Source organism: Megachile rotundata, chromosome 15, assembly GCF_050947335.1.
Source record: "Megachile rotundata isolate GNS110a chromosome 15, iyMegRotu1, whole genome shotgun sequence".
Taxonomy (NCBI): Eukaryota; Metazoa; Arthropoda; class Insecta; order Hymenoptera; family Megachilidae; genus Megachile; species Megachile rotundata.
In genome coordinates, this window is record NC_134997.1 from 9,025,364 (window position 1) to 9,147,259 (window position 121,896).

The 121,896-nt window shown below is 35.6% G+C and overlaps 3 protein-coding genes and 1 long non-coding RNA gene across 20 annotated transcripts; 1 reads left to right on the forward strand and 3 right to left on the reverse strand.

Moving 5' to 3' along the window:
• Positions 1-49,785: 49,785 nt before the first annotated feature.
• On the reverse strand, positions 49,786-53,951 carry LOC100882735 (sorting nexin-4). Of its 6 annotated transcripts, none has more exons than XM_012286128.2 (11): positions 53,267-53,951; positions 53,093-53,140; positions 52,292-52,398; positions 52,029-52,230; positions 51,859-51,964; positions 51,681-51,790; positions 51,468-51,620; positions 51,149-51,359; positions 50,947-51,094; positions 50,747-50,861; positions 49,786-50,672 (listed from the first exon to the last, which is right to left on the reverse strand). In XM_012286128.2, the coding sequence occupies exons 1-11, from the start codon at positions 53,342-53,344 to the stop codon at positions 50,622-50,624; spliced, it is 1,329 nt and encodes a 442-aa protein (XP_012141518.1). In that variant the 5' UTR covers positions 53,345-53,951; the 3' UTR covers positions 49,786-50,621. The 6 variants fall into 6 exon arrangements, with proteins under 6 accessions (XP_012141518.1, XP_012141519.1, XP_012141520.1 ...); XM_012286129.2 differs by having other exon boundaries at positions 50,947-51,079; positions 53,267-53,777; XM_012286130.2 differs by having other exon boundaries at positions 51,483-51,620; positions 53,267-53,776.
• Positions 53,952-54,098: 147 nt separating this feature from the next.
• LOC100882623 (synaptic vesicle glycoprotein 2B) lies at positions 54,099-71,251 on the reverse strand. 4 transcript variants are annotated; one of them, XM_076540338.1, is made up of 13 exons: positions 65,480-65,755; positions 63,461-63,528; positions 63,178-63,240; positions 61,660-61,821; positions 57,977-58,139; positions 57,308-57,429; positions 56,643-56,887; positions 56,166-56,323; positions 55,587-55,779; positions 55,406-55,520; positions 54,940-55,099; positions 54,756-54,883; positions 54,099-54,567 (listed from the first exon to the last, which is right to left on the reverse strand). In XM_076540338.1, exons 2-13 carry the CDS (start codon positions 63,516-63,518, stop codon positions 54,497-54,499), a joined length of 1,638 nt encoding a protein of 545 aa, XP_076396453.1. In that variant the 5' UTR covers positions 63,519-63,528; positions 65,480-65,755; the 3' UTR covers positions 54,099-54,496. The 4 variants fall into 4 exon arrangements, with proteins under 4 accessions (XP_076396453.1, XP_076396452.1, XP_012141523.2 ...); XM_076540337.1 differs by lacking the exon at positions 65,480-65,755 and adding an exon at positions 64,603-64,910 and having other exon boundaries at positions 63,461-63,864; XM_012286133.2 differs by lacking the exons at positions 63,461-63,528; positions 65,480-65,755 and adding an exon at positions 70,990-71,251.
• A 9,776-nt stretch (positions 71,252-81,027) lies between these two features.
• LOC100882038 (salivary peroxidase/catechol oxidase) lies at positions 81,028-119,363 on the forward strand. 8 transcript variants are annotated; one of them, XM_012286141.2, is made up of 14 exons: positions 81,028-81,168; positions 107,187-107,330; positions 107,843-108,158; positions 108,942-109,159; positions 112,469-112,645; positions 113,318-113,514; positions 113,913-114,096; positions 114,342-114,684; positions 114,761-114,917; positions 115,267-115,440; positions 115,589-115,787; positions 115,959-116,064; positions 116,679-116,750; positions 116,789-119,363. In XM_012286141.2, the coding sequence occupies exons 2-14, from the start codon at positions 107,198-107,200 to the stop codon at positions 116,829-116,831; spliced, it is 2,319 nt and encodes a 772-aa protein (XP_012141531.2). In that variant the 5' UTR covers positions 81,028-81,168; positions 107,187-107,197; the 3' UTR covers positions 116,832-119,363. The 8 variants fall into 8 exon arrangements, with proteins under 8 accessions (XP_012141531.2, XP_012141528.2, XP_076396451.1 ...); XM_012286138.2 differs by lacking the exon at positions 81,028-81,168 and adding an exon at positions 86,402-86,747 and having other exon boundaries at positions 107,855-108,158; XM_076540334.1 differs by lacking the exon at positions 81,028-81,168 and adding an exon at positions 86,403-86,747.
• On the reverse strand, positions 99,657-100,378 carry LOC143265880 (uncharacterized). Of its 2 annotated transcripts, none has more exons than XR_013040653.1 (2): positions 100,271-100,378; positions 99,657-99,957 (listed from the first exon to the last, which is right to left on the reverse strand). It is a non-coding gene; the product is annotated as an uncharacterized LOC143265880 (long non-coding RNA). The 2 variants fall into 2 exon arrangements; XR_013040654.1 differs by having other exon boundaries at positions 100,235-100,314.
• Positions 119,364-121,896: the final 2,533 nt, after the last annotated feature.

Consider the following 121,896-nt stretch of genomic DNA (forward strand, 5'->3'; position numbering starts at 1 on the left):
ATAACTATAAATAAATATAACAGCAAATAATTAATTTCAACTTAATCTTCAAAAATTGTCAGAGTCGCCATTTTGGAACAGCGACACCATTTTGTCCCAGTAAACCTGCATATTTAACCTTGTATTGACTTTTCCCCAATTATGACCCCCTGAATAAGCAAATATAATTGTATTAGACCGACGTGAATAGATAAAAAGTTTGTAAAGCCGCAATAGATGCATCGGTTGCAGAAACTGTCTTCAGGTTCGCATCACGAAGAAGAACGAACGGTCGAAAGAGAGAAAAAAAGGAACAGGCGTGCCATAAATATTTATGGAGCTCAACGGGTAGCCAGGTCGCGAGCCCCGCCGCATCGATATAATTCACTGTTATCGATCGAGAGCGCCGGAAACGCGTTTCTTCCCCGCAATCCGCTTATCGCCGTGACACCAGATAGGAAAGGCGCGCGACGTCGACGTCGTCGTCGAAAGACGCCGACCGATTCGTTCAACCTGTTGCAAGGCCATTAACATCGACCCTACGTGTCCTCCATCGATTCACCCGGCGTGCAGCTAACACTGGGTGTGGCGGTCGACCTCAGAAAACCGGAAAAAGAGAAAGCGATCGAGGCGGAACGAAAAGCGGACCGGACCGGACGAAATCGGCACGCGACGAAACGCTTGATCGCCTGACTTTTCCTTTTTTTTCTTTCAAATTATAAATTCGGAACTGTTGGTCAGAAATATGCCTAAGTCTTCTTTCAACGCAAAGGATGCAATATTTGACGAAAAATAATTGTTCTGACCTGATATTCGAATACCATTTGAATTATGGAATAAATATTTGTGAGCTGACCTTTAACTGTTACCCTCTCTTAACTACCCTCCTATAATATAATATCTTGCATAATATTTCTTGAAATGTAATACAAGAGGTACCAAATTTATTGTCACATCCATCATGGCGACTGCGTGTATCAATGCTCTCTCATGATTAGTTTGCTGACGCACCTGCCCGCCTATTAATCCCGCATTTAATCACGTTGCGTCCATGTATTACACATTTCATTCGAGATTTAGATAGGAAGACTTTTAACTGCCTAATTAATAAGTTAATAAGATTATACCGCGACGAATTATACCGTGGGTTTGGTAACGATACCAGTTAGGATTCGAGAGAGAATTAGGGTCACTTACGATCGATACCATTAAGTGGCAGAACCTACGGACCGCTGTTGATTGCAATCGAAGGTAAAATTAGTGTCACTTGCGATTGATAGTACCGAGTCGCCAGATCCTGCGAACTATACCAGTGCATGGTCGCTGGCCAAATTAGTTCCAGCTGCGATCGATAGTATCAAGTGATGGAGTCTAAGGAATTGGGAGTAAGATCGAAATGATAGATTATATTGTTCGCTGGTGGATTATTCTCTTTGGCATTTTTGTGTGATGATATTTTCATGTGTACATGATGTTCATAACATATGATATTCATATGTTAACGTATGACGTTCACATGCTAACATATGATGTTCACATGCTAACATATGATGTTCATATGCTAACATATGATTTTCATATGTTAAAGTATGATGTTCACATGCTAACATATGATTTTCATATGTTAACGTATGATGTTCACATGCTAACATATGTTGTTCATATGTTAACATATGATGTTCACATGCTAACATATGATGTTCAAGTGCTAACATATGATGTTCACACGCTAACATATATTATTCATATATTAACATATGATCTTCACATGCTAACATACGATGTTCACATGTTAACACATGATGCTCATATGTTAATATTACTGTAACTTCAAATTGTCACATATGTTCAAGTAGTTTGCAAGTATTGTAACTTTATTATTAAAAGAATTTTTGTGTGAGGTAAACTCATATGTGTACTAGGATTTACTCATGTGTGTACCTTATTCTCATCTACATACTCATATGTGTAGATTAATCTCTTTGTAATTCTTGTGTGATGATATTTTCATGAGATGTACATTTGGTGTTCATATGCTAACACATGATGTTCGTATGCTAACATATGATCATCACATGCTAACATATCATGTACACACGTTAACACATGATACTCATATGTTAATATTACTGTAACTTCACATTGTAACGTCACATATGTTCAAAAAGTATGCAAGCCTTATAACTTTATTGTTAAAAGAATTCTTGTGTCAAGTAAACTCATATGTGTACTAAAATTTACTCATATGTGTACCTCATTTTTATCCACATACTCATATGTGTACCTCACTAAATTTCATATCGTTTATTACTAATAAATCCACTTAAAAAAAGACTATTTATCCATGTTTCAAACAATACACGTGTACATAATTGCTTGTACGCCATGACACACCTGAAATCATCCCCAAACCCTCATCAGCACCGAAATCATCGATACGGAAAGGAACCCCAATTAGTATCCCATCCACGATCTCTATCACATGTTCCGATTAACCCTCGGACAACAGACCCGGAACTCTACTCACTCCACGTATGATTTTGAGTTTACATTTAATTTAAAATTCGTTTTTGTTCCCATCTCTCCGTAATGAAAACCTTTTGCGTAGAATCTTCATTCCCCATTTCATGTGTATATTCTTCATAAGTCTGAATCATCCTTTGTGATAGGTCCTTTTAGAGAACTCCGGACCAAGTCATTTTAAGCATGGATTATAAGTTAGGATTATAAGAATCAGACTCCATTCCACAAGTCTACATTTGTAAATCCAAAATAAACCCAGACTCCATAGATTCTATGAGTCTACATTCATCCAGAAGCATAAATTCAAACTTTATAGCTAGTCCAGGTTCATAAGTCCACTAAGTACTAAGGTCCAGTAAGGTTCCATAAATTCCATGAGTCATTCCACATTCCCAGGCCCAAATGAGAAGTCCATTTGAAGGTTAATCACCTCTCAAACTCGGGCCAGGATGATAAGCCATAGAGTCGAATGCCCAAAAGTGGTTCGCGATTAACCAGAAAATCAAACTTCCCTCTCCGTGTCCCTAAACGAGGAAGGGATAATGATTATAATAATAATAAGAGAGCCACCCCTGGGCGGTGTATCATAGACGGCGACCTATTACGCGAAACACGACACCGGCGCCGGTCCGAGGCTGGAACCACTTGTAAAAGCGAGCGAGAGGATCGCATCGATGCGGTGCGCCCGACGGAGAGGGTAGAATCGAGGGAGAACGAGCACGAGGGATCGCCCGTGGGCGAGCAAAGAGAGTATGAGGGCTGGAGAGGGGTAACGATAGCGCGGGCGGAACAGAGAGGTTGCAGGAAGGGTGGTGAGAGGGCCGCGCCACCGGTGGTGAAACAGAACGGGGCAAAAAGAACGCCGAGAACGAGCTGGCTGGCTGGCTGGCTGGCTGGATGGGAGGCAAAGACTGCGGGAACGAAAGAGCAAGAGGGGATGGTCGTATAGCTGGAACACGCTCGAGGGAGCCAGGCTAACGGAGGATGGCGAGTGGGTGGATGTGGGGGCACGAAACGAGAGGAAACGAAATGCACGGCGATATACAGGGTGTCATGTAACTGGTGCCGCTACCGGAAGCACTGAGATACGCTGTCTCTAACGGCTAATCCTTTTTATGAAATCTCATCGAAACTCTCTCTTGCATAAACACGCGTTTACAAGGTGGCCGGACAAGTGACCCGCTAGTAGCCGGACTGTTTTATGTGGTTGCTGAACTTGACCATTTACCTACTTACTCGTCTTTATTTGTCTAAGGACTCATTAACTCTGAGGGAGGCAAGAGGTCAGATCTAACAGGAGTAAGGGAGTTAGCTAATCAGGGTTTGCAACTATGGTCCTCACACCTGGACCACTTAACTGGGCTACGTCTGACTAGTTACTAGACTTAAAGCACATTTACAAGAGGCATGCCAGCTAGGTAAGTGATCAGATCTACCTAACAGGAGTAAAAAAGTGAGCTACTCAAGGTTTGTAATTATAGTCCTCAGATCTGGATTACTTAACTAAGCTATGCCTGACTACTTGCTAGACTTAAGGACTATTACGATCTTCACATGTGGACTACTTAACTAGGCTACGTCTGATTAATTGCTAAACTTAAGGCATGTTTGCATTAAGCATTTCAGCTAGGTAAGTGATCAGATCTATTTGACAAGACTAAAGGAGTTGGCTAATCAGGGTTTGTACCTATGATCCCCACATCTGAACTACTTAACTGAGCTACTTATGACTACTTGCTGGACTTAAGGCAAGTTTACACTAGGCATGTTAGTTAAGCAAGTGGATAGGTCTACCTAACAGCAGTTAACTAATGAAGGTTTGTAACTATGGTCCTCCCACATGTACTTAACAGAGTTAGGTCTGACTGCTTCATAGGTTCAAGGTATGTCTAAGCAAATGAGTAAGACAAGTGGGTCTAGTCGAGCAAGTAATTCAAGTATAATATCTTCCTCGTATTTAGGCTACGTCTTGATGAAGCTAAATGGGCTAGTAAGTAGCTAGCAGACTAAACCTTCACTTTTGTGTTACTTGAATCAGGTTTATCAAATAATCAAATATGTCCCCAAGTTTGCACATCCCTGTTTCCTACACTTCTCACAGAAATATTTTGCAACTTTAAAAATTCCAAATTATCTTAAAAACTTCGAAAGACCTATATAGACCTACCTCTGACACAAAAATGCCTAATAACGCCTATAACGATCGCGTTAATTTCCTAAGATTTAATTTCCAGTCTCGATTGACGGCTCCTAGAATTTAAATATCGACTGACCCATTAATTACAACACCAATCCTTTTTTCTACCATGATCTTTCTCCGTCGTTCCTCTTTCATTGCGTGGGCTATCTCGGCCGATGCGGCTGTCTTTTCTCCTCATTCTCTCACGGGGAGTTTTGCACACCATGGGTTTCATGCTGGCTCTCATCCAGAGCCGGGTTACGATTTCATCCTTCATCTCCGTCGAACGAGAGTCTCGTTCTCTCGTTTCCTCTCTGCCTGGTACTCGACACCCTCTCCTCCAACCCTCCCACCGTTCATCTCCCTGCCCCATCCCTCTCTTCGTCTTCCTTCCTCCCGTTAAATCGTGCTCTCGGTGCATCACAAGGAAGTTTTGCACACCACAGAGAGAGCGGTACCGGCTCTTTCGCATCCAGAGTCAGAATTCCTGGCCCCTCTCCCCGTGGCCTCGTTCAACGTCCCTCGTACCCTCGATATACAGGGTGTCATGTGTACGGTATAAGTGCAAAAATTAGGAAGATAGACGAGAAATGTACGAACGCAATGTGGAACGATAGATATTCAGACTGGAATTTTTTCGGTATGAAAAATAATATGAATTTGAGGTTTTAGAACTTTTGGGGGAATTTTGGATTTTTAGAAATTTTGAAGTGTTGGGAAATTTTATAGGTTTAAAGAATTTTGGAGAGGTGTGCAATTTGAAGAAATTTCTGGATTTTATAGGAGTTCAGAATTGTTTAAATTTCCGAAGTCTAAAATCTCAAAATTCTGACAAATTATAAAATTATCTAAAATTGTAAAATTCTCTAAAACTGTTACAAAATTTTGAAACTCTAAAATTCTAAAATTCTCTAATATTATAAAGTCCTATAAAATTTGTAAATTCCTAAAATTCGAAACTACTCTAAAATTTTGCACTTTCCTAAAATGATCAAGTTTGACTAAATATTCTGACATTTTTATTTCCAATGATTTAAATGTCTATAACTACAATAAAATTTCAATACTTGCATTTTCAATAATTCTCCAAAATTAAATGATCAAATTGTAATAAAAAAAAAATGATAAAATTATTGAAGAATGATGTCCATCTTGATCAACTTGACCTTGGTATTAATGTCGGACTCTAGGTCTCTCCCAGTGCATGGGACGTCCCGTTATTGGGTAGCCAGACCACAACGGTGGATTTATTTTGTTTATTTATTTATTTATTGATTTATACGCAATGATTTCGCCGGTCATTACCGGCCGATTGCAGGATATTATCTGCATGATAATGATGCATGCAAACGATCCGGACGGCGGGCTTCATTTATCCGGTTGATAATGAGCAAGGAATCCGTGGTCGAAATCGCGTTAAACTCGGCGCCAACGTGTTCTATCCTTTTTCCTGGAGTTCATATATCAGCAAAATATTGGGATTTTCTTCGTAAATTAATATTGATATTAATTAATTAATGGCCATTTATGATTAACGATGCGGTAATTTGTAATTCCACCTTATTCCAGGAAACAAACGAAAACTCGGTTTTAATGGTGGAATTCACCGCAGCGTTATGGGTCGCTATTATGGTAGATTAAAGGTTCATCAAAAACCAGTGACAAAATTTGTCAAATTCTTATAATCTTTAATTCCGTCTTAAACAAATTTACACCTTTAAATTTTTCAGTTTTTAATTTCTCAAGTTTCCAAATTTTTTAAGTCTCAAGTTTCCAAATTGTTTGACTCTCAAGTTTTCAAATTTTCAACTCCTTGATTCTCAAATGTTCAACTTCTGAAATTCTAGTGTGTTAAACATCTTTTACCAATTATTCCAACAAGTTAACAGCAACTGTGAGTTTACATATTTTTTTTTTTGAACAAACAGAACGTTTTATACTATTTTTCCGTGAGTGTGTCACGAGTGCGTCCCAAATACGTCATGAGTGCGTCATGAGTGCGTCACGAATGTATACTGTCATGAGTGCGTCAAGAGTGTATCCTGAGTGCGTCATGAGTGAGTCACAAGTGAATCACAAATACGTCATGAGTGCGTCGCGAATGCGTCACGAATGATCCTGTGTGTCATGAGTGCGTCATGAATGTATCCTGAGTGTCTCATAAGTACGTCATGAGTACGTCATGAATGCGTCATGAGTGCGTCAAGAGTGTGTCCTGAGTGCGTCTTGAGTGCGTCACGAGTGCAGCACGAGTGCGTCACCAATGCGTCATGAGTGCATCATGAATGCGTCACGAGTGCGTCACGCTATTATAAGTCAACCGAAAATTGTCCAAGTTTGACAAACAAATTCTGGACAATAACAGAAGTGTAACTCCTGCATATCAAGAAGGAACTTGAAGTCTCGAAATAAAAAAAAGAAATACTAATAAAGGCAATATCGATCACAGGTCCGAAGTTCTCAGTTTCGCAACCCCCTATTCATTAACACCGTCACCTCGGTTCACTTTTACGGGTAAGGGTTAAAGAGATCCCGTTCTCGCTAGAACAAAAGGGGTTCGGGGCATCGGCCAAGAAACGATGTAAATTTAAGCAGGGAAAAAGCGATACGCTCTCGCAATGGCATGACATTCAAACGTTCGATGCTCGAACGACCTTAAAGCGTAATGGTTTTACGGTACGTCAAAGCTGGAAGAGTACGGGAACTGTCCGGGGGTGAAAATGGGGGTGGCTACAGAGAATCGAGGTTGCTCGTAGGGGGTTTGCGCTCTGACGGGGCCATTACACCCTTGATTTCATTACGGCAGCCTTGCTAGTCAACTGCAATCTCTCCTTCTGCCACGCTCACACCCCGCGTCTTTTCGTTCTACCCCCGATATTTCTCTTCGGCCCCTTTTCCTACTATATCTATCCTTTTTTTCATCTTCGCCTCTTCTTTCTTATCTCTGACCTTTCTTTCGTTTTTACGTTTTATTATCTTGCGCTTATTTCGATGTTAATTTATTTCTTTAACACTCGTTGTCGCATTTGACTATGTACTCATTTATATTTTTTGTTTATTGCATGCTGAACTTGTTTATTGCATACTATTGTAGATATATCTACATTTATAGTAATTCTATATATTCTTTGTATAGTAATATTGTATCAGGACATATAGGGATTTTTTGTTTATAAACTGTTCTTAGTGAAGTAGTATCAATGCTTGTCATATATATATAGAGATTTTTCATTTGCAAATAATTCTTGTGGATATATACTAGTGATATGATGTCAATAAAAGACATATCTAGGGAATTTTCGTTTGAAAATAATTCTTGTGTATTGGACTAGTGATAGAGTGTCAATGAAAGACATATCTAGGGAATTTTCATTCGCAAGTTATTCTTGTGTATTGAACTAGTGATATAGTGTCAATGAAAGACATATCTAGGGAATTTTCATTCGCAAGTTATTCTTGTGTATTGTACTAGTGATATGGTATCAATGAAAGATATATCTAGGGAATTTTCATTTACAAATAATTCTTGTGAATTATACTAGTGATTTAGTACTTAGGGAATTTAGGGAATTTTCAATTGCAATTTATTCTTGTGTATATGTACTAGCGATATGGTGTCAATGAAAATTCTAGGGAATTTTTATTCGCAAATAATTCTTGTGCAATTTAAAAATTGTATGCAATCTAAAAATTCTAGGGAATTTCAGAGACTTTGAAGTACATCCAAATTTTATGATTTCAATGCCATAATTTGAACAAATTTTTAAATTTAAACACTGGTGTAAATTTTTAACAATTTTTGAAAAATTTCGAGAACATTAAAATTTTGAAAAATTTCAGATTATTTTAGAATTTCAAAAAGTCTAGAAATACTAGAATTTCGAAGATCGACGAGTACCAACAATCAATACATTAATTTGACTCTTTAAAGATTTTTCACCCTGGTTCATTGTTCCAACCACACTTTTTACCAACCCCCCTCATTTTCTTCCTTTTTTGTTGATAACTTATCTTTCACCCATTTGTTCCTTTTTTCCAAGAATACTTTTCCTTTCTCTCCTCCTATCACACATCCACCTGCCATATTTTCTTTCCATCTAGCTCCGTTCCTCTCGCTCGCACTCTTTCCACCTCAATCTTTCTACCCTCTCGTCCCACTCATCACGCTTTCCACCCCGATCCCTTCTTGACATTCCTGTCCCCGCACAACCCCTTGTCTTTTCCTCGCCTCATCGTTATTCTCCTCTCGCTCGTTTCTTCCTCTTTCTCGCCACTCTGGCCAAGTTCCCTGCTCAGTTCAACCCCTTCAACCCCCCGCCGACCAACCCCGTCCACGTCGAGTCTCCATTACGAAATTCGTTTGCGATCCGCTAAGATCACCGCGCGATTTTCCGTCACCGAGTCTATCCTCCCGAGGGTGCAAATTGGACGATGAAGTTTTTACAAGCAGCGTCGCCGGTCCGTCATCCCGTTACCCGCCTCACGCGATGACTTAACGTCTGCCCTACACTCCGAATTATGAATATTCGATTTGCGGGTGGAATAGAAACGAATCGACGATTGAAATATCGACTTACATATCGCTAGACATCTTTTAATTTTTTTAATTTTTTTAATTTTTGTATTTTTTAGTCTTTCAATTTTCATATTTTTGTATTTTTTAGTCTTTCAATTTTCATATTTTTGTACTTTTTAGTCTTTCAATTTTCATATTTTTGTATTTTTAAGTTTTCTAATTTCAGAAATTTAGGTTCCATATTTTGCAATTTTTAATATTACGTATTTACAAATTTTTAAATTAAATTCTTCAATTTCTACATTTTTGAAATTTTATATTTCTTATTTGTAAGTTTGAAAATTTAGGAATTGGGGAATATAGGAATTTAGAAATTTTGGGACTATAAATTATGGAATTAGGATACTTTGGTACTGAAATCAATTTGCCGAACTGACGAGGACTTACGCTCACTTACCAAGGGAGGCGAACGATCAATTAACGCACACAGAGTTCCATATTAACTATAGTTATCCTACATTCACCACAAGATTAAAAAAAGACCGAATTTAAACAGTTCAATACACGAATCTTGTCCCAGCATCTCTAATTTTTTACTAAAAAAAAAATTGCTAAAATGCAACCACTTGGGATGCCTTAATTGTAAACCTGGAGCTAGGTCCCGTCGTCATCGACGCCAAAGGGAACGATCGGAAATTGGATGGTCTCCATCGGCGAGAGGGTTCACAATCAGCCCCGTTCCACAGCCCACGGGCTAGATTGAAATCATAGGCCACCGCCCCGTTCAGCGTCGCGTTATCGGCGTCAGGTTAATCCGTCGTGCTTCCACGATATATTTATCTTGTCGAATTTGCTGGCAACTTGGAGTTCTCTTGATTCACTGCACAGACATGCGGTGTAAAATTAGCGACGTGATAAAATTCGGTAGAGTAGTGGTAGATCGGGTGACTTCGGTTATCCTCGGCGGTAATCGTGTCACGTGGTATATCTATGGAAACTACGAAATGCTATTGTGAAATGTAATTGCAAAATGCAGTTGTAAAATGTAAATACACAATGTAACTGCAGAATGTAATTGCAAAATGCAATTGCAAAACCTAATTGCAAAACCTAATTGCAAAATGTAATTGCAAAATGCAGTTGCAAAATCTAATTGCAAAATGTAATTGCAAAGTCTAATTGCAAACTGTAATTGCAAAATGTAATTGCAAAATGTAATTGCAAAATGCAGTTGCAAAATCTAATTGCAAAATGTAATTGCAAAGTCTAATTGCAAACTGTAATTGCAAAATGTAATTGCAAAATGTAATTACAAAATGTAATTACAGAATATAATTGCAAAATGTAATTACAAAATGTGATTGCAAAATGCAGTTGCAAAATATAATTGCAAAATGTGATTGCAAAATGTAATTGCACAATGTAATTGCAAAATGTAATTGCAAAATGCAGTTGCAAAGTGTAATTACAGAATATAATTGCAAAATGTAATTGCAAAATGCAGTTGCAAAATATAATTGCAAAACCTAATTGCAAAATGTAATTACAGAATGTAATTGCAAAATGTAATTACAAAATGTGATTGCAAAATGCAGTTGCAAAATATAATCGCAAAATGTGATTGCAAATTGCAGTTGCAAACTATAATTGCAAAAAGATTATTACATAAAAGATGTGTATGTATAAATAAAAGAAATATGCCTCATAAATTAGGTACATAATATATGTACAATATATTTGCAAATTCTATACGAATATATTATAATGCATAATTGTTAAGTATCTATAATACGTATAATATATTTATATTCGTACACATAAATAGTCTATACAATTTATATTTATAAATAATTTATAAACACATAGTCTTATTATTCATATTTTCTTCTTCTAATAAAGTACACAATAAAAACATTTTATAACATAAATACTTATAGTTTAATACTCAAAAAATGTCAATTCCACCGTAATTTAAACATGAGGAACGCCCACAACGCCCGACGCCAATCACGCAACGCTACTCAGCCGAGCGTAGCCGAAAGCGCCCGAAGGTACCCGAAGTACCACTACCGCCGGTTTCTAAAGTAGCGCGTTATGTCCCGTCTATATAAGTCTATGATCGACTGCAGATACGAGTCTCGCAGCCAATTTGCATGAGTATTAGGAGGTAATTGATAGAGAGGACTGGATCAAGCGTGAAACGAACGGGAGCTTAAATCGGGCTTGCGATGTTGAGTAGCTCCCAAGCAAGGGGGACCGTGGCCATTCAAGATTTCAGGGAAAATTTGAATTGGCCGCTTAAGCGAGTGCACTTGGGGCAGGATGGTGTGAAATGAAGGAGTTTGTGGAAGATTTCAGCTAACTTAGGGAGGGTAACGTGATCGTCCACGGAGCTAATGTGCTTGGAAACTTTTGAGATACAGTTGGCAGCATAATTGAATCGGTAATGAGGTAAATGGGTTCGTTTGCGACCAATTATTTGTTTCATTTCATTAACAAGTTGGAGAAGTGCAATGGCGGTCAAAAGTTAATTATTCGCTTCTCGTAAATTGTTTGAATTTTATTTCGATGAGATTGTGTTCTTGATTTGTAATTACTCCTGTATTAGATGATTGAAATTATTTTTAATAGAAATAAAAACGATTGGAAGTTGAAGACATTGAGGAGCGAGAAACATTGGGACATCAGGGAATTACGGAACTGGGGAATTAGGAAATTAGAAAGTCTGGAAATTAGCAAGTCAGGAAATTAATAGGTCAGGAAATTAACAGATCAAGAAATTGACAGGTTAGGAAATTAATAGATGAGGAAATTAACAGATCAGGAAACTAACAGGTCAGGAAGTTAACATATCAGAAAATTAACAGGTCAGGAAATTAACAGATCAGGAAATTAACAGATCAGGAAACTAACAGGTCAGGAAATTAACAGGTCAGGAAATTAACAAAAAAAATGAAAAACTTTGAGAATGTAAAAATTAATGAAATTTAGAAGTTTAACCTAATTTTGAAAATATTATATAGTTAACAATTATATTTGTAAAATTGTATATCACGCAAATGATCCATCTTCACCGCTACAATACAAAAGGAAATTACCGCAACATTTTGTAACAACGTATTTCCCGTATTTTTTCGGAAAAATCCGAGAACAATTGACCAATAAAACGCGAATCTCTGTAATCGGCATTTAAAACGATCGTAAAAGGTATCCGTTTTAATTACGAAACAACGTACAACGCGCTTTGCGTAAACTGCGAATTAATTATTTAATGTCATCCGTTTGAAATGGATTCTTGAAAAACTCTAATTAACTACTTAACGTTCGGTGACATCGTCGTTAAAAAGGGGGATGAAAAATCGCCAGTAATTATGACAACAAAATTGAATTTCGCCAATCGCTGAAAATGCAATTAACATTCCATTTCCAATGCCGCCCTCTGTCTCTCTCTGGCGCCATGTTGCGTACCGCATGTAAAACAATATGAATTAGGCGCACGAAATATTAATCAAAATATTGTCGTTCGTTTATTGAACAAATGAAGATGTATCCTTAATTGATGTATGATTATTAATGATCGTAAGTTTAATGTAACAATATCATCGGTTAGCGTACTACTCTTAAAACAGCATTTCTCATTTTCGTAACAGTGGATTTAGGGGTATTTATTGACCACCTTTTGTAGCGAAACTAAAGCAGAAAAATAGGGGATATTTTATTAAAAATTTTGACAAAAGCTTTTTTGTAATTTGAGATTGTTACAACCGTGCGTCGTAATTACACGCTCCGTAATTACACGTGTCGTAGATTCACGCATCATAATTCCATTGCGTTGTAATTCCACGCGTTATTAATTCTACGCGTTGTAATTCCACGCGCCGTACTTCTACGCACTGTAATTCCACGCACAGTAATTCCACGCGTCATAATTCCATGCGTTGTAATTCCACGCGTTATTAATTCCACGCGTTGTAATTCTACGCGCCGTACTTCTACGTACTGTAATTCCACGCACGGTAATTCCACGCGTCGTAGTTTCACGCGTCATAATTCCACGCGTTGTAATTTCACGCGTTATTAATTCCACGCGTCGTATTTCCCCGCGTCCTAGACCCACGCGTTATTAATTCCACGCATTGTAATTCCACGCGCCGTACTTCTACGCACTGTAATTCCACGCACGGTAATTCCACGCGTCATAATTCCATGCGTTGTAATTTCACGCGTTATTAATTCCACGCGTTGTAATTCTACGCGCCGTACTTCTACGTACTGTAATTCCACGCACGGTAATTCCACGTGTCGTAGTTTCACGCGTCATAATTCCACGCGTTGTAATTCCACGCGTTATAAAATCCATGCGTCGTATTTCCCCGCGTCCTAGACCCACGCGTTATTAATTCCACGCGTTGTAATTCCACGCGCCGTACTTCTACGCACTGTAATTCCACGCACGGTAATTCCACGCGTCATAATTCCATGCGTTGTAATTTCACGCGTTATTAATTCCACGCGTCGTAATTCCATGCGCAGTAATGTTAAACATTCAAAAAAGTAAGCATACTATTTTAAAAGATCTATTATCGTAACACTTCCTGAGCATCCATTTCCGTCCCCAAATTTAATTCCAATTTTTCCCATTTAGTTTGGAGATACCACGTCAACAACTCGCAAAAAATTACACGAGTTTCCCTCGAAATCCAAAAAACAAGTCAGGAACAAATTTTGTGGGAGCATAAAAAGCGCAGAAATTAAACAAAAATTAAAATTAATTAAAAAAATGAAGCGATATCGAAATAGGGTTAGTGGCCACCCTTCGGTTAATGTGATTGCTCAGCCGTTTCACCCCGTCCCGAACTACTTGGCGGGTCGTCGTTCAACTTATTCCGAGTCCGACGAAATCCCCTACCCCGGAGAAGATTTTCCGTGGAAACGAGAGGGAACGAGGGTGAGGGAGGATTTCTGTAGCCGGACGGAATATAATTCCTGGCCACGGAGAAGGAAGTGGTCGACATGCAACCTGCCAGCCGTTCCACCCTCTGGGAAATGCGCAGCTCGAGGAAGTTAGGGGGTGGACAACAAGTGGCCAGCGGGCTTTCGAGGACTGTCGTCCTGCTCGGGCTTGTTGACGTCGTGTCTACTTTTTCCCCCCGGTTTTTTTCTCTTTTTTGGCGGAGTTGGGCAGACTGGATCGATGGCGAGATTAATTTCGTGCACGGAGTGGGGCTGCTAAGACGTTCATCCCCTATCGGTTTCCTCCTTTTTCGATTTATTCTTCCTCCGAATGGTAAATACCATTGTTGCGGATTTTCCGGATTCTTTTCTCGGGTTACAATTTGTAATAGTTTCGATACTGTATTATTGGATTTAAAGTCGATTTTCGGCACGTGTTTCGTGCGGAGAATGTTAATGTGGAAAATATTTTGTGAAGTTTGTGGGAATTTGAATCGTACGAGTTTGAAGTAGATTGTTGGATGCAGTAGATCAGTCGAGGAACCGAGATTGTGCCGTTAGAAGACGGTGTGCGGCAATCACCGAGAGACGATCAATCTCGTAGCGGCGATTTTCAGCCACTTGTGGTCACCCACAAACTGTAGCCGCAGAGACAGAGGGGTAAGGGTGGCGAGGGTTGAAGGTCAATCGTCGAACGGCAAAGGGGGAAAGGACCGATAAGGGTTCCACGTTTTATCCATCTACGATCTAACGTCGACTTTCTTCCGATTCTAATCGAAGTAACCCCAATTAACGTTAATTTCTCTTGGTGAAAATACTTTGTAAAGGACCATTAGTTATCGGGTTAGTACATTTTCCTTTTTGTAGTTTGAAAAAAATGTATAAATTCGATTATGGTACAAGAATTTATATATAGATCTGAGTTAAACAAGTTGTATATTGATTAAAATGAACCAACCTGTACATTGATTAAAATAAACCAACTTCTACACATAGATTTTAATAAGACAACTTACTTGTAGATCAAAATAAAACTTCTACATAAATCAAGATAAAAGAACTTATAGATGGTTTAAAATGAAACAACCTGTACATTGATTAAAATAAACCAACCTGTACACAGATTTAAATAAGACAACTTACATGTAGATCAAAATAAAACAGCCTTCACATACATAAAGATAAAAGAACTTATAGATGGATCAAAATGAAACAACCTGTACATAGTTTAAAATAAATCAACCTATACATAAATTTAAATGGAACAACTCACACATAGATCAAAGTAAAACAATTGTTACATACATCAAAATGAAACAGTCTGCACGTAGACTTAAATAATACAATCTACAAATGCATCAAAATGAAACGATCTGTAGATCTGTCAAAATGAAACAACTTATAGATGGTGCAAAATAAAACAGCTTGTACATAGACCAAAATAAACCAATCTATAAATGGATCAACATGGGACAATTTGTGTATAGACCAAGCTAGAATAACTTGTAGGTGTAGCAAACTAAAACAGTCTACAGATAAATGAAAGTAAAACATTCTGTAAATGGACGCAAATAAAGCAGCCTGTGTATTCAAATAAAGGAGCCTGCAGATCAAAGTAAACTAACGTGTAAATGGATAAAAATGAAACGAGCTGTACATTGACCTAAATAAAACAATCTATGCATATATTAAAAGTGAACCAACCAATTAATGGGAGAAACTGAAACGAGCTGTACATAGACCTATATGAAATAATTTATGCATTCATGAAAATGAACCAATCAATAAATGGGTGAAACTGAAACAAGCTGTACATAGACCTACATATAACAATCTATGCATTCATCAAAATGAACCAACCAGTAAATGGGTGAAACTGAAACAAGCTGTACATAGACCTACATATAACAATCTATGCATTCATCAAAATGAACCAACCAGTAAATGGGTGAAACTGAAAGAAGCTGTACATAGACTTACATAAAATAATTGATGCATTCATCAAAATGAACCAATCAATGAATGGGTGAAACTGAAACAAGCTGTACATAGATCTACATAAAACAATCTATGTATACATCAGAATGAACCACCCTGTAAACACATGAAAATGAAACGAGCTGTACATGGACCTAAATAAAACAATCAGTGCATACTTCAAAATGAGTCAACCAGTAACTAGATGAAAGTGACAGGAGCTATATATAGACCAAAATAAAATGCATCCATCAAAATGAATCGCCCTGTAAATGCATAAAAATGAAACAAGCTGTACATGGACCTAAATAATGTAATCAATGCATACTTCAAAATGAGCCAACCAGTAATTAGATGAAAGTGGCAGGAGCTGCACATGGACCAAAATAAAACATATGCATACATCAAAATGAATCACCCTGTAAGTGCATAAAAATGAAACCATCTGTACATGAACCTAAATAAAATAATCAATGCATACTTCAAAATGAGCCAACCAGTAATTAGATGAACTGCACATGGTCATTAGATGACAGGAGCTGCACATGGACTAAAATAAAACATATGCATACATCAAAATGAATCACCCTGTAAGTGCCTGAAAATGAGACGACCTATAATTAGACCTAAATAAAATAATCTATGCATATATCTAAATAAGTCAACCAGTAACTAGATGAAAGTGAAACGAACTGTATATTGAGCAAAATAAAATGCATCCATTAAAATGAAACAGCCTGTACTTGTCGGTGACAGATCTGTAACTACATCTTCTCTAAAAAGAAGGTCCCTAGCATCTCCGATCCCCGTAAACAGAACGGTTTCTTATCCACGGGCATTTAACCCAATTCAAAGTTTCCCTAATTTTCCCTATGAATTCAAATGAAAGCTCCTGGCGAGGCTGTCCGCTTCACTCAATTTCCTGTTCCGCAGCCATCCTCGTACAGTCATCTCCCTCGGCGTATCGTCGGGTTTCACCTGGCTCCGCGTACGCCTCGTTGGTTCTTCTGGTCCCTCGGGGAACGGTACACCTGCCAGCCCCTGCTGCAGGTAGCGTGTGCACGAATCCTGGGTTAATAAGGCAGCCAATAATGCGAGTCGATGTGTCGTGGCTCGGTATGGTCGCGTTGCTGATTCCTGTGCCGAAACGGCCGTAATTACATCTTCATTAAAATGATGGCGGACCGTGTTGCAGCGGCGCCAGGTACACACGGATCGTGTGCAGACCGCCGAACAGACGACCGGGCGGTTATGGGGGTCGGAGGGGGTTGAAAACGGGGGGTTGGCGTGTGTAACACGCGGGTAACGTGGCCGCGTGTAAACGCGCACCCACGCTCACGCGTTCGTTCATTCCTGCACCGATGGTGGAAGTGGATTTCTGGTATCTGTATCATGGTTAGCCGTCGTAGGTAACGGCAGAGAGGACAGGGGGGAGGCCTGATGGCTGTGGAGCATACTGGGTGTCCCCTAAGGTGCTACTCAAAATTAAAAAATTTCAGATCATAGTGTGGACAAGATTTTAGAGAAATTAGAGGAGAACACGAAATTAGAGAACAAGAAATTGGAGAACTCTTCAAAAGACTATTCTCATATAACAAGTGCAATATTCTTCAAACAAAATAACCTGTTACCACGTCAATTACAACTGCGAAAAATAGGCCTTCGCAGACTGACAAAAACAAGTAATCCAGAAAAATATTTTTATCGAAAATCTATTCGAGCATTTGTATTGCACAAATATTTATACCAGAATTTACAATACAAAATAAGCAGGTACAGTCTGTACATCTACGTAAGAAATAATACAATTCCCCTTATGACTTTAATAAAATTAAACTAAAGAAACTATAATTAAAATGAAGTATTTTAGACTGTTCGTCAGTTGTCACAATGGCGATAAAAAATCAAGCAGTCTATAAAAAATGCAGAGGCCCCAGTCGTGTGGTACACCCTGTATAAATGGTCGGTGCGAGAGAGAGGACAGGATGGAAAAGCAGGTCCGGTGAAGGGTGAGAGAGGGTTGTCAGAGCGGTGGAAGTGGTGGAGGAGAACCACCCCGAGAGGATATGACGCTCGGAGAGGGTGAGAGATGGAAAGTGGGATCGATGCGTCGCGCCGCGGGCCGATGCTTGCTCGCACTTTCAAACTGACACCGTCCTGGTGCGAACGTGGATGTGTGTATCCTGGAAAGGGGGTGGGTTTTCACATGCTGCACTGACGTTTCGTGTCCAATACCTTATGCTTTAGACCGGGACGTTCGTGGACGTCCGGTGGATGCGTACGAGGGTTGTTTATCGCGATCATGGACGCCACGCTGGGGTAGGGTAGTTTGATCACGGACCTGTTTGCGTCTTTGGATGTTTGCTGTATTTTCGACCGCGTGAAAATTTGGACTTTGTGCTTCAACATCCTTCAAATTCTGATCTCCATATCTTCCTTTTTCCAAAACTGAAATTAGCTATGCAAGGATCCTTTAATTCCACGCGTTGTAATTCCACGCGTCATAGTTCCACGCGTTGTAATTCCACGCGTCATAGTTCCACGCGTTGTAATTCCACGCGATATTAATTCCACGTGTCTAATTACACGCGTCGTAGTTCCATGCGTCGTAATTCAACGCGCCGCGATTCCACGCGCTGTAACTCCACGCGTTGCAATTCCACGCACCGTAATTCCACGCGTCGTAGTTCCATGTGTCATAATTCCACGCGTTGCAATTCCACGCGTTGTAATTCTACGCTTCGTAGTTCTACGCGTTGTAATTCCACGCGTTATTAATTCCACGTGTCTAATTACACGCGTCGTAGTTCCATGCGTCGTAATTCAACGCGCCGCGATTCCACGCGCTGTAACTCCACGCGTCGTACTTCTACGCGTTGGAATTCCACGCACCGTAATTCCACGCGTCGTAGTTCCATATGTCATAATTCCACGCGTTGCAATTCCACGCGTTGTAATTCTAAGCTTCGTAGTTCTACGCGTTGTAATTCCACGCGTCGTAGTTCCACGCGTTATTACTTCCATGCGTCGTAATTCCACGCGCTGCAATTCCCCGCGCTGTAACACAATGCGCCGTACTTCTATGCGCTGTAATTCCACGCGTCGTACTTCTACGCGCTGCAATTCCACGCACCGTAATTCCACGCGTCGTAGTTCCATGCGTTATAATTGCAAGCGTTGGAACTCCACGCGTTATTAATTCTACGCGTCGTAGTTCCACACGTTGTAATTCCACGCGCCGTGATTCCACGCGTTATTAATTCCATGCGTCGTAATTCCATGCGCCGCAATTCCCTACGCTGTAATACCATGCACGGTAATTCCCCGCGTTGTAATACGACGCGCCGTACTTCTACACGCTGTAGTTTCATGCACTATAATTACATGCGTCATAGTTCCATGCGTAATCATTGCATGCGTTGGAATTGCACGCATTATTAATTCTACGCGTCGTAGTTCCACGCGTTGTAATTCCACGCGCCGTAGTTCCACGCGTTATTAATTCCATGCGCCGTAATGCCATGCGCCGCAATTCCCTGCGCTGTAATACCATGTATGGTAATTCCCCGCATTGTAATACCACGCGCCGTACTTCTACACGCTGTAGTTTCATGCACTATAATTCCATGCGTCATAGTTCCATGCGTAATCATTGCACGCGTTGGAATTGCACGCATTATTAATTCTACGCGTCGTAGTTCCACGCGTTATTAGTTCCACGTGTCGTAATTCCACGCACCGTAATTCCACGCGTCGTAGTTCCATGCCTCGTAATTCCACGTGTCGTAGTTCCATGCACCGTAATTCCCCGCGCTGCAATACCACGCGCCCTAATTTCCTCGTATGAAGAGAAGTACAAGCAGCTGAGGCAAGGGTGTTTGATTCCTCAGAACGAAATAAAAATATCTATGTTAACGTTGTGTGAGCGTGCCCAGCGTATTGATGCGTAAGGAACGTATCTTAAATAACAAAAATTAATTTTGACAATATAACTAATTCTTTTCTTTTTATTTAAAAAGTGCCGTTATTTGTCTTCAAGTACTATTGTTAGCCTCGTCTCGAAATGTTGAGTAAATTATTTTACAAATTGAAGTAGAAATTCAACATTTCAAGTTACTTGAAAATATTAGTAAAAAAACGTAGATTTCTACTTAATTTGAGTAAAAAATGCAAGTGACTTTAACGGTCTTTAACGAAACAGCCCGAACTCAAAGAAATTCTCTCGCCTTCGCCACGTGAATGCGCTTTCCACTTCTTAATCCCTGACAGCTACTTCTTGGGCCTTTTTCGTCTTGCGACCTCGATTTACGAGTTATCGAACCGCTTGAAAGTCGAAGCTTCTTTGAACTTTGTGACTTTCCGCGTCTGAGAGGTTGAAAGACGAAATTGGCGCGAACGAAGAGAAACGATCAATTTAACGATCTCTACAATTGCGATGACGATGTTTAAAACTTGTGTAATCTGTTTATTGCTATCAATTTTATTTATAAATTGAACTGTTTTAGTCGAACGTCCGCGGCCATTTTCGATGTTTATGGTCGGCGTTAACCGGCCATTTTGTATTAACTGCATTGTAACGCAAACGTGTTATATTCGGGAGAATTGTCGAATTTACACTAATAGAAAACTTATGGGGCTTGATGGTTTGATTGCGTCAGAAGAGTTAAATAAAAGTAATTTTTTTGTTGGAAAAGTGGAAGTGTATTTGCAAAATTATTGCTAAGCAATCAATTACATGAAATGTGATAAAATATTGATATTTTTTAATTTTAAAAAGAATATAATAATTTAATTGATAGGAATTTAAATTAATAGTGATTTATGTAATAGATGGAATTGTCAAAATATTAATAAAAGTACATTGATTTTACATAAGTATCCTAGCCTAACATGTTTGATACGATCGCAGACGTATTCACAAAAATTCAGAATAATCAACTATTAAAAACGAAAATATTCCGAACGAGGTAAAAAAATCCCAACCCGAAACTCTAAGTCAATTAAAACGCGATCTCGCAATAAAAAGTAAAAAGGACCTGAAGCGTGCTCCACGAAGAACACTCCCAACGGAACCCGTCTATTCCAATAATTCCGCTCAGAAATCCGAAAACTCGCGAAATCCCTGATTTTACACACCACCGAAAAAAAAAACGTGGAAAAAAAACGGCAGACTCATCTCAAGCGTCACCGATTCCCAATCCCCTGAATTCGCACAAAAAAAAGAGGAGCAAAAAGAAAAATCAACCCCGTTCGCGCCCGACATGCGGTCCAGGAGGGCCTCGAAACACTTCGAGCGGAAAACCGTCTCTCTCGAAATTGATCAGCACTTCCGGCCACGATTTCCTTCGACCCCGTCGCGAATATTCAACCCTGCCACACCCCTGCAGCCATAGTTATTCACGACCGGCCAAAAGTGGCTCTCGATTGATAATCCAACGAGTACGATTCGAATGCGGCGCCCACCCTTTGCTGCGATAAACGGGAGATACGGGGTGAGTTCGAAGTTAGGGGCTCCAAGGAGCATGATATATCGAAATAATACTTGGTGATTGATTGTTGGTTTGGTTTTTTAATTTTGGTACTTTTGGGTATTGTTTGGAGTTAGTGGTACGAGTTTTAGGTTATTGGTTATTCATTCATTGTTGATTATTAGTAGACTAGTATGTTGATATCTAGATTGTGAAATGTTGAAAGATATTATGTATGAGATTAATAATAATTTTTAATAGCCTTGTATCTTTAGAGTCACGTAAATATTAAAATATATCCCGAAAGCCTTATGTGCTGAAATTTCTTTATTCTCAAATCTCTATATTTAAATATTACTATAGCTGGAGATCTCTATGTCCTCAAATCTATATTCTAAGGTTTCGATGTCTTCAAATCTCCATATTCTAAGATTTTTATATCACAAATGTACATTCTCATATTCCTATAGTTGAGGGTGTCTATATCCACGAATCTCTATATCCCCACATCTTTGTATTATTAAATTCCTATATTCTAAAATTTCTATACATCAAGACCTCTATCTGCAAAACTCTATAACAATTAGTAACCGTTTAAAGAGCATTATTAATAGTAATAGTAAAATCACTTCATTATTATCTACTAACTCACACATGCTCTAAAGAATATTACTATAAACTAGTAAAAATTAAATATCCATAGCTTGCAATTATATCTCCCATAATTATTATCAGTTTTAGTGAATAATAGTTTTCATAGTGCTATAACAGAAGTAGCACTTACTAATAACAACATCCAACCCAAAAGAAAAATTTTATTAACGTCAAAATACTTATAATCTAATCTAACCTAACCCAAAATACCTATAACTAATCTAGCCTAACCTAAAAATACTTATAACCTAATCTAACCTAACCCAAAATAATTGCAACCTAACCTGACCTAACCTAAAAATACTTATCCTAATCTAACCTAATCTAGAAGTGCTTACAACCTAACCTGACCTAACCTAGAGGTGCTTACAACCTAACCTGACCTAACCTAGAAGTGCTTACAACCTAACCTGACCTAACCTAGAAATACTTATCCTAATCTAACCTAACCTAGAAATACTTACAACCTAACCTGACCTAACCTAAAAATACTTATCCTAATCTAACCTAGCCTAGAAGTACTTATAACCTAATCTGACCTAACATAAAAATACTTATGACCTAACATGACCTAACCTAGAAATATTTATAACCTAATATAACCTAACCTAAAAATACTTGTAACCTAACCTGACCTAACCTAAAACTACTTGTAACATAATATAACCTAACCTAAAAGTACTTATAACCTAACCTAACACCCAGCATGTATAGATTTAAATAAATCGCGAATCGAGAAGAATTTCGAGAATGCATAAATTCGAATGGTTCAATTGCGGGATTCGTAGAGCCATAATTCTCCTGTCTGCGAGATCGACCTGAAAATGCAGTGCACGATTTTCCATCCGAGAACCATAATGAGAACCCCGATATTTCTGATCCAGCAAAAGTGCAGACCAGGTCATGGGTGTACACGACCCGACAGACATTTGTAATCATCGGTACGAAGATGTAATTACGGATTTTGGCATCAGGACCTCCGAGTGTGACATATCAATCGCATTATTGGTTGCTTTATTAAGCAACGCTCGTTCCGCTTGTCACTCGATTATGCAATCCGTCATGCGATATAGAAAACGAAAAATGATCATCATATAATTACATCTTCGCTCATTACGTTATTATCCTTTTTCTACGAGGAATTTGACGGCATTGTAAATTATCGGCGGTCTACAACGTTAAATGAAAAATAGAGAGTATCTTGTCAAGAGTACGTCCTTGTATTCAATTGTATTTATTCACTTGCGACGCATGAATTTGTCAGTACACGAACGATATATTATTGAAACAAAAATGTATGGAACGTAACGATGAAATATGCTGAAATTTGTGTGTGACAAATTGAGAGATTTTAGTAAAAAATACGCGTATTAAACCACTTGTAAAATATTATTGTTTTATTTAATGCCCGCAATAAGTTATCGCTTTCGTGTGTAATAAATCTGCGAGATCAACGGACAATTGATTCATTCATTACTAAAATATGCATGATAAAACTAAAGCTTATTTTTAGTAATTAAATGGCCGGGAAGAATAACAATATAATGAATAACGGCGTTGCTACGGTTTTTTACTTGGGAAAATCTCGAGCTGCGTAGTTCGTTCGTGTTTCGAGAAAATCTTCTGTTACGTACGATATTTATTACTGTTTCACTGGGCAAATAGTTTTTATTAATATTCTGTGACGTTTTTTAATAAATTCAAGCCTATTTGGGTAAAATTTGCATTTATGCAACTTGCACTTATCTAACTTGCACTTATGCAACGTGCACTTATCTAACTTGCACTTATCCAACTTGCACATAACCAACTTCTACTTGTCTAACTACACAGCGTGCACTTGCACTTCTTATATCTAACTTGTACTTATCCAACTTCTGCTTATTCTATTCACACGACGTGCACTTATACTACGTGCATTTATCCAGCTTGCACTTATCTAATTTACACAGCATGCACTTATACAACGTGTACTTAGATAAGTCTTATCCAGCTTCTACTTATCCTACTTACACAACGTGCACTCATACAACGGTCACTTATCCAACTTCCACTTATCTAACGTCTACTGATCCAACTCACACTTATCTAGCTTGCACTTATCCATCTTGCACATAAAAAATAGTAACCATTACCCTTCCGAAAATTTCTAAAATTACCCTTTTCGTGAAATTTAAACATTTTCAAGAAAATACGTCGAAGACCCGCAGAACCTCAAGGTATTTGTCGTACAAAGGTATGATCAGAGGAAACCAGAAGCACACGTGGTAAACGAACGAGTTAATTTTCCCTGGCCCAAAACTAGCAACCCATGCATAATTACAACGACTCTTCCAAGATAAATCAACCAGGTCCAAGGTATAATTTGAAATCAGATCTTAAATCCCCGAGGCGGTGGCTGCCTGGAGCCAATGTTGGAACCAAAAGCCAATCGAATAGTAAACGCGTGTACAGTCAACAGCAAATCTGCTTCCCCTGCTAGAAACGCTGCTGAGAGGACTTGTTGATTTTTCGAGGTTTTTAGGAGATTGACGATTTCGGGTTTAGAATTTCAAGGTTTTTGGGGTTGAGGACATAGGAGTGTCGATATGAGGATGTAGAAACGTAGAATGTAGGTAAATAGGGAGATTTTGTGGGTAGGAATTTTGGGAGATTTTGGGGATTTGTTGACATGGGAATATTGGAATTTGGAGACATTTTACAATACTGAAATTTAGGGATGTAATTTGGAATTGTAGAAAAGGGGTATAGGAATTTGGAAATGTAGGTAATTAGAGATCTTAGGACTTGGAGAGCTTGGATGAAATCTAGGGATTTCAGAGTGACAAAGGAAATTTGTGGATTACACAATTGAAAATTCGAAAGCTTAAAAATTGAACGTTTTGTGACACCGTGTGTCGTAATTCCACGCGTCGTAATTCCTCGCGTTGTAGTTCTACGCGTCGTAATTCCCCGCGGTGTAATACCATGCGCCGTACTTCCACGCGCCGTACTTCTACGCGCTGTAATTCCACGCATCATAATTCCACGCGTTGTTAATTCCATGCGTCGTAATTCCATGCGCCGTGTTTCTATGCGCTGTAATTCCACGCATCGTAATTCCATGCGTCGTAATTCTATGCGTGATAGTTCCACGCGTCGTAATTCCATGCGTGGTAATTCCTCGCGTCGTAGTTCCACGCGTCGTAATTCCATGCGTCGTAATTCCCCGCGGTGTAATACCATGCGCCGCACTTCCACGCGCTGTAATTCCACGCGTTGCAATTCCACGCGTTGTTAATTCCATGCGTCGTAATTCCACGCGCCGTGTTTCTACGCGCTGTAATTCCACGCGTCGTAGTTCCACGCGTTATTAATTCCACGCACCGTAATTCCCCGTGAGAGTGTCGATATGGGGATATTTTACAATACTGAAATTTAGAGATGTAATTTAGAAGCGTGGAAAAGAAGTATAGGAGTTTGCAAATGTAGGTAATTAGAAATCTTCGGACTTGGAGAGCTTGGAAATCTATGGATTTCAGGGTTAAAAAAGAAATTTGTGAATCACGATTAAAAATTCGAAAGCTTAAAAATTGAAGAGTAAAATTTGCAAAGTTCCAAATTTTCCTAAGCTCTCATCGAAGCCTACGTTGTACCCGAGTGTACACATAAGTGTGTGTCTGTACACGGATGTCGTACATGAACGTAACGCACACCCAAACACTGTGTGTACCAACGGGATTGCATAGCAACGCCAAAAGCTCGCGCGCACGTTCTGTAATCCCGTTAGGGGGTCGAATCAGGCAAAGCACATTAACCACCGTGAAGGGGATAGTTGCCCTTAACTGCTCTAATTAATATAAGGGTTTCCTCCCGGTCATTCGAGTATCGAGAGCATACGCCCGTTATCTGACGTGTTAAGCTATTATAAACTAAACCGGCTGGTTATCGGCTCAAGTAGTTCAGATTTCAATCCTTTTTATCCTTTTAGTTAGTCAGTTTTCAGTTAGTCTGTGAATTTGCATATTTTTTACTGAGGTAGTGACTCGATATATGACCGTTCGGGTACAGATATACATAGAGATGTGTAGGGTATAGATATGTGGATGAACGAGATTTGACTCCAGTTACTTTTGTAACCGAGTTTATATTAAACTGTAGACTGCAAATTATAAACTGTAAACCTGTAAAAAAGTTGACAATGTTTATCAAAAATTATATAAAATTTATGAGAGACGTTTCAAACATACATACATGTTTGAACAACAACAACATATGTACATACATGCATGAAAATTTCAGAAAGTAAGAAGCAATATACGAGGTGACTTTTACCAACAAACTTAACAAATCTAAGATATTTGTTACACAAAAATAAGGAAAATAAGATGATATATTAACATAGGTTTTCAAACACTTTATTCAAAGTATTATAGCAATATCAAAAAAACAAAATGGCGATGACTGTTCTGTTCCGTACGAGATGTTCCAGTCTTATCCACATAACTTACATATTTCACAAGTAAAGATAAAAGATGTAACATTAACAGATTTGAACCTTAACAAACGTTTCATCAAAAATTTAACAACAAAACTATGTGGAAGCTTTCGCTTCCACGTTTCCTAAAACAAGATTTGAAATGTGCCTCAATTCCGCTCCAAAAGCGATAACATGAAACAGCTCCACTCGAATTAGCTGACACGTGCGGTGAAGTGTCGATCGAATCAATCACATCGATAACTTCCGCTTGCGGCCTCCGTGAAAAAGTTGGCGTTAAAGCATATCATCGAACCCGTCGCTTCTGGTTGAACTGTTCAACTTTTAATAGAAAACAGCTCCCATTACTCTCCGGAGATTTCGTCCCTCGTAGCTGGATCCAAGGGGTGGGACAATGACCCCGCTGACGGGAACTACCCCATCCAGTTCTGGGATGCTGTGGTCCAGCGAATCTTGATCTCGTAGAGAAGGTCAGGAGGTCGTCAACGGACTTCCTAACGGTTTCACATTCTTAAAACCTGTAACGTCTCAAACTTTCAAGTTTGCTAAATATTGTCTTTATAACACTTTTCATATATTACAGTATTTTTAATGATTCATACTTGTCTTGAAAATGTCTAATTGATAAATAAATGTATAATTTACACTTGCTTTGAAATTAGAAATGAAGATCAAAAATAAATAATTAAATATAGATTGACATATAATAGTGTTCAATAAACAATTGTGTAATGTACACTTGCCATGAAATTAGAGACGAAGTTCAAAAATAAATAATGAAATATAAATTAATATATAATACTATTCAATAAATAAATGTGTAATGTACATTTCCTTTGAAATTAGAAATGAAGTTCAAAAATAAATAATGAAATATAAATTAATATACAATGCTATTCAATAAATAAATGTGTAATGTACACTTGCTTTGAAATTGGAAATGAAGTTCAAAAATAAATAATGAAATATAAATTAATATATGCATCACTTCATCCCCGTCAAGATTAAGTTCTAAAGAGATCATTTTCAGTTTTGTAACTGAAAAAAATATTTTACAACTTTATAATAATAAAAGGTTCATTTGATTGCTCAGAGCTGAAACACCAAACCTAACCTAACTAAACATAACTTAATTAAACATAACCTAACTAAACATAGCCTAATTAAACCTAACCTAACTAAACATAGCCTAACTAAACCTAACCTAACTAAACATAGCCTAATTAAACCTAACCTAACTAAACATAGCCTAATTAAACCTAACCTAACTAAACATAACCTAACTAAAACACCAAACCTAACCTAACTAAAACACCACACCTAACCTAACTAAACATAACCTAACTAGCACATGAAACCTAACCTAATCTGACTATCATATCGAATAAAATTTATAAGACTAACCTAAACCAATTGCACAAAAGCCCATAATTTCCAGCAGAATACCACAAATAAAAACAAGCAAAATAAGAGAAAAACAAAAAGAACGATATAAGAATAATTGTTGGGAATGATAAACGACGGAGGTTGAAAACGAAAGCATGTGACGTGGCAGCGTTTTTCCTTAGAACCACAGATATATGGGCTGAAAGTATTAACGTTCTCGCAAAGAGAAAAAAAAAAATAAGCAAAACAGGAATGGCAACGGGAGCAGCTTTGTTCGCGCCAATTCGCAGCGCAGCTAATTGCATCGCGTTCCAGCCGGAGCTCGTAGATCCTGGAGCCTTCGCTACTCTAATTTCCATGGAACGGAATTTTCCGACGACGACAGAACGATCGCAATTAATTATTAAACGCGCCGGCACTCGGCGGAACACGTAGATTAGCAATCGTAAAAGACAAAACGACCGATGCATCGTCATTGATTTTCGACGGTCGACCGAGGTGCCAGTTTGACGCGCGTTCAGCCAGGTATGATTATCGATTATCGCGTCTAACCGGGTCGAGCAGCCGTGACGTTTTCGTCCGCTGATCACGCTGGATAATTTCGAATTGTACTACCATTTAATATCTCATTTTTAACACCTTGCTACTTTAACTTCTTTGCGGGAATGATTAAATGGCGCCATCTATTAAAACAGTATTTTATTCGAAAATAGTATACCTATTCTGCAAAACGCAACAATCGTTATTGTGAGATAGAAAGAATAGATTTACAGAATGTTACTCTAACGCTGGTCAAAGTTATGGCGGTTCGTATGCTCATCACTAGACGCTTCGTAGTTCCACGCGTCGTAATTCCACGCGTCGTAGTTCCACGCGTTATTAATTCCATGCGCCGTAATTCCCCGCGCTAAAAATACCATGCGCTGTACTTCTACGCGCTGTAATTCCACGCGACGAACTTCTACGCCCTGTAAATCCACGCGTCGTAGTTCCACGCGTCATAATTCTACGCGTTGCAATTCCACGCGTTGCAAATCCACGCGTCGTAATTCCACGCGTTATTAATTCCATGCGCCGCAATTCCCCGCGTTGTAATACCATGCGTTGTACTTCTACGCGCTGTAATTCCACGCAACGAACTTCTACGCGCTGTAAATCCACGCGTCGTAGTTCCACGCGTCATAATTCTACGCGTTGCAATTCCACGCGTTGCAAATCCACGCGTTATTAATTCCACGCGTTGTAGATCCATGCATTATTAATTCCACGCGTCGTAATTTCATGCGCCGTAATACCATGCGTCGTACTTCTACGAGCTGTAATTCCACGCACCATAATTCCACGCACCATAATTCCATGCGTTGTAATTCCACGCGTCGTAGTTCCACGCGTCGTAATTTCACGCTTGGTAGTTTCACGCGTTATTAATCCCACGCGTCGCAATTCCATGCGCCGTAATTCCACGCGCTGTAATACCATGCGCCGTACTTCGCCGCGCAAAAATTCCACGCGTCGTACTTCTATGCAGTGTAATTCCACGCGTCGTAATTCCATGCACCGCAAATCCCCGCGCTGTAATACCACGCGCCGCACCTCTACGCGCTGTAATGCCACGCGCCGTACTTCTGCGCTCTGTAATTCCACGCACCATAATTCCACGCGACATAGTTCCACGCGTTGCAATCCCACTCGTTATTAATTCCACGCGTCGTAGTTCCATGCGTTGTAATTCCACGCGTCGTAGTTCCACGCGTTATTAATTCCACGCGTCGTAACTCCCGTCACTGTAATTCCCCACGCTGCAATACCACGCACCATAATTTTTTCGTAGGAAGAGAAGTCCAAACAGCTGTGACAAGGGTGTTTGATTCCGCAAAGCGAAATAAAAGAATCTATGTTAACGCTGTATATGTGTCTCCAGCGGTGTATTTGAAGGGATGTATTTTGAATAATAAAAAATTAATTTCGCCAAAGTAACTAATTCTTTTCCTTTTATTTAAAAAGTTCCACTATTTTTCCGACATACTGGCGTTCCCCAAAATAGTCATTAACCTTTATGAATTTCGACAATTTCGAAACACTAGACAATTTTGGTTGCACCGTAAAATATATATGTTTAAAAGTTACTAATTGAGAATTGGAGGATTAGAAAATCTGTAATGATAACGAAAATACGACTTGAAAGTATTTGGAACTGTTTAATAAATGAGAAGCGCGGTAAAAATCGAATATCGCTTAACCGAGGCACTTAAGTCGCGACGAAACGTTTCGGTTGTCGGCGCTAGAAATTAATTAGCAGCGAAACACGGGCCGCGTCGCGGATTAATTGGCAGCGCGACGACGACGCCCTCGTATATAAACCGCGGGAAGGGATGCCCCGGGGGTTGTCCAAGTGCATCGACGAGGGGTGCGACGGATAAAAGGAACAGGATAAAAAAAAGAGTGAGATCGATGTAATCTACCATCTGCTAATAATAGAGGCTTTACGCCGTCCATTCATCCACGGCACGGAGCAGCCCGCGTGTTTATGCTTTCAGCCCGTGCTACGTGGCCATAATTTCCAGCGATTTTCGATATGTATCCGTTGCGTCCGTGGCCACCTCTAAAATCTAGCTCGAATTACGTAATTTCAAAGTCCTGCGACGCGTAATGGACACAAAAGGGACCACCGGGGATACCATTATGGAACGAGCCCCGGAAATGTTAAAATATTGAAACAAGCGCGACGCACAGCGCCACTACCGTATCGGGCTGATTTTTGCGCGAAATTATCATTTTTTTTTTTTATTCTCTCTTTTAGAAATATGGCTCTTATAGAATCATTATTAGCGGGTTAATGCATTATTAGTAATTCGTTTTTGATAAAATGGATTGATAGATTTTTTGGAAGTTGTCTGATATTTCTATTGTGAATATATTATAGCTGATTTAATATAAAGATCATATTTTTGTGATAACAAAATTTGACTTTTTATTCTTCGTTTATTACTGAAATTTAATCTTGTATGATATATGTTTTACTAATAGTAAAATAATAATTTCTAACCCCCAAAAAATATTTAGAAAATTGATCACTTAAATACAATGGCAGTTTCAATGTTTTACATATCACTAAAAATTAATTTATTGCTACTCAATTAGAATTTCACAGAATAACAAGTAACCATTACAAATAATTGCAATGAACATTTTATAGAACCATTTTCACCGCTTCGAGGAACGCGAGGCCAGGTATTCGGAAGTTGACCGAGCTTATCAGCTTTTAAATGGCTTTGATAAGCGTTAATGGAATTTTTGTCATTCTCCGAGTTTCATCGAGATGGTAAAGAAGTTTGACTGTGGGTGGTCAAGAACTCGGTAATCCTTATTACTAACTTTTATCCTTAATTGTTATTAGGTGGTCTTTATTTTAACCTCCCTTTTACGCGTTTTATGCTCGGCGATTAAGATTCCTAAATGTGAGACCATTCTTCGATGATATTGTACCTTTATCTCTTTTAACGCTGTCAATCAATATTTATAACACTCTGGTAGAATATTTCTGAGTTAAATATAAAATTGTTAGGTTAGGTTTTGTTGGAAAATAAAAAATACTGTAGTTTGGGTTTTTATATTGATTGTTTCAATTTATGTAATTTTGATGTGGGGACAATTTTATGATTGATAACGAGTCATCTTTTATGGTCTTTTTTCATGAAAGATGGGTTCTAGTTTAGTTTATGATATTAGTATTAAAGTATCATATATATGATATATGATATGTGATATGATATATAATACATGATATTTGATATATGATGTATGATATATGATATGTGATGTATGCTATGTGACATGTGATATGTAATATGATATATGATACTTGATATTTGATATGTGATGTATGATATATGATATGTGACATGTGATATGTGATATGTGATATGTGATATGTGATATGTGATATGATATATGATACATGATATTTGATATATGATATATGATACATGATATTTGATATGTGATGTATGACATATGATATGTGACATGTGATATGTGATATGATATATGATACATGATATTTGATATGTGATCTATAATATATGATATATGTGTAAGTGATGTGTGATGTGTAATATGTGATATGTGATATGTGATAGCTGATATGATATATTCTACATGATGCATGATATGTGATATGTCGTATGTGATATATGATATATGATGTGTGATGTGTAATATGAGATATGTGATATGATATATAATATATAATATATAATATATGATATATGATATATGATACGTGTTAAATGACATAAGATATGTGATGTCTCACATATATTATGTGATATGTGATACATATGATACACATCATACTTTAGAATATATCATACTATAATTGGCAATCGAACCATGACACGAAACAGCAAGCAAAACGAAACAAATAAACCAAAACAAAACAAACAAAATAAATAAAATGCATATTTAGCAGAAACAAAAAAGCCTGTGTATTACTTCCGAACAATCAATAAAGCAACAAAAGTTGATTGGAGTCGATAAGTGACAGTCGGTCGCGAGTTGCAATCGGTTCCCGGATTTCGTCGGAGGCGATGTCTTCTTTCTTTGTTTTCCAAGGGTCCGCTACCGAATCCTCCGACCTCGGGAACAGGCATCGCGTGTCCCGAAAAAGGCTTAATCCTAGGCATTCCGCGGGACGGGTCGAATCACTCGGCTCGAGGCAGATAGCCGTGACGATAACAGGATTCCGAGAGGGCCACGAAGGAGAAAGGAGGGACCGCCGGGACGGGACCAGTCCTCTCCTGGAACCCGCCCGACCGGACGTCTATCCCCGAGGTGATTCTTCGAGGGGAGCGACAGTTATATGGCCAGGACGGAGAAACGAGGAGGAGGTCTAACAGGAGCGGGACGGAGTCACGCAAACGAGAGAAGAGGACGTTCGCGAGAGACGAGGACAGCTAAAGCGGTGAAAAAAACACTCGAAAGAAAGGAGCAGACCGGGATCAAAGGGAAGAGAGACGAGAGAAAAGATGAAACGATAGAGAGGGTAGAGACCCAAAAAGTGATAAAAGAGAGGAAGTCAAAGGGACTGAAAAAGGAGTGCTAAGGGAGAGCGAAAGGCTCGAGTGGGACCAAAGAAGGAGCGAGAAAATGATTCGGGACGGTTGTGGAAGCGGGAGAGGCTCAAGTAAGGCCCACAGAAGAAAGGAGTGGGGTCGGTAAGACCCGAGAAGTAGGAATATCTGAGAACGTGTACTCAGAAAAAATAGCACTTTTTTACCTGTCGTGTCTAATCATTAAGTGATCCACTGTTAAATTGCACTGCAAGAATATTCTAATAACAATTTTGAAATTCTAATTAATTTTTATTCGTCTTTAGAGAGGTTGCTCAGTGCTGTAAACCTTTGTATAGGATTTTGGGAAATTTAATAGTTGACTTGATAAGCGTATGTTTAAAAATGTAATACATGAGGTGTTTATGTGGAATATTGGGACAGTTGGAGAACCTTGAGAATTTGAACATTTGAACATGTGAACATTTGAACATATGAGTATTTGAACATTGGAACATATGAGCACTTGAACATATGAGTATTTGAACATGTGAATATGTGAATATGTGAATATGTGAATATGTGAATATGCGAATATGTGAATATGTGAATATGTGAATATGTAAATATATGAATATGTAAATATGTGAATATGTGAACATTTGAACATGTGAACATGTGAACATATGAACATATGAACATATGAACACATGAACATGTGAACATATAAACACGTGAACATGTGAACATACGAACATACGAACATACGAACATACGAACATATGAACATATGAACATTTGAACGTGTGAACATTTGAACGTGTGAACGTGTGAACGTGTGAACATTTGTACGTGTGAACATGTGAACATCTAAACATGTGAACACCCAAAAAATTATAATTTACAACCAGCTAATTTAACATTACAATATTTTAAAAACTTATTAAACCAGAAATCTGAAACCTTGTTAAACGCCAAAGGAAATTTCACCGCAATACCGAACCGAAAATTGCAATTTTTGAAAATGCGTCTCCAGGTAGATGTCCCATATCGTAAAAAAAAGGAAGGTGAAAGATGAGCGAAGAGAATAGGAAAGAATGTGTTCCTCCCAGGAGAGTCAGATATCTTTAATTCGTGGTCGAACGATTTGAGCCCGATTCCCGAACGGTTCGTTTGCATCGCGAAGCTTTTTCGTGGTATTTATCCGAACGAGTAGCAATTTCAGCCGCGATATTCTCGCAGGAGTCGGGGATGCCGAGGATAGGGAAACGAGGGAGGGCGAGATTGGGGGTTGGCGGGAGAAAGGGGGAGGCAGAGGGAATTTCGAACGAGAGACCTTCAGCCAAGCGCGAATTAATTCAACGCACAGCCTCTCTCTTCCTCCGTTCTGCACACCCCCTTTTGACCCCCTTCTACAGGGTGGCGAAATGCAACGTTATTTCATAATCCATAATTTCAAAAATTATTTGGTATATTGCAAAATAAAATAAGGTATGTCTCTCTACTTTTTGGGCAGAATCTAACCCTACTTTTAAAGAACTGTGCTTTTATTGCATTTACTGTGCTTTCATTGCATTTACAGTGTTGTTAGTGAAGTACTGTTCTGTTTTACAAGATGTATAGGTTATAGTTGTTATTTTTGTTTCTATAGCTTTGTTTATTAAATAGAACATACTTATACCGCCATCTCTATCTTGTGACATAAGGAAAATTTATTTTACTGCAGCAAAGATAAAACTAACCTCAAAATTCAAAGGTAACCTTGATGTATAACCCTAAAATTCAAATCTAACCTCAAAATTCAAATGCAACCTTGATCTATAACCTTAAAATTCAAATCTAACCTCAAAATTCAAATGCAACCTTGATCTATAACCTTAAAATTCAAATCTAACCTCAATATTCAAATGCAACCTTGACGTACAATATAACCTTAAAGGTTCATCTTCACAGCAAAGAGAACTTGTTCCTTATTATTTAAAGACAAGTATTTTGTTAACTGACTAAAGCAATAAACTACAAGGTACGTTTTCAATGATGAGTAAAAATAATAATGCATTCACAATAATGAAATAATAACAAAAGAAGAATTAATGCAAAAATAAGAACTGTTTTGCAGTAAATGAATGTATGAGGACACCCTGTATATGGCATCCCTTCCAGTCGGCCACGCACACACGCGAGCCACCCTCTTCCCTCGTAAATTTGCCCTCGCCGCTCGAAGGGCTTCGGGGAAAAAGAGAGAACGGGATGACAGACGCCCGGGGATCCTGGCAGCGCGCGGAATGGTACAAAAAAAAAGAAAAATGGGATGAGATAGAGAGAGACGCCAGAAGAACACTGGTGGCGAAATACCGTACGTCGCCGACCAACGGGAAAAGGGAACGTTGAAGTGGACCGACGACGGATCGAGAGGGGGCCAGAACGGGCCCCCTTCAACCACGAACACGTGTATTTCCTATTTCCAAAAGGGGAGAATTTTTTGACGACCTAACGAAATATGCTTTTGAAGGAAAAACGTTACGGAATAACTGCGAGATGAAAGGACCACTGCAACGAAATGTGTTGCTATTTAAAAATTGCTTTTATTAAAGAATTAATTGCGTAGGAGTTATCAAAAGAATTATAGTTTGAGATTAGTGAAATTTAAAAAACGAAATGTTTAATAAAAAAAAATTAGATATCGTGAATTTTTTATAGAAGATATTTTGAAGAAATTTTTATTGACTTTCGCTAAAATTTTCTTCAAGTTTACACAAGTAGAGTTCAATTTTTTAACATTAATATTTTGGAGAAAAACATGTGTGAATATGTGTAAGCATGTATATATATGTTTTGCTTCCTGAGGATCCTCAAGTTCTTAATCCAACGTCCACCCCCTATAACACATTAATTTGGTACACGAAATGTTCAGAAAAATTTTATAACAAATTTATTATAATGATCTAATAATGAAAGCTAGATGTGTGACTGCAGTATATAAAACTACCCCTCAAAATTAAAAACCATGAAACCTATAGAATCGTGTTGCCCAACTAGGCTCGAAACGTTATCACATTGTTACATAAATGCAAAAATAGGAATTCTAAAGAACATTAATTTAGATGCCCTTAAAACTTCATCGACGTCATTGAAATGTTCGAATTCCAATCGGCGTGATCGATTCGAATCCACCAATCATACGTTCCAACTAAATCAAAGCGTTCGGCGTACTCCGAAAAGTTCGCAGTCGTAAGAACAACCCCTCCTCTAAAAGAGCCGTGTTCCAATTCGCCGAAAAAAAAGAGGAAAACTCGCCATAAATTGCAATCTGCCGGCGGCCCGATTCCGCTATCGACGGCGCAAGTGGAAAAGGCGTCGAATAAGAGAAACGACGTGCTAATCGGCTCGTTTACAGTCACGTGCACGCCCACCGTCCGCCTGTGACGTTCGATTTGCATCGGCCACTTAACGGGTGTACATAATATATGTATCGCGGCTGCGGCGACCGCAATTCCGATGTCTCACCGCTTGGACCCTCGTCGATCTTCTTTCTCTCTCGCTCCATCCCCTACCACGTGTCTTCGTCGTTCACCCTTTCCCCTCCATTTTTCTCACCCACGTTTTTAAGCTGCGTTCACATTGCTTACTTGGATCGCTCGTATCTGATCTACCAGTTGATCTGGATGGGTGAGTTTCTTTCGTTGTTGGCGTTGCTCAAGTTATTCGTAGAAAAAATTCTTTTTGCAACGTCAAGATTCTTGACACCATATATGTAGACTCCATAGGTAGACTTCATATGTAGTGTTCATATACGTAGACTTCATGTGTAGTGTTCATATATGTAGACTCTATACATTTACTTCATATATGAAGAGTCCACATACGTAGATTCATACACAGTCTCCATATATGAAGACTCCACATATGCAGATTCATACACAGACTTCATATATGAAGAGTTCACATATGTAGACTCTATATGTAGACCTACATAAAGGGTCTAGACATGTAGAGTCTAGATATCCGGATTGCATACATATGTAGACATTATACATGTATGTAAACTCTACATACGGTACATATGTGGAATCTTGATATGTGGAGTACATGTATGTAGAGTCTAGATATGTGGTCTCTATACATACTTGCAAAATATGAGTTACAAACAGATATACTGTTTCTATATATACATATGTGAAAACTCTACATACGTAAAATCTGTATATATAAAATACATGTGTGTAGAGTTCGCACATGTGTATGGACTCTTATGTAGTATCTAAATAAGTAGATTTGATGTATGTAGGATCTAGATATGTGAACCATATGTAGATGTACTACAGATTCTTGTTTCAGTAGATTCCACATGTGTAGAGTCAGAATATGTGAACTCTGCATATGTGGATTCCATATGTGGAGGTACCAGATACATAGAGTTTGTATATGTAAACTCTTGGCACTTAGTTTCTACATATGCAGGATCTAGATATGTGAAGTCTTAATATGCCTCCATACAGAGTATGGATATATAGAAGTTACATATGTAAACTACACATATGAACTCTATGTGGAATCTAAATAATTATCTAGAAAAATTTCCAAAAATAGTCATACACGAGAGAAACTCAGAACGTACCTAATTAGGTAGCCTAACTAATCTGACACTATGTTAGCTACCTAGCCTAACACGAACTCGACTGTGCCAATATGAACGCAACCTAAAGCCACGTCCCACGCTCGTCCCTTCTTTTTCTTCCGTGCATAACCACCCTGCCCTGTCGTTCTCTCTCATCGTAGTCTACCTCGGCACGTTTCTATCCTCTCTCTGTCTGCACCTCATCCTCTCCACGGTGTTTCCACCCGCACTCGAGAAAGCATTTCCACCCTCCCGCCGGCGAGAGTAAAGTGAGTTGGCCCGGAGAAGCAAGGACGAAGGGGTGGGTCGTGGCGCGAGTGCCAGAGGGCAGGGGCATGCCACCCCTACCTTAACAAGCAACAAGGGTGGAGAATTAATGAGAGAGGGCGCTCTGGCAGACACTTGTGGCTACCGCCCCAACCCTAGCCATCAAACCGAGCACCGATCCACAGAAAACCCTCGAACTTAACGCACCACGCCCGCCCCGATCGAAATTTAAATTCTGCTTTGGACCTATCAGTTCAGGGGTCAAATACAAAATTTTACTTGATATTTGGGAACTCTTGTTTTGAGTTAAACTGCTAAATTGAAACCAAACCTTGCAGGGCCTCTTCAGGTTTCTTTTGACTTGTAACCTGTCACTTTTCAAAGTCACCCCAAAATACCCCTTAGGTTCCTAACCTAACAGGTGGAACGCAGTACCGTGTTCCACCTGTTAATTTTGAAAGTAACTATCCTTGCACTTCACAGACGTACAAGTCAAAGCGTTAAAAGGATTCAGTAATTCTGAACAGCGAACCCGAAAGCGTTAAAAACAGATGCAACGAAAAACGTAGAACGAGATTAAAATTCTAAGGGGTAGAATTTATATTTCGATATGAAGGCGCGTTTTGATCGCGTGCGCACACGAATAGCCCCGTATTGGATTTCTACTTTGTTCTTTATTTTTCTGTTTCTTGCGGTATCGGACTTTTCGGAGATCAGGGGAGGCGGAGATGTGAGTTATGACCGGAAGAAAAGTGGCGGGACTTGTTAGGGAAAATGCGACCTGCGGTTCTGCTTTTTTCCTTTCTTGTATTTTTTTCGGATTCGGGACTTCAACCCTTGTAATCGAAAAATTAATATTCAGTATATTACATTACATTAATAGTCAGTGCTTTGCGTTTCAATGTAGAACGCATAGTATAAATTATTTTTTTATTATAACTTTGTTAACAGTTATTTTTTATTTTGTTATAATTAAATTACAATTTGAAAAATTTTTTATTGGGACTCGTCACCCCCTCTGTCGCGTGTCGAGGGGTCGAATTAGGCAGACTTGTAGGGGGCTCAAGGGAGCAGCCAGATGTCGAACTTTGTCCTTTTCCTGCTGACTTTGGAAGGGGTATATCTTTTCTTTCATCGGCTTTATAATTTTTTGGCAGTTAGATGTGAAGTCATATAATTTCATATGATAAAAAAAATATCAGTATGCAGAACATAAAACTAGTTACAATTAGTAGGTGACCTCGACGTCCACACAATCTTGTCACCTAAATTTTCCACCTAAGTTCTTCATCCCTCCACGAACCCTATCACACTCTAGCACCCTATTCTCCCCAAACATTTGCTTTGTTCGTTCTTTAATCACTCAGCAAATACATTTCCCGCATCCGGAAGGAGAAAAAAGAACCCTTCGTATCTCCAGAACAACCTAACCCTCTTTCAAGGAATACGAGTGCCAAGAAGGGTAGATCTCATAGAAGAGTTCTAGCGAGTGTTAATTAAAAGAAAGAGGCATCGTGCAGAAATTAGCAGGTTGGACTATCGAAGGGAGGGTTAACCAGATGTCCAGGTTTCGTGTCGCGTTTTTGAACGCGAGAGCAGAACCGTGAACGCGACGCGCGCGCTGGTTAATGCGACTACCTATGGACGCATGCTTAATTGCTTTAATTAAAATTCACGCTGCGCGCCGGGACATCGGTCTCGTGGGGTAGGAGAACACGGAGGACGCGGATGGGAGGAGGGATGCGTAGGCACGTTTATTCGAATGCAGTCGGTGCGTTCGCGAAAGGAAACGGTACCGCTCTTTCTGCCTCGCCACGATATGGGGGAAAAAAGGAACGAGAGGAGCGCCGTTCGTTGGTCTCGGCCGGTTCTCCCCGACCGCTTCCGGTGAGATTTTCTGACCACGCGCTGCTGTATCTGACTTTAAAATCTCGCCAAAATCGCTATTTGTCAAATTTAATTGAACATTCAAGCTTTTCCTTCTCTTTCCTCCTCATGACACCAACCCTGTATTTTTATAATAGGCGAGTTCATTTTTTATTGTTATTTAAGGGTCTGCCTTTGAATTTCAAAATGGTGGTAAAAATCAACAGATAAATTTTCTTATTTTTTGAGGTATTACATAATGGTATATTACATCATATATATTTATTACTATAGTGTTTGAATAATGGCAAGTTCATTTTTTATTGTTATTTAAGGGTCTGCCTTTGAATTTCAAAATGGTAGTAAACATCAACAGATAAATTTTCTTATTTTTTGAGGTATTACATAATAGTATATTACATCATATATATTTATTACCATAGTGTTTTAATAATGGCTAAGTTCATTTTTTATTGATATATATATTTAAGAGTCGTCCTTTGAATAAATTTCAAAATGCTACTGAACATCAACAGACAAATTTTTTTATGTTTTGAGGTATTACATAATGGTATACTACATCATATATATTTATTACTATAGTCGTTTAATAATGGCTAAGTTCATTTTTTATTGATATATATATTTAAGGGTCTGCCTCTGAATAAATTTCAAAATGCCACCAAACATCAACAGACAAATTTTCTTATGTTTTGAGGTACTACATAATAGTATACTACATCATATATATTTATTACTATAGTGTTTTAATAATGGCTAAGTTCATTTTTTATTGATATATATATTTAAGGGTCTGCCTCTGAATAAATTTCAAAATGCTACTAAACATCAACAGACAAATTTTCTTATGTTTTGAGGTACTACTTAATAGTATATTACATCATATATATTTATTACTATAGTGTTTTAATAATGGCTAAGTTCATTTTTTATTGATATATATATTTAAGGGTCGTCCTTTGAATAAATTTCAAAATGCCACCAAACATCAACAGACAAATTTTCTTATGTTTTGAGGTATTACATAATAGTATATTACATCGTACATATTTATTACTATAGTGTTTAGAGTCCTAGCTAATAGAATATCTTATTACACCAAACTTGCACCATTTTCAAAATAAACATCCCTGTCGATCACCAAATGTCAAATACATCTGTCAAATATTAAAGAATTTCCCTTTTTATAAAAATCAAACTTAATTGTTCCTTTAAATTTTTTACAAATAAAATTATGTCATACTTATGTTAACTACAGTAACAGTAAAATTCTACAATAATTTACAGAACCGTGACAGAGTTTCAAGGTGACAGAAATCGGAAGTGATTTCCTGGTGCATAATTACCCAAATTAACCGAAAGCAAAAGTCATGAAAATCCATGAGGGCGTCCCAAATCGATAGGTTCACCCAGCAACCTAATATTTGTAGAAGCAGCAGTAATGGTGGTGGCCTAAGCGAAGTCACGTCTACAGATATAAAAGGTGGTTTTAACTCGCGTGTGCCGGTGTTCGCCTACGCTCGTGGAAATATTCGATTTTTACGATACGAGACTCGAGCGCACCGTGTACAGTCAAGAGCAAACTACCCTCGGGAAAATATGGGGACTCTGCTGGATTATGAAAGAATTTTGGGAAATTTTGTAATTTGGGGATGGAGTTCAATTCTTGAAGAACTTAGAGATTTTGAAGTTTGAAGATACACATAAGGGAATTTAGAGTTTTTGAAGTTTAGAAGGGGTAGTAAGATTTAGAATATTTCTGTGGGGATGTAGGAACTTGTGAACGTAAAAATTGTGGTTATGGAACTTTCAGATCTATAGATTCACAGGTTTTGAAATTTGAAGATAAATTTGAAACATTCTAATTTGAATATATAGTAATTTCGTTGCCTAGGAATTTTGGGACCTACAAACTTGATACAGTAATTAAAAATTAAAAAACAATTCAAGAAATTGCAAGAATGAAAATTTCAATAAAATTGCAAAAATGAAAATTTCAAAAAAATTGCAAGAATGAAAATTTCAATAAAATTGCAAGAATGAAAATTACAAGAAAACCACAAGAACGAAAATTACAAGAAAACTGCAAGAACAAAAATTTAAAAAAAATTGCAAGAATGAAAAAATGCAGAGAAAATGTAAATGAAGTAATGGAGAGAAAAGGTGAATTAAAAAATTCGGAAGTTTGCATACGCGAAGGAAGGAAGCCTACTTTGCCCGTGGTTGTACGTCTCCTGTACCAGCCACCGTTTTTACGTCCTGCTCCCTTCCTGATTCCGCTGGAATCGTTCTTTTTGCTTTTTCCATCGTTCTCTGCGCTGACTCGTTCCCGACCCGTCTCGCCTCCAGTTCCCTTCGTTTCCGCGACTTGATCGAGGAATTAAGTTACGACGATGGGAAGCTAGAAAAATGGCGATACCGGAGCACGGATGTCTTTTGGTACCGTCGTACTGCGAGGTACCAAAAACTATGAAAGTATCTAATAAACTTGTTCACTAGTTTGCTAACTGTTCAGAAAATTATAGTTGTGTCTTCTTTAAGAAGACGTCAAAATATTTCAAGGTTATAAACATAATAAGAATCATAAAAATTATAACTATTATAACTATCATAGATATCATAGATATCATAGATATCATGACTATCATAGCAATCATAGATATCAAGACTATTATAACTACCATAGCTATCATAGATATCAAGACTATTATAACTATCATAGATATCATAGATATCATAGATATCATGACTATCATAGCTATCATAGATATCAAGACTATTATAACTACCATAGCTATCATAGATATCAAGACTATTATAACTACCATAGCTATCATAGATATCAAGACTATTATAACTATCATAGATATCATAGATCTCATAGATATCATAGATATCATAGATATCATGGCTATCATAACAATCATAGCTATCGTGGCTATAATAACTATCATAACTATCATGGAAATCATAAAAATCATAACTATCATCACTATCATCATAGTCATATCAATCATGACTATCATAAAAATCATATCTATCATGACTATCATAAAAATCATAAGCATTATAAGAATCATAAGAATCATAAGAATCATAAGAATCATAAGGATCATAAGAATCATAAGAATCATAAAAATCATAAAAATCATAAAAATCATAAAAATCATAAAAATCATAAAAATCATAAAAATCATAAAAATCATAAAAATCATAAAAATCATAAAAATCATAAAAATCATAAAAATCATAAAAATAATAACTCTCATAAAAATCATGAAAATAATAACTATCATAAAAATCATGAAAATAATAACTATCATAAAAACCATGAAAATAATAACTATCATAAAAATAATAAAAATGATAACTACTATAACTATCATAACCACCATAATCATCATAACTACCATAACTATCATAACCACCATAACCATCATAACTACCATAACTACCATAGCTATCCTAAAAATGATAACTATCCTAAAAAAATATAACTATCATAAACATCGTCCAAGGAATAGCTAGAGTTCCCCTAAAAAAAAACTAATTATCTAATTGTCAAACAAAGCTTATGTCAAAATTTTATGAACAAAGTGATCGACCTAGGTTACGTCAAATGTGTATCAACAAAATGATCGACAATATACCATAACGGTTATTCGTGGGCCGAACAGCGTCCGTGAAGATCCCCTCCAGAACCAAGCAAGAGAGAGAGGATCCAGAAAGAGACATCCTTATACACCTTCCTGTCCGTTGACCCACAGGACCCTCCTGGCTCAGGCAACCCTCGCGACCCTGTTATTTGCATACGCTGACCTCCTTTGCCGATTTCCATGGACAAACACAGACATCCCGCGGAATCTCCAGCCTCCTTCTTCTTCTTCTACCTTTCGCCGACGTTTTCGCAGCTCGTGAAGTGTTGCTCGACCGTGGAAAGTCTGGCACCGTGGGAGACGCTTGGCGAGAGGACAACGCACTTGCACGATGCTGAAGTTCTACGGAACATTGGACTTTCGGGAAAAATAACGGCCACGGGAGGAAAATATATAGCGCGGGACGGTAAGAGGATTACGGGTCCTCGTTAGTGACGGCGGCCTTGTTTGGGAGGCGAGGATATGGATACTGCTGGTTTTCGAAGTTTTGTGTTTAACTTGATTGCGAGTAATTAGAAGGGGAATTTAGAACTCGGAAATGCGTTATAATGAGCGTTGGGGTAACTAGGGCTTTTGGACGCAAGGGTGGGTGGCGTCGATTTTTATGAAACTTTGCATAATCGCAAGCACACTGTTGTACGATTGATCCAATTGAAACTATGCGTCGTAATTTCACGCGTTGTAGTTTCACGCGTTATTAATTCCACGCATTGTAATTCCATGCGCCGTAAATCCCGGCGCTATAATACCATGCGCCATATTTCTACGAGCTGTAATTCCACGCACCGCAAATTGCACGCATCGTAGTTTCACGCGTCGTAATTCCACGCGCTGTAATTCCACGCACCGCAAATTGCACGCATCGTAGTTTCACGCGTCGTAATTCCACGCACCGCAAATTGCACGCACCGCAAATTGTACGCATCGTAGTTTCACGCGTCGTAATTCCACGCGTTGCAAATCCACGCACTGCAAATTCCACGCGTCGTAATTCCACGCGTTATTAATTCCACGCATTGTAATTCCATGCGCCGTAAATCCCCGCGCTATAATACCATGCGCCATATTTCTACGAGCTGTAATTCCACGCACCGCAAATTGCACGCATCGTAGTTTCACGCGTCGTAATTCCACGCGCTGTAATTCCACGCACCGCAAATTGCACGCATCGTAGTTTCACGCGTCGTAATTCCACGCACCGCAAATTCCACGCGTCGTAATTCCACGCGTTATAATTCCACGCGTCGTAATTCCATGCGTGGTAATTCCATGCGTCGTAATTTCACGCGCCGTAGTTCCACGCGTCGAATTTCCACGCGTTATTAATCCCACGCGTCGTAATCCCATGCGCTGTAATTGCCCGCGCTGTAATACCATGCGCCGTACTTCCACGCGCCGTACTTCTATGCGCTGTAATTGCACGCACTGTAATTCCATGCGTCGTAGTTCCACGCGTTATTAATTCAACGCGTCGTAGGTCCACGCGTTGTAATTCCTCGCGTCGTAGTTCCACGCGTTATTAATTCAACGCGTCGTAGGTCCACGCGTTGTAATTCCTCGCGTCGTAGTTCCACGCGTCGTAATTCCTGACACCGTAATTCCCCGAGCTGCAATACCACGCGCCGTAATTTCTTGGTAGAAAAAGAAGTCCAAGTAGCTATGACAAGGGTGTTTGAAGCAATTATGCAAAACTATACAAAAAAATCTATATTAACGTTGTGTGAGCGAGCCCAGCAGTGTATTAATGCGAAAGGGATGTATTTTGATACTGTGTATGTGACGAAAGAGATGTGTAAACACAGTGTAATGGTTGTTAGTAGAGAAGTGTCCGGATAAGTGTCCAATAACCAAGATTATCCTAGTAGACATCTTGTGAGTGAATTACCAACTTATGAAACATCCTGTAGTCAGATTTTTGGCAGTCTCCATTTCCAAAAGTCGCAGACAGAATATGCCCGACAATAAAGGAACCCACGCGTACATGTACGCGGTTAGAAGCTATTGCCTCCCTATCGCACAATAGACCCATGCACATTTCCGTCCCTATCACAAATGTTTGTCCCTTTCGCGAGTTTCCTACGTCTTCTCTGGATGTCCCTTTCTCTCCGCGCTCGCTCCTCACCCTTTTCGTCCTATCATTCAAACTATCCGTCCCTTTCTGCTCCTCTCTGTTCGACTCTTTTGATGAAGTTCCTGTCTCTCCCGGGGTCTCCCGCGAACTTTGTTACTCTTAATTTCTCTCCAGCAAAGTCTTTCTTTGTTTCGTGTCTCTCTCGCGAGATCTTTCTTTGTTTCTTGATTCTTCTGACTGTCTCTATTTGACGTTTCTGAGCCACTGCTTCCACTTCTGTTTTGCTTCGGTTCACTTTTGGTTCCATTGAAATTCCTCTTTGCTCTTCTTTTTGGACTTGAACAGCTTTCTACAAGGTGTTCCGACAAATTTCTTTTTCTCGGGAATTCTTTCTATCTTGACGCGATAAAGCTCGATATCTACATACACGTTTGACCTGTATCTTCTTACCTTTGACACTTCACCTTTTTTGCAACCTTCTGATGGCTCCTGTTTTTCAGTTCTGGCAGGTTCTTCTATGAACCTAATGACCTATCTTCATTTTTATCAAGATGAGGACACTTACAATTTTCTCCACAAATTTTAAGAAAATTTTACCAAAATTTAAGAAGAAATAAAATTTGTTCTGGTTCTTAATAACAGGAAATCGAACGTGAAATCTTTATTACGTTCTTTCAGTGAAATGGCACAGGACCTCTTTACCACACCTTCCACGAGACACTTTGTGTACGTCGTTTACGGTGAAAGGGGTTAAAAACGACCGTTTCCCGTTTCAACGTTGACACGCGTCAATTATTGAACGCCGCGGAGGTTGACGCCTGGTAACTGCGGAAATTGCATCGTACCTATTCGTGAAACAGTTGCGCTCGTAGCAGTAGCCCCAAGCCGGCAATAAAACATGACACGCGGGATAATTTTCTTCGAACCGGATCGTTGCTACGTGACTTACAAGTAACACTATCTGCCAATCACCGAGTACTCAAAAATACCGCACATGTGTTCTTTCTCTTAGGGGTTGATCACCCCTCTTCAAAATTATATTTTCTACTGTTCCCATTTTTACCTCAGGTTAATACGAGTTTATAGTACTACAAGCTTATTTTATATAAAATTTGATCTTTCAGTTAAATCACATATGTGTAAATTAGACACATATGCAGTATTTTAATGCAAATGTGTTCTGCATTGTTTTACAATAAATATGAAACAATTTTTAATGGTTATTTCTTTTTTAATGAACTTCAGTTCTTCCCTCAGTACAAGGTTGTAGTACTACAAACTTATTTTATATAAAATTTGATCTTTCAGTTAAATCACATATGTGTAAATTAGACACAGTATTTTGACGCAAATGTGTTCTGCATTTTTTTACATTAAATATGAAACAATTTTTAATGATTATTTCTTTTTTAATAAACTTCAGTTCTTCCCACAGTACAAGGTTGTAGTACTACAAGCTTATTTTATATAAAATTTGATCCTTCGATTGTAAAATCACATATGTGTAAATTGGACACATATGCAGTATTTTTATGCAAATGTGTTCTGTATTTTTTTACATTAAATACGAAACAATTTTTAATGGTTATTTCTTTTTTAATGAACTTCAGTTCTTCCCTCAGTACAAGGTTATAGTACTACAAGCTTATTTCATATAAAATTTGATCCTTCGGTTGTAAAATCACATATGTGTAAATTAAACACATATGCAGTATTTTAATGCAAATGTTCAGTTGAGTATTTTTTACATTAAACATAAAACAATTATTTTTATTATTTCTTTTTTAATAAACTTCAATAAAAATCATACAAATATAACAAGATATTAAAACATGCAAAATATTAATTCAGCTTAAGCTTCATAATGTTACTTTATATTATACAACATAGTATTTGCAGCATGTCTCAGTTACAGATGACACAAGTTCACCGAAGGTTTCAGCCAACTCCGAGTTTCCAAATGGTGCATTCTAAACTTTCAGATGATTTGAATCCCGACATAAAGCCGAAAAGTCCGAACTAATTCAAATCCTGAGAGAATCTCGAACGCGGTTGCCGCGGCAACGAGTTACTTCTTCAAGTGGGCAATCTTTCGCAATTTCGTAGACAATCGTCGGGGAATTCGATGCACTTGCCGCAATTGCCGCCGATAATCCCCCGACAAGAAACGGGCGACGACGGTCCTACTTGGACGCTACGAGCTTCAGCAGCAGGCTGCCGTGATATCCCGTAAAAGGATAGGCTGCACGCTGGAAACCAGCCAGGACTCATTCAAAAGGACGTGCCTGGAAGGCTACCAACTTGCTAATGTGTCGCGAGCCATGAGAATACCGTGCGAAACACGCGTTAGCCCGCCAGTCGATAGAGACTTTCGACCGGACGACTTTTTTTCTTCTTCCTTAATCGCTTTTCAGGGTCGTACACTCACGGACAGCCTCCTTTCGACAAACACGTACGTACATGTGCATATGAATGTTTTTATATTTGCAAGTTTTCGAATTTTTGATTTTTGCAAATTTTACAATCATGATATTCGTAGAACCTTTCTTGGTTTTCAAGTCTCTTAATTTTGAAATTCTCAAATGGCCAAATTTCGAAATTTTTCGATTTTCCAAGTTTTACAAAATTCGTAAAAATCGCTAATTTTCAAATGACACAATATGTAAATATTCAAATTTAAAATTTTCTTAGAGCCCAAAATATCGATTTTCAAAAGTTTCTAAATTCATAAATCACTAGATTTAGAAATCCCTAGATTCTAAAATCACTAAATCCCTAGATTCCAAATTACTAAATCCCCAAATCACTAAAACCCCATATCACTAGATCCCAAAAACCCTAAATCTAAAAGTCACTAAATCCCAAAATCCCTAAATCCCCAAATTACTAAAACCCCACATCACTAGATCCCAAAAATCCTAAATCCAAAAGTCACTAGATCCCAAATTACTAAATCCCAAAATCATTAGATCCCAAAATCATTAGATCCCAAAATCACTAGGTCCAAAAATCACTAGATCCCGAAATCCCTAAACGCCGAAATCTCTAAATCCCGAATTCCCCAGATCCTAAAATCCCTAGAATCTGAAGTTAGTAAATCCCCGAATCCCTAGATTCCGAAATCCTTGGACCATAATATCCCTAGATCCTGAAATCCCTAGATCTCAAACTTCTAAAATACCCAAATCACAAAATTTAAACTCCTAAAACTCCAAATTTCAAGATCGTCAAATACCTATATTTTAAAACCTCTAATTTTTTAAAAAAGGAAGCCCTTTTTTTATAATAATTTTGAAATTTTTTTTCTGCGAGTGATGTGACAAAACAATACTCCCATCGCCATCTACTTTTCATATATGAAACTCTTAAAACAAGATATTTTTTTTTTCCTAATATAAAACAATTGTACATTTTGTTGACAGTCGTTAATTATTCTAAAGATACAACAAAGTCAAAAAAATATTTTTCAATGAATTAGAATTATTATACTTGAAAATTATTTTAATTGCATTTTATGGACATTAAAATACTTAGCCATCTAGCGGCTGAAGGTAGAAACTAATTAAAATAAATTTGAAACACTATATACCTTATGAGATTTATTTATGATGATATATATTTTGATTTATAAGACATTAGAATTCTACATATAACAAATATTAAATTGTTTTCGACGACACTAAATATGTTCATTGATAAAATCAATATTAATTGAATTTTTAATAAAACGGAACAGGTAGTGCCATCTAGCGGCAGAATGTATGAACTAATGAACCTACAGTTCTAAAACTGTGTAGTTCACCCTGTTTGTTGAAGAGATGGCGCCACTAGTTTTGCAAAAATTTAAATATTGATTTTATTGATTAATATGCTATATATTTATTAATATTGATTACACATTACTTTATAAGAAAGAAAACATGTATAAGAATGGCTTTTGGTGACTTGAAAATAAATTTTTTACCACTTTTATATCATTTCCTACCCTACCAACAAAACCACCCTACTCATACCTGCTGTACATAGATACATAGATACATAGACACATAGATAGATAAACTACATAGTAGTTTATTCCCTTACCTACAATTTTCCCCAGGAAAGAGAAATTTACACTACATAGTACAATACATATCACATAATTTTAATTACAATATAATTGAATCAGATTTACAATTTAAAAAAACAGATGAATATATTGTACTGTAATAATAATTCTAGTATTTGTATAATAGACATTCATCGATTTTAAATAGTCGTAGAGTATTACAAAACGTGTAAACTTAAATAATTGTTAGTGACGAAAACGACCCGTATTGTATGCTTTAGCTGCGATTACGAATTGCATTGAGAAACATATTTATTCACACGTATAAAACAGCATATATTTTAAATCCTAAATTTCGCAATTTATTAATAATATTCCTACTACATATTATGAAAAAATAAATGCAACAGCCGTATCCGAATGAGATACAATCGAAAGATTTGATCAACAGCAATTAAATTTAAATGCCTATTGAGCAGACAGAAAACAGTGTGTAAAATATTAGAACAATGACATTCCTACTTTCATTGTTGACGTACCAGAAATTTCGCTTGGTGACTTATATTACATATAAATCACGTAACTCTTGCTATCAGATAATCCTTAAGTACTATTTGAACATCCATGTAATTGGTAAATTGTATCTTACATTTACAACAAGAACATACTAAATACATATAAATATTAAATAATGCTTCACATATCTAATATGTTCAACATGAATCGTGTGTATATATAATATGTATATATATATATTATATAGTCTAACGTTAAATAATAGAAACAATCTTGTACATTCATGTTATAATAAGCGTACAGTATGAGTGAGCTTATAAATATAGGAATGTATATCGCACAAGAGATGTGGGAACAATTATTGTTCTGTGTCAGCTTAAATAAGACAAAATATTTTATGGCATACTTTCAAGACAACCTTTAATATGCTGCCAAGCTTGTAATCCCTGTAACGTTCAACAATAACTTTAGTACCTCCACCTGAAGATAGAGGGCGAATCATAACCTATAAACACTTTACCTTTCGAACAAGTTTAAATTGCAGGATACAGTAGTCCGCCAAAATATCTTTTAAATCCACCACTTTTTGGTGTTGGAATCTTTCAATATCCATCACTGCTTTTGCAGAGAAAGACCTAATAGTATTATTACATATTTAATACACAAACATATGTATCATTTTTTAAGATGGACATTAAGTATTTTATAAATGTGTCTTACTTCAAATCTTCATCCACACGTTTTACAGCTTCTTCTTGCTGTGCAATTCGCTGTTCCAACTGTAAAACTTTTAATTCGCGGACTTCTTCCGTATCCACGGAACCAAATAATCGCGACATTAAACCCGATTTACCTGGAACAATTCTTCCTGTGTTAAACATTATTTTGTTTACCAGAAATCTTGACAATATTTCTTACAAACCTTGCATAACCTTTTCCTTCTGTTCAAGTGCTGCAGTTAAAGCATCATGAGCTTCATCCTTGGCTAGTTGTAAAGCTTCCCTTCGTTTGACAACTGCTTGTAACGCAGAAGCCCCAAAGAGCCATTCTTTTAATTGGTCTGCTATTAATTCCTCTTCTTCAAGCGTTGTGTCTATTGTCGCTGCTAACGAATCCAGATAATGACCCGATTTCTAAGAAAAGAGGCTGTAATGCAGTGCGCTGTACAATACATACACGTCGGGCGTATTTTAATTATACCTCAAAGTTTAAGAATGTCATAGTATCATAAGATATTATACTTCAAACCTAAGTACCTGTAGTCCGTCACCCATTTCCCTTTCTATGGCACTCCATTCGCTAAACACACGACCATAATTAGCGTGTAATTTGTACAAGCTATATTGTTTTTCTACGAGCCGTGCGCGTACCCGAAGAAGATTACATAAATTATTCTGCAATGTTAAACAACATCAAACATATTATTCTGAACTACTGCTGAATAATCAAGATACCTGAAGTTCAATTCCATAATTTTTGATTGTTTCAAAACGTTTGTCTGGTTTCCTTAATCGTACCGCTACGCTGAGTGCTTTTAATTTTGATTCTGCTAATTGCAGGTATCCTGTTGTAGAGACAAACAATTATTATACTTGCTAATGAAATACAATTGTAGTAAAGTGTATAACTTACCAGTCTCTTTAATACTTTCTCTCCAGCCATCCTTCTGTTGTAAAAATCCCATAAAATGCACATCACGAGATAATACAGGATGGGATGCTACCCTCAAGAGGAAGTTCTTAAAAAAATTGTATAATGAGTATCTTAAATACATATCAGCAAATAAGTGTATATATGCATACCTCAAGACCTGCTCTACGCCTATCAACAAAGTCTGGATCAAATGTGTCTGTTGTTACTTTTTGCCACGCATATAAAACTTTTTTTTCTGGTAAAGGAGGCAGTACTATGTATGGATAAGAAACCTCTAAATAAGCTCGAAGCAGTTCAAATTCTGTATACCGGCGCCACAGAAAGCTCACTTCAGTGATTACACCTTTAGCTCTGTAACAATAATTCATGTACACATCTTTGCATAATATTTATGAAGAACATTCATACTTACTTAGTCTCAATGAGGTAGACTGTATAAAATTCTCTTAAATTTAATACTCCATTTGCTCGTTTTTCAGCCTCAGTTATTGAGATCTCCATGTGATCAAGTAATGAATCCTAATGTGTAATGAATAATACATGTAATCAAGGATATAAATTCATGTGATAATTACATATTGCTTATTGTTAGTATTTGTAATGTATTTCAATGATTGTAGGGATACAAGAGAAAAACAGATATAATTTAAATACATAGCTAATAAATTATACTTCACAATGGTACATTATTATTAATCTGAGAATAAAACTGATTAAGTTTACAGCATACAGATACGGTTATATAATACGACAACATTCACTGATATCCAACTTTATGCTACCACATATTTCTTAAAGATATCATATGTGGGTTTAAATACCCTACATACTGTGTATATGTACGTGTATACTGCAACCACTGCAAATACTATTTCAGTGGTGCTCAACTGAACAATGAAAGACCTACTTTATTGTACGTATGAAGAAAATAGGAAATTATTACAATTATATGAATAATTTTTTTTGAGGAAGGGATGTTTTATTTCAGACAGTTATACATTTTTTAAGAACAATTGCATTTTATTACAGATGGATACGAAGTCATTAACTTTAATACAATATGCAGTGAATAAAAGCATAGTTAAATGAAGTTTATTATCACTACAATTGTAAAAAAAAAGACTGTGAAATGCTATATATGGAACATAAAAACTTGACAATAACAAAACATGAGAATCACTGCCTACCGCTTCAGTTCTTTCACAATACTTACATTTTCGGTATAGTAATTTATTGTATCTTCAGTAGTAATAATATTGTTCTTCAGTGATTACAAAAACAGAAAATAAATAGATATTTTTATAAAAGAACACGAGTAACAAGCGTTCGAAATAAGCCGTCAAGTATTGATTTAGTGGAGGAGCTGAAACGGAAAGGGAATATTCACCTCTTTCTGCGTTTCTGTGGTGGTCATGTTCGCATTTGCCTCCCTTTGATAATTCCCGTTCTGGAACACTTCTTCCATGGTGCCTAGCCGGCCTAAAAATCTACGAAGCGACCAAGAAACTCTGATATTTTCACATTACGTTCACTTTCTCCATTTCTGACAAAACCACTTCACTTGACGAGGCGCTGTAGGTTGTCACGAACTAAATTCCCTCGAATGCGCTGATAACGAAACTGTTTTATCAGCCGCCGTTCTTCAAACATTTTTCTTGAAATTAATTCCTTTATTTTATACAATCTTTATAAACAAACTGGTGGAAGATAAGTATGGAATACTTTTTGCAGGTTCTTATAAACTTTCTAGGGACTTTGGAGACTCACGTTGGAACAGGGGATGCAGCTAGTCATTAGGGGTGGCATTTGCGCATGCATATTTGATACAAACCTACAGGAACGCATTTTGATTGTAAATATGTGTCGGATAAATTCTTTTACTTTTCAAGCAAATAAAATTTACTATAACTAGAAATAAATATAACAATATTAGAATATTAGAAATTAGAGTATGTTAAAGTTGCTTTGGGGTTAAATGGAGAAGCCCATGAGTCTGATACTCAATTTTTAATATCTCAAGAACGAGACCACCGATTGCAAAACTGTAAAGGATTTTTTGATTCATTTCAGTCTGAAGAATACACTCATAATAATTTTAAGAATATAACAAAGTTTTTAATATTTTTTTCTTAAGACTCTTGCTGTTAGTATAAATTGTTTTCACAATTTTGTGCTTATTTAATACTTCAGTCGACGAAAATAATGTGTTCACATTAAAATAATAATAAAATAGATTTATTATATAACAATAATGATCCTTTTTGTTACATCGTTTCATCACGACGCAACTCGACTGATTACCTAACAATTCACTGGTTGACGAAACGATTAAAATACGATGAAGGATTAGTCTAAAATAATTATTTCACGCTGTTTAACTACGAGACTCACTAAAAGTTTCAGGTATGACGCTGGTTCCGCGGATCGAGTTTAATTGCACGAATATATAAAACGGTGATCTTATGCTACATGAGTATAACTGTATATTTACATATTTACATGATAAAAATAATCATGCATCGAAACTACACACAGTCGACGAAAGACCAGGGACGTATTTACAAGCGAATGTTTTATTCCTAGATGTGTATGCGTATTTTATCCAATATGGCGGTTCTCAGGCGAGCTGTTTCGATTTATCCTTGCCGGAGTGCTTCCGGGGAAGAAGAGTAACCAATAAGGCCGATACTGAAAATTTTTAAATATTAATCCTTCAGTAATTTCTTATAATAAATAATATGAGACATAAATTAATAAATAAGAGACATAAATAAATTGTAAGAAAAATTTTAGTAATAAATTGTAAGATAAATTTTTACCCATTACTTCAGAAATTATGTAAATTATATTATATTTAAATGTGTGTCACAATTTACCTAAAGAAGCAGAGCCAATCATGACGAAAGGACCCAAACATGACAAGTCGAATAAAATTGGGAATAACAAGTTTCCTATGACTGCCCCAATTCTGCCAACCATCATAGTTAAACTAACCGCCATAGTTCTGAAAGTATGAGATAATTGATGAGCCAGAACAATAAAAAATTAAAATTTGCATACCTGAGACAGGTGGGGAAATTGTCGACTATAACATTTATGACACAGGCACCGCCTATGCTGGACATAGCCACGAAAACTGAAGACAAACCGAGAATGCTATTGGTATTGTCTGCCCAATATAGGGATGCGCAGCAAGCTGCGGCCACCATGAAACAGGTCGCTAAAAATGAATCATTAGATTAAATAACACTATTTTATGCTTGCAAAATATTATAGCGAAAATTATAAAATAGATTTATTATTCAGCTGTTATAATTCATCAGTCAGATTAAATATTTAATGGTAACAATATTTTATACTTCAGCTTGTAAAATATTATAGTGAAAATTATAAAATAGGTTCAAATTTGTAGAAAAATGTAAACATAAATAAACACTGTTTCTTTTTATGATGGTATAAGCATCATTCTTTGCTCCTTGCATAAATTAAAATTACATGATAAAATAAATAATTTAAATGATCTTACCTATCAGCTTCTTCTTTCCTATAACAGTGATTAACGATCCCGCTAAAGTATATCCTACAACACCAGTTGTAGCTATCACAATAGAATTGATGAATACTGTTGAATTCAATTCCGCCTGAAATGACACAAAAATGTACTAATTGCAACAAACTAATAAATGTGTATAATTATGAATGTATACCGGTATGCATTCGTGAGCAACGTTTGAAGTTTCATTCTTGAAACTTGAGAAGGAACTATGATTGGTTTGCTGTTGGCCTAACATGTAACAGAAGCGCGGCTGGCTGCTCGAATATTCTTGTTTCATGTAATCGTGCTTGAAATGCTCCATCATTGTGAATAGTTGCGGCATCCATAGTCTGATGGAGTTTGACCTAAAAATCGACAATTAGTTAATTGACTTTTGTTACAATTGTCACAAAATTTTTGCAAAATTTGAATGTTGACTCTTCAAATTTCTTGATTTTATATTCTTTTTTTATAATTTAAATTTGAACATTGACTCCTCAGATACATTTCTATTACTCCTCAAATATCTCAGGACATTTTACAAATTTTGTACGAGCAAATATTTACGTCCAATATAGGTGGGCCATATAGCGAGAGTCTACTACAACAACGCTTATACGGGAGTCTACGTTTATTACAAGAAGTATAAAAGGTTTAATTACAGAATATGTAACTTTCTAACGAAAGAATTAAAAATTACAAAGAGTACGTGAAGAGTTAATGGTGGAATTTAGAAGGAATCGATTCTAACCCTATTGTGGCTCCGAGTTGGATCAAACTGATGGCGATGAGCTTGAAGATATTCGGCGACGAGAACAATGGTTTAATTTGCAACCAACCCGAATGCAATTTGTCCTTCAGACTGTTACTGCATGTTTCCACGGAATATTCGTCCTCCAGATCTTTTATCTGTAAATAATAACAATTATCAGACATTTGTACTGGACAAATTTTTCGTAAATTATACAATGTTTCTATCAAAATGTATTACATCCAAAAGAACTTGTACATAAAACTAGTTAAACGTAGAGCTAGTTAATCGCAGAGCTAGTTAATCGTAATTATTATAATAGTACTTGAAAGAAGCAACGTTCCAAGAAATCCTAATTTACAATAAAGGTCCTCCACAATTAAGCCGGAAGCAATTAAATGCCTTTTCGATAAGATAACGAGAACAAGATCGCACGTCACTTTTTTGTGGAAAAAACCTAATTTTGGCGTTACTCACCGGATACGTGTCCGGCTCTTTGCCGGTGTTAACCGAGTAGATCTTCTTGAAGACCTCGAGGGCTTCTTCGCGTCTGCCTTTCAATAAAAGGAAACGCGGGCTCTCGGGGAAAGCGTACAGGGCCACGCATGCAAGGAATTCTGGCAACGAACAGATTGCCAGAAATACTCTCCAGGAATTGATTTCCATCGCTCCGCTTCCTAGATTTATGGTCCATTTTTGGGGTATGATCAGCCATGCTATGCCTGCAATTATTTATGTACTTACTCCTTGCGTTCTTGGGTTTTGACTTAAACTTCTTGTGATGCTTTTAGGATGAATTAGGACAAAACTTCATAACTGAATCACGTCGATTATATATGATGACCACAATAAAATTGTATTGTTACTAATGCAAAATGGCGAGTATTAGTGCACTACAAAAATGAAATTATTTAGCGTTTAAATTATTTTGAGAAATTCGTAAAATTTTTTTTAAAATTTGACAATAATCGAACATTACGTGTGGTACATTATAGTGTACATAATAGATGTATATCATATTACATTGCATATTACATTGACACATTTGATTATAATTAATTAGACTGATTATAGTCCACATTACATAAATGAAAATTAGTGTCGATTTTTCGTGTTATCATGAATTATTATTGAATACTTACAAGGTAGAGAGATGTTTCCTAAGGAGAAGAAGACTCCTAGCCACATATAGCTGCGAGATCGATGCGTCTCGTTGTGTATTTCAGCTAAGTATGACATCAACGCTGCATATGGACCAGATATACTGTGAATATAATTACAAAATTTGATTGGGATGTGAAGCTTCAAGGTGAAGTGGATTCAAGATGAGTCCACTTGATGAAGTAGAACGATATATGAAGAACATTGACTCATTAACAAATGTCATTGAAAATGATGTAGGTCTAAAAGAAATATAATAGCAAAGATTTTTCAGTAGATAAGAAAACGCAGTTGTATGTAATTTTATTTTATTCAAATTCAACAAATTAAATATCAATGATATAAGTCTAAAAGAAACATAATAGCAAAGACTTTTCAGCAGATAAACACAGTTTGCTGTATCTAATTTTATTTTAATTTTTAAATTTGAATTTATTAGATTTTATTTCAATTTTAATATACTTTGGTCTATTTCATTACAATGTGTCTCCATTTAATGAAAGATAAAGATGGGAAATATAATGAATGCACATTGGTAGTATATCATTGTTTAAGGTCAACAGTTGTCAAAGATTGTAATTGCAAGAACGAGTAGAAATTAATAAGCAACATTCTATTAGGCTGTTTGTATTACAGCTTTCTCTACTTACATCACACCGTCGAGGAATTTGAACAAAATTAAAAGCCAAGAGGTATGCGAGAAACATGTTGCCACGCTCAGAAGTCCGGTGAACATATAGCCATAAACCATAATCTTCCTACGACCAAATGTGTCGGTCATGAAGCCCCAGAAAAACGAGGTGCTGATCATACCTGAAAATAAGTGGAGCTTTAATAATAATAGTCTAGTTTGAAACTTTGGTAAGTGATGTAAATTGGTCTCTCGTTATATTGCCACATTTGTGCGGACATTAGAACTTGTATGCACACTAGTAGGACTTGTATGTACATTAATAGGACTTCTGTGCACAATAATAGCACTTATACACTGGTAGGATTTGCTCATTGTAAGGATTTATAAATTGCAATATAACGAGAGTATACTGTAGTCATGCAATCATAGCAGTTACTAATTGGTTGTGATTATTAGCTTTCACAGAACATATTTACAGGACTGTAATAGTCAATAGTGTAATTATGAAGATCTACGTGGATTATGCAATATAACGAGAGTAGTGTAGTCCTATACTCTACTGCAGTTATCTGCAAATTGTAATTATTAAATCTTAAGGGACATATAACTATAATAGTAGTTAATGGTATAATAGTGTAATTATAAGAATCTATATCGATTACTGCAATATAACGAGAGTGCACTAGTCCTATAGTCTACTGTACAGCAATCACCTGCATTCCTAGTTATTCAATCTTGCACGACTAAGAACAATAATACTAGTCAATATTTGAATAAAATTACAGTGTTCCTTACTACATACGTTTCTTTTCACTGTGATAGTCAATGTGTCATACTTCAAAGTTTATTCAATATTTCTACGAAACTTATCAGTGAATAAGTCGATATAAATATAATTGCTTAGATTCCTGTTACCCTTAAGAAACTAAAAAGTACAATTTAAATGAAAAAAATTAAAACTACATCTAAAATGATCTCTAAAATGACTGCATCTCAAATACTGATTAAACGCAGATAAACGGGGAAAGTTAATTTTTTTAGTCATACAAACTACACGACGTTACAAACTTTCCTTCAAAATATAATACATATTATCATATGTGACAATATGTAATAATTTACCTATGAGCAACGTACATGTTTAAATTAAAAAAGCAGACATCAAATCCGTAGGTGTATACCAATAAGGTCATAAATTAATTTCAACCGTTGATATTTATGTTTATAAATACCAATGCCACCGTGGGTACTTTCCATTTTCATAAATTCTCGTATCTTGCTTATCTGTTTCTATTATTGCCATATCTTTGCAAAAGAACATGGCTACCGAGTGTACACTGATACGATGTTGATCGGTGAAAAGAAGGTAACATTGTTCGTCAACAGTTAATTAATCGGGTGCCATAAAGAAATTTCCACGAATCCTTTCCCTTATGATCGTTTGATTCATTGTGTATAACTTGTGTCGACTTGTCGGTTGTGTCGGTTTATTTTGAATCATCCACGAACACGTATTCAAATTTTTCAGATTAAGTGTTCCGAGAATGACATTCGAGATAAATTCTTTCCGCGAGAAACGTCTTCCTTCATATTCGAAGATTTAACATTCTTCTAGTTCAGGTTTTTCAAAGGTGTTTGTTTGGAATATTTTTGACATGACCACAATGAAAATCGACGTATGCAGTGGATCTTTGAAATTATTAATATTAATGATATGCATCATTCATTACCATATGATATAAACTATAAGCGCTATAATATTAATATTTTTGTGAATGCTACAAGTTAAGGAAGCCATTTTAAATTTTTTGTGTAACATAATTAGTTTTGAAGCAATTCTATGAACAAGATTCAACCTTGACAAGGTCAAATGAAGATTAAATTGTAGCGGAGTACAATAGTTAGCACTTTACCCCTTGTCTTACAATATCACATTGGGGACCCTACAGTTCAAATACAGGGCGTTTCACAATTAGTATAGGTCTCTGAATTGGTAGCTGACGTGATTCTGAATAAGATTTCCCTTTGCAAAAATGGGGTAGGAAGCTTCGTTTTTGAATTATTAAGGAAAAACACAGACCAATCAGAGCGCGAGGACTATGCATGCGCAGACGCGAGAATGTCAGCTTCGGATAGCGCGTAGTTATCTAATGTGTGGTAATCCAACGCGTAGTAATCCAACGTGTAGTAATCCAGCGTGTGAATATCCAACGCGTAGTAATCCAGCGCGTGGATATTCAATGCATAGTAATCCAACGCGTAGTAATACAACGCGTGGTAATTCTACGCATACGAATCTAACGCGTGGAAATCTAGCGCGTAGTTAACCAACGCGTAGTAATGCATCGCGTGGTAATTCTACACTTAGTAATGCAACGTGTGGTAATTCAATGCATAGTAATTCAACGCGTAGTAATCCAACGCGTAGTAACCCAGCGTGCGAATATCTAACGCGTAGTAATCCATCGCGTGGATATTCAACGCGTAGTAATCCAACGCGTAGTAATACAACGCGTGGTAATTCTACGCGTAGGAATTTAACGCGTGGAAATCTAACGCGTAGTTAACCAACGCGTAGTAATGCAACGCGTGGTAATTCTACACTTAGTAATGCAACGTGTGGTAATTCAATGCATAGTAATTCAACGCGTAGTAATCCAACGCGTAGTAACCCAGCGTGCGAATATCTAACGCGTAGTAATCCATCGCGTGGATATTCAACGCGTAGTAATCCAACGCGTAGTAATACAACGCGTGGTAATTCTACGCATACGAATCTAACGCGTGGAAATCTAGCGCGTAGTTAACCAACGCGTAGTAATGCAACGCGTGGTAATTCTACACTTAGTAATGCCTCGTGTGATAATCCAATGCATAGTAATTCAACGAGTAGTAATCCAACGCGTAGTAACCCAGTGTGTGAATATCCAACGCGTAGTAATCCAGCGCGTGGATATTCAACGCATAGTAATCCAACGCGTAGTAATACAACGCGTGGTAATTCTACACGTAGGAGTCTAACGCGCGGAAATCTAACGCGTAGTTAACCAACGCGTAGTAATGCAACGCGTGGTAATTCTACGCGTACTAATGCAACGTGTGGTAATCTAACGCGTAGCAATCAGAGCGTGAAGATTACACGCGCTCAGCCACTAGGCTCGAAGTTGCCGCTCTCGCGTCTGCGCATGTGCAATCCTCGCGCTCTGATTGGTCCGTGTTTTTCCTTAATAATTCAAAAAGGAAGCTTCCTACCCCATTTTTGCAAAGGGAAATCTTATTCAGAATCGCGTCAGCTACATTGAACCTACACTAGTTATAACACCCTGTATAAACCACCCTCGTATTTTCATTTTGCCTTCAATTCTGATTACAATCTAATCCTACCTAACATTCTAACTTTCTTCAGCTGTCATTGTAACTATCTGTGAACAACGTCCAGAAAATTATAGGTTAAGGAATTGCCCCACAAAATACATCTGTAGAATTTTGCAGGGCCAAAGGTACAAAGTGCGAAGAATGTGTTTTTATTTACCATGTATGCCCTCCTACAAACACATTCTCTAAAGAGCCCGCAGTGCATGTACACCGTGTAATACGCACGAAGTCGAACCGTACCGAATTGCACTTTGAATGCCTGTACAAGCTCAACCTGTAATTACAGTGGCGTTTTATGTGATTACAAAAACATGAGTATACAACCTGCGAATGTCATCGAGTTGAGGAGACCCTTGTGGAACATGGTGAGGCCCAGGTCGCATTCTGCGGACGGTAAAACGTACGACATGGCCGACGACGAGAAGATACTGGAGAAACTGGCGGGCAACACGGCCAGTAGTAATAAGTAGTTGAACTTTCCATAACCTGTTGGGAAAATTGCGTTGAGCAATTAGCGAAGTTGTTGGAATTGTGTTAGGTATTTTAGAGGTGAATTATTAAAATTAACTTGATAGTTGTTTACATTTTTGTGGTGTTGCGCTTGCGGATGGTGGTAGGTGGATGTTTAGATGTTTAGGTATGTGAGTGTTGGGAATCTGGGGAATTTGGGATGTTGGGGATAGAGGGATTCGAGGATTTGGAGATTTAGGGATTTTTGGAATTTTGGAGATTTGGGAATTTAGGAATCAAGGGAATTTGGGATGTAGGAATCTAGGAATTTGAGAATTTGGGGATTTGGGTACTTGAGAATTTGGAAATTTGAGGATTTAGGAATTTAAGAATTTGAAAATTTAGGTATTTAGGAACCTAGGGAATTAGAGATGTAGGAATCTAGGGATTCAAGGATTTGGTGGTTTTGGGATTTAGGGATTTGGGAATTGGGAAACTTGAGAATTTGGGAATTTGGGAATTTTGTAATTTAGGAATCCAGCAATCTAGGGAATTAGGGACGTAATAATCTAGGGATTTTAGGATTTGGTGATATAGGGATTTAGGGGTTTGTGAATTTGGGAATTTAGGAATTTGGGAATGTGGGGATTTGGGAATTTGGGGATTTAGGAATTTGGAAATTTGGAAATTTGGGAATTTAGGAATTTGGAAATTTGGAAATTTGGGAATTTAGGAATTTGGAAATTTAGGAATCCATCAATCTAGGAAATTAGGGACGTAATAATCTAGGGATTTTAGGATTTGGTGATATAGGGATTTAGGGGTTTCTGAATTTGGGAATTTAGGAATTTAGGAATTTAGGAATTTGGGAATGTAGGGATTTGGGGATTTAGGAATTTTGTAATTTAGGAATCCATCAATCTAGGGAATTAGGGACGTAATAATCTAGGGATTTTAGGATTTGGTAATATCGGGATTTAGGGGTTTGTGAATTTGAGAATTTAGGAATTTGGAAATTCAGTTATTTAGGCATTTAAGAATCTAGGGATTTAGGGAATTGGCTACCTGTGAATTTGAGAGTTTGTGAAAATAAAAATTTGGGACTTTAGTATCTTTGAAAATACAGAAATCTAAAAATTAACAAATTTAAATATTTAGCTCACAAATGATCAACTATAAAAATTATATTAAAAAATTTTGAAAAGCTATAATTTTCCAAATAGCAAATTTTCAAATTCTAAATTTGACTAAACTGAACAAATGAACAATACCCTATTTTTTCTAAATTTGTTTCATTTCAAATATTTTACATTCTACCTACATCAAATTATTCGTAACTTTTACATATATTTCAACATCAATTTAATATAATAATGAATAAATAATGCTTACCAGTGCTTATTATTGCTCTTTCGAAATCTGCCGGTCCAGACTCCTCAGACTTTGAGTCTTCAGCTTTAATTTAAAACAAATAATTTTATTTTTCTACTACACTTTACTCAGTATACGCCTCTAACTAGATGATCAACAATTCTTATACTATCATCGAAAATAAATTGTTTAAAGAATTTGTGTGACGTAACCACAAATGCATTATGCAATAAGAAGGCTGGCGCAACCTTAAAAATTTTGTTAAAAAAATTAAGGAAACAAGGAAAATTATTAAACAACATACGTCGCCAACGAGTATAGTTGAACAAGGAAAACATGTTCCAAATTCGTTTAAATACCATGGTTCACTTTCTGCACTCAACGAAAATTAATTAACAATTTTTAATGCGATTTTGTTTAGGAAAATTAAATTTATTTATGAAGAATTATACATTGTAAGAAAATTTAAATATTTATTTATTTATTATTTAATGTTCTTGTGTTTATTTATTTGTTATTTGATGTTCTTATATTTATTTATTTGTTATTTGATGTTCTTATATTTATTTATTTATTATTTAATATTCTTATGTTCATTTATTTCTTATATTTATTATTTATTTTTAAATATCATCTATTTTAATATTTTTCAAGATTAACTAATTTTTACAAATTTAATTTGTAATATTTTCAATTGGATCCAGATTCCTAATATCATAGAATAAATTAGTTATTTTTATTAAATTTGAATTAATTATTTTCGAACCTGCACGTTAAATATTAAATTTGAATTATTTAAAAAATACTTAATTCCCTAATTAATTCTCTGACAATTACTGCAGTTACAAATTTATCAATTATTATTTTCTAACCTCCATGTTATATTTTAAAGAATTATTTAAAAAAATGGTTCATTCCCTAATTAATTATCTGACAATTACAATGACACGATATTTAACAATAATAATTATCCTCGAACCTCCACGTTATATTTTAAATTTGAATCATTTAAAAAAAATAATATACTGAATTTTTCAAATATTCGAATTATTTCAAAAATTCCTATTTAAAGGAATTTAAAATAAAATTCCTTCCCTACTTAATAGAGATAATTCCTTCCCTTTTCTCTGATAATTAATTAAGTGCAGTAACACGACAATTATCAATAAAACACGTGTCTCTAATCGACCGTTTCCTCGTTTTTCAAAACTTCCGAAGCTATGTACGTCGTCGAGCATGATGTACATTTGCGTCACAAAACATGGTTTGTTATTCGAAAACTCGCTTTATCAAAAACCACGTGCAAATGTTGATAAATACCACGATGAACAATTAAAAAACTCCTTTGCCGAATTCTATTTATACCCAGATTTACATCAAGGCTGATACACTTAATTTAGAAAAGAGTAATTAGCGAGAGAAAAGAATTAGCAGCTGACAAATTACCGAGTTCAAGGATTTAACGTGTGTGTTACACGTCATGTAATTGGACGAGTGTGTGTCGCATTTTAATAGCGATTTAATGGTGATCAACGATTATTAACGGTAATTTATCTAGTTTTAATAATGTGCTTCTAATAATCGAGGGGTAATAATAAAGTGATAATAGAATGCCTGATATGTGCAAATTTTTTTGTTTTACTTTGAAATTTATTTTAGGTATGTATAAAGCTTGATATGTATAGGTAGCTTGTTAAGTTTTTTTATTTCAGAATTTAGTATATAACGTATCTAAATATTTTTTTTTAAATTTAGTGTATGAGGTGTATCTAAATATTTTGGGTATATTTCAAAATTTAGTATATAACGTGTATTTAAATATTTTGGGTATATTTCAAAATTTTGTATATAACGTGTGTATAAAATATTTTTCTTATATTTCAAAATTTAGTGTATAATGGATGCCTAAATATTTTTCTAAAATTTCATAATATACACTTAATGAAGGTTTTACACAGGTGCTTTGAAAATTTCAAAATTTAGCACATAACTTGTATTTAAATACTTTTTTAATATTTCAAAAATTAGTATATAACGTGTACCTAAATATTTGTTTGAAATTTCAAAATGTTCAAAATTTAATCAAGGTTTTATAGAAATTTTTAAATTCGAAAATTTAGCACATAAGGTGTACCTAAATATTTGTCTGAAATTTCAAAATATTTCAAATTTAATCAAGGTTTTATAGAAATTTTTAAATTAAAAAATTTAGGACATAAGTATAAGCCTAATATTTTTCTAAAACTTCAAAATATTCCAAAATTTAAAAAATCAAGGTTTTATAGCTATTTTTAAATTCGAAAATTTAACACAAAACATGTACCTAAATATTTTTCCAAAATTTCAAAATATTTCAAATTTAGCCAAGGTTTTATAAAGATTTTTAAATTCGAAAATTTATCACACGTTGATTATATAATAAATAATTATTTGCTCTATTTAAATATACACAGTCGGTTCACACAGTCGGTTTAAATTTCAAGATTTAGTACAGTAACTATATAAATTTAATTTAGTTTAATTAACTGTTTAATTTGAAAATTTTACGCGAACCGAAATCAGTTTGATGAAACGTTCGACGTTTCATCAAACGTTTAACTGAGGAGATTGTATAGGACGCAGCTTAAATACCTGTTTACGTCAACAGTTTATTATTTCTATTTGATCTTGCAAATGTAATCCTAGTCAGCATATCTGAAAAGTCTGTGTATTTCGAATATGACTGAGACATAACCTAAAATTGTAAAATGATAGAGAAAGAGGAGTAATATTTCATTAGAAAGAATTTCAAACTCAAATTATTATAATATTATATATAATCGTAGATAACATGTCTGAAATGACTCTCTCTCCTTCGAGTTTCTATGACATAACCTAAAATTATAAAATGTCGAAGAAAGAAGAGCAATATTGCATTAGAAAGTATTTCTAACTGAAAATTTCTACATAAAATTATCCTCAAACAGTAATTAATAATATCAAACTTTTGTACTATCAAATATTGTATAATTAAATACTGCATTATTAAACATTATTAAACATTTATAAAATATAGCGGCACTCGTTGTGAAACGCGGTGTATTTTCACATTTCAAAAAATCGACAGCCATTAAATGAAATGTTACACGTTGTTCTTAATAACATCGTTTAAATAAAATAATCTTGAATAAAATTAAACAACTTTTAAATTAAAAATTAATTTAAATGAATAATATATAAGTTAAATCAATTTAAATATATAATATATGTATAAGTTAAATTAATTAAAATATATAATATAAAAATACCAAACTTCTCAAAATATATCTGCATATATGTATAATATTAAATGTAAATGATAGAATTAATAATGATAACTGGAACAGAAAATTTGTCGATTAATTTAATAACATAAGCAGTCGACAAACCTTATGTTTGATACAGTTGTTTCAACTACGCTAATTTTTTATGCATATCCTATTTAAAGTATCCAAGAGGAGCTTATCCATTAAGAGACAGTAATAAATCATCAGAACATCATCATCATCATTGTGATACTTAACATTTCGCTAGGTGGAAGAACACTGACAGAAAATTCAATTATAGCCATGACGTTTATGGAGAAGATATAATATAAACAAAGATAATGATCATTGAACGAGCTAATTGTGTCACGAACAATCATTCAAAAGATTACGTGATAACATAGTAATGATAACATAGTAACGTTAGTAATTTGGTAACATAGTAGTTTTTGACAAATATAATCTTAATTGGAAAGTAATTTGAGAATTTGGTAACTTGAGAACTTGGTAATTTGAGAACTTGGTAACTTGAGAATTTGGTAATTTGAGAATTTGGTAATTTGAGAATTTGGTAATTTGAGAATTTGGTAACTTGAGAATTTGGGAACTTGAGAATTTGGTAGCTTGAGAATTTGGTAGCTTGAGAATGTGGTAATTTGAGAACTTGGTAACTTGAGAATTTGGTAACTTGAGAATTTGATAACTTGAGAATGTGGTAATTTGAGAACTTGGTAATTTGAGAATTTGGTAATTTGAGAATTTGGTAGCTTGAGAATTTGGTAATTCGAGAATTTGGTAATTCGAGAATTTGGTAATTCGAGAATTTGGTAATTTGAGAATTTGGTAATTTGAGAACTTGGTAATTTGAGAATTTGGTAACTTGAGAACTTAGTAATTTGAGAATTTGGTAACTTGAGAATTTGGGAACTTGAGAATTTGGTAACTTGAGAATGTGGTAATTTGAGAACTTGGTAATTTGAGAATTTGGTAATTTGAGAATTTGGTAGCTTGAGAATTTGGTAACTTGAGAATTTGGTAATTCGAGAATTTGGTAACTTGAGAACTTGGTAACTTGAGAATTTGGTAACTTGAGAACTTGGTAACTTGAGAATTTGGTAGCTTGAGAATTTGGTAACTTGAGAATGTGGTAATTTGAAAACTTGGTAATTTGAGAATTTGGTACTTTGAGAACTTGGTAATTCGAGAACTTGGTAATTCGAGAATTTGGTAATTTGCGAATTTCTTAACTTGAGAATTAGGTACTTCGATAATTTGAAAACTGATAAATTTGAAACTTTGAGAATCCGAAAAGTTGATGTTCTCAAATTAAAAACCCAAAAAATTCCTAAATTCGCAAACCTCAAAATTCGAACATTAAGAAACTCATTTCGTTAATTCACAAACGCGTTAAGAACTGATCGGACGTAACTGATAACGAGGGAAAATTCCGTAACACGCTATACACGAGTTACGTTACAAATAAATATTAATAAACCCACTATCCTTCCTTTGCTTATCTCGTGTTTATCATAAACGAATGATTAATCGACGTATATTTCTTTGATGTCGCAATCCTCGACTGCTTCGATTTTTATTCACTTCCGGATAAATCTAGCATAACAATCACCTCTATTACATATATCTTATTAATGAACAATCTTTCGATTCAAACTCTAATTTCAATAATTCTTTATGGAACATCGATAAAACAAATACTAACAACGCAAATACATGAATAGTGTATTTTCATTCAAATAGTGTATTTTCTATTTTCAAAAATAGCAAATTGACCTTTGCTGATTATTTGATCAAATTACGGAGATATACATATATTTTACGATTGACGTGTCAGGTGAGTTTAACTTTGCTGCAGATAAATATTTTACGATCTTTTCCGTGTTCTACTCGTTCTACAATATTTCCCCATTTTATACTTTTCACGGAATCATTTTTGAATAAATTTTTATCACAAATATTTCAGTTACTTTTATTTGCAAATGAAAATTCTTGCAAGCTTAATAATAATCTGCAATTTTAATAAAATTTGATTACATTATAAAATTATGATTTTATGTTGTTTATTTAATATTGATTATTTACTAAATTAATTACTGTTATGTTCATTACTGATTCTCAACAAAAATTTTATATTTAATAAAGCAATTTTAGATATTAACTGTATTTGTATAATTTATGAAATCTTTGAAGACTGTTCAAAATTTTTTAAAAATTGTAAAAAGTATTATGTGTAACTTCAATCTCTGATCGAGTTATTTATAATTGATCATCAAGGTAGAACTTCAGTTATAACTTTAAAACTTTAGTTACAAAAATTCTTCATAACTGCACATCAAATTTTTCCACATAAATAAAGAAAAATTAATAACAAACATATACATTGTTAATAGCAAACATGTCTTAAATAATTTGTCCTAAAATAATTTTCTGTTAAATAATTTTTCAACGTAGCAATATAATTTTCTGCAACAAGGTTTGAGTTGCAAAATACATAAAATTAATAACAAACATATACATTGTTAATAGCAAACATGTCTTAAATAATTTGTCTTAAAATAATTTTCTGTCAAATAATTTTTCAACGTTGCAATATAATTTTCTGCAACAAGGTTGGGTTGCAAAATATATAAAATTAATAACAAATATATACATTGTTAATAGCAAACATGTCTTAAATAATTTGTCCTAAAATAATTTTCTGTTAAATAATTTTTCAACGTAGCAATATAATTTTCTGCAACAAGGTTTGAGTTGCAAAATACATAAAATTAATAATGAACATATCCATAGTTAATAGCAAACATGTTTTAAATAATTTGTCTTAAAATAATTTTCTGTTAAATAAATTTTCAAGTTGCAATATAATTTTCTGCAACAAGGTTTAAGTTGCAAAATACATAAAATTAATAATAAATATATCCATAGTTAATAGCAAACATGTCTTAAATAATTTGTCGTAAAATAATTTTTCAACGTTGCAATATAATTTTCTGCAACAAGGTTGGGTTGCAAAATACCAGTTTTTAAACTCGACAAAAATGATCAGGTTAGTCGAAGGGTAAATACAGCGTCTAAGCATCTAGGACAATTTTCACTACAAAAGGTCACCTACTTGCATCCGAACGATTGCACCAAATTTCTTACGAAATCGACCACGAGGCAAAGAAAAATGTTTACGTGACTTCTCAAAAGTTTCTTGCCACACGCAATACGTGATTCCCTGACTTTTCAGTTCACTGCCTGACGAATATCATAAACGGAAGGTAAAACAATATTCGCGAATAAAATTCTCGCCGAATTGACTTTGTGTTGTGCATGGATTTCGAAATTGGCGATATTAAACACTTTTCGTTTCAATGTCGTGGTTGTTTCAAAACTTGTAACGAAATGAGTCGATGGTTTATAAATTGAGACATTTTGTGGTCGCAGATCAATTTGGTTAAGTAAATTGCTTTTCAGAGTGGTATAAATTCGAGTAATATATCATTTTTTTAGTTTTTGTTGAATTTGTTGAATTTTTTTGAATTTTTGTTGAATTTGTAGGATTTTAATTTTTGTGGATTTGTAGGATCTTAATTTTTGTTGAATTTGGAGGACTTTTTTGGTTTTTGTTGAATTTTTAGAATTTTAATTTTTGTGGATTTGTAGGATTTTAATTTTTGTTGAATTTGTAGGACTTTTTTGAATATTTGTAGAATTTGGAGGATTTTAATTTTTGCTGAATTTGTAGGATTTTTTTGAATATTTGTAGAATTTGTAGGATTTTTATTTTTACTGAATTTGTAGATTTTTTCATTTTTGTAGAATTTATGGGATTTTAATTTTTGTAAAATTTATGGGATTTTAATTTTTATAAAATTTGGAGGATTTCGTTTAATTTTTGTGGAATTCGAAAGATTTTTATTTACGTAGAATTTGGAGGATTTTTTAATTTTTATAGAATTTGTAAGATTTTTTACATTTCTGTAGAATTTATAGGATTTAAAAAATTTTTGTAGAATAATTTTTAATAATTGTAGCCAAAATTTTTACAAATTATAGACACAGTCTTTGTCATAAATTGTAGCTACAATTTTGGTAAAAAAATTGTGAATGCAATTCTTGTAACAAATTATAGAACACAATTTTTGTAACAAACTGTAGAACACAATTTTTGCAACAAATTGATATTTCAAATTGCAAAATAATTCTGACTATAAAATATCTAACAATGACTCTAACAATAAAATTCTTTTAAATCAAACCTGTAATTCTTTTAAATCGAACACAAAATCCTAACTTCTTCGAAAATTAAAAATAATTTGAAAGTCACCAAAAATTGAAAGCTAACAAAATTTTAAAATTAGCAAAATTCGAAAGTCACCAAAAATTGAAAGCTAACAAAATTTTAAAGTTAGCAAAATTCGAAAGTCACCAAAAATTGAAAGCTAACAAAATTTGAAAGTTAGCAAAATTTGAAAGTCAGAAAAAATTGAAAGTTGACAAAAATTCTGAAGAGCAGTAATTTCAAAAAACTTGACAATTGACTTACCTGTATATTTCATCGACGAATGCATTAAATATCCTTGATGTCCCCCGTTCCTCTCAATCCTCAAAGAACAATTGTCACAGCGAACAATTCACAACAAGACTTCTCACAAAAAGACTATTAGTTTATTTCTCAAAAAATATTTCAAAAATCGCGGTCACCCTTTGTGAAAGAACATGCACGTCAAATGCAAGAAGAAGCGGAGAGTAGTTTCAGCTGCACGCACCGTAGATGCCTGCCGCGAAACTACAATTCCCGCTAAAATCGCGAACACAAAAGCCACCTGTGTCGTTTATGTAAATCTCGATCCTGGTGGGGCGAAACTGGTTGTTAAAGTCGATCGTACGGGAGATAGGTAAAAAATCTCACCTCTCCACCCGCACCTGACCATGTGATCGTCATAATCGTGTCGTTTAGGGACTTTGACCTAGGGCCCTCATTCAAGCTTCCCGTTTCCGGATTTACAGGACCTCCGATGGGGTGCAGTCGTGGTTATTCATGAGCTGATAATATTTGCTTGCAAATTCGAGAGATTACTTTGTGCATTTCTATGTTTTTAAATTGGAACATTTTTGGACTTCAGAGACATAAATTTTTGGATTTTGACAAATTTGCAAACGTTTAAATTTTTAGATTTCTAAGTTAGCAAATATCAAAATATCTGGATTGTGAAGTTTTTGAATTGTCAAATTTCCAGGTTTCTAAATTTTCACATTCCAAATGATCAAATATCTAAACACATGAATTTCCAAGTTTTCAAATTTTCAAACATTCAAGTTTCTAAAATATCAAATACTCAAATGTTCAAACTTCCAAGCATTCAAATTCTCAAATATTCAAACTTCCAAGCATTCGAATACTCAAATATTCAAACTTCCAAGCATTCGAATACTCAAATATTCAAACTTCCAAGCATTCGAATACTCAAATATTCAAACTTCCAAGCATTCAAATTCTCAAATATTCAAACTTCCAAGCATTCAAACACTCAAATATTAAAATTTCTAAACTTCAGAATTTCAAACCCCCCCGATTCCCAATTAACAAATTATTCAATTCCCAAATTTGCAAATATCCACATTTTCTAACCCCAAAATTCCCAAATATCCACATTTCTAACCCCCAAACTCCAAACATAACTTCCCAGGCGGCAGCCATCTTGCGACGCCCTTCGAAAACAAAATGGCCGCCCTACAACCGTAACCAAAATGATTTCCACCAATAACAGCAACAACAACCCGCAAATACTAAATTTTCCACGGACACAAGTAATAAAACAGTTATCAATTATATACACAAAGAGTCATTGAAATCACCGAAAGGAAAACTGTGTTCACAGAGAGTAGTCCTATCACCATCTCGTTTCCTAATGCTTGGTAAACGTTGGAGAATCCTGTTTAAATTTATAAAAGTCAACGGGAGAAAACATACATTGGTAGATTCCATTTCTTTCTGTTTGGCGAGGGATGTAACAGCGCTGTTTATGCATTCGTTGATAAAGTATATGCGTATACATATGTATAATCTGCGCGTGAAACGTTGATCCTCTTACAATAAGTGGTATTTACAAAGAAGATGGAAACAACCCAATAAGTCTGATCGACGTACCAGCAGGTTTTGATCAATTCGCCTAATCAATTCTTCGTCTTGTATGCAAATGAAATGGATGATATTGCAGTGATCTTTGTGGATCCTTGTAGATTGCGAAAATGCAATATAACGAGTGGTGCTATGTTGGTACTTTGTGGTACTATGGCGCTTGGTAATCTAACGCGTAGTACTACAACGCGTGGTGATTTAACGCGTGACAATACAACGCTGAAAAATTTACTTCTTGGCGAAGCAACGCGTGGCGAAATAACGCGTGGTAGTTTAACACGTAGCAATACAACGCAAGGTAATCTAACGCGTAGCAATACCACGCGTGATGATTTAACGCGTGACGATACAACGCTGAAAAATCTACTGCTTGGCGAAAAAACGCGTGGCGATATAACGCGTGGTAGTCTAACGCGTAGTAATTTAACGCGTAGCAATACAACGCGTGGTAATTTCAACGCGTGACAATTAAAACGCTGAGAAATCTACTGCTTGGCGAAACAGCGCGTGGCGATATAACGCGTGGTAGTCTAACGCGTAGCAATACAACGCAGGGTAATCTAATGCATAGCAATACCATGCGTGGTGATTTTACGCGTGATAACGCAACGCTGAAAAATCTACTGCTTGGCGAAACAACGCGTGGCGATATAACGCGTGGTAATCTAACGCGTAGCAATACAACGCGTGGTAATTTAACGCGTAACAACACAGCGCGTGACAATACAACGCTGAGAAATCTACTGCTTGGCGAAACAACGAGTGGCGATATAACGCGTGGTAGTCTTACGCGTAGCGATACAACGCAAGGTAATCTAATGCATAGCAATACCACGCGTGGTGATTTTACGCGTCATAATACAACGCTGAAAAATCTACTGCTTGGCAATATAACGCGTGGCGATATAACGCGTGGTAGTCTAACGCGTAACAATACAACGCGTGGTAATTTAACGCGTAACAATACAACGTGTGGTGATTCAACGCGTGACAATATAACGCTGAGAAATCTACTGCTTGGCGAAACAACGAGTGGCGATATAACGCGTGGTAATCTAACACGAAATTGGAGATATAATGGCTATACAACGTACGGTCATCTAACTTATCAATACTTGTCAATGCGCGTGGCAATAAAATGCATAAGAATCCAAGTGACAATACGGCAATAAAACGCGTGGCAATATATCGTTATAATATTTGACTATACATTGCTTGATTGTATTTTGTCTTTCAGTTGTGAACCAAGTTGTAATTAACTCATAATAAAATTACCTTTCGCACTGAATTAAACCTGACTGTAGTAAATTATCCAGCTATGTGATTAAACATATATCGTTGACACACCTTGGCATAACATTAAGTTACAGTTTCAGGCTACATCGATACAACCACATTTACATGTATTTACTATACAAGCGTAAAATTAGTTCAAGCTCGAAATGTAAATGTTTCGTTTCTGGAACGCATGTTTAATTTATCCACGAATAACTGTAGACGATAGAGAATTGACTCGTGTAGTAAATTGCTAACTGGAAACCGATTAATACGCACCGATTCATCCTATTCATGAAACGATCAGAGGATTTTTCTGCAACTTGTAAATAATGTATTTCATTACGATATGAAGCATAACACGATCATTACTGTTATCGATTACACGAGGAAAGTGATTATTCAAATATGGTTCGATACTTAGGATATTCATTCACAGCCGCACGTCAGGAATTCGATAAAATGCTTACATTTCCATGTTGTTTTCCGATCGAGAGGGAATATAGTGAAAGAAAAATTTTGTACGACACGATTCAATTTGAATTGCCTTGAAAATTTGCATCCTAAGTAAACGGCTCTGACTGATATTAATTTTTCAGCAGTACACTTTTTGCTGCCGTTTTTTACGAGAAGCTTTTTTTTTAGCGGAAATTCCATTAGAATACGGGTTGTTGCAAACGGTACAAAATATTACATCAGTTAATTGTAATTTTATAAATGTATTATTTTTTGGATTGGGGAAATAATTGAGGGTGTATAATTAATGCAAAGATGTTGGGTTGACAATTACTTTTATTTCTATATAGAGGTATTTAGTAAAATTCAGTAGACAATAATTCTCTTCGTAATATGAGGTATAACGTCGATTTATGACAGTTTATATTGTCTCACGTTTTATTGCCATTTACGGTATGGATTTGATTGCTGTAAGTTTTTGAAGGTTTAGACAACCACCTGTTAGATTACCACGCAGTATACTTTCACGCATTAAATTTCCATGTGTTATATTGCAACGCGTTATATCGCCACGTGTTGGGCTTCCTCGCGTTATATCGCCACGAGTTAAATTTTCACTGATTCGACTTTTATGTGTTAGATTACTACGTATTATATTCCCTCGTGTTATATCACCGCATGACAAGTTACCTCACGTTATATCGCCACGTGTTGAACTTCCACGCGTTATTTTGCCACGCGTTAAATTTTCACCGATTCAACTTTTATGTGTTAGATTACTACGTATTATATTCCCTCGTGTTATACCACCGCATGACAAGTTACCTCGCGTTATATCGCCACGTGTTGAACTTCCACGCGTTATATCGCCACGTGTTGAACTTCCACGTGTTATATCGCCACGCACAAAATTTTCACAGGTTGAACTTCTATGCGTTAAATTACTGCGTATCCTATTCCCTCATGTTATATCACCGCATGACAAGTTACCTCACGTTATATCACCATTTGTTGGACTGCCAAGATTTACATCACAACGCGTTAAATTTTCACCCGTTAGACTTTCATACGTTAGATTACTACATATCACATTCCCTCGTGTTATATCGCCACATGACAAATCACCTCGTGTTATATCGCCATGTGCTGATTTCCACGCATTAAATTTTCATCGCTAAAATTTTTATTCGTTAGATTACTGCGTGTCATATTCCCTCGTGTTATATCACCGCATGACAAATTACCTCGCGTTACATCGCCATATTGGACTTCCACGCGTTATATTGCCACGCGTTAAATTTTCACCAGTTAGACATTTACACGTTACATTACTACGCTTTACAATTTCACTTATTATATGACCACGCGTTATATGGCCAAAACCTCATCATTCTATTTCAGGTAAAATAAACCAAAATTTCAAATGAATTAGCATTTTTACAATTATCTAAAACCTGAAATGTGACTAAATTGTTCAGTAAAAAATTGCGAATAAACAATTTAACAATTTTTTAATGATTTATATGCAATTTTAATCGTCGACTGAATTTTACTACACAGCAAGTACAATCAATTACAAACTTATAAATAATTAATTACACAAGTACATTTTTACCCAATCTTATACTTAGTTCTGCCTTTATGCAAATTAATCGTTAATTATCCTTTCAGATTCTTCCTCTGCATTACGTATGATTGTACAAAGTGTCCGTGATGATTTGCAACGGTACCGTTATTTCTTTGATATCGACGCTGACAAAAAATTGTTTACGTGCTAATCAACATGACAATTTAATTAGGTGGTAAAATAACAGTACAATAATTGAGGAAGGTCAGCGAAGAATAATCAGCGTAATTTTTTTTATCTCTTCGTGACACGGGCCGATTGTATAAACTTGATTATAAAAATTTATGTCGCGTTACTTCATTATCTTCGTGTATTTACTTCTGTTGAAAAAGATAGTGCTTGTTAATAACAGCTATTTGGTGATTGCCGAGTATTTAAGAAGTCATGTTTATAATTATCTCTTTGTATTCGTAATTTCTTTGTTTGAAAAATGTTTAAAGTTTCTCTTTGTACAATTATAAAAATTATTAATTTTCATGAAATTATAGAAACGTTTGAATGAACGTATGAACGTTTGTGGGAATATAGAAATATTTTGTTATGACATTCTTTACAAAATTATTTAGACATTAATATTTCATAATTTGACATTAATAATTCTGTAATTAATAATTAATAATTGACATTAATGATACAATTGTTTATGTGAATATAGAAATGTTTTGTTATAATATTTTTCACAAAATGATTTAGAAATTAATAATTCATAATTTGACATTAATAACTAACAATTGACATTAATAATATAATTGTTTATGTGAATATAGAAATGTTTTGTTGTAACATTCTTTGCAAAATTATTTAGAAATTAATAATTCATAATCTGACATTAATAACCAATAATTGATATTAATAAAATAATTGTTTAATATAACATAATATAATATAAATGTCAGAAAGATTTAATGTAAATAATTAATTATATTAAAAAAAAAAAATAATTAGTGCAAATATTCCTGAATGAACTGTAATTAGGGTACGTTTTTTCCACTGTTCATTGACAACGTAGAACAAGCGGAAACGATAAATTAAAAATGATCGATTAACATACTAATGAATGCACAAATGACTTTATATCACCATCATAAATTAACTCTTGAGCAACAGTATCATACACAACAGATCAAAAACATTGATCGAAAATATCAGTCTTTATACAATTTTTATAAAATTATAAAATTACATATTTATAAAATTATAAAATTACAATTTTATAAAATTATAAAATCATAAAACAAGTTTAAAAAATATTTATTCTACGATTTCTATTTTTCGAACAAAAAAATTAATGCAGTTTTTTCTCGCAGGATAAAGGAGGAGTAGTTTCTCAATTTTTCCGCCAGAGGTCCCTAATTCACTTCACTATACCCCTAAACATCACTCTCGATAATTCCCACCTGTTATTAATCATTTAACTCATCTTTACTTTGTCATAATCTAAAAATTTTTCATCTTGCAAATTTACGAAGAAAATTATTTTAAAGCAACCTTTATTTAAAAATTATAATCGATTAAAAATGTATCGAATTACGTTTGAAATTGCAAAAAAAATCCGTCAGATCTATTTCTGGTGTTTGATCGTTCTGAATTTCATTCTATTTGCATACTTGTTTATTGGCGAGTGACGATAAACCATTATCTGCATATAGCGCGTGCAAAACACGCTTCGACGAATCGATTTATGTAATTGATAATGGTCGAACAAACGAAATCTCATGATATACAACGTGACCGAAAGCCAGTAATAATTTAATTTATTCCAGTTACCTAATTGGAAGAAATGAGGGAGAACGAAAAGGTGGACAAAAAGTTATTAGAGTAGTTTATACCTGTGTTACGTGTCTGATTTTTGATTGCGTACAGCTGTGGAAATTTATGTAATTTATTGTATGTTTTTGTTGGGGCTTGTATTTGAGACGAATACTGTTATTCTTTGGAGATTTTTATTTTTACTTTGTGTTGTTTTGTATGTCGGTGATGTTTTCACATTTTTGTATGGTTAATATTGGTGATATTAGAAGATTTTGGTGATCAATATGTTCTGTTGATATCACTTTAAGATTTTAATAGAGGCATAAATGTGAAGTTAATTTTTTTTATTTTTTTAATAGGTAAATTTGTAAGTTGCTAACATTTTAAGAGGATCAAAATGTCAAATTTGAAAGTTCTCAAAGGACCAAATTTTTACATTTATAAATTCCTAAGTTTCCCAATTTTCAAATGACCAAATTCTCACATTCCTAAATTTCTAACTTTTCAAATTTTCAAATGACCAATTTCTCACATTCCCAAATTTTGAAATGACTAGATTCTCACATCCCCAAATGTTCTAATGCCCACGTTCTCACATTCCCAAGTTCCCAATTTCCCAAATTTTCAAATGACCAATTTCTCACATTCCCAAATTTTGAAATGACTAGATTCTCACATCCCCAAATTTTCTAATGCCCACGTTCTCACATTCCCAAGTTCCCAATTTCCCAAATTTTCAAATGACCAAATTCTCACATTTCTAAATTTCCAGCTTTCCAAATTTTTAAATTTCCAAATGACCAAATTTGTGTGTTTTCAAATTCCTAAATTGTCAAGTGACCAAATCACCAAATTTTCAAATCCTAAAAATTCCTAAATCCCCAAATTCCTAAGTCCCCAAACCCTGAAGACCCCAAATTTCCGAATTTCAAAATACACCACCTCCCAAATTCCCAAATCTCAAATTCTCCAAATCTCCATCTCCAAATCCCAAAATTCCCAGATTTCAAAACTCTCATTCACTTTTCCTTTTCCCCGAATGACAAAATTCGCCGAACGATTCATCAAACATCAACGTCATCACACAGGAAAACCCAAGCAACTTTCTCGGTTAAAATAAATATTTGTTCAATTTTCCTTCATTATCGCTAGTCACATTGACAGCTTGATTACGAATTCTTATTTCGAATTAAAATCACGTGTACCAAGAACTCCAACTGCGTATTAACGAATTCCAATCGAATGAGGTGCTCCTACGACCGCTGTTCTATACCTATCGACACATGTATATAAAAATTTATACCTTCAACACTCACTATACATACAAATACACACTCAAATATATACCTAACATACTTATGTATGTATGTATGCCAAATAAAAATTTGGCAAGTGTCAACCCTTTAACCTACTATTTTTTCCGCCAGTTGCGACAGCCATAACTAATAACTGCTACGCTGTTAATAACAATAAGAAAACTTGAAATGTTAAGTGAAAATAAATGTATTTTAGGGATTCTTAATTACACAAATTATAATTATAGTATTAAACAACAGACTCAGAGTGTAAATACGACTTAGGTTTTTCTGAACTATGATGGGAATTATACAAATTATGATTGTAGTATTAAATATCAGACTCAGAGTGTAAATACGACTTAGGTTTTTCTGAACTATGATGTGCGTCACGAGTGCGTTAAGAGTGCGTCAAGATTGTGTCACGAGTGCGTTAAGAGTGCGTCAAGATTGTGTCACGAGTGCGTTAAGAGTGCGTCAAGATTGTGTCACGAGTGCGTCATGAGTGTGTCAAGAGTGCGTTACGAGTGTGTCATGAGTGCGTCAAGAGTATATCTTGAGTGCGTCATGAATGCGTCAACAGTGTGTCCCAAATACGTCATGAGTGCGTCACGAGTGCGTTATGAGTGTGTCATGAGTGCGTCACGACGGTCACGAGTGGGTCACGAGTATGTCACCAGTGCGTCACAAGTGCGTCACTATATTTTTGTTAAAAGATGTGACAATGTCTTCAAAGTTCGTAATGAAACTCCCAAATTTTCAAATGACCAAATTCCAAAATTTGTAAGTCTTCAAATAACCAAATTCTCACATTCTCAAGTTCTCAAATTCCCAAATTTGTACATGACCAAATTCTCACATTCCCAAATTTTCAAATGACCAAATTCTCATATTCCCAAATTTCCAAATTCCCAAATTCCCAAATTCCCAAATTCCTAAACTCCCAAATTCCCAAATCCTCAAATTCCTAAACTCCCAAATTCCCAAATTCCCAAATTCCCAAGTTCCCAAATTCCCAAATCTCCTAATTCCCGAATCTCCTAATTCCCAAATTCCCAAATTCCCAAACTCCTAAACTCCCAAATTCCCAAATCTCCAAATGCCTAAACTCCTAAACTCCTAAACTCCTAAACTCCCAAATTCTCAAATTCCCAAATTCCCAAATTCCTAAACTCCTAAACTCCCAAATTCCCAAATTCCTAAACTCCTAAACTCCTAAACTCCCAAATTCCCAAATTCCCAAATTCCTAAACTCCTAAACTCCCAAATTCCCAAATCCCTAAATTCCTAAACTCCTAAACTCCCAAATTCCCAAATCCCCAAATTCCCAAATTCCCCAATTCCTAAATTCCCAAATCCCTAAATCCCCAAATCCCCAAATCCCCAAATCCCCAAATCCCCAAATCCCCAAATCCCCAAATCCCCAAATCCCCAAATCCCCAAATCCCCAAATCCCCAAATCCCCAAATTCCATCCATTCACTTCATCCCAAGATCACCTACAAAACCCACAAATTTTCTCAAAACATTCCACAACGCCAAAGTCCACAACGAACCCAAATTAATTACTACACTCATAAACCTTCAAACATTCCCCCCTCCCCCCGCCCCAACCATTAACCATGTAAATAAGCCCATATATCTCCTAATCTACGATCTACTAATCTACCTCGTCCTAAGAACATACACAAAATCCACAAATGTTGTCCTAACATCCCACAATGTCACCCACAGCGGACCTTGAGCTCCATCCACTCCTCGTGAATCCCCTCACATGTCCGCCACCGCCATCGCTAAATTCGCAAGATCCGAAGTTCAAGTTCAATGTCTCGACCGCAAACAGAACCCGTGCGAAAGCATTCGGAAGCAGAAGGCGATGGCGGTACTCGGAGTAGATGAACTCTTCGTCCGGGGTGAAGATCGACCCGGAACGACCCCGACGATCGTACAGAAAGACCCGCACACGATCGAGTGACCAATGAGAGTGTCAGAGAGGGCTTCGCTATCTAGAATCACTTGTTGGCCGATAGAGCTCGTCTTCGTATATAGTTGCAGTTGAAAAGCGAGGATCAGCCAGAGGCGTAGCCGAAGTGGCGCGAACACGAGCTGCAGTCTAATATAAACTGGCCAAGGTTTGAACCAGTGTCCGACTTTGCCTAACTCAGGTTGATCTGGAACCGTGAGTATGCTACCTGTTACTCCATAAACGTCCTTGACGTTTCCCGCGCTTTTCCGCCCCCAACTTCGTATACTTTTTGTACTTCTTGCAACAAATTTCTTATATTATCGATGATAGATTCATTGATCCCTTTTTTCTGGAGTCACTTGCTAATAATGCTTGGAGCTTCACACCTGTTTTCTAATGTCTTTGTTTTGGTTCGGTGTCCTCAATTAAAGCTTAACGTCTTCGGTTGCATTGCATAACAGTCCCCGATTCGGTTTTGTGGAAAACCGTCCATTTTGTGGATGTTTCAAATTGTTTTTAAGTTAGAGGGATATTGGAGGGAATTGAAGATTGATTGTGAGGTGGGTGTGGGAATCGGTGGAGGTATGAACATGACAATGAGAACGCGAATATAAATTTTGCTGTGGCAGTAGGGTGACCTAGATCCGATAGTTATTTTTAAGAGACTGAAGAACGGTGCATGTTGATAACGGTGTTAGCTGCGCGTTCTTTTATGAATGGAGATTTTATCTTGCGGATTCCACGGATATCGAGGTTCAATGAAACTGTTGCTATTGACGATGCTAATTTATTGATCTGTGATATAGGTCTCTTGCGACATGGAGATGAGAAAGTCTTTATGCTAATTTCTTATTGCTATGATTTCTGTTTCTGTTTATGCAAATTTCTTCATGTTATTAATTTATAAAAAAAATTTAATTATATTTTTAACTTCTTTAGAAATTATATTTTTTGATGGTTTTTTTAATTGCAGTATTTTTTTCATTGCAGTATTGCAAATTTTTTTTTAATACAATGTCATTTATAAATGTAAAGTTTTATAATTGACAAAATATGAATTAAATTTTACTTGTCAGATGTGAAAGATACTTGTTTAACATGTTTTAAATCGACAGCAATTAAATAGAAAAAAAGAACATAAGATTATAGAGAAGCTCCACATATATGGCCGTGTACATTATTAAGCTTAAAAAATTAGATCAATGTCCTTGAATATTAAACTTACCTTAAACTTGCCCTAAGTAGAAAATACCCTAAATACAAACAAATAATTTGGAATGACGAAAAGTATAAAAACAACAAAGTTCTGAGTTTCCGCCAATTTTGAATCAAATATTCCCGCCATAAACGCGTTCGTCCTTATCGAACGAGCAATATCGTGCAGTTTTGTGCAGCAAACAATAGGTGACGCATTCGTAGCACTTTCTTGTGATTGTGACTCATTATGTAATCTGCAGACTTCAAAACAATGGTTTTTGAATACAACACTTGTTTCCGAGTTGATTCAACTTTTAGATACGATAGATGTATCACTTATTTTTTATTTTAGTAATATTTTACATTTTCTATGATTAATTATTTAATAATTTGTAAAACTTATTTTGTTAATTTGTAAAACTTCTTGTATTTAAAATAAAAATTTAAAAAATGAGAACATTGCTATGTTCTTATTAATAATTTCAACTGCAATATTTAATAGTTCTTCCATAATATGAAATTACTATATTTAGTTACAATTAATATTATCAACAATGTCATCCAAGATTACCAGATTAAAATAATAACAGTACGATAATTTTTGTTTCATAAATTACACAGAAAAAAAAAACAAAATAACAGTTAAATTATTCGACAATTCTAACTGCATACATCAGAATTTTATTAACGCAAATAAATAATGGTTTAATGTTAAAGAAGGAGATAACGGTATCGGTAGACGATATTTTTAGACGATATTTTCTATTTTATCACGCAAACGAGTCAAAATCGTCGACAACGCAAACTATAAAATGTCCCGATTACTAAAAATAACTAGGTTGAAAATAAAATAGTATACACGATGTACTATCCGTACTCTGTTACGAAATACCTGCAAACAGATGAAGTATAAAGCCTAACATCCTTGAGTGTCTCATTCTCTCCATTTGTAGAACATATGTTTCACATACGGGCATGTGTTACATTTTAAACTGCATGGAAATTAATATCTACAATTACCTTCATTTCTCTGCGTTATAGTTATCTACAAAATTAACCTTTGGTTAAATTTGTCAAATTAAAATTAATTATTACACATTCATTTTTATATGATATATAATCATATATGGTTAAAAAAGTGGTCGAAATGATGATATAAAATTAAAATAACCTTCGGTTAAATTTATCAAATTAAAATTAATTGTAACATGTTAATTGTTGTATGATATATAATCAAATATATTCAAAAAAATTGTCGAAATAATGATACAAAATTAAAACAACCTTTGGTTAAATTTATCAAATCAAAATTAATTGTCATATGTACAATCGAATATCAAAAAATTTGAAATTTGAAAAATTTCAGAAAATTTCAAATGATGGACAAAAATAGTGAAAGAACCAAACCCCACCAAAAATAAAAATTAACAAATAAACTTGCAACCAAATAAACAAGGTGGTATTCGAACATCAACAACGTGATTCAAACATAAAAAAAATATAGTGACGTGTTGCAACATTGCTCGAGTACGAGTTAATAATAACACTCTTGAGGCTGTTCGAAAAATTTGTCACGTGTGGCATCGTGCACGTTGTCTTGCAACAATCAAGAAACCTATTGACTAACACATGTCTACTGTACTGCAATTCCTTCTGAACTCGATCTAATGGTCTCGAATACGATACCGTTGTAATCGTTTGACCTTGTCAGTAACTCGTAATGTTCTTTACATAACGACGTTCAAAAAGCTAATCTCTCTTTGAGGAGAAGCTTGAAAATCTTTTTTGCAAAAATTGAAAATCATAGTTGGGTTTTGCTGGGAGTTGGAGTGCATCAAAATAAATTAAGGTTATTAATTTGTATGTTATATATCGTTCATATGTTATAGGTTAGGTTTCATATATTTCTATTAAGTATTATTGTTAGGTTAAATAATTAAATTGTCAAGTTTGATTGTTGAGATAATTGTAACTCTATAATTGTGATAGTACTGTCCTTTATTTCTTATATTAAAGAGAAAATACATGTGCAATATACAGTAAAAATATATGTAGTTAAAATACATATGGAATACTGCATATACATATACATTTACATACATACACATATGTACATGTATAAAGAATACATGTGTCATAATACAATGTGATACCAGAGTCCTTCATTTCTGGCATTAAAGAAAAAATACATATGCAACACCACACATACATATACATATGTACATGTATGAAGAATACATGTGTCATAATACAGTGTGGTATCAGAGTCCTTCATTTCATTCTTTTGTACGCAAAAATTCAGTAAAATTCGTAATAATTAAAATTAAAATACATATACAAAAAATATACATATCACACTAAAAGTACATATACAACAAAAATGAAAAAAAATATAATTCATGAATGAAAATTAATATCAGAAAGCACATATCTATAGTATCTGAAGTATCGGTCAACTTTCCTAATATAACTAATACCAAAATACGGGAGCCTGAAAGTACAGGTAAAAACGACAGGAAGAAAAAATGTGTAACGTTCAAACGTTGAAGAAATCCTATCGGTTCGGAGCAGAGGCAAGAAAAACGGTAAAGATGCCGGCCGGTCGAGCGAGCACGTGATACATGCGTGACGGATAACCATTTTGTACGATCTTCCTATAGCTTGCTACGTCCCTTTCCCCTCGTTACGTTGGGATTACTTTGCCATTCCGTTCCCCGCCATTCGTGCCTACTTTCATGACAAGGGAACGGAAAGAGACGGACAATCATATTCATTCTGACTAACCTTCTCAGCGAGAAGCGTGCGTAAATTAGCCGGTAGTTGCGTTTAAACACTTCTGATGGATATTCTTCAGTAGATGGATTTTGAAGAAGATTCGTTTTGGAGGAAAATTCGAATTTTTTTATACATTTTTATGGGATTTGATTTTGAAGGTTGAAATGAAGTCAGGAAGTTTTGTGGATTTTAGAATTGTAGGGGAAGAATTGTTGGGATTGTAAAGGTTTGAGGATTTGGAGAATTGTAGAGTAGGTTAGGAACATAACCTCAGAGTTTCAAGGTTTCAAGATTGCAAGGTTAGAAATTCCATAGGTTAGAGTCCTAAATTTCTGTCTGGAACGAATACACCCAAAGACTAACGTATCTGTACTTCCAAATTTCTAAAGTCTTCAAAAAGTAATAAATTCTCAAGGTTTCAAAGTTTATTCTAAGCTAACAAGGTCCAAAGGCCTCAAAATTTCAAAATTCTACCAAAGTTTCACAGGTTCCTACATTTCAAAAAATCACGTCCCAAAATTCGTGGGTGCATTCCCAAAATTGGAAAGTTCCCAAATTTCCAAGTCCCCAAATTTCCAAAATGACAAAGATCTAAAAATCTGGGTCCCTAAATTTCCAAAACCACAAAGTCAGCAACTAAGCTTGAAGTTCCAAAATTTCAAGTACCTAAACCCCAAAATCACCCAGTCCTAATTTCTTAGGCACTTAAGTTCCAAAAGCCACAAAATCCCTAAGTCTAAATTTCCAAAATAAAGTCCTAAGAGCTCAGGTCTCCAAATTCTCAAAATCAGTCCCAAAATTCTTAACCTACACCTGAGATCTTAAAGTCCCAAATGTCTCTAAATTCCCCAAATATATCCTCTAATAATTCCCCTAAAATCCCAAGTACCTATAACCCCAAAATCCTAAAATTCCCGAAAACACCTAAAACCCCAAACCAAATTGCTGCAACTTGAAATCGTAAAAATCTAAAACCCCAAACCTCCTTCGACCCGAAATCCCCAAAATCTCCAATCTTTCCAAAATCCCTAAAATCTCCGAAATCCACAAAATGTTAAAAATTTCCAAAATCTCCAAACTCTCCAAAATCCCCAAACTCTCCGAAATCCCCAAAATCTCCGAAATCCCCAAAAGCTCCAAAATCCCCAAAATCTAAAAAAAATATAAAATAAAACACCAACGTCACAGCCTTTAAATTTTCATTATCCTCAACCTTGAACCCCCAAAAAACCCTAAAACCCCCAAAAATTTCGCAAAGATGCCCAACTCAGTAAATGTACTTTTCTACCCGAAGTAACAAAGCCAAGTAATGTGGATGCGACTTAACAGATTTCAAAAAGCCGCGTAACGAAGGATCGTTTCCAGAAGATGTTGCCAGTTGTTGCGTTGTTGGTACGCATGGGCGCAGACATTGCGATTCCAGAGGGACACGCGCATGCGCAGTGCAGGGTAAATGTTCTAGAATATCAGGAGGGGAGCATTCCACTGGGAGAACCAAATTCGGGTGGTCGATAGTACCTACAGGAAGTACGTCCAGTCCGCGAGTGTTTGTTGTATATTTGCTTTTTTTCGACACTTGTTAATTAAGAGAGAAAAAATTATCGCTTGTTCGTCCGAATAATCGGATAGTGACCACCCGATCGCGTTGCGGGAAATTATCGATCCGAGAAGGATCTTCTCCCTTGTTTGCCAATTCCGAAAGGGCCAAATGGGCTCCGATAGCCCGATCATTCAATTGTCAAACGATAAAATGGGCGTGGACGTGTTCACCTTCCTGTATCAGAACTTGAGAGTCGATCGATTCCAGAAGTCGTATTTAGGTAAGAAATAATGATTGAACACTGTGCCACCCGAAGTCACTTTGGGATATTTATGTCCTGTTAGCACCTTCTTGTGTTGAGTTACGAAACGTTCCATTTTGTATACATTAGTTAACGTACTATTGGATGTGTTGTTAGAAATATGAAAATAAAAAATATTATCTGAAATTCAGAAACTGGGAATGTAATCTAAAATTGAGAAAATGGAAATGTCTTCTGAAATTCAGAAACTAAAAATGCAATTTAAAATTTAGAAAATGGAAATGTCTTCTGAAATTCAGAAACTAGAAATGTAATCTAAAATTTAGAAAATGGAAATGTCTTCTGAAATTCAGAAACTAAAAATGTGATCTAAAATTTAGAAAGTAGAAATTTAATTTGAAATTTATGAAATAGAAAAGTTAATATGAAATTTAGAAACTGGAAATGTTAATGTAAAATTCAGAACCTAGAAATGTTAATTTAAAATTCAGAACCTAGAAATGTTAATTTAAAATTTAGAAACTGGGAATGTTAATATAAAATTTAGAAACTGGAAACATGATCTAAAATTGAGAAACTAGAAATGTTAATAGAAAATTTAGAAACTGGAGATGTTAATATAAAATTTAGAAACTAGAAATGTTAATGAAAAGGTAATATAAAATTTAGAAACTCCATATGTTAACGTAAAATTGAGAAACTAGAAATGTTAACATAAAATTTAGAAACTGCATATGTTAAAGTAAAATACAGAAATTAGAAATGTTAATCTGAAATGTAGAAACTAGAAATGTTAGTCTAAAATGCAAAAATGGAAGAGTTGTATAAAATCGTTTGAACGAAAAAGCGTATCGTATTGAAGTTATTGTTGGTGTCATGGCGGACGGTTTGGGGTGCAAGATGTCGGATGGCAGAGTGTTTACTTTTACTATCTTTAATTTTTTAAATACGTATTCAATACTGAGTATTAAAATGCAATAAAACGAGTAAACGCACTAATTTGAACCTAAATTGATAGAAAAAGAGAGAATTGTATTGAAAAATATTGAAAAAAGAGATTGTAAAGTTAACCTATAAAACTTGATGAAAAGAGAAACATGTGAGGTTAAATTTAAATTGTCTTCTTAAGAACGGAAGATTTTTAAAAAATTATTACAACATTTATAAAAATTATTATTACAACATTTGTAAAAATTAACAAACTGAATTATGAAAAAATCTAACTAATGCAAAAATATATTTAATGATTAAAAATATTTAATGTCAACAGTATAATAACCATGTACTTAAATATTAACGTTTATAGCGTGTTTCAAATATTTTTCATCTACCTCAAAAAGATATTTGAACTCAAAATTTGTTTAAAGTTCTAGAAGATTTGATAAAATGTTATTTCTGTAGCAATTAATATTGCGGGAGATAAAGATGTACAGTTATCTCGCTTTTCCTGTCCGTTACACGAAGGAATCTAAATTTAACGCAATTTACACCATTCGCTTTTTTACCGTCACTAAAACCGAATCGAAATTGTATCACGTAAACATCATTACTCGATAAAATTGTATAAACAATTCGTAAAAATCGTTGTTTTGAATCAGACTCGATAAAAAAGTTCTTTTTATTTTAACAAGACAACTTTTTTATTAACCTTGGCATTTGAACGAATGATCCAAAACAACAATTTTGTCAATTGTCTTGTATTTCACAATTATAATTACTTTTTTATTGCTTTATTTTTGATGCTGGAAGAAAATTTGCATTGTAAACAATGGCGAAATGTGTAAAGGTTGTCTTAAGTTTGATTTGAATTTCGCATTGTTTGACTATAGTAATTAAAGTTTGGGGAGGCAAGGGGCAAATATGGCGGCAGATTTTGCGGACGCAGTTGCTCCATATCCCTGAATCAATAGTCGCTGAGTCTTGGTTAAGGGTGACGTGACGTCAGAATTATGGGGAAGGTCAAATATTACAATCGATAGAACCTTGATACAGAATAGAGTACTGTCATTGCGAATCAGATCGAAGCTTGTGTATAATTGTCTGAATCTAAATAAGGAAAATGAGGGTAAATTTGCAATGGGGAGAAATATTCCTCTTGAAGACAAGAGGAAGACATTGGGGGATGAAATGTGGAGGGATGTAATCTTCAAATCTCCAAATTTTCAATTTAGATTTCTAAATTTTTAATATTTAAAAATTTTCAAATTAGCTTTACTATGTACTTAAATTTGCAAGGTTTGAAATTATTTTATATATTCAAGTCTTCAAATTTCAAAATTGATCATTTTATTGAATTTCACAAGCTTTAAGGGATTTTTAGATCTTGAATTCTTATAATGTTAAATTTTTTATTTGTGCAAATTGTCAAACCCAAAATTTTTTATGTCTTGAGTTCTCAATTTCTTATTATACCCTTTCTCACATCTCGAATTCTCAAATTCCCAAATTTCTCACATCACAAATTTCTCATATCACAAATTTCTCATATCACAAATTTCTCATATCTCAAATTTCTCACATCTCAAATTCTCAAATCCCCAAATTTCTCAAATTCCCAAATTTCTCATATCACAAATTTCTCATATCCCAAATTTCTCATATCACAAATTTCTCACATCCCAAATTTCTCACATCCCAAATTTCTCATATCCCGAATTTCTCATATCCCAAATTTCTCACCTCCCAAATTTCTCACATCCCAAATTCCTCACCTCCCAAATTTCTCATATCCCAAATTTCTCATATCCCAAATTTCTCATATCCCAAATTTCTCACCTCCCAAATTTCTCACATCCCAAATTCCTCACCTCCCAAATTTCTCATATCCCAAATTTCTCATATCCCAAATTTCTCATATCCCAAATTTCTCACATCCCAAATTCCTCACCTCCCAAATTTCTCACATCCCAAATTCTCAAATCCCCAAACTTGAAGTCTCTAAATTTACCTACCCCCAATTTCTAAATTCTTCAACTCAAATTTTCCAAACTTCCAAATCCAAATTTCCATGTAAATCTCCAAAAGAAATTTTCCTAAACTGCCCACCTTGAAATTTACCATATTTTCCTCAAATTTCTCCTCTCCATTTGTTCCACAGAAATCCACCACATCCGTCAACACACCTCACTATCTCTCACTTGCATTGTTGTGAAATTTTACATCGATAACAAAAGTATAATATAATCGAGACGTCAATATTTCTCACATTTTCGTAGAACCACGTTATCGTGTATTCCATCGCGGCAAAATTTATTAAATATGACATAAACATCATACAGGAACTGAAAGCAAGTATTAGAAAGTCTACTTTCGAACCCTGACAATTAATATGCAAAAATTTGTTACGTTATTCTATACCTAAATGAAGTCTCCCTGAAAATACCTTTTATACCTTCGTAAAAATACGAATAATATTTTGAAAACGATTTGCAAATGTTTATCATTGAAGCACTTATCTGCTTGTTTAAATGATGATATAACTGCATAGTGTTAATTTATGTACCTCACAGCGCATATTTATTACAGTACTTACATAATCTGAGTCTTTGAAAACTTGAGATTTTTGTTCTCATATTTTTTACCATTTTTCATACGTAAAAAAATTTAAACAACCTTCTGAGACATTCAGTGAAAAATGTAGAAAAAAATAGACTGCTCGAACGTTTCGTATAAATTTTGTTTGCGTTTTTAAACCGCACAATATTTATATACAAAAGATTTCTGAAACGTAGATAAAGTTTTGGGGACACAAAAACAGCTTCTTCAAACAATTTTTTTTGAATCATATTTTTTCTATTTTTAAATTTACAACTTCTACGAATTGGTTTTATAATTCTTTTTAGCTGCAAGGTGAAATTATTTTTAAAGTGATATTTGATATAAGTTTTAATAAAAAAGAAAAGTCATATATTTAATGTCATATTTAATTTTTAACTTGTTTTTTGTAAACAATAATTGCTGTGATGAATAATCATTACCGTGTAGTCCTTGCTTCTATTAAGGTGTTAACAAAATGAAATCACTTTGATATTTGATATAAGTTTTAATAAAAAAAAAATCATATATTTCATGTCATATTTAATTTGTAACTTTTTCTTTGTAAACAATAATTGCTGTGATGAATAGTCATTACCGTGTAGTCCATGCTTCTATTAAGGTGTTAACAAAATGAAATCACTATGATATTTGATATAAGTTTTAATAAAAAAAAAATCATATATTTCATGTCATATTTAATTTGTAACTTTTTCTTTGTAAACAATAATTGCTGTGATGAATAATCATTACCATGTAGTCCTTGCTTCTATTAAGGTGTTAACAAAATGAAATCACTGTGATATTTGATATAAGTTTTAATAAAAAAAAAATCATATATTTAATGTCATATTTAATTTGTTACGTTTTCTTTGTAAACAATAATTGCTGTGATGAATAATCATTACCGTGTAGTCCTTGCTTCCATTAAGGTGTTAACAATTAGAATGTCGTGATAACCTTCATTTCTTTCGGTTTTATCGAAGGAATCGTGTCAATGAAAATCCGCAAATTAGTATAACGACCTCGCGAATACGTGCGAAAATGTAAATTTACGATTACGTAATATATTCAAGGACGAACAGCCGTATGAAAAAGAGTTCGAAATTCTTCGGCAACTTGTTTCGCTGCGGAAATATATGAAAAATGGGATTTCGTAAATAGAGGCTATTTTTGAATTTGTCTGTGTTTATTTTTTTTGGGGACTTTGCAAATTTTGGGATTTGAAGATTTGGAGATTTGGGAAATTGGGTAATTGGGAATTTTAGGGAATTTTAGGGAATTGGAAATTTAGGGAAATGAGAATTTAGGGGGTTGGAAATTGGGGGAATAGGAAATTTTGAAATTTGAGAATTTGGGGATTTGAGGAATTGGAGATTTGAGAATTTGGGGAATTAGGAATTTGGAGAGTTGGAAATTTAGAGCATTGAGAGTTTGGGGATATGGAAATTTGGAGATTTGAGAATTTGGGGAATTAGGAATTTGGAGATTTGAGAATTTGGCAAGGTAGAAATTTAGGGAGTTGAGAATTTGGGGAATTAGGAATTTGGGGAGTTGGAAATTTAGAGCATTGAGAGTTTGGGGATATAAAAATTTGGAGATTTGAGAATTTGGGGAATTAAGAATTTGTAGGTTTGAGAATTTGGGGAATTAGAAGCTTGGAAAAATTTAAGTTTGAGAACTTGGAAGTTTGGACACTTGAGAATTTGGAAATTTGAATTTTAGTTAAAATTTATTATTTCAGTAACTAACATTCTGACAATGTATTAATTTGAAAATTTACCAAAATATAAATTCAATAATTTCCAACACTCTCTAACCCCAACAAACTTCCTCATATCATTTTTATAATTTTCCTCTTCCTCAAATCTATTTCCGCACTTCAGCTGAGATCTTCCCGCCATCTTGTTCTCGATCTCAAGAAAATGGAGGGAGACAATCGACCTTGCCTACCCGCCACTTTTATGCAATCCAACAAGTGTTAACAATTATTCTACTCTTCTCCATCAAACTTACAAGTAGACATAAATATAAGTCATCGATGCACTTAATGCACCAAGAATTCAATTGATCAAACTCTTCGTATACAACTACATCTTCAATCGAGTTAGCACCCTCTTTATTTATAACTGCTCTCGTTTCACGGATACATTGAACCAGTGACACGGTCTCCATTCTTCATTCGGATGATGAGAACTGAATAGAAAAACGTGCGTCTACTTTTCCATTCTTATATAATGTACCCCTATTAGTTTAAAAAAAGTGCATCAGGAAACCTTGTAATATGCAAAAACAATTGCATTTTCCGCGTGTTCCGTTAATGTTATACCTGTTCGCCGTTAAGTGCAATTATAGCTGTTTATGTTATATGAGCCTCTAGCGGAGGAATTTAAAAATTGCTTCATAAATAGAACGTAATTGTAACGACTTTGTTTTTTGTATTGTTTTACATACTTGTTTTTGATAAAAGTATTACGACGCAAGTAAATATTTTTTTGGTTTATGTAAGTGCTTTGGAGAGGAGGTTGAGTCTTGAGAAGTTGGAGACTTTTTAGAGGATTTTGAGACTTTTGAATTAGGGGGTCAATTTTGGGGTTAAGGAAATTTGGGATTTGGAAATTTTGGGAGGAATTTGGGGGTTGAGAAGATTAGGGATTTGGGAATTTAAGGAGTGGGAATTTAGGAAGTGGAAAATTTAGGAATTGGGAATTTAAGAAGTGGGAATTTAGGGATTTGGAAATTTAGAGATTTGGGAATTTAGAGATTTGGGAATTTAGGGATTTGGGAATTTAGGGATTTGGGAATTTAGGGATTTGGGAATTTAGGAATTGGGAAGTTAGGAAGTGGGGAATTTAGGAAGCAGGCATTTAGGAGTTAAGAAAATTAGGGATTTGGATATTTAAGGATTTGTCAATTTTGGAATTTGGAAATTTAGAGATTTAAGAATTAAAAAATTGGAAATTTAGGAAATAGGGATATAGGAAGTGGAAATTTAGGGATTTGGGAATTTAGGAATTGGGAATTTAGAAAGTGGGGAATTTAGGAAGTAGGCACTTAGGATTTAAGTAAATTAGATATTTGGAAATTTAGGAATTTGTCAATTTTGGGATTTGGAAATTTAGGAAGTGGGAATTTAGAAAGTGGGAATTTAAGGATTTGAGAATTTAGAAAGTGGGAATTTAAAAAGTAGGGATTTAGGAAGTGGGAATTTAGAGATTTGCAAATTTAGTAAGAAGTTCAGAAATTTGGAAATTTACACATCTCAAAATTATAAATTTTAATCTTCAAAAATTTTGAAATTACATAATTTACAAACTTAATAAATTACAAATTCAAAAATATAAAAATGAAAAAATCTAGAAATTTAATATCCAAAACCTTCTCTTCCATAATTACAACAACACCAAAGTACCAATTAAAAACCACAATATTACACAAAACCAACAATTTTCCACTATATCAAAAAAAAAGTTTGAAACGCTTTCCACAAACAGCTTATCTCCCCACAAAGGAAAAGCGTTGGAGCAATGGAAAATTACCGAGTCACTGGCAGTGAATCAATGGGATATTAAGGTGTATTTCTAAGAGTGGTGAAACATGAAGTATCGATTGTACTCGTGTATTAAACGAAATAGTTCGATACCTTCAGATCGATCGAAGTACGAGTTTGCGCGTTGCCTCCATTTTGTCCCCTTTGTGTACTTAGGTACCGATACTGCGCACGAGAGAGAAAGCGGTGGAAAAGTACTGGGAACAATTTTACTAAGGGTCTAGTTTATGGCTTTTGTGTGGGGCATTTGTAAGGGACCCAGGTATAGGGATTTACTTGTCTTTTTCTTTTGACTCAGTGGTTCTCAATCTACAACGCTACAAATATATATTATTAAAACAAATATAGGAGTATATACAGCAATACTCAGAAATGTCAAATTAAGTCATCTCTTATCATAAATAAATTTATTGATCATCAAGTTAAGAATTTTTCATGAAACAGATAACGATCGATTATCTACAAAATTGCGCAAATTGATCACAACAGAAAACACAAACGAAAATATTGACAATTTTTCACAAACATTTATGAAAATATTGAGATTCAAGTTGTATTAAAGATCATTTTTTACAATGTATTGTTTGCAAGAATAAATTTATTACAGACGTCGCAGAAGTAGATAATGTTCACGTATCTTAAATTTCCAAAATTAATTAGTATTTATTTACGTCATATGTTGTAAACAATGAATCTGCCATTACACGTCAATAATTAATTACAAACTTGATAAACATTATCTACATTTAAAAATTATCTATATTATTGGTTTATTTATTTTATCTTCCAACCGTTAAAACACACTGCGTCGCAAAATTGCTCAAATATCAAATAGAGGCTAGGTCAGGAATATTTTGGCTACTATTGTGTCTCAGGCAACGTTTCATAATCGAAAAAGAGGCAACAACCTCCAAAACCGTGAATCATCGACTCGCAAAAACTCGTTCCAAGATCGAAGATATCGACGAAAACATCCGAAAAATATATCGAGTTTTCTCGATAGAGCCACGTCAGAGAAAACCCGTTCTTTACGCCAATATCAGGCCGCTCGGTAAACAGAAAATCATGCGGCGAAGAATCGGCCGGCGATAACCTGGAACGCTCGGTAAGCAGGCACGCAGCGAGAAGTAGGAGGGAGAGCGAGCACGTGCTCACCGAGTGATAGAACTTTTTTTTTTACCTCGACCGAATAAGGTGACCCTACCCTGATAGTGGGGCCCCGTGAGCGAGCAAATACGCAAAATCCAGGGAATTAACGGAACAAGGACCGAGAGATGTGCAGCGCGCGGAAAGAGGAAGATACGCGCGACGAGGACAGGCTCGACAAAATGGCGAAGTGCGCAGGTGCACGGAATGGTGGGGCGCCACGGGACGGAATTAGGCGAATACACGAGTGCGACGGAGACGCCTTATGGAAAGTACGTTCATGTGAGACTCGAGAAAAATGTATCGAGTATCGTGAAAGTGTATGATGTTAGGTTGAGTAACCCTTAGAGAGAGGAGATGATCTAACTGTTATGCAAAGGATCAATTTTTACCCCCTGCAAATTTTCAGTTAGCCCCAAATAGTTCAGCTTCTCACACATTCTAGCTCAAGTTCCCAAATAGTGATATGAAAAATTTGAGATTTAGCTTGAAATGGAAAATGGGAATGAGAATGCACACATGTGAAGAGATATTCCAAAGGAGGACCCCCGAAGAAAAAGAGACGGTACCGCGTATGTGTTGGTATCACAGTTAACGAGGGAGGGAAAAAGAGGGGGGCACGTAGAAAAGACAGAGACGGGAAAGAGAGTTCAGCAGTCTGTGGCGCCGTGTTCGCATTTAGTCGTCTTCGCTATCTTGAACACGTTCGAACTGCGACTGCCTTTTCGCGGCTTTTCCGTAAATCAAACGTTTCCTCTAAGAAGGTGATCTGTGTCGGAACCGGAGCTAAGTCTCAGGGACAGTATCGATTTCTTCGGAGTTGGTTCTTTATTCAGGCTCGTTTTGAATGTGTCGATAAACACGTTCGCTGTTTCACTGCTGACGGCAGCTGTTTCGAGTATTGAGAATGTTCCTTGTTGCGCCGGTCGACAACAATCGCTGGGCCTACACGATGCACGGTTTGGAGAAGCCTATGGATCACGTGTCTGGTAATGTTCTTTCTGGATACCATGTGTTTTGGAAATGACCTAACTCGACATAATTCAAATTATAAGGGGGACAGCTGGGTAAATGTTCATAAGTAACTTTAGGGTCTGTTTAATGTTTGATACTCGTGGCGGACGCTTCCAGAAACCATGCTCAAAATTGACTGTTTAACCTTTTCAGCTGTTGTCACAAAACGTCGCTTTACGTTGAACGAAATCATAATTAAGATAAATCACTACTTATCAAATTAACGAAGACCAAATTCCGAGTTAACGAGAACCTTGTCAGAGGTTAAGATTCGAAAATAACGTTCACCTCGAGTATCTCCCAGTTTTTATCAGCTTCCTTGATTCCCGGAAAACATGGTACGTTTCCTCGAGTTATGTCACTCTCGAATCACATGTACGTATAGTAAACATACGTCGTAAAATTTCGAGGAATTTTATTGTTCGGACAAGTGTCAGAGCAGTAACCCAAATAAGAGTATTTGGCAGACGTGTTACGTTTAGCCTTTGCCATATTGTGCCTCAACCTTTAACCTGACATTGTTACTGTGATGAGAACCTTTTAGAGTTCATGTGACCTGGGTTAAAGGTTTAGAAGATTTAAGGTTTAGAAGGTTAAAGGTTCTGTGAGAGTAGGCACTTGGGATGTGTGATTAGAATGCTTTGGATGCAGTTTTTATGATGTGGATGTTGATTTTGTAGGGAGGCGTTGCACGTTATTTGATAGAAAGGGATATGTTAGAAAGGGACTCCACATTTTTTGGAGTGGGTTGATTTATTTAATAGTTCTTGATAAACTTTTTGTTTATGTCAAAGTTTCTGATAGTACAATTGTTTTGAAGTACGTCTATGATGCTATCTGCTATCTGAAATCTGATTTTGGTTATAGGAGATGAAGCTGTGTTTTTGGTACAGTTGATGGAGCTATGCTTTTGATGCAGTTATACTTTTAATGAAGTTCAATTGTATTTAATGAAGTTATACTTTTGATGCAATTGATGAAGCTGTATTTTGGCTATAACTCATGTAGTTGTGTTTTTGATACATTTGATGAAACTGTACTTTGGATGCAATTTATGAAGCTACATTTTAGATGCAATTGATGAAGTTACATTTTGGCTACATCTCATGTGGTTGTGTTTTATATGCAGTTCATGAATGAGTATTGTGAATGCAGTTGCTGAAGTTATATTTTGGAAGACATTCATGAAACTGTATTTTGGATGCAATTGATAGAGCTACATTTTAGATGCAATTGATGAAGTTACATTTTGGCTACATCTCATGTGGTTGTGTTTTAAATGCACTTCATGAATGAGTATTGTGGATGCAGTTGCTGAAGCTATATTTTGAAAGATATTCATGAAACTGTATTTTGGATGTACTTGATGAAGCAACATTTTGGATGTAGTTGATGAAGCCACATTTTGGATGTAGTTGATGAAGTTATATTTTGGCTACATCTCATGTAGTTGTGTTTTGAATAAACTTCATGAATGAGTATTGTGGATGCAGTTGCTGAAGCTATATTTTGGAAGACATTGATTGAAGCTACATTATGGATGCACTTGATGAAATTACATTGTGGATGCAATTGATGAAACTGTATTTTAGATATAACTGATGGAGCTGTATTTTGACTACAATTCATGAAACCATATTCTGAATATATCTCATGTAGCTATTTATTCTTCACAATTTCTGAAGTTGTCTTCTGATCATCCAGAGCTATCCAGCCATATTATAGTTTATACAGGGTGTCTCACAACTAGAGTTACTAGCTACAAACTTACCAGTTAAAAAAGGTTAACTTACTATTTACTCTTGAGAAGAAGTTGTAACTCACATGGTTCTCCTTATATTACACTACATGTGATCTCCACAATAATTGAAGCAACCCTAACAAAAATTTGAACCAAAACAAAACTTTGTTCCCAATCTCATGAGAACAATCCACTGTTCTAGTCATATATTGCTTCTATGAATCCACACATATGAATCTATATAATTTTTATAAAATCGCATCTCTTAAATGTGACCCTAAATTCTTCATCCACATCCTAAATTCTTTACTTCGATTAGCACTAACGACTTCAGTTGATACAGTAGTCAATGAATAATAAAAGCGACTGAAATTGGGAATACACTTAATTGCTCTACATTTTATTTCCCTGAAAGAATACATTATTATATCGATCGGTGACCTACTAAACAACGGATGCATAACGTGAAAGTATAGGATATTGAAAACAATAATGAGAATCCATATTGCATAAATTATACTTTTAAGAGTCGTTTGCATTCTTTGCTTTCATAGAAAGTGAATTTCGAAGCAAAATTTGTATTCTACCACGATATCTAATTTTTAGCTTGTTGAGAAGTTGGGAAATTGAGAATTTAGGAAGTGGGGAATTTAGAAATTTGGAAATTTAGGGAATTGGGAATTTAGAGATTTGGAAATATAGGAAATTGGGAATTTAGGAAATGGGAATTTAGGAATTGGGGAATTTAGGAAGTGGGAAATTTGGGAAGTGGGAAATTTAGGAAGTGGGAATTTAGGAAGTGGGAATTTAGAGATTTGGGAATTTAGGAAGAGGGAATTTAGAGATTTGGAAATTTAGGGAATTGGGAATTTAGGAAATGGGAATTTAGGAATTGGGGAATTTAAGAAATGGGAATTTAGGAAGTGGGGAATTTAGGAAGTGGGGAATTTAGGAATTGGGGAATTTAGGAAGTGGGGAATTTAGAGATTTGGGAATTTAGAGATTTGGAAATTTAGGGAATTGGGAATTTAGGAAATGGGAATTTAGGAATTGTGGAATTTAGGAAATGGGAATTTAGGAAGTGGGGAATTTAGAGACTTGGAAATTTAGGAATTGGGGAATTAAGAGATTTGGAAATTTAGGAATTGGGGAATTAAGAGATTTGGAAATTTAGGAAGTGGAAATTTAGGAAGTAGTAAACTTACGAAATGGGAAATTTATGAATTAAGAAAATTAAGATTTGGAAATTTAAGGATTTGTCAACTTCGGAAATTGGAAGGCGATAATTTTGACACGAACACCGACTTGCAAATTATTTCGAGCTAGTAAATATTTACGGAAACTTAGCATTTTGTGAAGCATTGTTCATCAAACAAATTTTAATACTATTGCACATTGTATGTTTATTAGTTTGCACTGTTGAGCAAATTTAACTTACGGTCATTTCCTGTTACTGTTACGAAATATTGCACGTGATACTTGTTTCCTAAGGTAATGTTCTCGAATTGACTATTATGGCCATATAACGAGATGATTTTAATTTTACGATGATTTTAATTCAAAAATTTATTTGAACCCATTGCAAGTTTTTTGCAAGAATATTTGAAACAAATCTTACTACAAAATCTTACTAACATCAAAATTATTTAAAAATTATTAAACAAAAATTAAGATTTGCAAATTATTCAAGCTTGTTTCATAAGATTTTTTTTTAAGTTTCACTTTTTCTATAATATTATGATCAGCTACAGTTTCAAAAAAAAAAGTAAAATCCAGTCCTCTAAAAATAAATAAATTTTATTTGCAAAGCAGTAGATGATTGATGCAGTTGTTTACCACAAACAAATAAAAATAGTCCAACGATATTATAATGGTAATTATTTGCAAATGTACATCATTTTTTTAACTAAAGGTTAAGTAAACAAGGAAATAAAAAAAAGAGTTTTTAAAGTTCCATGTAAATAGAACAAACTCCTTACTGTAACAGTATACATCGCAGAGAATAAAACTCCTTGTTTTTTATTTCTCCAGTTACGTTTTAACATCGTCTGTTTCATTGTTTTCCAGATATTTTTGTATTTTTGTTTTCTTCCTTCAATTTCAAGGTTTAGGAAATTTTTATACGATTCGTTTACAGAACTTTCAGAAAAGCTTCGCAAATACTTCAAACTTTCTCCAATAAAATGTCTGCATTTTCCGACGAATTAAAAATGGAGAATCACGTAAACAACAATGGAACCAACCTAACAATTTATCTCGAGTTTAAAAATAATGAAAAAGTTCAGATTTAACAAGATTTATTTTATTTTTATTTAAGCAACCATTGTACCACTTTTTACCAACCGTAACATAACATAACAATGAAAATTTATCTCAAGTTTATAAATAATGAAAAAGTTCACATTTAACAAGATTTATTTTATTTTTATGTAAACAAGCATTGAACCACTTTTTGTCATAAAGTTACAAAATGATAAACGACATCAAAGTGGTACAAAGGTCCTCCCTTTTTCTACTAACCTAACATTATCATAATCGATTCTTTTTTACAAATACCTCCATTCTCCAAGCAGTGTTATTGAACAAACTGTTTTTGTGGTCTCAGAATTTTTACGACCCGATCATACTCAAATGTTATTTATTCAGTTACATCGTTCCTCCTCGCGACATATGCGTCGAAAGAAAATATTTATGTGACACGACTGAAATACGTTTGCATTATTTTTATCAGAAAAAGGAGACCTATTCACGAGGAACGATTCACTGGGAAAAGGTCGTGACTTGTTTTCGAAGTGTCTGGAACAGTTGGGACGTTGTTATGCAATATTTAGATCGTGTGCAACCGTGATGCATAATTTACGATCGCGTTAAACGACGTTTAAGAACCTACGACACGTATGAAATGTCTTCTTAAATTGTCAGATATGATTGGAGAGACACGTAGGAAATTGTAGTTAGTTTGGGGAAGGATTTGTTTGGTTAGATTAGGTTTGGTTAGGTTTTAACAATCCACGACACTTGTACGAAACGTCTTCTTAAATTATCAGATATGATTATAGAGATACGTAGAAAATTGTAGTTAGTTAGTTTGAAGAAGGATCTGTGTGATTAGGTTTGGTAGAAGACATCAACGAGGTTAATAGGGAACCGTGGAAGTTAGGTTAGGTCCAAAGGAATCATGTGAGCTTCCTCAAGCTATGTCTTAGAGAGTCCACATATTTATTTCTCTACTTTACTCAAATTTAAATATAACCAAACGTACATCCAATGATAGTGTTGAAACTTTCATAATCTTATGATGGAAATATAAAATTGCAGTTAGTAAGTTTGAAAGACCTCTGTAGTTAGGTTAAATTGACTTGGTATGAGACTGGATAGCAATGAAATTAATATGGAACTATAAAAGTTAGGTTAGGTTAGTTGAACAATAACAATAGTTAGGTTAGATTGACTTGATATGAAACCTGATATTAATGAGATCAATAGGGAACCGTAGAAGTTAGGTTAAATCCAAAGAAATCATGTGAGCTTCCTCAAGCTATGTCTTAGAGAGTCCACATATTTATTTTTCTACTTTACTCAAATTTAAATATAACCAAACGTAAATCCAATGATAGTGTTGAAACTTTCAGAATCTTATGATGGAAGTATAAAATTGCAGTTAGTAAGTTTGAAAGACCTCTGTAGTTAGGTTAAATTGACTTGGTATGAGACTGGATAGCAATGAAATTAATATGGAACTATAAAAGTTAGGTTAGGTTAGTTGAACAATAACAATAGTTAGGTTAGGTTGACTTAGTATAAGACCTGATAGCAACAAGGTTAATATGGAACCATAAAAGTTAGGTAAGGTTAGTTGACCACAATAATCATAAAAATTATCAAAATCACTCCTTGATGCTCTTTTTGTAAACATATTTTCGAACACGAAATGCATTCATTATTCATATCTCGGTATACTTCGCCACTTCCTGGTCATCATCAATAGTTAGCTTGTTCAAGAAGCTAGCTACAATATTATCGGCTCAACGTCTTAAGTCTTAGTTCGAAAAATAATTAACATACGAGAAAAACATTGGTGTCATTCAACATTCGCAAAAGCATTTAGATTACAAGATGGAGACGAATATTAATAGACATACACCTTGTCTGTTTATCCAGGCATTAATATTCATTGATATTGACAAAAGTACTTCTTAACAAATTTATTTTTATTGCGCAATCGAGTGATGTTCGTAAAGGTCGGGGTAGAAATCTTGATCTTATTTTTATTTCTTTAGCATCTGGGTGATCTGGATGACACTTGGTTCTATTTTTGATCGTATTAAATTCTTGAGTAATTCAGAGGTTTGAGGAGGCTGGAATCTCCTATGAATAAAGTGCTTTGAACGATTTGAAAAGATATTCAAACTATAATTTGGGTAGTCTAACTATTATTTAGCTAAACCTAGTCCCACATTCACCTAAACCTAGAATGTGGACTCTGTAAGACATGTGACGAGTTAAATTTCATTTCAGCATCGAATTTAATTCTTGTACTTTCATTTTGACGTCCGAAAATCAAACATAGCTCTGATTTGTGGATATTCAAAGTACAATTTAGCTAAACCTAGTCCCACATTCACCTAAACCTAGAATGTGGACTCTGTAAGACATGTGACGACTTAAACTTCATTTCAGCATCGAATTTAATTCTTGTACTTTCATTTTGACGTCCCAAAAATCAAACATAGCTCTGATTTGTGGATATTCAAAGCATAATTTAGCTAAATCTAGTCCCATATTCACCTAAACCTAGAATGTGGATTCTATAAGACATGTGACGACTTAAACTTCGTTTCAGCATCGAATTTAATTCTTGTACTTTCATTTTGACGTCCGAAAATCAAACATAGCTCCAACAGTTATGGATTAAGACTTCGATGATTCATCAACACGTGTGCTAAACGTTCCAACAAAAATAACGTATCATTCAGAGTCCAGTTGAGAACCTCATCTCTAAATTGCTCCATATTGCATTTTTAATACATGTCTGGCTAAGCAATTAATTTTAGCATTCATGCTCTGCATCCTAATTGCCTCTCGCCATCCACATGCGTCTAGAATATTCAATTCAGCTCATTAGTTCTTAAAGTCAAATATAAGACGAAAGGACAAGTGAAAATTCGTTTCTAATCACTCCATTCCAGGAATTAATTTAATGTACGATAAACTGAATTAAATGAGACCTCATATTCCTAGTATTGCATAAAGGTTCTGAGGGTTATCATGTTTAGTTCAAAGGTTACAAGTACGTGACTTCATACATGTTCCTCGAAAATGGAGTTGAATATCAATCACGTAGTAAGTTCGTAGCTTTATCAATGACACTTCGTCAGCTATGATAATGTGAGTCGTGAGCACTTATTTGCACGTATCGAGTATTATTTCATTTAGAAATGTAATACTGACACCTGAAATAACAATGGGAGTCAATTGGTTCTAAAGTAAAAATATGGGGATTATTAATGTGTGTATTGATTGAATTTATGATGTTCTTTTATGCTTTGAAGTATGAAATTCCAAATTTTCCAAATCCCAAATCACCCAAATTCCAAATCTTCCAAATCCCAAAGCTTGCAAATCCCAAATCTTCCAAATCCCAAATCACCCAAATTCCAAATTTCCCAAATTCCAAATCTTCCAAATCCCAAATCACCCAAATTCCAAATCCTTCAAATTCCAAATTTTCCAAATCCCAAATTTCCCAAATTCCAAATCTTCCAAATTCCAAGTCTTCCAAATCCCAAAGCTTGCAAATCCCAAAGCTTCCAAATCTCAAATCTTCCAAATCCCAAATCACCCAAATTCCAAATTTCCCAAATTCCAAATCTTCCAAATTCCAAGTCTTCCAAATCCCAAAGCTTGCAAATCCCAAAGCTTCCAAATCCCAAATCTTCCAAATCCCAAATCACCCAAATTCCAAATTTCCCAAATTCCAAATCTTCCAAATCCCAAAGCATCCAAATCCCAAATCACCCAAATTCCAAATTTCCCAAATTCCAAATCTTCCAAATTCCAAGTCTTCCAAATCCCAAAGCTTGCAAATCCCAAAGCTTCCAAATCCCAAATCTTCCAAATCCCAAATCACCCAAATTCCAAATTTCCCAAATTCCAAATCTTCCAAATCCCAAAGCATCCAAATTCCAAAGCTTGCAAATTCCAAAACTCCCAAATTCCAAAGCTTGCAAATCCCAAATCTTCCAAATTCCAAAACTTGCAAATCCCAAATCTTCCAAATCCCAAATTTCCCAAATTCCAAATCTTCCAAATTCCAAGTCTTCCAAATCCCAAAGCTTGCAAATCCCAAAGCTTCCAAATCCCAAATCTTCCAAATCCCAAATCACCCAAATTCCAAATTTCCCAAATTCCAAATCTTCCAAATCCCAAAGCATCCAAATTCCAAAGCTTGCAAATTCCAAAACTCCCAAATTCCAAAGCTTGCAAATCCCAAATCTTCCAAATTCCAAAGCTTGCAAATCCCAAATCTTCCAAATCCCAAATTTCCCAAATTCCAAATCTTCCAAATTCCAAGTCTTCCAAATCCCAAAGCTTGCAAATCCCAAAGCTTCCAAATCCCAAATCTTCCAAATCCCAAATCACCCAAATTCCAAATTTCCCAAATTCCAAATCTTCCAAATCCCAAAGCATCCAAATTCCAAAGCTTGCAAATTCCAAAACTCCCAAATTCCAAAGCTTGCAAATCCCAAATCTTCCAAATTCCAAAGCTTGCAAATCCCAAATCTTCCAAATCCCAAAGCTTCCAAATTCCAAAACTCCCAAATTCCAAAGCTTGCAAATCCCAAACCTTGCAAATCCCAAATCTTCCAACTTCCAAAACTTGCAAATTCCAAACCTCCCAAATCCCAAACTTCCCAAATCCCAAACCTCTCAAATCCCAAACCTCCCAAATCCCAAATCCTCCAAATCCCAAATCCCCCAAATCCCAAACCTCCCAAAAACATCCTATCCCCAAATATCAAATTCCCCACCAAACCCATCTTCCTCCATTCCCTCACCGCAATGAGTCCATCTTCCTCCATTCCTCAGAACACCCATCCAAACACATTTATCACTCATTTCCCCAACTAAGAAACCGTAGTCCGAACAGTTTCATAGCCACGAAGCAAAGTGCAATATGCGCAGATAGAACCGAATCGAATAAAGAGATCATAAATTAACGATCAAAAGCCTGCCTCGATTAAGCGAATAAAGTTAATGTCAAGGAGGCATCGAGAGCGTAAACAAGAATTGAATGACGTGCCCCTGGAAATCATTTGAAACATATCGAATGAAAACAAACGTGGCCATTTATCTCCGTATGATATACTGCACGCACGTTGATAAACGGCTAGCTCCGATACATTATCCTCTGTATTAATAGAATCGAAAAAAGCACTTTTGTCGTCATCCAAAGACAAACATTTAGATAGGTCGTAGATCACGTCGCAGCGATTAACAATGTTTTATGGGTTGTTTGCTGTGCTCGGATATCTCTAATGACGTCTGCGTTGAAGGAACAGAAAATTATAATTATTAAATCGATTTTGTGTTGTTCGTCGTGGAGTTTAGGCGTAGTTTGCTTTTGCGGATTTGAATTTCGCGCCGGCGGTATTGCGCAGTGGCGCGCTATTTGAAGCTAGGTTGCTTTATGTAACTGTATTTGAAATGCTGTTATCTTCTGTTTATGTTTCCACGTGGAAAATAAAACTTACACGTAATTTTATCCATTTGTCACGTTTTTATAGACTTTTCAAAACAGTTTGAGTAAACTGGCTAGACTTGTGATTAGATATCTGGTTGATTAATGGGAGTTTTGTAAAATGCTGTTTCAACAACTGTTTGTTACGTGCATTTTGTTTTTTGTTGAGATTAGAGATAAGTTTGTTATAAAATAGTTGTTGCAATTAGAAGATAAAGAATTTCAAGAGTACAGGTTATTTATAGGTACTTCTGTATCTAGTTATTAATTCAAGTAAATTTTCTTGAAAGAAAAAAGTAAAAAGAAAGCAAATTCTTTCTTTCGAAAAAATTTTCTAAAATTAAACGACACACGATTAATTTAACGCCAATATCAGATATAGTATGAATTGTCATTCTCGCAAAAAAAAACTGGAACGGTTCCAGATAAATTCACTATCGATAACCCCAGAATACCTCTGCTATCAGTGACGTCAATGTTTCATACTGAAAACTACGATTTCAAAAATCGGGGCAAACAATCGCAGTTATAATTTGCTGGAATATCTTTATTTTTAGCGAAAATATCTTTATTTTTCTGCAAAAAGTTCTATCAATATCTGACATTTCTTGATGCAAAATTAAATGGAAGTTAAATACTAAATCTGTGACTGGTGTATGAATTTTATTAGGAAAATACAAATTTTTGTGAGGATAAAATGAAATTAATAATAGTAGTAACAAAAGTAGTTCAAATTGTCTGTAGGAGTTTAGATGATTTTTTAAAAATGAGTTTGCTCAATGTGATCAATGTGATTGATTATTAGTTAATTTTTGTCTCAAAATATATTTTGTTACAAATATTTTTATTTGTAATATTTTAATTATATGTAACTTGTAATATATGCAACAAGTATATAAAATATAATGTACAGTAAAAATCCAATACATATTAATTTTTCAAAGTTCATATTGAAAAATGAACCCAACAGCCACTGCGTCCTCACAGCGGCCATTTTGATTAACCGCTCCACAAACGAGCGCCAATAAATATTTTTATTTGCAACATTTTAATTATATATAACTTGTAATATACGCAACAAGTATATAAAATATAATGTACAGTAAAAATCCAATACATATTAATTTTTCAAAGTGTCAAAGTTTATATTGAAAAACGAACCCAACAACCATAGCGTCCCAATAGCGGCCATTTTGATTTATCGCTCCACAAACGAGCGCCAATAAATATTTTTATTTGCAACATTTTGATTATATATAACTTGTAATATACGCAACAAGTATATAAAATATAATATACAGTAAAAATCCAATACATAATAATGTCGTAAAGTATTAAAGTTTGCGTTCGAAAAATGAACCTAACCATAACGTCCCCACAGTGGCCATTTTGATTTCCCGCTCCACAAACGAGCCAATAAATATCAGTCACTGCGCAAATTTTTTGCACGATCGGTTGATTAATGTTCACAACAAAGAACCCCTTAACAATATCAGACGGTGCGAATTGATAAAAGGGAACTAGTCATATTCATTCGGGCTAACGATGGCCATGAGAACCGACCAATGAATTCACGCGACGCAGTATTTCCCGATAAAAGGAAGTATATACGTAAAATGCACGCTGCGGTTAATTTTGTAAACATCGGCCGGCGAGGTCCAGCTTTTGAATCATCGGTCAGGGAAATATTAACCGGCGATTACTAACGACCGTTCATTTTACTTTGTGCAGCCGGAGGCCTGATGGCGGGTTCTGTGGCTACTTTGGCGATCCTGTGGGTCTCCTTGCAGACCATGGGATTCCTAGGGAATTCCCATTCCATAGGGGCCTATAAACTTCCGATGTCCTTGCAGAACTATCTTGCTAGCTATACCGGTAAGTTTACTTTTTACTTTTTTATTTGTTGAAGAATTTATTGGTGAAGAGGAGTCTTCAATGTCAGGATGATCCTAGATTACTTTAACAAACTTCTTCTTTTTTATAATTATTTTTATTTAGGGTGGTTTTTTTAAATTGAGGGGAGGTTCATGCTGTTTGTGATATTAATAAGAGTCAATGGGGAATTTTTGGTGCTGTCTTAAGTTCATAGTGAAATTAATACTCAAGCTTGACTACTGTATTTGTTCATAACTCAAGTCATCCAGGGACAACTTCAATTAAAATTGTCTGTTAAGTGAAATAATAAAAACGAACATTTTCAACAACAAAAATTTTCTCAATGAAACAAATTATCAACAATGAAAATTTTGTCAAAGAAAAAAATAGTCAACAACAAAAATTTTCTTAACGAAAAAAATGTTCATGAATGAAAATTTTCTCCCAATCCGAACAAAGTTCGATATAACCCCACTGAAATGACAGACTTCGTTTTACCGACGTTTTTAAAGGTATCCTTTCAGGTTTGCCGGTGTCGAACTACCCTTACGAGGGCGTCGTAGACGCGGGCCTTTTCCAAGATCGACATTACCCCCACATCGACAAGGCGGTGTTGAACAACTCGATCAATTTCGCGAAAAGCTTGGTCGATCGTATGAGCACCCTCGAAAGGAATATCGCTACCGCTGGCGTCGAATTGATGGTTCACACGCCGGCTGGAAAGCAATTTCTAGATTCATATCCTTCCGAGGATGCTTTCGAGAGAGGCCTCGACGCCATCGTCGCGATGAAAGCTTCGTCCTATCTCCTTCATCAGAGCTGTCGCAGGTAACATATTTGTTTCATGCATTTACCCTCGTGACAGCGATATACCAACTGCATCCTTCTTCGACCTTGTCTTAAACTTTCATTCATTTTATTGTCAAGACTTCATAACAGATTATGAGTAGCATGTTATAGAATTACAGTATAAATATATTAAAATGATTTATTTTGGTGATGAACAATATACGTATGATTATAGAACTTGCAACTTTTGTTGTACTTGAAGAAAGACCTCTCATAAGTGTCTCTAATAAAGTCTAATAAATAACAAGATCTCTAATAAAGTTCAATAAATAACAACAATTTTAATAAAGTCTCATAAATAGCAAGATCTTTAATAAAATCTAATAAATAACAAGATCTATCAATATAAATAAAGCCTCTCATAATAGTCTTCCAACTTTTGCCTCCAACTTAGGCAAACAGTATAAGGATACCTACGTCTTGCACGAGAAGCTATCGCAACATAAATCTTTCAATAGCTTCTCATTTGCTGGCAAACTTGAATATATCCTCTCAAAATAAGTGTCTGATTAAAAATGTACCTTGATAACTTAGAAAAAATAAAAATAATGACCGATCGAAGTGGATCGTACATCTATTTGATGCTCTGCGCATGGCCGCATCAAGATGGCCGCCGGGTCCCTTCACAAGTTTGGACTAATGATCATAGCAGAGGCCCTTATGCTCGACTGATCCTTATCCTAATCAATCAACCTTCACAAGTTGTTTAGATGTTTTTGAGAGATGACAGTGTTTGAATAATGTATAACGATTTTGTTGCAGGTTCGGTTTGGAAAAAGACGACTGTGCTCGTTTCATATCCAGCCTGTCGCTGCAGGGTACTCCGTTGAGTTCATCCTGCTCGGCATCGCAGACGATGGTCTGCAACCCGAGGGCTAAATACCGAAGCATCGACGGCACTTGCAATAACGTTGAAAATCCGACCTGGGGTAGTGCGATGACCGCGTACACCAGAATTCTCTTCCCCCAATATTTCGACGGTAAGGATCCTTCCTACCGTGTGGTCCAGGCTTCATTCCCCGTTTTCATTAACGGTCTATCGTTCTCGCGAAGTGTCGGTTCGGATCGTGTGAAATTCGTGACCTAACATCATACGGGAGATATTTCATTTTTGTGGTATAATAATACAATTATTTGCAGCCTATGAACGCTTAGCGCTTCCCTTTTCCCTTTTGTCCCTCATCCTCTTTTTGTCTCATCTCGTAATTTTGGCTGACGATTTACGGTTGATAACCGAGTTTGATCTTCCATTGACTTAGTAAGGAGCTAGTAAGTTAGCAAGGAGCCATCTTGGATGTGTTCTTCAGCTGTTTGAGGTGTTTATTAGTAGGTGAACAGATCATTGCGTGACTAGTAAGCTCAACCTCTTCAAGGACTTGTGCATTCAGTTTGCTTTCTAATTCACAAATGTGGACATCATCTTTTCAGAATTTGTCGTCATATGAGATATTTTTAAATCACTTCTTCTTCAAAAAAATTATCCCTGAAGAGGTTGCAAATAAGATGACAGAACTAAAAAATGCAAATTTCTGAATCAGTAGCCTTCACATCTCTTGCATAATGAATATATTTCGATCACTCGACTTCTATTAATCAGACAGACGTCTGATTATTCTGAGGATTCTCAAACAGGTTTCTCGAATAATTTTTCGGATCAAGGAAGCATCAGAACTAACCTTTCGTAACGTGTGTCGTATAGGTACTCTAGGAACTCTTCCTAGTAAAGGTGTCGAAGCTCGAAAAATCGTTGCAACGCAAACAGTCGTTATCAACCTCGACCTACTAACCCACCTAGTCCGCTCACAAACCTTGCAAAAACATACGATATCACACACTCACATACACGAAACGGAACACGTGATGCAGGACACGGACATACACAACAACGACGCAAAAGAAATCAAATACATTCAATTTTAGTTTGAATAAAAAAAATATGAAAAAAAAAATGTATATGAAAAGAAAACGAGCACACTCTCTGATCCTTGGGCGCTATGGATTAAAAAACGTTCGTCGATTGGCTTAACAAATTATATTCTGTGATTTGCATTACAGTTGTTGTGCGATAAGGCACATAGAGCATAAAATGCCTGAGTGTAGCAGTGAATAATACTGCCTACAATAGGGTGCCCCGGTCGGGAGATTCTATCCAGCAGTAGAATGTGTATGTAAACTAATTCGGATATACCTAATAATGTATCATATTTTATTATTGTAACACTAGTTCAACTATTTTCTGTTGATTGCGGTATACGGGTCTCGTTAAAGGTGTCCGAGTCAAGCGAATGACAAATTGGGAGAGCCGTTCGCTAATTCTGACCCTACGACACTTTGATGGATTTGGTAGACGAATTGGTACTTGGGATCATTTGGAGGGATTTGTGGGAGTTAGTGGGACTTTATATTGGGGGGTAATGTAGGGTTGGGAGTAAGGGACACCCACTACTTGGTTTGGATTTTTTGGAAATTTGGATATCCTCATATTCCTACATTCGCTGATTCATCTATTCCCACATATGTGAATGCTCATGTCCTCAACTCCCTACATTTGTAACCACATTCAATTCTCAGATCTTCAGATGCTTACATTACCAAACTTCTAAGTGCTCAAATCCTTAAGTACCAAGTGTCAGACCTCTAAAATCCAAATGTCCAAATGTGGATATTATTGAACCTTAAAAGTCCACATATGTAACTTCTCACATCCTCAAATTTCCATATTCCTCAATTCCTAAATGTCCAAATCTTCAAATAGCAGGTGTCAAACCTCTAAATCCCAAATGTCCACATGTGGATATGATTAAACTCTAACTTTCACATCTGTAAACCCCAAATCCTGAGATTCCTTAATTCCTAAATGTCCAAACCCTCAAACCCTAAGTGCTCAGACCACTAAATCCCAAATGTCCAAATTACCATATAGCTAAATCCCAAATCTCCACATCTGTAAATCCCTAAATGAGTCCTATACTCTCCAAATGAGACTTAGAATCCCAGAATGAGTCCTAGACCTAGAATCTCCAAATGAGTCCTAGTCCTAGAATCCCAGAATGAGTCCTAGACCTAGAATTCCCAACTGAGTCCTAGTCCTAGAATCCCCAAATGAGTCCTAGACCTAGAATTACCAAATGAGTCCTAGATCTAGAATCCCCAAATGAGTCCTAGATCTAGAATCCCAGAATGAGTCCTAGACCTAGAATCCCCAAATGAGTTCTAGACCTAGAATCCCCAAATGAGCCCTAGATCTAGAATCCCCAAATGAGTCCTAGTCCTAGAATCCCCAAATGAGCCCTAGATCTAGAATCCCCAAATGAGTCCTAGTCCTAGAATTCCCAAATGAGTCCTAGATCTAGAATTCCCAAATGAGTCCTAGACTTAGAATCCCCAACGAGCCATAGAATCCTCTAAGGAGTCCTAGAATCCTCTAATGAGTCCTATAATCCCCAAATAAGTCCTACAATCCCCAAATCCCAAACATATCTCCAACTTCCAATCACCAAACAACTCAAAAGACCCTCAACCAAAAACCATCGAGTAGTGCGGTCATTTTCCCCCATACATTTTCCCCCACGCACACTCCCCAACGTACAGATCACATACAATCATCTCCCAGTTTGATTCTCTCGCTTGGGCACCTTCATCAGTCACCAGAATAAATTACTTGATTCCTTCTGCGAGCGTTCTCGACGTGATATCACGTTCTATCTGTTACCAAGCATCATATACCTATTCGAATGAGAACGATCGTATTGAAAAGTCAGTTCTCAGCGCGCGTGTTTCGTCGATAACGCATCAGAAACGTCATGTGTCGAAGTAGAAGATAAATCATAAAAAAACGTTCAGTTGCTCTGCAGCGCGAGAGTAATCGTTTAATCCAGGGATCAGCGCTGGGGAAAAGAACAGAATCGCGGTTAGGATGACATTGAGGGTCATTTTAATGGGTGGTCTCTGAACAGCTGTCGCGAGCTGGAGGCAGGTTAGGCACGGTTAGGCACGCGGTTTTTTACGCAGGATTTTAATACTAATTCGGTCGCGGACTTTGGCTCGCTCTCGCGCTGTACAGACACTACACGCGCGATTTTTGTTCAAGTCGGAGTAACCGGTCCTTTTTAAAACTTTGCTTTGCATTTGATTTTGATTTTGTTAAGAATAAGATACTAGATGTCATAATTGTCTAGATGTGATTGCTATGAGATGTTAGGGATTTAGTAAAGGTAGAGACAGTGTTACTCCGATTTGGCGCCATGTGGGTTGTGAAACATGAGCCTAATGCTTCGTTTGGCGACCAGGAATCCAAGAACCGAGGCGCATGGGCCGCACCAAAAAACCGCTACCAGGTGCCAGGACCGTAAGCGTGGCTCTGTCGACCCCTAACGATCTTTCCGATGTCAGTAGGACGTTGACGGTCATGCAGTGGGGACAGTTCATTGCTAACGACATGTCTTACACTCCTGTGAGGAAAATGAGTGAGTACCTTTTTGCTGTTTCACTTGGTTTGCTACTTTGTACCGTTTGACCAAATATCCAAAGTTGTATTTAAATTTCTGAAGTTCCAAATGTCCACATCACTAGTTTACATGTATTCTACATGTCTAAGTTATCAAACCCTCAAACTTTTAAGTTTACAAATCTGGGAATTCTCAAATCTACAACTCTTCAGATCTTTAATCCTCCAAATGTCAACATCTTCAAATCCTCAAATTCTCAAATCCCTAAGTCTTCAAATCTCCAAATGTCCAAACCTGCAAATCCTTAAACCCTTAAGTCCTCAAATCACCAAGCCTCCAAATCTTCAAATCCTCAAATTCTCAAACCCTCAAACCCCTAAATCTTCAAATCCTCAAATCCTCAAACCCTCAAACCCCTAAATCTTCAAATCCTCAAATTCTCAAACCCTCAAACCCCTAAATCTTCAAATCCTCAAATCCTCAAACCCCTAAATCTTCAAATCCTCAAATCCCCAAACCCCCAAATCTCCAAATCCTCAAACCCTGAAACTCCCAACTCTCCAAATTCCCTAATCCTCAACTCTCCAAATCCCCAAATCCTCAAATCCTCAAATGGACAACCAAAACTTTACACAAAACCTTGTAAAGCAACCCTGAGTCAATGACTTATGTGTCTATTTCTGACCACAGTTTCATCAGGAAAACCGATATCCTGCTGCCAACCAGACGGAAGCGCCCTATCACCTCGTCACGTTCATCCCGATTGCTCTGAGATCACAGTGCCCGATCAGGACCCCGTCTACGGAGAACATTATGTTCGGTGCATGAATTACGTGCGATCGTTGCCTGTCCTCAAGTCGGACTGCACTTTCGGACCCACCGAACAGGTTAGTTCTGCCTTTCCATAATACACTGCTCACGTAAGGGAGTATGTCATAATATCCATAAATTTGCATGAAAACCAGGTTTTTCCATGTTTGGTCGCGAAGGTTGATTAATTATACGGAAAACAGATTATTCTGATGTGTCATATGACTACTGAGACCTTCGGTACATTCATTACTGTGAAGGCTAATGTTTGAACTTTAAGTTCGGTTTGAAGAAAAATGGAGGCAATGTTTAATTTATAAACTTGATTATTTATAAACTTAATTTTATATGTTAAAATTAATTATGTAGATGTATTATTTGAGTGAAATTTCATTTCAATAAGCGTGCAAAGATCATTCTTATTAGAGAGTAATTTAGGTTCATAAGTAACAAGGTTGGCGTTTTTAATTAACAGATGAACCAAGCTAGCCACTTCTTGGATGGTTCAGCGATTTATGGATCGAATTTGAAGAAGTCACGAGAACTTCGTACGTTCGAGGGTGGTCGCTTAAGAGTTCACAAGGACAACAGCCACGAGTACTTGCCAACAGGTGGTATGGAGTCCTCTATCTACTGTGCGGACGGCTGTTATAATTCCGGTAATTTTTATCAAAATATATATTCATCTGAATATTTGACTCTAGCTGAACACTTCATTCTAACTAAAAGATCAGTTTCTGCATTTGCCCTCATTTATATCACCATAGGTACCTTGTCTGAATCAGAACATAAAACTCAAACCACAGTCACATAATTCACCCTAAAAATATCTGGAAGTTTCGAAAGATAAAAATAGCGATAGAGAGTTGAGCAATTAATCAATTAATCTCTTGCTATATTACAGGTGATCATCGTGTGAATACCTATCCCCAGCTGGCTGTGATACACACCGTCTGGCATCGCGAACATAACAGAATCGCCAACAACCTTGCCGTGTTAAATCCACACTGGACAGACGAAACGTTATACCAAGAGGCCAGACGTATAGTAATTGCTGAAATTCAGCATATCACTTTCAAGGAATGGCTGCCCGTATTATTGGGCAAGAGATACACTCGAGCCATCGCGCTCAACGAGGGTAGTAACTATAGTCACCACTATAACTCTGCGGATGATCCGGCAGTAAGCAACGAAGTAGCGACGGCTGCTCTTAAATTTATGACCTCTTTGATGCAAGGAAAGATACGGTGAGTTTTAAATTTCATTGTTAAGATGAATTTAGGTACGGATGATCGGATCTCTAATTTGGTTTCTTTTTTGCAGTTTGACCGATAATGCACGTATGGTTAATCAGACTCTGTCGTTGGCGGAGTATTTCTTTAAGCCGAGTGTTATCGAGTCGGATGAAGTTTTTGATGGCTTACTTCGTGGGATGGCTACGCAGACCAGCCAGAAAATGGATGTCAGTGTAATTGCAGAGGTGAGTTGTCAAATTTTGAATTTTTGTAATTCTTAAATTTCTAACTTCCTAATTTCTCAAATAACTTACTCTCCAAATTTTCAACGCCTCAGTTCTTAAATTTCCAGCCTTCTAATGTGGGTATATCCACATTACCCAAATTAATTCCTCAGTATCCTAAGTTTCCAGATTACTAGATCTCCTATCTCTCCAAACTAAATCCCTACATCCTCCACTCCACAAATCCCCAAATACATCCACATCCGATTAGCTTTTATATCAGTCCACATCAAAAAGAATGAAAAACACTTAATCCCTGAAACTGAGGAAATGTCAAACTGCTGACTCAACGTGTCAATTAACGTTACAGATTACCAGCAAGCTATACGCAGGAGATCCAGACAGCCTAGGTTTAGATGGTATCAGTCTGGACATTCAGCGCGGACGTGATCACGGATTACCAGGCTACAATCAATATCGCAAATACTGTGGCCTTCAGCCTGCGAAGAACTTCGATGACTTCTTAGATCACATTCCATTGGAGGTAAATTGCTGCTATTTACAATTTTATTTGAAAGATGTAGCCAACTCTAGTTGACGAGTGATCCAAAGGAAGCTCCCAGAACACTGCCAGTTACATTTCGCATTAAAATTTGAAGATCATGAAACTATTCTGTTTATTTCGTTAACAGATGATAAAGAAGCTGCGCAATGTTTACGCACACCCCGACGACGTTGATCTTCTTATTGGTGGAATGGCTGAAAGACCAATGGAGGATGCACTCTTAGGACCCACATTCCACTGTTTGATCTTTGAGCAATTCGCAAGAACTCATCGTACCGACAGATACTTCTATGATTCCGTATATCAGCCACATCCTTTCACGCCTGGTAAGAATAGTTCAGTGATGAGTATTCATTATCAAGGTCACGTTGACCTCTAATATTGTCGATATGAACTATGAACCAGGGGTTAAGAATAGTACGATTAATATTTCTTGATGTCTTCATTTAATTAATGTTTATATCTTATTTTTCTAATGTTTATAATTTATGTTACAGTGCAATTAGCGGAGATACGCAATGCGACATTGGCGAGAATATTCTGTGATAACGGGAACAACGTCACCAAAATGCAACCAAATGTATTCATCAGACCACAATCAGGGTAAGCTGACATTTCTTGTAATATTAATTATTTTTTCTAATTTATTTTTAAGACCCATCCTAATTCTTCAAATTTGTAAAGTTTTCAAAGTGCCAATCCAATCCCTCAAACTCTCTAGATTTACAAAGTCACTCCACAATTACCCAAACTCCCAAAATTCCCTAAGTCCCACCCCAATCCCTCCAACTCTCAAGATTCCCAAAGTCCCAACCCAGTCCTTCAAATTCCCAAAATTCTCAAAGTCCCAACCCAGTCCCTCAAACTCCCAAAATTCCCAAAGTCCCACCCCAGTTCCTCCAACTCTCAAGATTCCCAAAGTCCCACCTCAATTCCCCAAATTTCCAAAATTCCCAAAGTCCCAACCCAGTCCCTCAAATTCCCAAAATTCCCAAAGTCCCAACCCAGTCCCTCAAACTCCCAAAATTCCCAAAGTCCATCCCCAATTCCCCAAATTTCCCAAAGTCCCAACCCAGTCCTTCAAATTCCCAAGATTCCCAAAGTCCCAACCCAATCCCCCAAACTCCCAAGATTCCCAAAGTCCCACCCCAGTTCCTCAAACTCCCAAAATTCCCAAAGTCACAATCCAAAAATTTTCAACCTTATTTCTGCTTCAGGAACAAGCTGAGGTCCTGCACCGACTTCGAAGCGATCCCCAGCGTAGACTTATTCGCCTGGGCGGAAAGGGCCAAGGCCTACCGTTGATACTCCCCTTTAATTGGCTGGTCACATTGTCGCATCGATTTGCCCGAGTCGCAGGACGGGCGTGACAGGGGGTACAGTAAGACGACAAAATATTAAAAATCTCAAGAACGTCGACGATCGACTCGAATCGAGCCGACTCCAAAGTATCGTCGACGTGATATTAGCAATAAACTGAAACGAAGAATCTGAAGGTTCGCGTATAAAGAACCGCGTGTAAGCATGGCACGGACGAAGGGTTTTAAACAAAGGGAGGGCAACACGTGCCCTACGCGACAAGAAACGAGCAAGGTGCAGCCGTAAACTAGTGACTAGTCGATTAATTCAGCACGCCACGGGGCTGTGCGATAAAGGAACAAAATGGCGGCCGGACACGGGACAAAATGGTGTATCGCGATGGCCGCGGAGTGACAATTTAAACCCCGTGAAAAGTCGTTTTAGATGTAGTTTAGGAATAGCGTGGAGAACTGTCTATTTACAATGTTGGCTAGGAGTTTGGAACCACTTGAAGTTTCATTTCTGTAATATTACTTTAAAAGGTAGCAACAATTATGTACAGCTTTTTATGTATATTCACAATAATTTATCTTTGCATTGTTCACAATAATTTGTCTTTTCGAACTTTTGTATTCATGTTACTCAGAATAATCTTTGATTGCTTCTTTGACATTGGTTCTAGAGATAACTTCTAACCTCTAACCTCAAGATTTTACCAATGATTTAGAACTTGTTTGAACCCTGTATTGTTATTGTGATTCTTTAAAAAAGGCCAAATGATTTTATTCAACTATTTTGAATCCTGTACTGTCTTATAATTCTCTAAAAATTTCCTTCGGCTACTGAAAAGTGTACATCATTTAGGTTTAAGAGTATTTAGAATTCAGAAAATATAAAAATAGAAGAATAACATTTCTATCTCTCTGCAGACTTAACCAAAAAGTTTCATTTCAACAGAGATTAACAAGTGATTTCAAACTTTTGGACAGTAAAGCATGTGAGAATGAGCGTACCAGAGAAATTTGATTCTAGATTACGCTAATCCTTTAATGTTACGCTTAGAATATGTTTTTGTTCAGAGCGTTCATAAGATCATGCTGCCTGGAGAAAATCCACGTATTGATTCATTTGTTTGTTTTTCTTTAATTATTCAGTGAGTTAAAGTGCAACTTCTTAACTTTTTATTTTATTTTTATTTTGAGTTCAAGCTCGTGGCAATGTGCGAGATGGACATTGATACTGCCACTAAAAAGAGATTTGAAGGAGTCAGATTGGATTTTTCTTTTTGAAAATATATGTTTAAGGCGCATGATATTTTGGATGCTCCGTGAAATGTACCTATGAAGCGTGTGAATGAGAATCCATGTTTAAATCATTAATCCATTAGGGTCTTTGTTTTTTTCACTTTGTGACATTGACAGCGATACAATCATGGAAAATATGCTCTTCTTCAGTAACTAGTGATTGTGCTAACGCATCAACATTGATCTTTGAAATCAACATTGATCTTAATTTGTTGATCACTTTGAATTTTTGGTTTAACAGATGACTTATGAAGCAGTGATGGACAAATTATAATATGCAAATACAAAATTTCTAAATTTCTACATATTTAAATTTCTAGACTTGGAAATTTAAAGACTGCAAAATTTGGAAATTTCAACTTTCTATTAATTTAAACTTGTTATTTCAAAATTTAGAAATATGAAATTTTTATGTTCCCAAATTTTTAAATTCTTACGTACCTAAATTCTTAAATTCTGAAACTCTTAAAGTCTTGAATACCTAAATTCTTAACCTCAAAAATTCAAAATCTGCATAAAAAGACAGAGAAGAATATGACCCGTATGGATTAACGAAATTAATTAAGAGAGAATTATATTGTAAAATTGTCTTGATTTCATCAAGCGAAGTACGCCATTATGAAAACGATTCGAAGCGATGCACGAAGAAATGCAACGAGAAAGAGTGAGTTCCGAGAAAGTAAAAATCAAAGAGGTCTGAAAGAGCAATAAATTTCGAAGAAATAATCGATATTGTAACAGAGATAAACTGCTGGATTAAAAAATTTTCTTCAACAATTTTGTAAATACTTTTCTATAAATTAAATTAAAAACAGCAATACAAATATTTTTTTAGACCATTAATACTCTAAAAAACATGACTGTGACAATTAGATTATAGGTTATTTTTATATCGTTCAATTATAGTAAAAAATTATTAAATGTGCAGGTCTCGAAATTGTTGAATATCGATTGTTAAACGATAAAACAGAATAACGGCTCTCAATTCTCAGCTGCCATTCGAAATTACAGAATGTCGAAACTCGCGTAAATTTAGAAATTATTTGTTGTTTCGTTTACACTCGAGATTAATTCAAACGAAATTCTGCTGTGCTCGCATTGTTTTGTATGACTGCACGAAACAACGTTTAGGAGTATATGGAGTATGACTGATTAGTTCTTAAGGGAGATATACTGTTGAGCGTTTTGTATGCGAATTAGGATTACTTGTACTTATGAAGGTCAACGAGCCCACGCGTTAAAACCAAATGACGGGCTCATATATCGGACTTAGAGAATAAAGAAGATAATACGAAGAAATTCATGTTTTTTATTTTTACTTACCTTTGACAGCACTCCATTTTATCCACGTATAGGGTGTCTGGTAATTAGTGTAGGTCCAATGGAGGGTAGTTGATGTGATTTTGGATAAGATTTCACTTTGCAAACATGGGTTTGAAACTTCACTTTTAAATTATTAACAAAAAAACACGGACCACACGCGCACAGCCGCCATAGTCGGCGCTGTCGTTCCCGCGACTGCGCGCGCAGCCATTAGGCGCGAAACTGTCGCTCCCGCGTCTGCGCGCGCAGCCAACAGCTTTAAAGCTGTCGCTCCCGCGTCTGCGCGCGCATCATTCTCGCGCTCTGATTGGTCCGCGATTTTCCTTAATAATTCGAAAACGCAGCTTCAAATAAAATTTTTGTAAAGGGAAATTTTATTCAGAGTCACGTTAGCTACCTCCCATTTCAGGGTCGTACACTAATTAGATAACTTATATACTTATTCAATAGTAGTAGATACAGATTCTTATTATTAATATACAATGTCAATATATAATATAATGTTAATATATGCTATAATGTTAATATACAATATAATGTTTATATATAATATAATGTTAATATATAATATAATGTTTATATACAATATAATGTTTATACATAATTTAATGTTAACAAATGCTTACACAATTTCAAAATTACATAAAATTCGTCCACAACAATTACTAAAATTTATACTGCACAGTTTTCACGTCACTGCAGGAAAGAAAGTAAAATTTTTCTCGCAAAAAGATACAGTTTAAAACAGCATACGTTTAATTGATCAGAGGTTAAAAAGTGCGTAAAATTTCTTTGGAAGAAATACCTGGAAGTGCGTTTCGTTTCATTGGTAAAAAGTCGAACTCTTAAGGAATCGACGATTGAGTACCAACTGACAGTTACAGGTGAGAGAAAGTTTGAAGAAAAGAAGCGTAATGATACGACCTCGAGCAATCGATGGATGATAGACATACTGACGAATGTACTGATCCATCAAAATATCGCTGGGAAGATTACCGTTTATTATACTCCAGGAAATTTAGGTCGGGAAAATTAGTGGCGAAGAAAGTACATCTTTTGGGTATTTAAGGAGAGAGGATTTTTGGCAGTGATATTACAGTTATGGGTTTTCATCTTCGTTAAAGAATTTTTGTCGATTGATCAAAGGACGTAGGGTTATTTTAAGCTGGTTAATAAAATAGAATTAGTGTAAACAATTTCAGCCTGTGCAATTTGCATTAATATTTAAATAAATATTCTAAAATTTGTTTAAGAATGAAATTAAAAGAGCTGAAGGATTACCTTATCAATTTTTTAAAATTACATATTGTAAAATGAAACTTTTATTGAAACCTTCATTCCACTGTACATTGTAAAATCCATTAACATGTTATACATATGTGTAATATAATATGAGTGTAAAATGATACGTATTGTGAGAATATAATATGAGAATATTATTAATGCAAGCAATATATATGACTATTAAAGTTATATCCTTAATATCAGTTTTCAAAAATAAAATTATGAATGCACAGTGAATTTTTATGATCACGGAAATAAACTAATTTATTCTGAATTAGTAAACAGTATAAATGGTTAATAATTCGAGGTGTATGTGATGTTATATGAAACAGTAAACGTTCTTCTCTGCCTATTTCCGTTTATTTTCACCAGAAGGAAACAAGTTCTAATTGTAAAATCTTGCATATTTACAGCTGCAAATTTGCAGCACAGAAAGTAGCAACTTAATAAATATCTGATTTTCGTGTTGCGTATCGAGCACGAGATCTAAACACCAAATCACATCTACATATAATCTACATGATACTCGAAAAAAGACCATAAAAACCTGAAACTTCCCATCGTTAAATAGATTAAAATTAACAAATAAAAGTAAAAGTCAAAGTAAAAGTGAATAAATAAACAAACGAAAGTCGCAGTGAATAAATAAACAGAAGTCAAAGCAAAAAAAAAGTAAAGTTTGTTAAAAAAAATCTCTTAAGCATTAAATTTGTTAATTTATTAAACAAAGCTGTTAATACGTAGGTTTGTAATGATTCATGAGTTGATTCAATTACGTAAGACAATTATATAAATCAATTAAAGCTTGAAAACAAAAACAGAAAGGAATCAAAGGATCCTTGAGAGAGGCTGCGTTGAAAGGAAACGGTAAATAGAGAAACTGATTGAGAATGACGCATAATAGTGCGGAACTAAACGTGACACGCACAAACATCTCATTAAAAGAAGAAATCGCGGTGATGTATTTTGTTCTGGATGGAAATGTTGCTTATTGCTCTTGGAACGAAGCTGTGCTACGCTGAAAACATGTTGATTCACTTTTATCAGAAAATTTATTGCGCTGGAAGATGTAGAGGATAAAGAAAACTGTGACCTTGAATATGAAGATTTGGGAAATATTGGAATTTGGGGAATTTTAAGATTTGGGGAAAATTGGTATTTGGGAATTTTAGGGTTCGGGAAACTTTACAATTTGGGGAAATTTGAGATTAAGGATCTTTGGAAT

Excerpts from the sequence above, each read along its gene's own strand:
- LOC100882038 (XM_076540334.1), top strand. The coding sequence starts at position 86,636 with ATGGGCTCCGATAGCCCGATCATTCAATTGTCAAACGATAAAATGGGC. Across the intron at positions 112,646-113,317 it reads CACTCCTGTGAGGAAAATGA|TTTCATCAGGAAAACCGATA; the intron begins GTGAGTACCTTT and ends TTCTGACCACAG. Across the intron at positions 115,788-115,958 it reads GCCACATCCTTTCACGCCTG|TGCAATTAGCGGAGATACGC; the intron begins GTAAGAATAGTT and ends TTTATGTTACAG.
- LOC100882623 (XM_076540338.1), bottom strand. The coding sequence starts at position 63,518 with ATGGTATTTAAACGAATTTGGAACATGTTTTCCTTGTTCAACTATACT. Across the intron at positions 63,241-63,460 it reads CAACTATACTCGTTGGCGAC|CTGAAGACTCAAAGTCTGAG; the intron begins GTATGTTGTTTA and ends TTTAAATTAAAG. Across the intron at positions 54,568-54,755 it reads GATTGGCTCTGCTTCTTTAG|TATCGGCCTTATTGGTTACT; the intron begins GTAAATTGTGAC and ends AAAAATTTTCAG.
- LOC100882735 (XM_012286128.2), bottom strand. The coding sequence starts at position 53,344 with ATGGAAGAAGTGTTCCAGAACGGGAATTATCAAAGGGAGGCAAATGCG. Across the intron at positions 52,399-53,092 it reads TAAATTACTATACCGAAAAT|GATTCATTACTTGATCACAT; the intron begins GTAAGTATTGTG and ends ATTACACATTAG. Across the intron at positions 50,862-50,946 it reads CGTGTGGATGAAGATTTGAA|GTCTTTCTCTGCAAAAGCAG; the intron begins GTAAGACACATT and ends TAATACTATTAG.